Genomic DNA, 138,182 nt, shown 5'->3' on the forward strand with positions numbered 1-138,182 from the left:
TCTCCCAGAGTTCACTCAGACTCACGTCCATTGAGTCCATGATGCCATCCAGCCATCTCATCCTCGGTCGTCCCCTTCTCCTCCTGCCCCCAATCCCTCCCAGCATCAGAGTCTTTTCCAATGAGTCAACTCTTCCCATGAGGTGGCCAAAGTACTGGAGTGTCAGCTTTAGCATCATTCCTTCCAAAGAAATCCCAGGGTTGATCTCCTTCAGAAGGGACTGGTTGGATCTCCTTGCAGTCCAAGGGACTCTCAGGAGTCTTCTCCAACACCACAGTTCAAAAGCATCAATTCTTCGGCGCCCAGCCTTCTTCACAGTCCAACTCTCGCATCCATATATGACTACTGGAAAAACTATAGCCTTGACTAGACGGACCTTAGTCGGCAAAGTAATGTCTCTGCTTTTGAATATACTATCTAGGTTGGTCATAACTTTTCTTCCAAGGAGTAAGCGTTTTTTAATTTCATGGCTGCAGTCACCATCTGCAGTGGTTTTGGAGCCCCAGAAAATAAAGTCTGACACTGTTTCCACTGTTTCCCCATTTATTTCCCATGAAGTGATGGGACCTGATGCCATGATCTTCGTTTTCTGAATGTTGAGCTTTAAGCCAACTTTTTCACTCTCCTCTTTCACTTTCATCAAGAGGCTTTTTAGCTCCTCTTCACTTTCTGCCATAAGGGTGGTGTCATCTGCATATCTGAGGTTATTGATATTTCTCCCGGCAATCTTGAGTCCAGCTTGTGCTTCTTCCAGTCCAGCGTTTCTCATGATGTACTCTGCATAGAAGTTAAATAAGCAGGGTGACAACATACAGCCTTGACGTACTCCTTTTCCTATGTGGAACCAGTCTGTTGTTCCATGTCCAGTTCTAACTGTTGCTTCCTGATCTGCATACAGATTTCTCAAGAGGCAGGTTAGGTGGTCTGGTATTCCCATCTCTCTCAGAATTTTCCACAGTTTATTGTGATCCACACAGTCAATGGCTTTGGAATAGTCAATAAAGCAGAAATAGATGTTTTTCTGGAACTCTCTTCTTTTTTCCATGATTCAGTGGATGTTGGCAATTTGACCTCTGGTTCCTCTGCCTTTTCTAAAACCAACTTGAATATCAGGGAGTTCATATCGATAATTACCTTAAATGTAAATGGATTAAGTGCACCAACCAAAAGACATAGACTGGCTAGGCAGGTGGAAACATGTGCTTGTATGCACTGGTAAGTGGAAACATATCCCATCACTCTGCTTAACCCCCCAGATTGTATGCAATTATTTTTTAGCATTAGGTTAATCACATTCCCATTATGGCTTGCAACTATAATTTTATTTTTTGTCTGGCTACTGATTGTGAAAACTAATAAACATATTTTACTACTGTGATTATGCAACTTTTATTCACTTAATACCATTGTATCATGATTGGTCAACAGAAAAGTAATAGAACTCTGTATCACCAAAATGACGATTTAATAGAAAAACCTGTAATCACTTTTTAAAATCCAGATGCATATCAGAATTATCTTGAAATTTTCTGAAAAATACAAATGTCCAGGTGTTTGTTTTTTTTCTCCAGAGCTCCAGGTACGTTTCTAATGAGCAGCCATGTTTAAAAACAACTGGACTATATGATAATCTTTTACATTTATCTAGTTTGTTTCACTTTTTCTATTTCATATTCAGAGTTCCCATTTCATTTAATTTTATTTTCCAATTTCTCCATCTCTTCTTTTTTTTATGTTCTTTCTCAAAACTTTATCAAGTGTAGTAGAAAAGCTTTTGTGTGTGTATACATATAATATGTATAATATTTATATTTTAGAAAACTTACGAATTTTTGCCTAACTAAAAAGTGTATGACATTTTGATTCCACTTGTTTGACTTAGTATGAATAGAATGCTAGATTCCTCGTTAAAAAAAAAAATAGATATGCAACAAGCAACAAAGATTTACTGTATAGCAGAGGGAACTATAGTCAATATCTTATAATAACCAATAATGGAAAATAATTTCAAAAATAATATATGCATATATGTATAACTGAATTATCTTGCTGTGCACCTGAAACACTCTAAGTCAACTATTCTTCAATAAATCACGTATTTTAAGAAAAAAACTAATCTTTATTCCTACCATTAATATATCTTTCCCCTTCCTCAAGTGAGATTTAAAAAGAAATTTTTAAATAATTAAAGAAACTTCGTAAAGAGAATGTGATAATTATTCATATGGAAACACTCAAGTAAATGTTACTATTTCAAAAATTTTCCTTTCATAATACCATTTTCTGTAATTTTTGGCAGCTCACACTTTGTATTTCTCACTTAATGAGTAATAATCATACTCCAGAGCTATTTTCAACAAGAATACCTGACAAAACTCTGATCTACTAAGAACATAATTCACGCATTCATTCAACCAACGGTATCTGTTAAGCACCCACTAAAAGCTCAGTACCTGTGAAACACTGGGGATAATAAGGGGAGCTCCTTCTGGCATTTGAAGGCTAACAGGAAAAACGGCAACCCACTGGAGTACTCTTGCCTGGCAAATCCCATGGACGGAGGAGCCTGGTAGGCTGCAGTCCATGGGGTCACTAGGAGTCGAGCACGACTGAGTGACTTCACTTTCACTTTTCACTTGAGTGACTTCACTTTCACTTTTCACTTTTATTCATTGGGGAAGGAAATGGCAACCCACTCCAGTGTTCTTGCCTGGAGAATCCCAGGGATGGGGGAGCCTGGTGGGCTGCCGTCTCTGGGGTCGCACAGAGTCGGACACGACTGAAGCGACTTACCAGCAGCAGCAGCAGCAGCATGACCTAGGAATGTCAAGGACCTGGGAACCATTTCTTTGAAATGGAAACACAGAGAGAGCTAGCATCCCATCTCCCAGCTTGTAGGAAACTAGGAGCTTAACTTTGGTGGGTGGGCACCTTGATCCAAGTTGCAAAACCACCTCCTTTTATAAAAGCATGAGAGATTTGTTTTTCTTCTAGATAAAGTCAATTAGCTAACACAAATGGTCACCTCAATTACCTGGTTAACTTAGGACAAACTGTGTATGACAAATAGTGCCATCAAGTTCTCTTAATTGAGGACTATTATTATCTATCTGAAATCATGTATATAATGGGTTGTATCTGCTTAGCTACATAAAGAGGTCAGATTCTCTTCTGCTTCAGTCTTAGGGGTTTGCCTGGAATATTCATCATATTCTGGTTTAATGCCTATGACTTAGTTGAAGTGTTTTCTTTCCCTCCTACTTTTATGGAGAGGACTTCTTAGTTGGCAGAAGATTTTATTATTTCCCCTACATCATGAAAAGGTTAAATTATGAGAGGGCAGAAACTATACAGAGTGAAGTAAGCCAGAAAGAAAAACACCAATACAGTATACTAACGCATATATATGGAATTTAGAAAGATGGTAACGATAACCCTGTATGTGAGACTGCAAAAGAGACACAGATGTATAGAACAGTCTTTTGGACTCTGTGGAAGAGGGAGAGGGTGGGATGATTTGGGAGAATGGCATTGAAACATGTAAAATATCATATAAGAAATGAACCACCAGTCTAGGTTTGATGCAGGGTGCAGGATGCTTGGGGATGGTGCACTGGGATGACCTGGAGGGATGGTGTGGGGGAGGGGAGGAGGGAGGGGCGTTCGGGATTGGCAACATGTGTACACCCATGCCAGATTCATGCTGATATCTGGAAAGACCAATACAACATTGTAAAGTAAAAAAATAATAATAATTTAAAAAAAGATGAGATACACACTCATTTAGTCACATTAATAATAAAGATAATTACCAAGCTTTTTTCCCAAGACTTAGAATGGAAAAGTCAGGTTATTATGCTAGTGACTTACATACATTATCTCATTTGAACCTCACCAGAATCCCACTGAAGTGAGTCCTGAAATCACTCCTATATATTACACTGAAGAATCTAAGGTTCTTTGGAGAGTCATGAAGTAATTTCATATTAAATCATGTAGCTACTAAAAAACAATGATAAGATTTGAATCCAGACCATCTTACTCCAAAGGCCACTCCCACTACATTAAACACCAAGAAAGACCCCAAACTGCTCTGCTGAGAACATCAAAGCTGCATTGAAAACCCTGTCATTCCCTTCCTCCAGGGTCCATACGGCCCAGCTGTATCATTAAGCTGTTCCTAGGTTCCAATGAGATTCAATAAGCCTCTTTTTTTTTTTAATAGGCACAAAAGTATTTTATTTGCATACTTTCCCTCTTAAAAATTTTTTTTTTTAATTTTTACAATGTTGTGTTGGTTTCTGCCAAACAACCACACAAATCAGACATAATGATACATATATCCCCTCCTTCTTGAGTCTCCCTCTCCTCCCCCCATCCCACTCCTTTAGGTCATCACAGAGCACCAGATTGGGATTCCTGTGTTATAAGGCAACTTCTCTCCAGCTATCCATGTTACACATGATAGTATATACATAAGTTGATGCCACTTTCTCCATTTGTCCCACTCTCACCCACCCCCACTGTGTCCCCAAGTCCCATTCTCTACATCTGTGTCTCCATTCCTTCCCTGCAAATAGGTTCATCAGTACCATTTTTCAGATTCCATGTGTATGTATTAATATATATTTATCTTTCGCTTTCTCACTTTAACAAGCTCTAGGTTCATCCACCTCACTAGAACTGACTCAAATTTATTCTTTTTTATGGTTGAGTAATATTCCATTGCATATATGTACCACATCTTCTTTATATATTCCTTTGTTGATGGACATCTAGGTGACTTCCATGTCCTGCCTATTGTAAATCATGCTGCAGGAAACATTAGGACACATGTGTCTTTTAGAATTGTGGTTTTCTCACAGTGTATATCCAGTAGTGGGTCCATAAATCTGTTTACAAGAAATCTCTTTTGGTTAAGATAACTTAAATAGGCATCTTGTAAGTGAAGAAAGCTGAGTAGAACAGAAATGCAAACAGAAATGTGCAATGTATATATACAAGGTGGTCAGTACTTAGGGAAGCAGTTTGACATTCCCAAAAATAGATATACAAGAGCAGTTATGAGTCTGAATGTAACAGCAAAGTTTTAAGGTTATGAATCAGTCTTTACAACGAGTGTTAAAATGGAGAAATGAAATCTTAGATTCACTGGCTGCAGTAGAATGCCTTTGCCATCACAGACCATGCCCTGGTTGGGCTCAGTTCAACACTCTGCCTCCTACCAGGTTACAACAAGAGAATGCATGAGAGGATGCTGGAGAACTCTGTTGCAGCTGGAATGGGTCCTTTCCTCCCTACCAAGCTCCTCTGTTTTATTCTCACCCTGTCCACTTCTCCCCTTAAGTGTAGACGGGGAGCTCAGTAGCTTAGCGAAGGAAACTTGAGAATGAAAGAAGGGAAAAGTCAGAGTAAGATGCACCATGAAGGCTGATATCTATCAGGAGAATTTGCACCCTGGTCTCAATTCAGTGACGGAGAAGGCAATGGCAACCCACTCCAGTACTCTTGCCTGGAAAATCTCATGGATGGGGGAGCCTGGTAGGCTGCAGTCCATGGGGTCACGAAGAGTCGGACAAGACTGAGTGACTTCACTTTCACTTTTCACTTTCATGCATTGGAGAAGGAAATGGCAACCCACTCCAGTGTTCTTGCCTGGAGAATCCCAGGGACGGGGGAGCCTGGTAGGCTGCCGTCTATGGGGTCACACAGAGTCGGACAAGACTGAAGCGACTTAGCAGCAGCAGCTCAGTTCAGTGAAAGAGTTGCCTCAAGTAACAGTCTCCTTCCAAGGGGAGAGGAGACAAGAGAGATCACCTCTGCTGGCAGCTCACTAAGATTTTTATCCTGAGGAAAGCTAAGGGGTTGGTGACCTGATCTTAGGGCTGGAGGCCGAAGATGAAAATCTTATCTACATGTATAAAGACCTGAGCCCACAAAAGTTTCTGCAAAAGATCACCTGGGAGAGGGTAAACTGATAATCCATCATTAGAAAAATAAGTCGACTAGAAATTCAGAGTGGGAGGAAGAGGGACTGAGTGTGGTTATACCATTTCATATTTTAGCGTGCCCTATATTTAAATGTTTTAGAGGATATCTACATACCTTCTTTGATGTCATTTGGACTTACACATAAATCACACAGATTTGGTTTTTTTTCTCCATGCCTTAAGCTGGTAAAACCCCTAACTGTTTATTGTTGGGACAGTGTTTCCATCTGTCTCATGATCTGTGATTTTCTCAGCTGAATCCCGCAGTGGCTTTTTCCTCAGCCTTCTCATCAAAAACACCCACTCTTCCCCTTTGCCTCCAGCAAGACTGCAAACACAGAGCCTCCAGCTCTGAAGGGAGTTCACTGAACATAGACTCTGGATCTCATGGGTGCTGCCTTCTCCAACTTCAAGAAAAATGGAAGGATCCACACACCCAGTGAGAAGGATCCAGACTCCTAGCGAAATCCAAAGTCATGAAATATACCAGTTCAATTGTTTACAACAACTCTACCACCATCTCTCAGATGTATAATGTTGTGAGTGTTCTGTGCCTTTGTGCTTTTTCTACTTTGAGAACTCAACACTAAATACATACTTATAATAAATTAGAGAACTGAGAACTACTTCTAAGAAATAATAGTTCATGTAAACAAGATTATATACAAAAATGTCAACTGCTGAAGACGTTAAAAGACCTGAAACTATCTAAATGTCCAGCACCAGAGAACTGCTTAATAGTTCACTCATATTATGCAGTAATCTATAATTTGTGATATAGATGCATAGGTATTTATATTAAAAAGATGGTTTGAGTAACAAAAACAAGTCCTAAATTTAAAAAATATGTTGGTGGTCCAGTGGTTAAGACTTCACCTTCCAGTGCAGGGGGTATGCGTTCACTTCCTGGTCAGGGAGCTAAGATACCACATGGCTTGTGTTCAAAAAATTAAAACAATACAGAAGCAATACTGTAACCAATTCATTGAAAGACTTCAAAATTAGCCCACATCAGAAAAGAAATCTTAAAAAGAGTATGAGCAGGATGCACACACATAGAGGAAAAAAAATCTTGAAGAATATATATCAACGAGTTAAATAGATGACACAATTCAAAAATTTTTGATCTTCTATACACTTATTTTTCTATAATGAGCATGCATATGCATATTTAGTTAAATTTTGAAAGAGTTAAGAAAACTGTATAGAAAATAAAAACACAATGAATCCTTGTGAGAGACATCCATGAATGAAGTACATGAGTTTTAGTATAAATGCACAACCAGAAGTAATCTGTGACATAGGAATCGAAAAGAGAGAAAGCAGGCAGAGTTGGATCCTCTTTTTTTATTTTTTTTTTCAGTGTAGCCTTGGGAAAGCTTAATCAAACTACACTAGGCTCTCGGGAAGAGCTGAATTCAGGTGGGGTGGAGGTGGAGGGGAGCTAGAAATGTCTCTTGCAAAGCTATGCTGTTATTTGCAGCTCTGTGCACTGAGAAAGGAGCTGGCAGAATTATGCTTGCAGTGGTTCCAGCGACATGCCAAACTAAGGCTGGGAAGTGAAAGTCACCCAGTCGTGTCTGACTCTTTGTGACACCAAAATTCTCTAGGCCAGAATACTGGAGCAGGTAGCCTTTCCCTTCTTCAGGGGATCTTCCCAACCCAGGGATCGAAGCCAGGTCTTCTGCATTGCAGGCAGATCTTTACCAGCTGAGCCACAAGCAAAGGCTGGGAAAACAAGTCTTAATCTAAATCATCCCAGTTATTCTATCTCACAGGCCATGAACACCCCTGGAACCAAGAGTTAACATTTACCACTCTATTAACTGAGATCAGGTGGAAAGCTACGGCTTTAGTCTGCCAGAGGCATCAGTCATTTAGTGCATCCATGAGAGAAATAAAAATACCTCTGTTAATGATTTAATTTAACAGAGATCAAATTGCCAACATCTGCTATATCATCGAAAAAGCAAGAAAGTTCCAGAAAAACATCTATTTTTGCTTTATTGACTATGCCAAAGCCTTTGACTGTGTGGATCACAATAAACTGGAAAATTCTGAAAGAGATGGGAATACCAGACCACCTGACTTGCCTCCTAAGAAATCTGTGTGCAAATCAGGAGGCAACAGTTAGAACTGGACATGGAACAACAGACTCCAAAGAGGAAAAGGAGTACGTCAAGGCTGTATATTGTCACCTGTTTATTTAACTTATATGCAGAGTTTATCCCGAGAGATGCTGGGCTGGATGAAGCACAAGCTGGAATCAAGATTGCAGAAGAAATATCAATAACGTCAGATATGCAGATGACACCACCCTTATGGCAGAAAATGAAGAAGGACTTAAGAGCCTCTCGATGGAAGTGAAAGAGGAGAGTGAAAACGTTGGCTTAAAGCTCAACATTCAGAAAACGAAGATCTGGCATCCAGTCCCGTCACTTCATGGCAAATAGATGGAGAAACAGTGGAAACAGTGGCAGACTTTATTTTTTGGGCTCCAAAATCACTGCAGATGGTGCTTGCAGCCATGAAATTAAAAGACGCTTACTCCTTGGAAGGAAAGTTATAACCAACCTAGACAGCATATTGAAAAGCAGAGACATTACTTTGTCCAACAAAGGTCCGTCTAGTCAAGGCTATGGTTTTTCCAGTAGTCATGTAGGGATGTGAGAGTTGGACTATAAAGAAAGCTGAGCACTGAAGAATTGATGCTTTTGAACTGTGGTGTTGGAGAAGACTCTTGAGAGTCCCTTGGACAGCAAGGTGATCCAACCAGTCCATCCTAAAGAAAATCAGCCCTGAATGTTCATTGGAAGGACTGATGTTGAAGCTGAAACTCTAATACTTTGGCCACCTGATGCAAAGAGCTGACTCATTTGAAAAGACCCTGATGCTGGGAAAGATTGAAAGAGAGAGGAGAAGGGGATGACAGAGGATGAGATGGTTGGATGGCATCAGCGACAGAATGGACATGATTTAGAGTAAACTCTGGGAGTTGGTGATGGACAGGGAGGCCTGGCGTGCTGCAGCCCATGGGGTCTCAAAGAATCGGACACAACTGAGCAACTGAACTGAACTGAATGCTTTAACCTAGGAAAGTAAGCGGGACCTCACTAGATTTTCCTTCCAAACTGGAATTGTGCTTACACTGTGAAGATATCATTATTAGCAGCAGCAGCTCCTTGTAAAACATCTTCACTAGCATCTAGAAGTTGACTTACTATTGTCACAGCAACATTTTTCACCTGCCAGAAAGAAGACACTGATCGTCACAGAAGACACATTGCACACCACCATCATCACCGTAGTTATCATGAATTATGGTATCAAGTGGCACCATTGTTATGGTAATCTAGAGATGTTCTTCAAAACCAAATGCTTGGTTTTTAATCTACCTAAGAAAGCAGAGGGAATAAAAATAAGGCACAGTGAAAATATAAACTGAGTCAATTAGGAGGCTTAGGTCTCTGAATCTGACCTCATAGCAACCTCAACCCTCACCCCAAGAGCACAAAAGCAGGTGCTTGGATACAGAAGCAGAAACAAAATAAGAAGAGTACAGGACTGTTCAAAACCTTAAAGTCCATAATACTTAGTATAACATTTAGTTTTACTTAGTATAATTGTTAGACTTAATAACTATTAGACTTAGTAGAATTATTTCCAGTTTTCTTTCCATTAAACTCAGGAGTACATCAGAGAAGATGTCTCTGCATCTGATTACATTTTAAATGCCTTCTTCAGGGAAATACCCCTCTGTCTTTATGGGCTAATCCTTCTATAAGTTGTACATTTCGTGGTCATTGTTTTTATTTCAATTCCATCTTTATTAATTTGGGATTTGGATCCCACTTTCTTTCTAAAGGACCTAGGATAACAAAAAAACATTTTTTTTGAAATAAAATATTTAAAGGGAATAGAAGAAAATGAATGTTTTTAGGCCATGCTGATATCCAACTAGCAGACACTGGGTCCTTCCATATCGATGGTTTATAAACCCTGCTAGGCCAGTACCTAAGGGGTGCCAACTGGTAAATGCTGCCTGCAGTTCTCATTTTCAATATGCTATCTAGGTTGGTCATAACTTTCCTTCCAAGGAGTAAGCATCTTTTCATTTCATGGCTGCAATCACCATTGGCAGTGATTTTGGAGCCCCCAAAATTAAAGTCTGACACTGTTTCCCCTTCTATTTCCCATGAAGTGATGGGGCCGAATGCCATGATCTTCGTTTTCTGAGTGTTGAGTTTTAAGCCAACTTTTTCACTCTCCTCTTTCACTTTCATCGATGTTTTTTAGTTCCTCTTCACTTTCTGCCATAAGTGTGGTGTCATCTGCATATCTGAGGTTATTGATGTTTCTCCCGGCAATCTTGATTCCAGCTTGTGCTTCTTCCAGCCCCGCATTTCTCATGATGTACTCTGCATAGCAGTTAAATAAACAGGGTGACAATATACAGCGTTGACGTACTTTTTTTGCTATTTGGAACCAGTCTGTTGTTCCATATCCAGTTCTAACTGTTGCTTCCTGACCTGCATATAGGTTTCTCAAGAGGCAGGTCAGGTGGTCTCTTTCAAAATTTTCCACAGTTTATTGTGATCCACACAGTCAAAGGCTTTGGCATAGTCAATAAAGCAGAAATAGATGTTTTCTTAGTAAAGTGAAATAGACTTGTTCATTCCAGGGCTTTACAGAAGATTTAACTTGATAATCATCATTGTGACTGTTAGGGGAAGCACACTGACTGAAACCACCCACCTTGGCCAGGCACCATAGTAACCATGAGTTGTTTTATGACAGGAGGTCCTGGTAAGGAACACGGAACTAATAAGCCACCACCAATCAGAAGAGTTCAGGAAAGGTCAAAAGGAGACACCACATGTCCGACCACCTCCTGGAATCCTTCTCGCCGGCATCCATCTTGGCTGAACAAGGTGTGCACCACCAGGAAGGACTCTGAGTCAGAATGATTGGCTAAAGACAACCCAGAAACTAATCCCATCACCCTAAAACCTGAGACTGCGAGCCATATGACAGAGCTGTTCTCCTGGTTTCCCTTACCCTACTGCTCTCTTCCCAGGTGCCCTTTCCCAATAGAATCTCTTGCTTTGTCAGCGCATGTGTCTCCTCGGACAATTCTTTTCCAAGTGTTAGACAAGAGCCCAGTTTTGGGCCCTGGAAGGGGCCCCCTTTCCTGAAACATGACTATTCCCAAAGAGAATATTTGGACAGGGAGCCTTTTAATATCGATATTTCTTTGAGCATCTCCTAGAAATAGTGCTCTGCAAACTGATTTTGAGCCCTGCCCAAGTCCATACCTTGGAATTAGGAGTAGAGTGGAGATGTCTTTCTTTCCACCCCTCCCCTTTTCAAAATCCTTGTGAATTTACCTCAGGTAAAGCATTTCTGGATGTGTTAAAAATCTATCTGACCACTCTAGAAGCAGAAATAATGTTCTCAGGACTTAATTTACTGGCATTCAATGTTAAAATCTGGGCTTCATCAGAAATATTTTGAGGCTGCATTGAGATGTTTTGTTTAAAAAACAAAAAGGCCTAATAAAAATGTCTAAACACTTTGCAAGGAACTGCAAGTGAATAAGCCAGAACTGAGCTGATCCTCAACCTACTGAACATTGTATCCACTCCATTTTTCACTTGCATAATGGACACAGTTCATGCAGGCCAGTGGCTTTCTCAGCCCTTACTATTGATACTTGCCAGGATTAATTAACTATGCCAGACCATCTTAGCTAGTAGCGCTCCTCAAGGTATGATCCATGGGCCAATGTTGCTTCAATGATTGTTACAGGGTCCATAGGGAGACAAGAACTGAAAGTGGTCAAAAACGTATAACAATTCTACACTATTGAATCTGATAATTTTTAATGGATTTTTATTTTATATAGTTTTCATTTCATTTTCCTAGTAATTCATTTTGACAATATTTTACAAAATTATGGTCTGCAATGTGTTTTTTAAGCTGGCTTTCAGCACAGAGAGTCTGGGAAGCACGGACCTAGGTAACCCTCTGGATACCCATGAGCCTCAAGGCTCTGGGTTGTGAGACTAAAGCATGTTAATCCATATTGTCTTTAGTGGGACCATGTGTCAATGTGTATGTATGTCTGTGTGGCTTAGTTTTCACTAGATGGCAGCACCAATGCAAAATTAAAAACCAAGGTCACAGGCTATTCACTCCCATGAAAGAATCAGAAACAATGTCCAATCAGTAGGCAGAAACAAGGCTCTCATAAAATGGCCAGGTCTCCGTTATGTGTTAGGCACTTTACTAGACATTTTACTAGACATTTTATCACATTTAATATGCAAAAAACCATTATTAGTTGAGCACCCTCCTTCTTATTTAAAGGCTTGGAGAGGTTATAGAACTCACCCAAAGTTCATGTAGATTACAAATGACAGAAAGCAAGTGTTAGCTGTTCAGTCATGTCCAACTCTTTGCGACCCACTGGACTGTAGCCTGCCAGGCTCCTATGTCCATGGAATTTTCTAAGTAAGCATACTGGAGTGGGTTGCCATTTCCTTCTCCAGGGAATCTTCCTGATTCGGGGACTGAACCCAGGTCCCCCACATTGCAGGCAGATTCTTTACAAATGACAGAAGTGAGAGTCAAAAACTAATTTTTCAGACTTCAGAACATGAAGCCTTTTTCCCAATCTGTGTAGCTGATATAACCTATGTAGTTGGCAGCACATACTCCACCATCAACCCAACTCCTTCCTTTGCCCAGCTGAGATTAGGGAGCCAGGATGCTACAGTGTGGACTTTAAAATCAAGACCAGCTCCATCACTTTTTGACTGTGATTCACTGGGGAAAATATTAAACTCTCAAAGACACAGTTTCTTCATCTGTACAATGGGAACATCAATGCCTGTCTATTTAGCTATTTTTTAAATTAAAATAACACATGTAAAATGTTTAGCACAGTATTTAGCATGCCATAAGTGCTTAATAACTTGTAAGTGTGATTAGGTAGAATTATCTATGAGAATAAAAATCTAACTCACAGAGGTTATATAAGGCCTAAATGAGATAATACATCTAATAGGTCTGTTACCCAGAGAAACACATAAATTTCTTCTTCCTCCCCTTGCTTGACTGCAGGTATTAACAATTCCTTGTATTTACATTTGAGTATATCATTAGTCAAAATAATCTAATTGGCATGAAAGAACAGTCATGCCAAGAAAGTATATTTGCTACTTCACCTGCTCATGGATTATAGCCCTGAGACCAGCATCAGGTTCTGAACTTTCTTGTTTCAAAGGGATTTTTGGTCATAGTTTGTTTCTCTTTATTCTGATCCAGCAGACCATCAAAATACCTTCCTTTTGGTCTTAAATGTTAAGGATCTATTTTCAGTCAAAACTTTGATGGTCAAAAATATAAGGCCATTTAAAATATGCTACAGAATATCATTTGCTGACCTTTGTCAAACCAACATGTCCACCTGTCCCTTTTCACAAATGGATATCAACTTAAAAAAAAAAAAAAGAATGGTTTTAGTTGCTTGTCTTTGTTGTTTCTAATTTGAGAGTTTTAAAAGTGATGATTTGGCATCAAGTATCTAAAGAACAGAGAATATGCACCGTCTGAACCTTTTCCCATTGCCCTTCTCATGGAACATATAGCATATCTGCTTTTCCATGGTTTCCAGATTTTCATTACCATTTCCAATTGTCACATTTTATAATTCTGTCTCTCCATATTTATTAAGACTTCACAGCCAATGTCCCTAAATTGCCCACTTTAATAAAAAGCAGCAGCAGGGAGGGATAAATCATGATTATGGGATTAACAGGTAGATACACACTACCATGTATAAAATAAACAAGAGTTTACTGTATAGCACAAAGAACTAAATTCACTATCTGTAACAGAAAATCAAAAGAAGAATACACATGTATATATGAATTTAAATCACTGTGCTCTACACCTGAAACTAACACAATATTGTAAATCAACTACAATATTTCTTTAAAAAAGAAGAAATAAAGACAATTCTTGCAAAGATGGGAGCAATCATCTGTCCCAGTACACAAAACCCTTTGGCAATGTGATTTTACTGCTCCTCCCATCAAGTGAAGTCTGTTCCTCCATTTCTTGAATCCAGGTTGGCCTTATAACTTTCTTTGACCAACAAAATGTGGTAGAAATGACAGTGTGAGTTCAAAAACCTAGATCCTCAAGAAGACTTGGAGTTTAGGTCTTCGCCCTCCTGAAACGCTGTCCTGAGACCATCATATAAGGAAGCAAGTGTAATCTACTGGAGGGTAAAAGGCCATGTGGAGGAGACCTGAAGCCCTCTAGCCAACAGGCAGCACCAATGCCTCATGTGAGTAAGATCATTTTAAACCTTCCAACACAATCCAGCTGCCACAGTCAACCCACAGGACTATGAGGAGCTTATATCTTTACTGCTGTCAGCTAGTAAGTTTGGGGTAGTTTGATACACAGCAAGGGAAAAGTAAATCAGTCACTGCAAGAATATTTCAGGGAGATACCACTTGTCTTGATTTTTAAATCTGGAATTCAGAAGACCAGTTACCTATTTCCTTCCTTTGAAGTTTGCAAGGAAGGCTTGCCACCCAATAACTAAGGACAAAAGGGCTTTGAATTGGATATGAAGGAGAATACTGACCTGAGAGACCAGAAAAAATATGAAAAAATAATTCAGTATCTAGTGTCCTACTAGATACTGAATTATATGCTGATCTTTCTTTCTTTAATCAAATCTGGGTAAAACATGAAAGGCAAAGAGTTCTACAGTATTGCGGCATCTAGAGAATATGTTATTGGCTCACAATAAGTCACTGCGTTTATTTCCTAGGATTATACCTGAGTCTCTGCATCTCAGTGTCCTCCTCTGGCTAGTACTCAAGAGGCTGTAAATAGATAAAATCACCTCCAGCTGTCATTAGAAGGACAGCTGATCAGTAGGTGAACTCTCCTTAGGACCAGCTTTGGGTAACTGTTTGAGCAACAACTAGAAACACAGAAACTAGACACTGCTCCTACAACACTTAAAGTAGAAGGTTAAAGCCATTCTTACATGATTGTTCCATCTCTACGGCATTATGGAAAATTTAAACATTTATGTAGGATGTTATTTTTTAAGTGGTCATAGTTCAAATGCATCTTTTCCTCTATATTACCTACAAGTATGAACCCATCTACTCAAAATCATTGAAAAGAATTTTGGTCATTCACTATCAGTTCAGTTGCTCAGTTGTGCCCAACTCTTTGCAACACCATGGACTGCAGCACACCAGGCTTTCCTGTCCATCACCAACTCCTGGAGTGTACTCAAAATCATGTCCATCGAGTCAGTAATGCCATCCAACCATCTCAGCCTGTTGTCCCCTTCTCCTCCTGCCTTCAATCTTGCCCAGCATCAGGGTCTTTTCAAATGAGTCAGTTCTTCATATCAAGTGGCCAAAGTATTGGAGTTTCAGCTTCAGCATCAGTCCTTCCAATGAATATTCAGGACTGATCTCCTTTAGGATGCACTGATTGGATCTCCTTGCAGCCCAAGGAACTCTCAATTGAGAGTCTTCTCCAACACTACAGTTCAAAAGCATCAATTCTTCAGCACTCAGCTTTTTTTATATTCCAGCTCTCACATCCATACATGACCACTGGAAAAACCATAGCTTTGACTAGAGGGACATTTGTTGGCAAAGTAATGTCTCTGCTTTTTAATATCCTGCTAGGTTGGTCATAACTTCTCTTTCAAGGAGTAAGCATCTTTTAATTTCATGGCTGCAGTCAACATCTGCAGTGATTTTGGAGCCCCCAAAAATACAGTCTGCCACTGTTTCCCCATCTATTTCCCATGAAGTGATGGGACCAGATGCCATGATCTTAGTTTTCTGAATATTGAATTTTAAGCCAGCTTTTTCACTCTCCTCTTTCACTTTCATCAAGAGGCTCTTTAGTTCCTCTTCACTTTCTGCCATAAGGGTGGTGTCATCTGCATATCTGAGGTTATTGATATTTCTCCCAGCAATCTTGATTCCAGCTTGTGCTTCATCCAGTCCATCATTCACTACATAAAGCCAAAAAATTAGGAGTAATTGTTAATATGTTAGTACTACTACTAAGGTGAAGGTGAAGGTGAATTCGCTCAGTCGTATCCGACTCTTTGCGACCCCGTGGACTGTAGCCTACCAGGCTCCTCCGTCCATGGGATTCTCCAGGCAAGAATACTGGAGTGGGTTGCCATTTCCTTCTCCAGGGGATCTTCCCAACCCAGGGATTGAACCCAGGTCTCCCGCATTGGAGGCAGACGCTTTAACCTCTGAGCCACCAGGGAAGCCCTAATACTACTACTAATGTTACTACTAATAATACGAAAGGCAAATTTGCCAATAGTTGTAATCTATGTGCTTAAATAACTTTATGGGATCAATCTTAAGTTCAAGTATAGTATAGTATGAGTAAACATTTTCATAATAAGTATATTTTGTATACTATAGTATAAGTATAGTAAATATTTTCATAATAGTTACTCAGAGAAGAAAAATATATAGCCAAATGAAAGATGGTGATTCTCTGGTCTCAAAAATGTAATATATTTCAAGCAATTGTGATGTCCCTTGATGGATATACCACTGCAATCACTGTCTTTCAGTGATTTTGGAGTAAAACAACTATATTCCAATAAAAATTAAAGGGAAAAACAGAGTTGGATAATTGACATTACTAGTTTTATGACTTACTATACAGCCATGGCAATCAAAACATGATAACTTCATAAAGACAGTCAAACACACCACTGAAATAAAATAGACAGCTTAGAAATAGATACAACATATATAGTCAGTTTATTCTTCTAAAAGATTCCAGGGCAATTCAGTGGTAAATGGAAAATGGTTTCAACAAATAGTGCTAGACTAACTGGATAATATACCACACTCAAAACGCAATTTAAGATGGACCAGAGATCCAAAAGCAAAAGCTAAAACTACAAAGCTTCTCTAAGAGATACCCCACGTTCAAGGTAAGAGAAACCCAAATAAGATGGTAGGTGTTGCGAGAGGACATCAGAAGGCAGACACACTGAAACCATAATTACAGAAAACTAGTCAATCTAATCACACTAGGACCACAGCCTTGTCTAACTTAATGAAACCAAGCCATGCCCTGTGGGACCACCCAAGACGGGTGGGTCATGGTGGAGAGGTCTGACAGAATGTGGTCCACTGGAGAAGGGAATGGCAAACCACTTCAGTATTCTGGCCTTGAGAACCCCATGAACAGTATGAAAAGGCAAAATGATAGGATACTGAAAGAAGAACTCCCCAGGTCGGTAGGTGCCCAATATGCTACTGGAGATCAGTGGAGAAATAACTCCAGAAAGAATGAAGGGATGGAGCCAAAGCAAAACCAGTACCCAGGTGTGGATGTGACTGGTGATAGAAGCAAGGTCCGATGCTGTAAAGAGCAATATTGCATAGGAACCTGGAATGTCAGGTCCATGAATCGAGGCAAATTGGAAGTGGTCAAACAAGAGTTGGCAAGAGTGAATGTCAACATTCTAGGAATCAGCGAACTAAAATGGACTGGAATGGGTGAATTTAACTCAGATGACCATTATATCTACTACTGTGGGCAGGAATCCCTTAGAAGAAATGGAGTAGCCATCATGGTCAACAAAAGAGTCTGAAATGCAGTACTTGGATGCAATCTCAAAAATGACAGAATGATCTCTGTTCGTTTCCAAGGCAAGCCATTTAATATCACAGTAATCCAAGTCTATGCCCCAACCAGTAGCGCTGAAGAAGCTGAAGTTGAACGGTTCTATGAAGACCTACAAGACCTTTTAGAACTAACACCCATAAAAGATGTCCTTTTCATTATAGGGGACTGGAATGAAAAAGTAGGAAGTCAAGAAACACCTGGAGTAACAGGCAAATTTGGCCTTGAAATGCAGAATGAAGCAGGGCAAAGACTAATAGAGTTTTGCCAAGAGAACACACAGGTCATAGCAAACACCCCCTTCCAACAACACAAGAGGAGACTCTACACATGGACATCACCAGATGGTCAACACCGAAATCAGACTGATTATATTATCTGTAGCAAAAGATGGAGAAGCTCTATACAGTCAACAAAAACAAGACCAGGAGCTGACTGTGGCTCAGATCATGAGCTCCTTATTGCCAAATTCAGACTTAAATTGAAGAAAGTAGGGAAAACCACTAGACCATTCAGGTATGAAGTAGGGAAAACCACTAGACCATTCAGGTATGACCTAAATCAAATCCCTTATGATTACACAGTGGAAGTGAGAAATAGATTTAAGGGACTAGATCCAATAGATAGGGTGCCTGATGAACTATGGACGGAGGTTCGTGACATTGTACAGGAGACAGGGATCAAGACCATCCCCATGGAAAAGAAATGCAAAAAAGCAAAATGGCTGTCTGGGGAGGCCTTACAAATAGCTCTGAAAAGAAAAGAAGTGAAAAGCAAAGGAGAAAAGGAAAGATATACCCATTTGAATGCAGAGTTCCAAAGAATAGCAAGGAGAGATAAGAAAGCCTTGCCCAGTGATCAGTGCAAAGAATGAGGAAAAGAACAGAATGGGAAAGACTAGAGATCTCTTCAAGAAAATTCGAGATACCAAGGGAACATTTCATGCAAAGATGGACTCAATAAAGGACAGAAATGGTAGGGACCTAACAGAAGCAGAAGATATTAAGAAGAGGTGGCAAGAATACACAGAAGAACTATACAAAAAAGATCTTCACAACCAAGATAATCACAATGGTGTGATCACTCATCTAGAGCCAGCTATCCTGGAATGTGAAGTCAAGTGGGCCTTAGAAAGCATCACTATGAACAAAGCTAGTGGAGATGATGGAATTCCAGTTGAGCTCTTTCAAATCCTGAAAGATGATGCTGTGAAAGTGCTGCACTCAATATGCCAGCAAATGTGGAAAACTCAGCAGTGGCCACAGGACTGGAAAAGGTCAGTGTTCATTCCAATCCCAAAGAATGTTTAAACTACCACACAATTGCACTCATCTCACACCCTAGTTAAGTAATGCTCAAAATTCTCCAAGCCAGGCTTCAGCAATACATGAACCGTGAACTTCCAGATGTACAAGCTGGATTAAGAAAAGGCAGAGGAACAAGAGATCAAATTGCCAACATCTGCTGGATCGTGGAAAAAGCAAGAGAGTTCCAGAAAAACATCTATTTCTGCTTTATTGACTATGCCAAAGCCTTGGACCGTGTGGATCACAATAAACTGTGGAAAATTCTGAAAGAGATGGGAATACAAGACCATCTGACCTGCCTCTTGAGAAATCTGTATGCAGGTCAAGAAGCAACAGTAGAACCGGACATGGAACAACAGACTGGTTCCAAATAGGAAAAGGAGTACATCAAGGCTGTATGTTGTCAACCTGCTTATTTAACTTCTATGCAGAGTACATCATGAGAAACGCTGGGCTGGAAGAAGCACAAGCTGGACTCAAGATTGCCGGGAGAAATATCCATAACCTCAGATATGCAGATGACACCACCCTTATGGCAGAAAGTGAAGAGGAACTAAAAAGCCTCTTGATAAAAGTGAAAGTGGAGAGTGAAAAAGTTGGCTTAAAGCTCAACATTCAGAAAACGAAGATCATGGCATCAGGTCCCATCACTTCATGAGAAATAGATGGGGAAATCGTGGAAACAGTGTCAGACTTTATTTTTGGGGGGCTCCAAAATCACTGCAGATGGTGACTGCAGCCATAAAATTAAAAGATGCTTACTCCTTGGAAGGAAAGTTATCATTCACCTAGACAGCATATTGAAAAGCAGAGACATTACTTTGCCAACAAAGGTCCGTCTAGTCAAGGCTATCGTTTTTCCAGTGGTCATGTATGGATGTGATAGTTGGACTGTGAAGAAAGCTGAGCACCGAAGAATTGATGCTTTTGAACTGTGGTGTTGGAGAAGACTCTTGAGAGTCCCTTGGACTACAAGGAGATCCAACCAGTCCATTCTAATGGAGATCAGCCCTGGGGGTTCTTTGGAAGGACTGATGCTAAAGCTGAAACTCCAATACTTTGGCCACCTCATGCGAAGAGTTGACTCATTGGAAAAGATTCTGATGCTGGGAGGGATTGAGGGCAGGAGGAGAAGGGGACGACAAAGGATGAGATGGCTGGATGGCATCACTGACTCAATGGACGTGAGTTTGAGTGAACTCTGGGAGTTGGTAATGGACAGGGAGGCCTGGGATGCTGCGATTCATGCGGTCGCAAAGAGTCGGACACGACTGAGCGATGGAACTGAACTGAACTGAACTGAACTGAAGAATACAGGAGAATACCTTTGCAACTTTGGGACAAAGTTTTTTTTTTTTTAGAGGACACAAAAAGCACTACACATAAAAGAAAAAATATCGATCAACTCTACTTAATCAAAACTAAAAACTGCTCATCAGAAGACACCATTAAAGAAAATAAAAATGGAAACGACAGACTGGGAGAAATGTTTGCAGTACTTCTCTGACAAAGGAAATGTTTCTATAACTTTAAACTAGGATTGTAAAAAGTATACATTATTAATAAGAACACAAACAACCCACTTTTTTAAATGGGCAAAAGGCTTGAATATACACTTCCTAAAAGAAGATATACAGACGGGTACTATGCACACAAAAATGATCAGCATATTAGTCATCAGAGAAATGCAAGTTAAAACTACAATGAAATATCATCCTACATCTGACTAGAACAGCTAAAATTACAAAAGAGACAATGTCAAATGCTGTTAAGGAAGTGAAACAACTGGAACGTCAGCAAATTGCTGAGAATTTCAAATAAAGCAACCACTGTGTTCAGCTGTTTGGTACTGCCATAAAGTTAAAGACATGCCTACCAGAAATTCCACGTCTAGAGGTGTATGCAAAATAAATGGAAATATATGTCCACAAAGGGACTTGAATATTTCCAGTACCTGCAGTAAATGCAATCAATCATATGCCACTTTTAGGACTAAAGCACTCACTGCTCCAACCTTGGGGGATGTTGGCAACTAAGAAAATAGTTGAATCCTTTTCTAGAAATTGCCCTCAACTGAAGAGAGTCAGCCTATACAAGAGCCTCGTGATACATGCCATGACTAGTCAATGCCAGGGAATAAAGGCTCATCCTTCAGCCTCAATACCTCAAAGAATGCATTTTCCAAAGACAGCTGTACTACATATTCCATCTCACTCACTCTTCTTGTAGTGATGACACTTCTCCATTGAGAAGCCTGGCTACTCTGAAACCTCCATGCTGGAGATACAAAGTGGGGAACGACACAGAGACAGGGAAGCTGGAGAAGCTTCAGCTGTTTCAACTTTCTGAGTCTTCTCAACCCAGGCACCAGGGTTCCCAGGTGGCACAGCAGTAAAGAATCGGCCTGCCAGTGCAGGAGACACAAGAGACACAGGTTCCATCCCTGGGTCAGGAAAAGCCCCTGGAGAAGGAAACAGCAACCCATTCCAGTAGTCTTGCCTAGGAAATCCTATGGACAGAGGAGATTGGCAGGCTACAGTCCAGGGGGTCGCAAAGAGTCAGATACAACTGAGCACCTGCACAGAAAGCCCAGGCACCACACAGGGTGAAGGAGCATTTAGGGGACCCCGGCCCCAGTCACCTGAGGGCAACTTTATGACAGATCCTAATCCAGAACTACACAGGCAGGCTGCTTCCAAATGCTAAATTCTGACAGGTAATAAATGATTGTGGTTGTTTTAAGCCACTATGTTTCGGGGTGATTTCTTCTGCAGCAAGAAAACTGATACACAGAGGGCAACTCTGAAGGGTCAGTCCAGTTTCAGCTGTGTTCAATTTCTCCTTGCACCCAGTCCTGCCTGTCATTTCCCATGAGTACTGATCTCAACACCTGTTGAAATCTTTATGTAGAAAAATCAATTCAGAATTTGTTTTCCAGGGAACACAATCTTGGAATTTTGTGGGTTTTTTTTAAACTTTTAATTTTTTTTGGCCACACCACGTGACTTGTGAGATCTTAGTTGCCTGACAGAGGATCAACCTGTGCCTCCTGTGGTGCAAGCACAGAGTCTAACCACCAGATCACCAAGGAAGCCTCTTGGAAGTTTTATTCATGATAGCCAAAAGAAAAGGAAACCACCCAAACAATCCATCAACAGGAGACTGTAAAAACAAATTATGGTATATTCATATAATAGAATACTGATTGTTTAGTAATAAAATCAATACACTCAACATAGACATGTTAATGAAAGTATTCAGACACAGTAAATCTTGTATGGTTCTTTTCATGAAGTTCAAGGAAAACAAAACTAATCTTATGGTGATAAAATCAGAACAGTGTGGCCTAAAGGGTGGGTAGTAAGGATTGGGAGATTGAGTGGCAAGGAACACCTACAGCTACCATAAACAGTGAACACAGTCTAACTCCTGGCCTGACAAACATAAAACTTCACACTAAAGGCTTGCACCTCAATTCCGTTTACCTAATATATCATGTCTGATTTTCTAGTACACATTAAAGGGCATGCTGAAAGGCAAAAGACAGCCTGAAGGGACAAGTCAACCATTAGAACCAGATTTATAGATGACAGAGATTTTGGAATTATTAGATCAGGAATTTAAGATAATTATGATTAATATGCTAAGAGCATTAAGGAAAAAAATTGGAGAATTTTTAAAAACAAGGAGGTGATATAAGTAGAGAGATGTAAACTCTAAGCAAGAATCAAAAGAAATGCTAGATTTCCCTGGTGGGCCAGTGGTTAAGAATCCACTTGCCAATGCAGGGAACACAGGTTCAATCCCTAGTCCAGGAAGTTTCCACATTCCTCGCAGCAACTAAACCTGTGTGCCACAACTGGGCCCATGCGTTGCAACTGCTAAGCATATGTGTTGCAACTGCTAAGCCTGCTTGCCCTGAAGCTCTTCAAAAAAAAGAAGCTATCACAATGAGAAGATCACGCACCACAAATAGAGAGTAGCCCCCAGTCTCTGCAACTAGACAGAGCCCATGCACAACAACAAAAAGCCAGAACATCAAAAAAATTTTTTTAATTAATTAAACTAACAAATGAAGAATGTCTTTTCTGGGTTCATTAGTAGACTAGACAAGAACCAAGGAGCTTGAAGAATGTCAGTAGAAACTTCCCAAACTAAACAGCAATGAGAAAAAATAATGAAAAATATAATATCCAAGAAATGTGGGACAAAAGGTATAGTGTATACATAATGGGAATAACAGGAGAGGAAAAGGTAAAAGAAATATAAAAAAAATTTGAAGTTTTTATGTCTGAGAATATTCCAAAATAAATGACAGACACCAAATTACAGATCCAGAAATCTGTCAGAGAACACTAACCAGGATAAATATTAAATACAATACAAAACCCTGCACTTAGGCATTTCCTATTCAAACTGCAGAAAATCAAAGATGAAAAGATTATTTCTAAAGAAGTTAAAAGGGGAGAAAAATACCTCTAGAGCAACAAGTACAAGAATATACTGAAATTTTCTTCAGAAATCACATAAGTAAAAGAGAGTAGAGTGAAATATTTGGTGTTGAACGAAAACCAACAAAGAATTCTGTATCCAAGGAATTATCCTTTAAAAGTAAAGTAGAAATAAAGACATTTAAAAGTAAAGTAGAATTTAAGACAAAGAAAAATTGAGGGAGTCTGTCACCAGTAGACCTGCCTTGCAAGAAATATTAAAGGAGTTTATTCAGAAAGAAGGAAATGATAAAGGTCAGAAGCTTAGATCTACGTAAGAAGAACATTAGAGAAGGAATAAATGAAGGCAAAATAAAATTTTTCAGTTACTTTTATTTTTAATTGATCTAACTGATAACAGTTTGTTTAAAATAATAATAGTAATGATATGTGAGGTGATTAAAGCTCATGGACAAATGAAATGAATGACAAAAAATGTTATAAGGAACGAGGATGAGGAACTGGAAATACTCTACTATAAGGTACTTGGCATTACCCATGAGGCCATATATTGTTACCAGAAAGTGAATTTAGATTAATCATAAATGTATATTGCAAACTTTAGGGTGCTGCTAGGCATTCACCCAAATAAGTGAAAACTTGCCCCCAGACAAAAAGCTGCACCTGAATGTTTATAACAGCTGTATATACAATCACCAAAAACTGGAAGCAAACAAGATGACCTTCAATAGGTGAACAGATTTTTTAAAAGCCTGCAGTATATCCATACAATGGTATATTATTCAGCCATAAAAAGAAATGAGCTATGAAGCTGTAGCCCACAAAAGATAGGAAGGAATCTTATATATATTTAGCTAAGTGAAAGAAGTTAGTCTCAAAAGGTTACATACTGTATGATTCTAAATATGTTATTCTGGAAAAGGCAAAACTATAGAGACAGTAAAAAGATCAGTGGTTGGGGAAGGGAGAGAAGGATGAATAGGTGAAACAGTCAATTTTTAGCCAGTGAACTACTCTCTCAATGAGGCTATATTAGTGAATATGTCATTTTGTCAAAATCCATAGAACTGTACAACACAGAGTTAACCATTATATAAACTATGTATTTTAACTAATAATAATGTATCAATATTGGCTTGTCTGTTTTAACAAAAGCAACACACCAGTGTAAGCTATTAATGATAAGGGAAACTATAGAGGAGGAGGAGTGATGAGAGAGAGACAGTAAATGGGAATTCTCAGTACTTCCTGCTTAATTTTTCTGTAAACCTAAAACTGCTCTAAAAATAGTTTTTTCAAAACAAGGTATGGATCCTGATCTCAAAGAGCTTACAATCCAGCAAGAGAGATTTAATTGTAACTGTTGTGAGACAAACGTCTCTATGTGAACAAGAGATATGCAAATCTTTCTAAATTATGAAACTTCAAATACACAAAGTACAGAAAATAATAAAACATCACTAATTACCCACATTCAGGTTTAAAAGACAGTAACTTTCTCACATATTTTCTTTAGTTTTGGTTTTTTTTAATGAGCAATGAAACTTTACAGAAAGAGATGAAACCCCCTGAATTTCTATCTAAACCCCCTACCTAGAAATAACGCTATTCAGAATTATCTTCTCCATCACATTTTATACTATTGTTATATCTAAGTTAGTATGTAGCATGCATGTAGCTTTTGAAAAAAAAATTAACCAATAACTATTTTAATGGTAACTGTTCTATTTAAGTTTTTTCCCTTCCTTTTGGAGTAAATTTTGGTCACTTACATTATTTCAAGAAAATTGCCATTTGACCAAAGTTTTATATTAGCTAAGATTCTTCATGGTATTTACTTATGTGTTTCCTCATAAGTTACTGTTTTTTTTGAAATCACTGTCTTACTTTAATATATATTTTAATAGGTAATACATACAGAGTTGAAATATTAAAATAACACTGTTCCCATTCACAAATATACACAAGTAATCATTTCTATTCATTTTTCCAATTTTCTTTGCACAAGGATAAGAAAATATGAATCTACAGTCTTATTTTCTCCCATTTTCTGTAGCTTGAGCGAGTGAGTGAGTGAAGTCGCTCAGTCGGGTCTGATTCTCTGCAACCCAGTGGACTGTAGCCCACCAGGCTCCTCTCTCCATGGGATTCTCCAGGCATTTCTGTAGCTTGCTCTTTACAAATGTCAAAAATCTTTACACTGCAGTTCACAGAGAACTTCCACATCTTCCTTTACAGTCGCATTATATTCCATTATGTGACTGTACCCTAATTTACTTAACTAACCTCTTTTGAACAAAACTAGCCTTGTTTTCCGGAGAAGGCAATGGCACCCCACTCCAGTATTCTTGCTTGGAAAAATCCCATGGATGGAGGAGCCTGGTGGGCTGCAGTCCATGGGATCGCGAAGTCGGACACGACGGAGCGACTTCGCTTTCACTTTTCACTTTCATGCATTGGAGAAGGAAATGGCAACCCACTCCGGTGTTCTTGCCTGGAGAATCCCAGGGACAGGGGAGCCTGGTAGGCTGCCATCTCTGGGGTCGCACACAGTCAGACACAACTGAAGTGACTTAGCCTCAGCAGCACTGTTTTCAGTTGTTACTTCAAAGTTGCATTATGCACATTTTATTTTGCCACTGTACAAATTCATCTGTAGAAGAAATTTCCAGAAATGAAATTTCTGAGCCAAAGAGTACACATTGACATCTTGACAGTTTTTACCGTCTCGCTACAGGGGTGGTGCTAATTTGTATTTTCAGCAGCAACACAACCATATGCACGGTCTGGGACAAAATACGATGAAGACCTATGTACCATTTATATATAAGAAAAGTCTATTCTAATGCCAAAATAAACATCCCTTCACAAAGACCTAAAAATTCAGGTCTGGAACTTAGAAACCGTGGGTTCCTCGGAGCCCTACCTCAGAAGGCCAGCGACGGGCAGCTGCCCCTTCTCGCCCCATGTCCGTCCTGTCCCACTCAGGGGGCTTTGTGATCACACACGCAGACAGCCCAGGCCACACCCACAAGCTCTTCTCACACCACACTGCGGACAGCCTCCCCTCACAGTCAGCGAAGCACCGCCAGCATGGTTGACCCGAGAGAGGATGATGGGAAGGGGAGGCACAGTCTCGCGGGCTGGTCAGGGCTTCTAAGGACCCGGATGCAGAAGAGGCGCGCAGCCGCTAGAAGGGGTGATGCAGGTTCTGGGTGGGCGTATCTCCTTGACTTCCCAGAGAAGTGGGAATTTGCTTAAAGAGTTGTGACCCTTTTATTTTTGTATGAAAGCGAAAGAAAGTGAAAGTGTTAGTTGCTGAGTCGTGTCTGACTCTTTGTGACCCCATGGACTGTAACCCGCTGGGCTTCTCTGTCCATGGGGTTCTCCAGGCAAAATTACTGGAGTGGGTAGCCATTCCCTTCTCCAGGGAATCTTCCCCACCCAAGGGTGGAGCCAGAGTCGCCTGCACTGCAGACAGATTCTTTACCGTCTGAGACACCTTATTTTCGTATATATTGCTTAATTATGCTTGGGTTTTTGTTTTTGTTTTTGGTCCTAATAAGTCTCCCAGAAATATATCTATTTAAATTATTCTTTTTAAAAAATTAATCTTTTGGTTTTCTTGATCTCTCCTCTTGTTTGTTTGATTTCCATTAATTGGTCTTCCTTTTATTGGTCTTCCTCTTATTACTGCCAAACTTACTTAGAACTTACTCTTTTCGTTTTTACCTTCTAAAATTAGAAACCTTAATTTCACTCTGTCCCACTTTTTAATATATACCTAAAGTTATACATGTCAATCAGTTCAGTTCAGTCACTCAGTCGTGTCAGATACTTTGAGACCCCATGGACTACAGGCTTCAACAATACGTGAACCATGTACTTCCAGATGTTCAAGGTGGATTTAGAAAAGACAGAGGAACCAGAGATCAAGTTGTCAACATCCATTGGATCATTGAAAAAGCAAGAGAGTACCAGAAAAACATCTATTTCTGCTTTATTGGCTACGACAAAGCCTTTGACTGTGTGGATCACAGTCAAACAACTGTTGAAAATTCTTCAGGAGATGGGAATACCAGACCACCTGACCTGCCTCTTGAGAAATCTGTATGCAGGTCAAGAAGGAACAGTTAGAACTGCACATGGAACAACAGATGGGTTCCAAATCAGGAAAGGAGTAGGTCAACACTGTATATTGTCACCTTGCTTATTTAACTTATATGCAGAGTATATCATGAGAAACACTGGGCTGGATGAAGCACAAGCTGGAATCAAGGTTGCCAGGAGAAATATCAATAACCTCAGATGTGCAGATGACACCACCCTTATGGCAGAAAGTGAAGAGGAACTAAAAAGCCTCTTGATGAAAGTGAAAGAGGAGAGTCAAAAAGTTGGCTTAAACCTCCACATTCAGAAAACTAAGATCATGGCATCTGGTCCCATCACTTCATGGCAAATAGATGGGGAAACAATGGAGACAGTGAGAGACTTTATTTTCTTGGGCTCCAAAATCACTGCAGATGGTGACTGCAGCCATAAAATTAAAAGACACTTGCTGCTTGAAAGAAAAGCTATGACCCACCTAGACAGCATATTAAAAAGCAGAGACATTACTTTGCCAACAAAGTTCTGTCTAGTCAAAGCTACGGTTTTCCCAGTAGTCATCTATGGATGTGAGAGTTGGACTATAAAGAAAGCTGAGCACCGAAGAATTGATGCTTTTGAACTGTAGTGTTGGAAAAGACTAAGAGTCCCTTGGACTGCAAGGAGATCCAACCAGTCCATCCTAAAGGAAATCAGTCCTGAATATTCATTGGAAGGACTGATGCTGAAGCTGAAACTCCAATAATTTGGCCACCTGATGTGAAGAACTGACTCATTTGAAAAGACACTGATGCTGGGAAAAATTGAAGGCAGGAGGAGAAGGGGACAACAGAGGATGAGATGGTTGGATGGCATCACTGACTCAATGGACATGAATCTGAGTAAACTCCAGGAGTTGGTGATGGACAGGGAAGCCTCATGTGCTGTATAGTCCATGGGGTCTCAAAGAGTTGGACACAATTGAGCGACTAAACTGAACTGAACTGACACTGGTAGGATAAATTCAGCTTCTATAGCCTAGGGTTTCATTTACATGTGGTGACTTTTCTTTTCCTACTCATGTCACTGAACAGATGATACTGGTTTTCAGTGCTTCTCTGGAATAGTGAAAATAACTTTTCTAACCTTCTAATGGTCGAGGCCACTTTTTAAGGCTTTAGGATAATCCCTGTGGCTCAGGTCTAGCTTTCCCTATTGACACAGGATGGAAGACATGCTTTCAGTGCCCATGTGTACATTGAATGACCACCCCCAGCCTCTAAAGCTAATGCAGTGCCTCATCATTATGGTACTGATTTTTCTCTCTGTTTCTGCCACCTGGAATTTCCCTTCAAGAAAGAAAGTCTGCTATTTATTTCAATTATTTTTATTTTTTTATTTATAATTTCTATGTGTTACAAACATATACAAATACAAAGTAGGAGGGGTGCCTATCTGTGTCTTTTTTTTTTTGTAATTAATCAAGAGTCATTAAAGTCATTCCTTTCACTTAATGAGTATTTTGACTCGCTTTAGAGAAGGGCTATTTGGAGAAGGCAATGGCAACCTATTCCAGTACTCTTTCCTGGAAAATCCCATGGTCGGAGGAGCCTGGTAGGCTGCAGTCCATGGGGTCGGGAAGAGTCAGACACGACTGAGTGACTTGACTTTCACTTTTCATTTTCATGCACTAGAGAATAAAATGACAACCCACTCCAGTGTTCTTACCTTGAGAATCCCAGGGACGGGGGAGCCTGGTGGGCTGCTGTCTATGGGGTCGCACAGAGTCGGAGACAACTGAAGTGACTTAGCAGCAGCAGCAGCAGCAGAGAAGAGCTGTGGGTTATATCTTTAGTTGCTAGCACAATGCCAGATACATAGAAAGTACCCCAGAATTTTTGCTCACTGGCTTCTTTGCCATTTACCTTTTTGTTTAGGATATCAAACTGAGCTATCTACTCTTGGATCATAATCACATTTTAACTCCTTGTGCTCCCCAGTTCAAGACCCTATCCTCTGAAATACCTAAATTACCCACAAATATATAGCAAAAGTAGTATTCATATTTTTAAGCCTCTCTGTTTTATGTAAAGAAAATCAGATCCAGAAAGACTGAGTGATTTGTTTTTATCCTATAACTAGTATTTTAGAGTTATTGACTCATAAAAGTGGCATTAGCTCTTCACTGGCCCAATTTCCTCATCCTATGTAGTGAGTATATTCTCCATTAAGAATAATTCTTTCTAGTTCAATAATTGGTTGGTAGCTGAGTAGGGGCTATAATTCAGATCTCATTATTAGCAACCAAGACCTCCTGGTCCCTCCTCACAATGCCTGACTTTACCACAGGGATAACAAGAAAAGTGGACATCAGCTTTATTTCACTTGAGATTCCATACATTGAAACATACTTAATAGTACTATTTTTCTTTTATAACATCAGTGTGATAATAATAAATATTAATCATATTTAATACTTACAAAAGCCAGCACATGGAATAACCTAGATGTCCACTGACAGATGAATGGATAAATAAGTTGTGGTACATATATACAATGGAATATTATTCAGCCATAAAAAGGATTGAATTTGAGTCAGTTGTAATGAGGTGCATGAATGTAGAGCTTGTTAAAAAAGTAAATCAGAGAGAGAAAAACAAATATTATATATTAATATATGCTAGTAAAGTAATGCTCAAAATTCTCCAAGCCAGGCTTCAGCAATACGTGAACCATGAACTTCCTGATGTTCAAGCTGGTTTTAGAAAAGGCGGAAGAACCAGAGATCAAATTGCCAGCATCCACTGGATCATTGAAAAAGCAAGAGATTTGCAGAAAAAACATCTATTTCTGCTTTATTGACTATGCCAAAGCCTTTGACTATGTGGATCACAATAAACTATGGAAAATTCTGAAAGAGATGGGAATAACAGACAACCTGACTTGCCTCTTGAGAAATCTATATGCAGGTCAGGAAGCAACAGTTAGAACTGGACATGGACTGGTTCCAAATAGGAAAAGGAGTACGTCAAGGTGCATATTGTCACCCTGCTTATTTAACTTCTATGCAGAGTACATCATGAGAAACGCTGGGCTGGAAGAAGCACAAGGTGGAGTCAAGATTGCTGGGAGAAATATCAATAACCTCAGATATGCAGATGACATCACCCTTATGGCAGAAAGTGAAGAGGAGCAAAAAAGCCTCTTGATGAGAGTGAAAGAGGAGAGTGAAAAAGTTGGCTTAAAGCTTAACATTCAGAAAATGAAGATCACGACATCTGGTCCCATCACTTCATGGGAAATAGATGGTAAAACAGTGTCAGATTTTATTTTGGGGGGCTCCGAAATCACTGCAGATGGTGACTGCAGCCATAAAATTAAAAGATGCTTACTCTTTGGAAGGAAAGTTATGACCAGCCTAGACAGCATATTGAAAAGCAGACATTACTTTGCCATCAAAGGTCCATCTAGTCAAGGCTATGGTTTTTCCAGTGGTCATGTATGAATGTGAGAGTTGGACTGTGAAGAAAGCTGAGCACCGAAGAATTGATGCTTTTGAACTGTGGTGTTGGAGAAGACTCTTGAAAGTCCCTTGGATTGCAAGGAAATCCAACCAGTCCATTCTAAAGGAGATCAGCCCTGGGGGTTCTTTGGAAGGAATGATGCTAAAGCATCATGAAACTCCAGTACTTTGGCCACCTCATGTGAAGAGTTGACTCATTGGAAAAGACTCTGACGCTGGGAGGGATTGAGGGCAGGAGGAGAAGGGGATGACAGAGGATGAGATGGCTGGATGGCATCACCGACTCGATGGACGTGAGTTTGAGTGAACTCCAGGAGTTGGTGATGGACAGGGAGGCCTGGCATGCTGCGATTCATGGGGTCACAGAGTCAGACACGACTGAGCGACTGAACTGAACTGAACTGAATATATATATTGGGCTTCCCTGGTGGCTCAGATGGTAAAGAGCCCACCTGCAATGCAGGAGACCCAGGTTCAGTCATTGGGTTCAGATGATCCCCTGGAGATGGGAATGGCTATCCATTCCAGTTCTTGCCTGTAGAATTCCATGGACAGAGGAGCCTGGCAGGCTACAGTCCATGGGCCTCATAGAGTCAGACACACTGAGTGACTAACACTTTCACTTTCCTTGCATGGAACCTAGAAAAATAGTACTGATGGACCTGCTTACAGACAAGAAATGAAGGTGCAGACATAGAGGACACTGGTGGACACAGTGGAGAACGGAGAGGGTAAGACAAGAAAGTAGCATTGATATAGTTCACTTCAGTCGCTCAGTTGTGTCCGACTCTTTGAGACCCCATGGACTACAGCACGCCAGGCTTCCCTGTCCATCACCAACTCCCAGAGCTTGCTCAAACTCATGTCCATCAAATTGGTGATGCCATCCAACCATCTCATCCTCTGTTATCCCCTTCTCCTCGCATCTTCAATCTTTTCCAGCATCAGGGTCTTTTCAAGTGAGTCAGTTCTTCACATCAAGTGACCAAAATATTGGAGTTTCAGCTTCAGCATCAGTCCTTCTAATGACATTCAGGACTGATTTCCTTGAGAGCTGACTGGTTTGATCTCCTTGCAGTCCAAGGGACTCTCAAGAGTATTCTCCAACACCACAGATCAAAAGCATCAATTCTTTGGCACTCAGCTTTCTGTATAGTCCAACTCTCACATCCATACATGACCACTAGAAAAACCATAATTGTGACTAGATGGACATTTGCTGGCAAAGTAATGTCTCTTCTTTTTAATATGCTGTCTAGGCTGGTCACAGTTTTTCTTCCAAGGAACAAGTGTCTTTTAATTTCATGGCTGCAGTCACCATCTGCAGTAATTTTGGAGACCCCCAAAATAAAGTCTCTGACTGTTTTCACTGTTTCCCCATCTATCTGCCATGAAGTGATGGGACCAGATGCCATGATCTTCGTTTTTTGACTGTTGAGTTTTAAGTCAGTTTTTTCACTCTCCTCTTTCACTTTCATCAAGACACTCTTTAGTACTTCTTCACTTTATGCCATAAGGATGGTGTCATCTGCATACCCGAGGTTATTGATATTTCTCCAGGCAATCTTGTAGCATTGACACACTATACACTATCATATATTCATGAAGATATACTAGCAGGAAGCTAGTATAACACAGGGAGCCCAGTTTGGCACTCTGTGATGACCTAGAGGGGTGGAATGGAGGCTCAGAGGGAGGCTAAGGGGGGTATCTATCTATCTATCTGTCTATCTATCTATATGTATATATAGATATAATTTATATTTTTATTTTAGAGGGACAGAGAGGCCTTCCATGCTGCAGCCCATGGAGTCACAGAGTAGGACACAACTCAGCAACTAAACAACAACAAAATAAAATTATGACTGATTTGTATTGATACACTGCTGAGACAACCACAATATTGTAATGCAATTATCCTCCAATTTAAAAAATTCTTCTTGGGAATCTGAGAGATGTGATGAAAAACATTTTTCATTTTTCATCCCTTTTATGTTTTCATCTTATATTTTTATTATTTTTTCAAGTATTATAATAATAAATATATCTATTATCTCTTCAATAGTAAAGAGAATCATTTTCAATAAATAAACCTAAGAAAAAAAATACCAACAAAGGTGCTAGGCACTTTACATATTTTATTTCATTTATAAATATGTACAATAATCCCATGGAATAGATGCTTTTGCACATTGCATCAATGAAGAAATGAGACTTGGGCAGGTACTACTCTGAACAGGAGCTCTGTGGTTAAGGACGTCTGGGTGACACTAGGTTACACAAAGTTAACAGCTTTCTTCAATTCTAGGATTTCTCAGAGCCTTTCGTATGCTCACATACTTGTGAATTATCAGGTTCCCAGCATTATTTGGCCACAGAATCCTCTTCCTGAGAAGAACCTTTCAGAGGTAGCATTCTTAGGAGTTTGCTTTGGAAGCACCGCCCCACATGAACATCTGCAGAGTGGTCTTAGTCGAGCAGTGTGACTGTAGGCACTGGTCATGGGCAAGTCTTTCCCATGTAGCTAAGGGCATTCATCTCATGTAGAGTTCCAGGTATTTTGAAGGGGTTGACTGGTGACTGAAAACCAGCTTTGGCAGTGCTCAGACATTTTCTGTTCCACACATGATAGAAGTGCTGGAATCCTGGGAATCTTACATTAGCCATACCTTTTTAGTGTCTCCATCTTCATCTATAGGCCAGATATCCCCCAGGTGAAGGTGATGAAGTCGCTCAGTCGTGTCTGACTCTTTGCGCCCCCGTGGACTGTAACCTACTAGGCTTCTCCGTCCATGGGATTCTCCAGGCAAGAATACTGGAGTGGATTGCCATTCTCCAGGGGATCTTCCCGACTCAGGGATCAAACCCGGGTCTCCCGCATTGGAGGCAGATGCTTTAACCTCTGAGCCACCAGGGAAGCCCAGAGATATCCCCCTAGGCACTCTAGAAATTCAGGGAATGGAGGAAATCCCTAGCCACAGAAATTTAGATGTTGACATTTATATAAGAGCATGAATTTCTATTGGTTGTAGACCAATATGAACATATAAAGTCATTAATCTATGCACACATATACTAAGATGACAAGGAAGGAATGGAAAAGAACTACACAGGGGGTGGCTCACTCATTCGTTCATTGTATTCATGGAGACTTCACTCTAGGTGCTGGAGACAAAGCGGTCAACAAGAGAGGCAGGGTTCCTGCTCTCACGTAGCTGACACTCAGGGAGGCCTGGACTTGAACTGACTTTGTCTCAAGTTGATCTGTGACCAGGGACAAGCCACATAAACTTCTGAATCTCTGTTTCTTCACATTTTAAACAACCTATCTGATGCCTTTCCTTCATGAAAATTTCAGCCATAAAGTCATAGTTGAGGAAGAACAAGGTAGGTATTTGTGATGGGGGTATAGAGTAGCAGTAACCCAGAGCAGGTGTCAGAACTCAACAGGATAAGGAGGGGATTCACAATGGGGGAGGGCAAAGGATGGGGAAAGCCTGGCATGAGATGTTAACCCCTAAGCAGGGTGAATAAGCTACCCACACGATGGGGAGAGGAGCCTGGCATGAGGTATCAGAAGCAGGTGTGAAGAAGGTGTCCAGGTGATAGACAGTCCCATGTGGGGAATCAAAGTCAGAACAGAGGAGGACAGTGCTTCAGAGACCAAGACGGGTCAGAAAGACATCTTCAGGATGAGCTGATTGATGTGGGAATTCAGAGTCATGGTTAGTGAGAAGGGTATCCACATGGAATGGCAGCCTAGAATAGGGAGTCAGATCCCAAGCAAGAAGAAAAGGGTGTCCACACATGCGTGGAGGTGGGAAGTGAAGTTGCTCAGTCATTTCCGACTCATTGTGACCCCATGGACTGTAGTGTACACCGGGCTTCTCCGTCCATGGCATTTTCCAGGCAAGAGTACTGGAGTGGGTTACCATTTCCTTCTCCAGGAGATCTTCCTGACCCAGGGAATGAACCCAGGTCTCCCGCATTGCAGGAAGATGCTTTTACCCTCTGAACCACAAGGGAAGCTATTAGGTGGAGGTGGGGGTGACGATCAAAGTTTGGTTACACAGAGGATCATCAAACAGGTGAATGTTTAAGAATAATCAGAGCCAATTTCCTTACTCTAGGAGAAGAGAGTTACAACAATGCAAAGGAGGAAAACTTAATTCCATGAGAATTTCAAAACAAGTAATCAGCAACATGGAGAAAGAAACAAAGCTACATGCAGTAAGTTCTGAAGGAAGCAATATCCTCCAGGGAAAGTGGCAGTCAGACAAATGCATAAATGCAGCGATGAACTTCTCATCCAAAAGCTGAAAACTTGTGACTTGCTGTGATACAACAAAAACAAATATTTTGAAGACATATTATAACAAAGACAAATATTACTTTTTATTTCTAGTGCTTGAATGAAATAATTTCCATTGTGCCTTAATAAAAGTCATGTATGGATGTAAGAGTTAGACCATAAAAAGTCTGGGCGCCAAAGTACTGATGCTTTGCAACTATGGTGCTAGAGAAGACTCTTGGGAGTCCCTTGAACAGCAAGGAGATCAAACCAGTCAATACTATAGAAAATCAACCCTGAATATTCATTGGAAGGATTGATGCTAAAGCTGAAGTCCCAATACTTTTGCCTCCTGATGCAAAGAGTCAACTCGTTTTAAAAGACCCTGATGCTGGGAAAGATTGAAGGCATGAGAAGGGGGTGACAGAGGATGAGATGGTTGGATGGCACCATTGACTTAATGGACATGAGTTTGAGAAAACTCTGGGAGATAGTGAAGGACAGGGAAGCCTGGCGTGCTGCAGTCCATGGGGTCACAAAGAGTTGGATACAACTGAGCAACTGAACAACAAACTGTAGTGTTGAATTGGAATTGGATGTATACGTCAATATAAACTCATGGTTTTTCATATATTTTGATATACTTTTCATCATATATTTCAACATATATTTAATAAATTTATTTTATATATAAATAATATAGAAGTAAGCATAGATGCAAGTGTGTTAAATACAAAAATGTATATACTACACATTTGTGATATATATCACACAGATATTCTCTAGCTCCAGCCACTCATAGGGCCTGGAAGCAGTTATACCCCATTAGCAATAAGCACACCAATGCCCAGATTCTGACTTCTAAAAACAATTTTCCACTAAAAGGAATATGGCTCCTTTAGGAAATGGCTAATTCCAAGACTGGGGCAGGGAAAATCCAAGTTGAGCATAGAATATCTCAGACCAGAAAGCAAAAAAGTGTGCAAGGAATGATAGGCACATATTAAATAGACACAGACTCCAGCATGAAGTGACTCTCCATTACCAAATGGGAGACAATTTGAGCATCAAAATAAATGATGTTTACAACATATTATAATTCATTGAATAAAATAGGAAATCTACTGAATCTGAAGTAGGGCCCAGTAATCTGTGGGCCCAGTAATCCCCAACTCTATGCCCACAAATGTTTGGTAACCACTGTTCAAGGTGATTCTCCCAAAGGAAGTGATCCAATTTGTAGTAAACTAACAAATGGCAAGAGATTGAATGGCTTTTTTAATAATAGGACATTGCTTTGTTAATGCTTATGGGAAATCTCATGGCTTTAAAGATTGCTAGATATCAGATAAGTATGCTAAAATTCATAAGTAGACTCTATTTTTGTCATATGTAAAACTACCATTCTGTTTTATCTTATTCATTTATTCAACTAGATTTTTAATGGGTTATGCCCAGAAGTGTCACGCAGTTCTTAAATCCCTTTAATCTTCCTACCATCTGGACTGTGACCCCAACAAAGAGCTAAGTACATATAAACCTGCTTACCTTACCTCCCACAGCATTGATGAGGAAGGCCAGTCTCAACTTCCCCCATCTGTTATAACTTAGAGATGAGTCCTGGGTATTCAATGGAAGGACTGATGTTGAAGCTGAAACTCCAATACTTTGGCCACCTGATGTGAAGAGTTGACTCCTTTGAAAAGACCCTGGTGCTGGGAAAGATTGAAAGCAGGAGAAGAAGGAGACGACAGAGTATGAGATGGTTGGATGGCATCACTGACTCAATGGACATGAGTTTGGGTAAACTCCAGGAGTTGGTGATGGATAGGGAGGCCTGGCATGCTGTGGTTCATGGGGTCGCAAAGAGTCGGACACGACTGAGCGACTGAACTGAACTGAACTGAGCCTCTGAGTTTCTCTTTTGGAAAATATCCCAAAAGATTGGCATTATCTACCCCTTAATTAGTGAAAAGCCTGAACTATTGCCTACAGAGAAGCCTTGAACTCACTTGTTTATATTTCTATTCAACCCTACCATCCTCTGTTTCTACCTAGTCAATGGAGGACAGGAAGAAAGATATGGGAAAAAACCTTTTCTGGGCCAAGAGGAAGTTACCAAGTCACTCACCTTGCTTTCTTTGTGCTTTTCCACTTTCCCATGCTCTGTGTGTCTTTATACATCAGGTACCTCCTACACTCCCCACAGCAAGGTGTTCCGGATAGTATTTCAAGGGTTGATTTCTTCATAGATGGAAATACCTTGCTTAATACTAGTAGTAGCTTGTTGCCTAAGAAACTCAAACGTATGTGAAAGGTGCTGCACTCTGATTAATGTGTGTTCAGTCATTTCTGACTCTTTGTGACCCCGTGGACTGTAGCCTATCAGGCTCCTCTGTCCATGGGGTTCTCCAGGCAAGAATACTGGAGTGCGTAGCCATTCCTTCTCCAGGGGATCTTCCTATCCCAGGGATCCAACTTGTGTCTCCAGCATCTCCAGCATTGCAGGTGGACTCCTTACCACTGAACCACTGGGGAAGCCTTGGTTAATGTAACCCTGAGCTGACCTCTTCATGCCCCAGAGGATGAAAGAAAAGGCACCCTCAATTTTTTTTTAGTTTTAAGTTTACTTCTGCATCTTGCTCCAGAGAATCTCAATTTCTCTCTCCATGTATTCCAACATGTTCCTATTAAATTTCTTTCCTGCTTTCTCCTCTTTTATTTCTTCTCTTTTTCATCCCTCATTTCAGCTGATGGGCACAGATATGTGGTCAAGACTGAAAGCAGAGAGAAATGGTCCACTATGGGTTAGGTTAAGAAACTATAGCGTGGGATAATAGTGTGGGGATAGTTTTATTCTTTTCCTTCTAGAAACCCAGCTCCAGGTGAAAGACGAATCCAGAATTTATAGCAAATAGACATGAGCTTTAGCCAAGAAACATTAGTCCCATGTAAATGCTAGTCCTCCTGAAAATATTAATATGAAGTCTTAAGTTTAGCTGATCTAAGTTGATATTTTCAATGTCTTGTGTCAAAAAGCACTGATTTATACCTTAACAAGATAATATTCTAGATCCTAAGTCTCTCCATTAGTATAATTATTTTACAGAAATTATTGGCCTAAATATCAATTATCTATTGCTATATAACTGGCCACTCCAAAGTTTAGTGATTTAAAACACAACCATCATTTATTTGCTCATAATCAAGTAATTTGGGCAGAACTCAGCAGCAGTGGCTTTGCTCCATTTATGATCATATAGCCAAATCATCTGGAAGTTTCACAGGAGCTTCAAGGATCCAAGATGATCTTTCTCACATGTCTGGGATCTCAGCTGAGATGACCAGAAAGGCCGACTGCCCAGGCCTCTCTCTATCTCGTGGTCTGTTCTGCTCCAGGGCCTCCTCCTTGAAGATTTCCCAACAAAACAGGCTTGTTTCCTTCACATTCAGGCTGGGTTTCAAGACAGCAACAGGGTAAGCTGTAAAACCTCCTAAAGCGTAAGACCATAACTTGCCACATATGCTCTTACCACATTTCATTGGTGAAACAAAATTGTAAGGCCTGTCCAGATTCAGTGTTGAGGGAACCACAAAACACATGGAATCAAGTAAGCAGAATCCCTAATGGCTATGAAGTTTCATTTTATGTGTCAACTAAGCTAGGCCCTGGTTCCTTCTTATTGGTCACACTTTATTCCAGATGTTTCTGTGGAGGTGATTTTTAGAGGAGATTAATGGTTTCATCTGTAGACTTTGAGTAAAGTGGATTACCTTCATCCAAGCAGTTGAAGACCTTAATATTAATAGAAAAACACTGACTTCTACCTAACAGGGAATTCTGCAGCAGGCTGCCTTTGAACTCAAATTGCAGCATCAACTCTTTCTAGCCTGCCTTCTTAAAAGCTTAGGAGGGCACTCTGCAGATTTTGCACTTGACAACCTCCACAATGAGTCAGTTATTTAAAATACATAAGTTGTGTGTGTGTGTATATATATATATATATGCATATATATATATGGGATAAACTAGGAGTTTGTGATTAAAATATATACAATATTATATATAAAATAGATAACCAATAAGGACCTTCTAAATAGCACAGGGAACTACTTTCAATATCATGATATATGTACTGAATCACTTTGCTGTATACCTGAAACTAACAAAACATTATAAATCAACTAAATTTCAAACTAAACAAAAATTTAATTAAATATATCATATATATGTATGTGCCAAATCATTTCAGTCATGTCTGACTCTTTGTGACCTCATGGACTGTAGCCCACAGGATCCCCTGTCCATGGGATTCTCCAGGCAAGAACACTGGAAGGAGTGGGCTACTGTGCCATTCTCCAAGGGATCTTTCTGACACAGGGATCAAACCTGAGTCTCCTGAGGCTCTTGCAGGCTGAGTCACAGGGAAAACTTATATATATGTGTGTGTATGTATCTTACAGGTTATGTGTCTGGAAAACCTTGGCTAATACAAGAGCATCTTGTGATGAACACCATGCATTTTTCAGAAAAGGACTGTAATTCCCAGAAAGCTTAATATTAGTGTATGATACTCAAGGAGTTTGTGATCTAGTTAGAGAACAGGCATATAAAAAATTAGAGAATACCAAAGATAATAATGCAGAAGTTACTTGCTTATAAATGATTTACTCTCCAAGTGTAAACTCTACCTACCTGAGAAATGTTGAACAAAAAAAACAGTTAAGGAAACTTGCCAACCTGAGTAAGGCCATAAAAAAAGCATAAATGTATAACCAAGCCACTTGTCAGCAGTTTTTCCAATAAGGACAACATATTTTATGGCTGTTAACAAAACATAGGAGAGATCATATTTTCATGTCTGGAATTGCCATATAACCTTCAGTATGCCACTTCCCAGCTCAAATGCATATCTTATTTTGAAGTCGAAAACATTAAATTTAAAACTGATGTTAGAGTAGTGAATGTATTCGTTTTCTTTGGCTGCTATAACAAAGTAACACAAATAGAGTGGCTTAACAGAAATTCATTGTCTCACAGTTCAGGTAGCTTAGAAGTCCAAGATCAAATTATTGGTGGGGTCATGCTCCTTCCCTCTAAAGGTGCTGGGAAATAATCTGTTCCAACTCTCTCTCCTTGTTTCTGGTGGTTTGCTGGCATCATTGGCACCCCGGTCTGTTCCTTTCTGTCCACATGATATTCTCCCTATGTGTATCTTCATCCAAATTCCCTTTTATGTGGGCATCAGTCTATTGGGATTGGGGGTCACCCTACTCCAGTATAACCTCATCTTAACTAAGCTAATTGCATCTACAACAACTATTTCCAAATAAGTTCACAGTCTGAGGTGTTGGAGGTTAGGACTTCAATATATGAACTTGAGGAGATAAAACTCAACCCATCACAATGTGTTAGGGTACTGATAAATTAAAATCTAAGATATTTTTATTTTTTTATTTTTCTTTTTTTAAAGAAAAAAATGGGAGAATATTGCTGAAAGAACACAGGAGCCAAACTAAAGGAGTTCCTAATGGCCAAAGCTGCAATAGTTTGAGCAAAAGAAGTAATGTTATCATTGAATTAATAAAGTATATATCCATGAACCCTACTGATATAAATTTTATTTTATATTTTTTACTTTATTTTACTTTACAATACTGTATTGGTTTTGCCATACATCAATATGAATCCACCACGGGTGTACACGTGTTCCCAATCCTGAACCCCTCTCCCACCTCCCTCCCCATACCATCTCTCTGGGTCATCCCAGTGCACCAGCTCCAAGCATCCTGTATCCTGCATTGAACCTAGACTAGCGATTCATTTCTTTTATGATATTATACATGTTTATAGGATATTCTTAAATAACCCAAACTCTTCTCCTAACAATGCTTGTGGTTTGACATGTTACTTTGATAAGTGAAGCCCTCTTTTCAGGTGTGAAACATGATATTTTGGCTTATGAGTTGTGTTTCCATGCTTTAACCCTTAAGGGTAGCATCATTGCTATTTTTTTTCTGCTGCTAAGTACTCACCATTCATCCATAATGGGGACACATCAGATATGAAGTAACTGTAGATACATTTTTCCAAGGAGTGAGGGGTAGGGAAAGTATCAGCTGGGAAGAATAGAGTGTCCTGGTCATCCCTGTATTGGTGATTCCTCTCCTGGATTTTTGCGATGGACTGAATGTTTGTGTACCTTCAAAATTCATGTGTTGAAACTCTAATCCCAGTGTGATGGTATTTGGCCCTGAGGCTGTTGGGAGAAAGTTAGGTCATCAGGGTGGCACCCTTGTGATGGGATTAACGCCCTTATAAGAGAGAGACTTGAGAGAGAAGACCTGTTTCTCCCACCAGAAAGTGGGCCTTTACCAGATACCAGATATGCTGACACCATGATCTTGGACTTCCCAGACTCCAGAATCATCAGAAACAAACACTTGTTGTTTAAGTTACCCAGTTTATGGTCTTCTATTACAGCAGCCCAAACTAACATAATTCTGACCAGAATCAAATCACCAGACATATTAGAACAGAAGCCAAAGTCTCTTCCCCTGAATGGACATTTGTGTGGAAAGCAGGGCTGGGTGACAATGGGTCTTATGAGTGGAGCAGGTCCCTTGAAGAAGGAACTGAGCCATTCACTGTGCAGTCATGAAGCCTCTTCAGTGGACAGAGCCCTGTCTCCCGGGGTCAGGAGCTTTAAATCCCGTCATGGGCTTGGCCACTAATTGACAGCACAATCTTAGACAAATCACTAAATCTGGCCTCAGAATCTTCACCCATAGACAACCTCTGGGGCCCTGTTTTCTTTAAAGTATATTTTCCTTTGATTCTTCTCTCTCGTTCCTACTCCTCTAGCTCACCTTTCAATGCTGCAGGTTGAGAAGGATTCCTTAGGTGCTACAGCAGAGATGAAAAAAGTGTGACTGCCTTTAGGGAATTACAATTTAGCAACAAGATAGCATTTCATTGCAGAGGTAATTAGGGGATTGAACAGCCTATGATCCTGTGCTGCTCTGGGCTCCATATTGTAGGAATTTATAAACAGCAAAGGGTGATAGGAAGCAGCAGAAAAGAAGAGCTTTGAACTGGGCCTTAAAGAATCTCCTGAAGTTAAGCTGCAAAGAGGAGGAGGGGAAAAAAGGGCAATTGGTATAATACAGACACAGAAATACACATGTTTTAAAAGAAACAAATTTTAAGAAACAGGGAACAAGTCACATTTCTGGAACAGGGGTTGTGTTGGACAATATGAGAGTATAACTACATATTGAAGTACATTCAAAGTAATTTTATTTTATTCGGGTGTAATGTTAGTCAATTTAGAATTGATCTGAGAGGCCAAGGGAACCGAAGTCAGTTTTTGAGCACAAGAGAGAATTGTTTCAACTTAAATTGTTTAGCCCTTTGATTACTTGGTTGAGTTTTTTCTGTGTTTCATCACTTTAATTTTGGCTTCAGACACAAATTATAAGTGGGACTTATATTGGGCTCCTCCACATGGCTTGTTGCTAAAAATATTTAATTCTCCCTTTTGGACATTTGAAAACAGGCAGAAGAGCTCAGGTTCATAAGAGGAAACAGACAGGAGGCACTTTTTTGCCTCCATTTTAACTTTTGCATTAGTCATATCAATTCCTCCCACAATTCATGCAAGCACTAAACAGAGAGGTATTGTCCTGGCTTTTTTTTTTTTTTAATTTTTATTTTTACTTTATTTTACTTTACAATACTGTATTGGTTTTGCCATACATTGACATGAATCCACCACGGGTGTACATGCGTTCCCAAACATGAGCCCCCCCTCCACCTCCCTCCCCATAACATCTCTCTGGGTCATCCCCATGCACCAGCCCCAAGCATGCTGTATCCTGCATTGGACATTGACTGGCGATTCGTTTCTTACGTGATAGTATACAGGTTTCAATGCCATTCTCCCAAATCATCCCACCCTCTCCCTCTCCCACAGAGTCCAAAAGTCCGCTATACACATCTGTGTCTCTTTTGCTGTCTTGCATACAGGGTCATCATTACCATCTTTCTAAATTCCATATATATGTGTTAGTATACTGTATTGGTGTTTTTCTTTCTGGCTTACTTCACTCTGTATAATCGACTCCAGTTTCATCCATCTCATTAGAACTGACTCAAATGTATTCTTTTTAATGGCTGAGTAATACTCCATTGTGTATATGTACCACAGCTTTCTTATCCATTCATCTGCTGATGGACATCTAGGTTGTTTCCATGTCCTGGCTATTATAAACAGTGCTGTGATGAACATTGGGGTACATGTGTCTCTTTCAATTCTGGTTTCCTCAGTGTGTATGCCCAGCACTGGGATTGCTGGGTCATAAGGCAGTTCTATTTGCAATTTTTTAAGGAATCTCCACACTGTTCTCCATAGTGGCTGTACTAGTTTGTATTCCCACCAACAGTGTAGGAGGGTTCCCTTTTCTCCACACCCTCTCCAGCATTTATTGCTTGCAGACTTTTGGATCGCAGACATTCTGACTGGTGTGAAGTGGTACCTCATTGTGGTTTTGATTTGCATTTCTCTGATAATGAGTGATGTTGAGCATCTTTTCATGTGTTTGTTAGCCATCCGTATGTCTTCTTGGAGAAATGTCTATTTAGTTCTTTGGCCCATTTTTTGATTGGGTCATTTATTTTTCTGGAATTGAGCTGCAGGAGTCGCTTGTATATTTTTGAGATTAGTTGTTTGTCAGTTGCTTCACTTGCTATTATTTTCTCCCATTCTGAAGGCTGTCTTTTCACCTTGCTTATATTTTCCTTTGTTGTGCAGAAGCTTTTAATTTTAATTGTACCCCATTTGTTTATTTTTGCTTTTATTTCCAGAATTCTGGGTTCTGAGTGTTTTGCCTATGTTCTCCTCTAGGAGTTTTATAGTTTCTGGTCTTACATTTAGATCTTTAATCCATTTTGAGTTTATTTTTGTGTGTGGTGTTAGAAAGTGACCTAGTTTCATTCTTTTACAAGTGGTTGACCAGATTTCCCAGCACCACTTGTTAAAGAGATTGTCTTTACTCTATTGTATATTCTTGCCTCCTTTGTCAAAGATAAGGTGTCCATATGTTTGTGGATTTATCTCTGGGCTTTCTATTTTGTTCCATTGATCTATATTTCTGTCTTTGTGCCAGTACCATACTGTCTTGATGACTGTGGCTTTGTAGTAGAGCCTGAAGTCAGGCAAATTGATTCCTCCAGTTCCATTCTTCTTTCTCAAGATTGCTTTGGCTATTCAAGGTTTTTTTGTATTTCCATACAAATCTTGAAATTATTTGTTCTAGTTCTGTGAAAGATACCGCTGTTAGCTTGATAGGGATTGCATTGAATTTGTAAATTGCTTTGGGTAGTATACTCATTTTCACTATATTGATTCTTCCAATCCATGAACATGGTATATTTCTCCATCTATTAGTGTCCTCTTTGATTTCTTTCATCAGTGTTTAATATTTTTATATATATAGGTCTTTAGTTTCTTTAGGTAGATATATTCCTAAGTATTTTATTCTTTTCGTTGCAATGGTGAATAGAATTGTTTCCTTAATTTCTTTTTCTACTTTCTCATTATTAGTGTATAGGAATGCAAGGGATTTCTGTGTGTTGATTTTATAACCTGCAACTTTACTATAATCATTGATTAGCTCTAGTAATTTTCTGGTGGAGTCTTTAGGGTTTTCTATGTAGAGGATCATGTCATCTGCAAATAGTGAGAGTTTTACTTCTTCTTTTCCAGTTTGGATTCCTTTTATTTATTTTTCTGCTCCAATTGTTGTGGCCAAAACTTCCAGAACTATGTTGAATAGTAGCAGTGAAAGTGGGCACCCTTGTCCTGGCTTTAAAAGATTAAAGGCTAAGAAATACTGACCTCCAGACTCAGAGCTGCTGAATCATTGTTAAAAGAGAGTGACCTAGAATTCATTAGAATATCATCTTAATATCTGCAGAAAGTGAATAGTCTCATCATATAGGAAATGGTCAGAGGGGTGAGGGGGAGTGGAGGATTCTATCAAGTTCAGAAATTTCTACTTAGAAGGAAACACAATTAATATCTTAAGAGCTAAAGAATAATGAAATCCCACCAAGTGACATGGCAGCCTGGGCAGGGGTTGCAGATTTTCATGAGTAGGCAGAAAAGACAGATAATTTTAAGTATGACTCCAGCAGGGGAAGCCTCCTTCCATATGCTGTGCAAGACTGGGAGACAGCCTATGTGGAGGGTTTGATGTAGTGACTGTAAATAACAGGATTTATTCCTAACTGTCATTCATTCATAAAGTGCTTTTAGGGTCACTGTCAAGAATCCTGTCCTATTCAGTATCTGGGCCCAAAATCTCAACAAGCAGACTAGATGTTCCCTGGCATTGTCTGTTGTAAACAAATCATCTCCTTACCAGTAAGTTTATTTTAACATGGGAAGACTCCAGCTAAGTACAGAAACATTTAAGAGCATCAGAATCAACAAATGTTGATATTTGTGCCTTCTAAAGAATTGTACATGTATAGCATTTTAAGTATTTATATCCTACAAATAATTTTATCTATGCAGATTAGTCTTGTAAGTTTAGTTTATAAGTGTGCAATTGACCAACAAATTTATGCTTGTGAGTTTCAGCTGCAATCTCACTGTTTATACAGTATTGGAATATTTAAGAAAGTTTAAATAATACCACATTTAAAAGTTTAATAAATTAAACTTTTAATAACAAGAGCTTGAGAAGATCTGTTGATTAATTGAAGTACTCAAGAATCTGAAAAAATATTTAATTCATAAACCCAGTGAGGAAATCTAAAGGGCAATCTTATCATCTAAGTTTAAAATTGTGCCCCAAACACTAAAGTTTCCTTAAAATTGAATGCTTAAATTTGCCAGACTTAAAAATAGAATAATACTATTCATATATTGAACTTAAATGTATAAGAATGGCTTATATTTTTCATTTGTACTTGTATGAATCAGAAATCCAAACACTGTATTCTCTGCACAGCTCTTGAAGCACCTCTCCAAGCTTAAAGCAAACATCTCCTTTTATTGCTATTTATTTAGGGAAAATTGTTATCTATTATTTTATGCATGTCCTCTATTTTTTCAATCTTCTCCATCTGGAATTCAGATTAGATAGAATATAGAATTTCTGGATCTATTCTCCATGTATACAAATGTTTCTTTCATGCTTTGTAATCTATTAATTCCTTGCATTTGGGATACCTTGTCATTTCTCAGCTTTTATTTTCACTGCTCCTGTAGTCCTCAGTGACTCGTGCATCACCTTCCTAATCCACATCCAAGATAAAATCACTACAACCTTGAGTAGTGAGCCCTGTAGTGACATGATGAGGACACTATGATGGTCATAACCTGATCTCCCACTTTAACAGTGAACTGGCAGTTGGTGCCATGCGAGGCTGCAGTTTCCTAAGCAACGGTGGTAAGAGATCACAGAATTTACTGAGGAGGTATTGGAGACCACAGAAAGAGCTGAGGAGGTATTACCATGTCCATAGCCATGTGGATATTGTACTGAATTATTTAAAGAATCTCTTTCCCTTGGTTATGGCACATCAAGCATGGGTGAACTCTGAAGAGGCTTGATAAAAGCTCAGGACTTGAGACTGGTTTTTGGAAGAGTTGAGATAAAATACAAACAAAAGTAAGGGAGGATGCTCTTCCTTTACTCCTTCCTTGGTGAAGGTTCCATAAAATTATATTAATTATATTTAGTTTATTGCTCATTTCATGGACTAGAGGCAGATAACCCCAAACTATGGACTTAGACCTGAACAGGAAGTTTCTCCTCTGAGGACTCACTGGATTGCATCTCACTTGTGTTCCCTCTGTGCAGAAACTGCAGGAATAGACATTTCTGCTATCTTGTAAAGACTGCTAGTATATTTACACTTACAGTTTTCAAAACTCCAGTCTCAATCTCATTCATGCTAATTATCATAGAGTTCCTACTCAGGCCTAGGTACCAGCAATGCCATTTTGACATAACTGCAGTTGACAGCTAACTTGTTTGAAATACAAATTGCCAAAAATCATAGAAACTTGCCCTAAGATATAGGATACATATAGGGCAGAATGCCACGATCACCTGGGGCCCACAGCATGTGGGCATTTCATATGCCAGTAGTAAGGTCTACTGCAGTGTTCAAGATAAACCTTTAGGCACCTTCATCAGCTCTTTTCAACCATTACATAAAAAAAGAAATGTGTCCAGTTCTTTGGCCTAAAGAATCCACTCACATCCCTCTTCACTATCATGTGAAAATACCAGACTGGGGCAGCTTTCTGGATTAGTCAGTGCTTCTGGAACACCAGGGAGCTTCTGGTTTAAATTGCGCACATGTCACCTCCAGCTACCCACTTTTTTTTCTGGTTATTGCTTAATCACTAAATTGTGTCCAATTCTTTTGCGACCCCAGGGACTACAGCCCCCCAAGCTCCTCTACTTGCTAGACTGCCTCTTTTCCTTCATATTCAGGTCAACCATCCATGGACTCATGCAGTGCTCCTTATCTTTTCTGTCACAGCAGAGACTGGCCTTTCTGTCTAATCTGTACTAAATTAGCTTCAATTTTGTCTCAGAGATTCTAGATTCATAAAATGTGACAGCCAGAAATTGACCCTTTCAATTGAATTCCCTACCTTTAGAGAGAAGACATGGTAACTGCTTAAACCCTAGAGGCTAGTGGTGGTAAAGCCAGAATGAGAAAGAATTTCAGACTCTCCTTTGGGAGTTACTTAGTCCACAAGTGAAAAAGGGCTCTGACTGTTTACCCATGTGTTCCATAAAAAGCTTCTGTTTTAAGCCCTCAGTTATTTTAGCAGAGGGGATGGCATGGTGGCCATCCTAAGCCATGTGACTTTTTCCTCTATAGATAATATGCAAACTCTCCTTTCCTAGATTTTCATGGCTTTTTTGCTATGTGCCCTTCTGTAACCATGGATCATCCCTTTTATCTTCTTTGAGAGAGTGCACCACAGGATGACTTCCAGCTTGCTCTTCCCAGGAGAGAACGCAGGTGCTACAGAAAGAGATATCTCACGAAAAGGAATTTCAGTGTCACACAGGTTCTGTCTTCATGATATAAAGGTGGGGTGCAGCTGAATAACAAAAATATCTGTGGTGTTTGAACCAAGGTCCATGAATTTATTTATTTCCCACTATAGCAAGATGGTAAACAAGTGAAATCCCATCTATGAGTTACAAGTGATAGTAAGCCCAGGAACCTTGAGCATATATATCTATAAGGCAAACAAAACAAATATTTTTCAGAATGTGAGCATCATGCTTTAACTAACCTAGGGAGAGCCACCTCAAGCCCCCAATATCATGACACCAAGAATCATTCTCAATCAGTTGTTCTCCAAACAAAAGATAAACAGGCAAAACTGTAACTAAATAGAAAAAGAAAAACTTCATCTAGAAAGACTGGATGCCATCAAAGTCACATCTCTTCTTCTGAATCTTGTTCTCGTTCAGCATTTTTCAGCAGTTCAACTTCTGAAGGGCAGAACCTCGTAAATCGAGATTTAACCAACCTGAGGAGAATGAAAGTCATCTTACAGTATTCCATTTAAAATTAAAACCACACACTATCTGTATCTATAGTACAACAAACTCCAATTTATCTGTGCAAATGGAAGAGGCACCCCTCAAAAGAAAATCACTTTTATTTGGCTTTGGATTTACCTGCAAACATTTTGTGGATTAAAGCAGTCTATAAGCAAACAGACACAATAAACCTCTACTATGTAACATGATTGTTTGCATCATATTCAAAATTCATAACTTTAATCATTTCTAAGACAAACAAAAGAATCTCTGGACTGTAGTAGGCCCTGAAGAAACTGAGCTCAGCTGAGTATTACAAAAAGGAGCCCTGTCCTGAGAAGGAAGCCCATGAAGCCATCTCCTTCCCCAGGTTGAGCCCCATGTCAAGTCTGGGCTGCACTGCAGCCCTTACTGTGTCTTCAGAGAGCTGCTTCTATGCTGGCCCCAGGCTGTTCTGTTACATGTGATGGTCCCTGATGCACTAAAAAGCTGAAAGAAGTAACCTCTATTCTTGTAACTGTTTTCATAGACTAAGAGACTCTGTAGATGCTGGGGAAATTTCAGCATTGGAAGATGCCAAGTTTTTTGGTAGCAGAAACTCAGCAGGCTCTCAACTTTTCTGATGTAATCAGAACTACGTAAAGCTTTTCCTGTGCAGGATTATTTGTGAAGAAATGGTGCTGTGCTGCTGTTGCTGCTGCTGCTGCTGCTGCTGCCAAGTCGCTTCAGTCGTGTCCAACTCTGCGCGACCCCATAGACGGCAGCCCACTAGGCTCCCCCGTCCCTGGGATTCTCCAGGCAAGAATACTGGGGTGGGTTGCCATTTCCTTCTCCAATGCATGAAAGTGAAAAGTGAAAGTGAAGTTGCTCAGTAGTACCAAATTCTTAGCGACCCCATGGATTGTTAACTTCCAGAGGTACATAAGGATATGCAAACAAACTGATAAACCAAATCCGAAATCATTATTGTTTTATGAAAAACATCACCAGCCTATCTGTAACTTTACACTTGTTTTCTTTTTCTCCCAAAGAAGGTCTGGCCCACCCCTCTCAATACACCAGGGTTTTACTTGTGCTCTGGATCTCACTAGAACATGAACTTCCTAAGAGCAGAAGCTTCATGTTATTTACTGCTCTAACTCTTGTCAGAGTCTAGAATAATCATAATAATTGTTCTATGGTTCATAGAATAATTGTTTACTGGTTCATAATAGTGGTTCACTATGTATGTGATGATTCAGTGGACTGTGGAGCAATCCTACAGGAGTTCATATCACTCATCTACCCAGAGGTAATTCTTCAGTCACTTCCAACTCAACATTAATTTCTCCAACACACAACAATTGAATGGTTATCAGTAACATCTACTGACTCATCAGAAGCCAAGAAAAGCTATTCAAAATTGTTCGCCTTGATAATTAGTTGACCATTGACCTGGTTCCCAACGTTCTCAACTCTTCAAGGCATAGTTTTCATGAAAAGCTAATAGTTTTAATTAAGGTTAAAACTGGGACAGTGTATCATTTCATTTTTTAAACCCACACGGTTATCTCCACATTGCACAACCTGAGTAGGTGCTAAATGAAAGGGATTAATTAGTTAGTATATTCATTAGATTCATTCTTGATGACTCTTCAGAAGTGAAACAAAGAACTAGCTATTTATTGTAGTAAGTTGCCTACATGTGAAACTTCAATTTGCACACTTTCAAATATGTAAATGTGCATGCCAGCCCTTATATGCCAGCTGTTGTACTATAGTACTGTACTTTTCAAGGTACTGTATTGTGAGGTTAAAAATACTTCTTTATTTTTGTGTTTGTTTTTTATGTACATATTACTTGCAGTGTGGAAAACCTGGGTTTGATCCCTGGGTCGGGAAGATCCCCTGGAGAAGGAAATGGCAATCCACTCCAGTACTCTTGCCTGGAGAATCTCATGGACGGAGGAGCTTGGTGGGCTATAGTCCACGGGTCACAAAGAGTCGGACACGACTGAGCGACTTCACTTTCACTATTACTTGTGGGAAAAGTATTATAAACCTATTACAGTATAGTATGATATACAGATATATATATACAATTGTGTTAGTTGGGTTCCTAGGCTAACTGTTGCACTTACAAACAAATTGATCTTATGAACATGCTCTCAGAATGGAACTCATTTGTCTGTAGCAAATTTGCTGTAGAAATTGTTTACACAGTTAACAGTGTTAACATAGTGACTATTCCTGTTACAGATTCCTCCTCTCTGAGTTATATCTGCTGTTGTTAGACACCATCAAGCTGAGGCATATTCAGGCTCTGTCCACACCCTGAAGCCCTTGGTATTGACACACACAGAAATGGCTACTGGGGAGAGATTGAGGGATGGAATAATAAAGAGGAAGTACAAATAATTGCTAGCTCCTGGAATGGTGCAAGTTCAGGAAACTAAGTTCAAGGTGTGTCTGGGCTTTTGCTCCCACATGTTCTCTTCTGCTCTTAATATAGAGCAGAGCTGAGACTCTGGGTATACTTCCAGAGTTGAAGTGGAAATCAAACTTCCAAAAGGCAAACTACCATCTACCATGAATTTGGTCATTTCTATTTTATTCTTCAAAATGGCTCACAAGAATCATTTGCTTGAAAAACCAACCTGAAAATGGGTAATATTTCTCTGTCCATCGAGAGGGGCTTTTGAAATACTTCTCTATCACAGTGATGTTTATGTAAGTTTATATGGGAAATACAGTAAACCACACAATAAGATTTCCCAACAGATCGGTCTTTCCTATGAGCTCTCATGAGAATAACAGGCATGGGACTAGATGAGGCAATCTTTAAATCATTATTCAGGAAAGCTGGAAAGCACAGCTTCATTTTTCAGAGATTTGGGGGGCAGCAGTTCCATAACCCAGTTTTGTTTCCATGGTGATCTTTGTGCTTTGTCAAATAAATTCAGATAGAATGTCCTTTAAACCTATCACCTGTGACTGAGTTACAATCCACTTCACAGTCAAACCCAGATGTACAGATTTTCAAAGCTCTTCATGACTACAGGATTGAATTGAATTATCGTACATATAACCTCACTAAAAGTCAACATTCAATCTTTGTGATATTGTTTAATCTACTGCTTAATATTATATTAAAATATATCAGAATACAAGCCCTTGGCCTTATATTTCATAAGCAGTATGAGAGTAAAACTTAAAAGCATATAAAACATGATTCCCAAACAACTGAATCCTGTTTGAGTAGTTCTGAAGCAGAGCTGTTAAAATAGAAAATAAGTGTTTATTGAGAGTATGCCAAGATCAGTGAGAGATATGAAAAAGATCTTTTCCTCCAGGTAGCACAATCTAGTTAGCAGATAAGCCTAACATGAGCCAATAGTAAATATCACAAGATAGATCAAAACTGTTAAAATGTGTGATCAAGACTAAAGTACTGTAAATTCATGCAAGGAGATAAGCAAAGACTAGAACAATCACTTAAGTTTTCATAGAAGAGATGAGCATTTGATTGGATATGCCAGGTAGAGACAACATGTTGTCAAGAAGTCCAGGGTGCCAGGGAAGGAGAGTCAGTTGCAAAAGTAAACATGGAGTTTCTGGTTTCTAGAAAACTATACTGGAGAAGGCAATGGCAACCTACCCCAGTATTCTTGCCTAAAGAATTCCATGGACAGAGGAGCCTGGTGGGCTACAGTCCATGGGGTCACAAAGAGTTGGATACGACTTTGCTTGTGTGTACTGAAATGTAACTTCCTCCAATTTTAAAGGAAAACTGGAGAAGGAAATGGCAACCCACTCCAGTGTTCTTGCCTGGGAATCCCAGGGACGGGGGAGCCTGGTGGGCTGCCGTCTCTGGGGTCGCACAGAGTCGGACACAACTGAAGTGACTTAGTAGTAGTAGTAGTAGAAAACTATACGTGGATAAGAGGCTCATTAGGGGTCTGAAGGTTTTTAAAACAGAAAGAAACAATAGTCTTCTTTTGGCTCTAGAACTGACATGGAATAGAGAGGCTTCTTGAATGCCAGCTTTATTCTTGGAGGCTGCCCAAACCCTAAGGAGATGAGGCCCAGAAGTAAGCCTAAAATAACAGAGGAAGAAGTCAAGTTTCACTCAGTGGCAGAGTGAACCTTAACCACCAGTGCATACACATGCTTTGGGGGAAATGAATAGGACTAATAGAAATCATTCAATAAGAAGGTAGAATTTCAAGCGGGCATAGCACTTAGACCTCTAGAAGGAGGTAACTACAAATCAAAGCCTACGAGAGACATCTGGGAGCTAGACAAGGAAAAGGCTTTTTCACCCAGAGACACAGCACCAAAGCTCTTTAGCAGTAAAGCCCAAAGAAGCACAGAGCAGTAGAGGTAGCTGCGGAAACATCTAGAGAGAGGACTAGAAAGCTAGTTTGGGCATAGGCTGAGACCCCATTGGGCCTCGAATCAACTACTGAATTTAGGGATCAAGAGAACATGCTAGACATGTACTATCCAAAATGATGGTCACTATGTATATATGAAAGCTAAAATTAATTAAAATTAATGTAGCACTGGGTTGGGAAGATCCTCTGGAGAAGGAAATGTCAAACCACTCCAGTATTCTTGCCTGGAAAGTCCCATGGACAGAGGAGTCCTGCAAGCTACAGGACATGGGGTCTCAAAAGAGTCAGATATGACTTGGCAACTAAATAGCAACAACAATAACAAGGCACATGTCAAGTACACAATTATCACACATGGATCATGGCTACATGATGGAGACTGCAGATATAGAACACTTCAATCAATGCTAAAGTCTGAAGGACTAGAGCCTGCATGATTAATAGTTGGAATCAGCCAAGCCAACTGTGGTTTGGCATTACCTACCATGCTAATGGAAATAAGGAACCTTGCTCATTCCATTCTATTCCTAATCATCCTTCAAGCTGCAGCTTAATTCTCAATTGTGAGGAGGCCTCCTGTGTGTTCCAATAGTGCTTTATTCTTACACTATTTCCATTTATCATACTATATTTAAACTCTCTCTCTCTCCCCATAGGGTCTATCCCTTATACAATTTTTGATACAGAAGAAGAAGGAGAACAAGAACAAGAAGAATAATAAAAAGAACAAGAGTGGGTGGGGGAGCTGGTTCAAGATAGCAGCCTAGGAAGGTCCTGAATTCACCTCCTCCCATGGACACAGCAAATCTACAGCTACATAAGGAACAATTCCCTATGGAAATAGAAAAGGGCCTGAAAACTAGCCAAACAGCTCCTCTACAATAAAGGACAAAAGGTCCACAGTGAGAGGGGTAAAAGAGGCAGAGACAAGGTCCCACCAAAAACCCCACCTCCAGGGTGGAGACCCACAGTCTATGAGATCTCACAGATACAGAGCTTCTTCCTGAGGAGCAAGAATTTGTGCCCTATATCAGGCACCTGAGCCCTTGGGACTTGCATTGATGAGATGAGCCCCTAAAACATCTGGCTTTGAAGACCAACAGGGCTGATGTCCAGAAGAACCAAAGGGCTGTAAGGAATGGAGATTCCACTCTTAATGGGCTTGCATGCAGACTCACCCACCTGGCCATACAGCACGAAAACCACAGTTTGAAGAGTCCAGACCATATGTGAATGGGATTCATTTGCTAATCTTAAAGCATCTGCCAGCAAGGAAGAAATCTGTTAGGATTCTCTCCCAGGAATGGAAGCACTGGCAGGTAAAATTTTTGCTTTCTTCCCTCTCTACTTGCTAGTGCCAGTATTTTTGTACTCTCATTCTAACTTGCTAGCACCAGTGTTATATCAGAGGAGAAATTAAAAACCACCTGGAGACAAGTGGAAAATGGAAATACAACATACCAAAATCTATGCAATGCAACAAAAGCAGTTGTAAGATGGAAGTTTATAGCAATAGTCCTACCTCAAGAAATAAGAAAAATTTCAAATAAACAACCTCACTTTTACACCAAAGGCAGCTAGAAAAAGAAGAGCAAAAAAACCCCAAAATTACCATAAGGAAGTAAATAGTAAAGATCAAAGTAGAAATAAATGAAATAGAAAGTGAAAAGACAATAGAAGAGATCAGTGAAACAAACAGCTGGTTATTTGAAAAAATTTAAACAAAATTGACAAACCTTTAGCGAGACTCACTAAGGAAAAAAGAAAATGAAAATGAAATGTTAGTCATTTAGTCATGTCTGATTCTTTGTGAGCCCATGGACTGTAGCCTGCCAGGCTGCTGTGATCATGGGATTCTCCAGACAAAAATAGTGAAGTGGGGTGCCATTTCCTTCTCCAGGGGATTTTCCCGACCCAGGGATCAAACCCAGGTCTCCCACATTGCAGGCAGATTCTTTACCATCTGAGCCACCAGGGATGGAATAAAAGAGAGAAGGCTCAAATAAAATTAGAAATAAAAAAGGAGAAACCAACATTACCCTCACACTAAAATCAGACAAAGATATCACATACAAAAAAGAAAATTACAGGCCAATATCACTGATAAAAATAGGTGCAAAACTTTCAACAATATAAGTAAACTGAATTAAAGCTATATTAAAAGGATCAAATACCCTGATCAAGTGGGATTTATTCTAGGGATGTAAGAATAGTTCAACATCCACAAATTAATCAATGTAATATATCACACTAACAAAAAGAAGGATTAAAATCATATGATTATCTCAATAGATGTATAAAAACATTTGACAAAATTCAACATCATTTATGATAAAAACTTTCAACAAATGGATATAAAAAGATGTATCCTAACATAATAAAGACCATATACAACATCCTCACAGGTAACACCATACTCAGTGATGAAGTCATGAAATTTTATTCCTTAAAATCAGGACCAAGACAATAAGGTTCACTCTCACTACTTTTAGTCAAAATAAAGTTTAAGTTCTAGCCATAGCATTTAGGCAAGAAAAAAAGGCATCCAAATTGTAAAGGAAGAGGTAAAACTGTTACTATTTGCAGATGACATGATACTCAATATAGAAAATCCTAAAGACTCCACCAAAAAAACTGTTAGAATTAATAAATAAATTTAGTAAAGCTGCATGGTACAAAATCAATATGCAAACATGTTACATTTTATACAGTAACAAGGAACTATTAGAAAGAGATATTAAGAAAACAATCCCATTTACAATGGCATCAAAAAGAATAAAATACCTATGAACAAATTTAACCAAGGAAATGAAAGACCTATATGCTAAAAACAATAAAACATTGATAAAAATAATTGAAGAAGACACAAATAAATGGAATGATATTCCATGCTTATGGACTAGAAAAATTAATATCATTAAAATGTCTACATTACCCAAATTGATCTACAGATTCAATACAATCTCTATCAAATTATGAATGGCATTTTTCACAGAAATAGAACAAACAATCCCAAAGCTTGTATGGAATCACAAAAGATCCTGAATAGCCAAAAAGAAGTTGTTGTTCTTCTTAAAAAAGAACAAAGCTGGGGGGGGAATCATACTTTCTAATTTCAGACTATACAACAAAGCTATAAAATCAAAACAGTATGATATTGGCATAAAAACAAACCCATAGATCAATGACAAAAATAAAGAACTAAACTCATAAATAAATGGTCAATTAATTTATGATAAAGGAGGCAAGAATATAAAATGAGAAAAGGCCAGTCTTTTTGTTGTGCTGGGAAAATTGTACAGCCATGTGCAAAATAATAAAAGTGGGACACTATCTTATACCATACATAAAAACTAACTCAAAGTGGATTAAAGTCTTGAATGTAGGACTAAAACCATAAAAATCCTAGAGGAAAATATAAGTGCTAAGTTCCTTGGTATTGCTCTTGTTGATATTTTCTGAATCTGACTCCAAAGGAATAGGCAACAAAAGAAAAACCAAACAAATGGAACTACATCAAATAGAAAGCTTCTGCACAACGAAGGAAACCATCAACAAAATAAAAAGGAAATACTGAATGGAAGAAGATATTCCTAAATGATATCTGATAAAGGTTATATCCAAAATACATAAAGAAAGCAAACAACCCAATAACAACAACAACGAAAATTCAATTTAAAAATAGAGAATCTGAATAGACATTTTTCCAAAGAAGACCTACAGACAACTAAAAGGCACACCTGTAGAACAGCTGTTATCAAAAGGACATGATATAACAAGTATTGGCCAGAATATAGAGAAAAGAGAACGCTGATGTACTATTTGGTAGAAATGTAAATTGGTATAGCCACTACAGAAAATAGCATAAAGTGTCCTCAAAAAATTAAAAACAGAAGTACCATACAATCCAGCAAATCTACTTCTGGGTATTTATCTGAAGAAAATGAAAACACTAATTCAAAAAGGCACCTCTAGGTTCATTATGCTGTATTTATAATATAATAACCAAAATATTTGGGTTTCCCCAGTGGCTCAGGGGTAAAGAATCTGCCTGCAGGGCAGAAGATGTAGGAGAGGTGAGTTTGATCCCTAGGTCAGGAACATCCCCTGAAGAAGGAAATGGCAACCCATTCCAGTATTTTTACCTGGAGAATCCCATGGACAGAGAAGCCAGTGGGTTATAGTCCACAGGGTCGCACAGAGTCAGACTCAACTGAACACACACACGCAAACCAGGATATGGAAACAAATGCCTATCAATTGATGAATGGATAAAGGAGATGTTTTATATATGTGTCTATACATACAAGATAAGTATTTTATACTTATATGTATATAATAGAATATTACTCAACCATAAAAAAGAATGAAATGGACCTTGAGGTATTAGGCTAAACACAATAAGACAGATAGAGAAAGACAAATACCAAATGATTTTACTTATCTGTGAGATCTAAAACACAAAGGAACAAACAAAACAAGGAACAGATTCATGGTTGCCAGAGTTGGGGGAGGTAGGCAAAAATGGGTGCAGGGGATCAAAAGGTACAAAATTCCAGTTATAAAATAAGTAAGTCTTATAGTTTGGGGAATACAGGTCTTTGGTCTCCTTAGGTAGGTTTATTCCAAGATATTTTATTCTTGTAGTGGGGTTGTTATTCTTGTTATTACCAAGTTGTTATTCTTGGTAAATGGGGTTATTTATTGAATTTTCTTTCTGATCTTTTATTGTTAGTATATAGACGGTGGCTCAGAGGTTAAAGCATCTGCCTGCAATGCAGGAGACCTGGGTTCGATCCCTGGGTCGGGATCCCCTGGAGAAGGAAATAGCAACCCACTCCAGTATTCTTGCCTGGAGAATCCCATGGGTGGAAGACCCTGGTGGGCTACAGTCCATGGCGTCGCAAAGAGTCGGACACAACTGACCAAGCGACTTAACTATAGGTAAGAACAGACTTCTATGTATTAATTCTGTAACCTGCAAATTTACCAAATTCATAATGAGCTCTAGTAGTTTTCTTTTGGTGTTTTTAGGATTTTCTAAAACATTTTCTACATGTATAGTATCATGTCATTTGCAAACAGTGACATAAATTTAACTTCTTTCTCATTTGAATTTCATGTATTTCTTTATCTTCTCTGATTGCTGTAGCTAGGACTTCCAAAACAGTATGGAGATTCCTTAAGAAGCTAAAAATAGAGTTACCATATGATCCTGCAATCCCACTCCTGGGCATACAACCAGAGAAAAACATGATCCAAAAGGATACATGCACCCCAATGTTCACTGAAGCATTCTTGACAGTAGACAAGATATGGAAGCAACCTAAATGTCCATCAGTAGAAAATGGATAAAGAATGTGTAGTACGTATTTATACAAAGGAATATTACTCAGCCATTAAAAAGAATACTGCTATTTGCAGCAACATGGGTAGACCCAGAGATTGTCATATTTAGTAAAGTAAGTCAGACAGAGAAAGAAATATCATATCTTATTTATGAAACAGAAATAGACTCACAGACTTAGAGAAGGAACTTATAGTTACAGGGGAGAATAGTGGGGGGAGGGATATTTAGAGTTTGGAATTGATTTGTACACACTGCTGCCTCTAAAATGGATAACCAAAGAGGACTGACTGTATAGCATAGAGAACTCTGCTAAATATTCTATAATAAACTAAGTGGGAAAAGAATTTGAGTTATATGTATAACTGAATCACTATTCTGTACACTTTAATTAGCACAACCCTGTTAATCAACTGTACTACAATATAAAATTAGATACATGTAAATGTATAACTGAATCACTATTCTGTATACTTTAATTAGCACCACACTGTTAATCAACTGTACTATAATATAAAATTAAAAATTGTAAAAAACAGAATAAAATAAGTCATGGGGATTTTGTATATAACACAGTGACTATAGTCAAAAATATTGTATTGCAGATGTGAAAGTTGGTTAAAAAAGTAAGTCTTGAAAGTTCTCATCACAAGAAAAAAATTTTGTAACATTAATATGGTGACAGATGGTGTAACTATTAATAGACTGATTGTGGTGGTCATTTTGCAATGTATACAAAAGTTGAATCATTATGCTGTACAAAATGAAACTAGTATAATGTTGTATGTCAATTGTGGTGGTCGTTGTTTAGTCTCTAGGTTGTGTCTGACTCTTTGCAACCCCTTAGGCTATAGCCTGCCAGGCTCCTCTGTCATGGGACTTCCCAAGCAAGAATACTGGAGTGGGTTGCCATTTCCTTCTCCAGGGGATATTCCCAACCCAGGAACCGAACCCCCATCTCTTGCATTAGCAGGCTAATTCTTTACCACTGAACCACCAGGGAAGCCCATGTCAATTGTACTTCAATTGAAAAAGAAATCTATCATAGGAACCAAAGCAGGGAAAAAAAGAGCAAGGGTAAGAAGAATTTCTGTTGAACTCTTATTATATTAAGGGCAGTTTAATGATATGATCTCATTTAGGTACCATCATTATCCCCATTTTGCAGACAACAAAACTGATATTTAATGTAGTTAAATAATTTACCCAAAGTCTTTTAGCTGACAAGAAGCAGAGCTGGAAACATGGGTTCTTAGCAATCTGTTACATTGCTCCTCACCCATCATGAAACACTGTATCAAAGTCCTTGTAAAAACATGTAGCATTCAACTTAATCTTACTGTTACAAATATTATAGCAAATATCAAATTAATCAGATATTCAAAGTTAATGAGAGGCATACATGTTGGTCAAAAATGCCACCACATTTGGGAAGTGTCATAACTGATGTACACATGAGCAAATGGAGGGGGCTCACTACAGGTATGTTGATGACCATTTGGGAAAGAAAACAGAATATGCAAAGACGTGAAGGCACAGAAGAACATATTGAAGGGTGATGCATAGGTTCAGAGTACAGCAGAGACACTCTAGCTATTCCAATCTTAAACCAGCATTTATTATTTTAATTGGAAATGTTTGTGTTTGTAGATAATTTTCTGCTATATTACCCTGTTTGTGGAATGCTAAGGAATAAAATTGGAGAAGGAAATGGCAGCCCACTCCAGTGTTCTTGCCTGGAGAATCCCAGGGATGGGGGAGCCTGGTGGGCTGCCATCTATGGGGTGGCGAAGAGTCGGACACAACTAAAGCTACTTAGCAGCAGCAGCAGCAGCAAGGAATAAAATACCTCTTTGAACTTAAAGTTCAGACTGTTGAGTCTTGATGATGGTATACAAAAAAAAAACAAAAACAAAAAAACAGAATTTCTATGAACAAAAATCACTAACTTACCAGGTGACAAAGGCATAAATTGCTCCAGTGATGATAATGGCTGTTGCATAATGCCAGCAAAAGCACATAGTGAGAAACATAATGTTGTTATGATCCACTAAATCCCAAGGAGGGCCTCCGTTGAGGGGATAAAGGACAAACCCAATCTGTAATTTAAAAGAAAGAGTGAACATTAAAGCATTACCAGCCATATTGCCAAAGATGGTGCAGTTCAAAATGGTTTCTTTCAAGATTAATGGTGACAGATAACTCCCATTATCTGAGATGCTACAGATAAGAAACTATCTGTTTTACTAAGATAGACAATATCTACTAAATCATATTTTTGCAAAAATGTTTAGGATATTTACAGATCAATTTTCAAAATATGACTACTTTGGCCACCTCATGCAAAGAGTTGACTCATTGGAAAAGACTTTGATGCTGGGAGGGATTGGGAGCAGGAAAAGAAGGGGACGACAGAGGATGAGATGGCTGGATGGCATCACTGACTTGATGGCCGTGAGTCTGAGTGAACTCCGGGAGTTGATGATGGACAGGGAGGCCTGGCATGCTGCGATTCATGGGGTCACAAAGAGTCGGACACGACTGAGCGACTGAACTGAACTGAACTGAGTCATCTCTGTAGATTGGTAGACTTTCAGAGAATTTGGTAGGATTCTAAGTTGCTCAGTTTCACTCTGTTATTTCAAAATCAGAGTTTTTTTTTAAGTTTTTGAAATAAACAAAGCCCACTGGTAACATTATATTTATACTTAAAGTTTGTCTCCTAAGATCAGGAGCAAGACAGAGTGTTTGATTTTACCATTTCTGTTCAACACTGTACTAGAAGGTCTAGCCAGAGCAACTAGTCAATAAAAATAGATAAAGGGCATCCACACTGCAAAGGAAGAAGTAGAACTATCTATATTCACAAATAAAATGACCTTATGTATAGAAAATTCTAAAGAATCCACAAAAAGCCTATTAGAGCTAATAAATGAATTTAGCAAACTTGCAGGATACAAAATCAACACTCAAAACATGTAATGGACAATTCAAAAAAATAAATTAGGGAAACAACTCCACTTATACAAGCACTGAAAAGAATAAAATATTTAGGAATAAATTTAATCAAGGAGGCTCAAGTCGTGTACCTTGCAAACTACAAAACATTGTCAAAAGAGATCAAAGATCTAAATAAATGAGAGTATAACGCATGTTCATGAACTGGAGCATTTAATATTGTTACGATGGCAATAGCACCCAAAGCACTCCACAGATTCACAATGATCCCTATCAAAATCCCAATGGTCTTTTTTTTGCAGAAATGGAAATCTGATTATAAAATGTATGTGGTATTGCAAGGGACCCTGAATAGCCCAAACAGCCTTGAAAAAGTAAAGCAAAGTTGTAAGTCTTACACTTAGTGATTTCAAAACTTATGACAAAAACTACAATAATCAAAATATTGTGGTACTAACATAATGGTAGACATACAGATCAATGAAATAGAATTGTGAGTCCAGAAATAAGACCATAAACCTGTAATAAATTGGTTTTTGACAAGAGTGCCAACGCCATTCAATGGGGAAGTTTAAGTCTCTTCAACAACTGGTGCTGGGACAAATGAATATATACATGCAAAAAATATATATATTATTTACCCTTATTTTATACCATATATAAAAAATTAACTCAAAATGAATCAAAAGCCTAAATATGAGAACTAAAATCATAACTTCTAGAAGAAAACATAAGGAAAAATTTCATGTCCTGGGTTTTAGTGATGATTTCTTATACATGACACCAAGACACATTAAAATTAAGAATTTTTGTACATCAAAGGACAGTATCAAGAAAATAAAAAGAAAATCCTATGCATAGGAGAAAATCCTTGCAAATCATGTATCTAATAAGGAATTGATATCTAGACTATATAAAGAAATCCTAAATCTCAACAAAAAGCCAAAAAAATATTTAATGGGCAAAGGGCGAGAAGACTCATTTCCCAAGAGGCATACAAATGGTTGATAAGCTCAAAAAAATTATGAATATCATCAAGTTATTAGAGAAATACAAACCAAAACCACTATGAGATACCACTTCACTATGAGATATTAGTATCCCCTAGGATGGTAGTAATAATAAGTAACAAGTATAGGTAAGGCTATGGCAAAAGTGGAATCCTTATGCATTGCTGGTGAGAATGTAGAATGGTTTAGCCATGTGGAAAACACTTTGACAGTTTCTCAAAAAGTTAAATGTAGAATTATCACATGACCTGGCAATTTTATTCTAGGTACTATATATGCCCCACATAATTGAAAAGAGGTATTCAAATAAAAAATTCCTACACAAAATTACATGACAGCATTTACACAAGGGCCAAAAGCTGAAAAAAATCCAAATGTCCATCAATTGATGATGAATAAGCAAAATGTGGTTATTCCATATAACAATATTATTCAACCATAAGAAATAATGACATATTAATACATAATACAATGTGAATTAATATAATGAAAACATTATGTTAGAGAAAGAAGCTAGACACAAAAGGTAACTGCTTTAACTTTTTATTTATCTATTTATTTTTGGTTTTGCTGGGTCTTCGTTGCTGTGCACGGGCTTTCTCTAGTTGCAGCAAGCAGCTGCTACTCTTTGTTTTGGTGCGTGGGCTTCTTCTCATTGCTGTGGTCTCTCCAGTTGGGGAGCATAGGCTCTAGGTTGCACAGGCTTCAGTAATTGTGGAGCACAGGCTTAGCTTCTCTGTGTCATGTGGAATGTTCCCGGACCAGAAATCGAACCAGTGGTCCCTGCACTGGTAGGCGAATTCTTATCCACTGCGTCACCAGAGAAGTCCAAAAGAAAACATATTGTATGGGGCAGGGTGAAGGACAGTGACTTGGATACAAGGGTCTGTGTGAGTCATCTCAGCAGTTTGATACAGTTTGAACAATCAGTACTAAGACAGTAGTTGGTCCCATGAAGACATGGTACTATTTCTCCCTTAGAACACAGATTATAGACTAGCAGATGCTGAGCCACATCTATATCACAGGCATGCTTTGCCTGCCCTGCACATTTTTAAAATAGTTTGAATTAGTTTACTACACTTCTAAAATTAGGGAACTTTGCACAAAAGTACATCTCAGCTTATTTCTAAAAATAGAAATATCTGGCCACACCAGACCTGTGTTCCAAAGCACAGGTTCTCCATCGATTCATCATTCAGGTTGGTAGCTGCCTGACCAAGTGGAGCAGTCCAGAGGCCTTCATTTTTACACTGGTGCTATGTACTTTATTTATTAATCGATGTCACATTCATAAATTTTTCTAAAATATCAGAGCTGAAATAAGCTAGATAGTCTATAATAACTCCTTCCTGCCCTTCTCTACATCCCAGGGGCCAGACTCCTTTTCTTGTCTCTATTTTACAGATAAGAAAACTAAGTAAGGCACAAGCCTGCCCCTTTGTCTCCAAACAGACAAAAAGGCCAGCTCCTGAGTCACCAGGCAAGTCCAAAATATGGAAGTGGATAGCCTACCCCTTCTCCAGGGAATCTTCCTGACCTAGGAATTGAACCAGGGTCTCCTGCATTGCTGGTGGATTCTTTACAAGCTGAGCTACCAGGGAAGCCTATATATTGCTTCAGTTCATTTCAGTTGCTCAGTACTGTCAGATCCTCTGTGACCCCATGGACTGTAGCACTCCAGGCTTCCTTATACATCACCAACTCTTACAGCCCACTCAGACTCATGTCCATTGTGTTGGTGAGGCCATTCAACCATCTCATCCTCTGTCGTCCCCTTTTCCTCTCGCCTTCAATCTTTCCCAGCATCAGGTTTTTTCCAGTAAGTTGGTTCTTCGCATCAGGAGGCCAAAGTATTTGACTTTCAGCTTCAGCATTAGTCTTTCCAATAAATTTTCAGGACTTACTTCCTTTAGGATTGACTGGTTGGATCTCCTTGCAGTCCAAGGGACTCTCAAGAGTCTTCTCCAACACCACAGTTCAAAAGCATCAATTCTTCGGCACTCAACTTTCTTTATACTCCAACTCTCACATCCATACATGACTATTGGAAAAACCACAGCTTTGACTAGATGGACTTTTGTTGGTAAAGTAATGTCTCTGCTTTTTAATAGCTGTTAGTCATAGCCTTACTTCCACAGAGCAAGCATTTTAATTTCATATTGGCAGTCACCATCTGCAGTGATTTTAGAGCCCCCCAAAATAGTCTCTCACTGTTTCCAGTGTTTCCCCATCTATTTGCCATGAAGTGATGGGACCAGACGCCATGATCTTCGTTTTCTGAATGTTGAGCTTTAAGCCAGCTTTTTCACTCTCCCCTTTCACTTTCATCAAGAGGCTCTTTAGTTCTTCTTTGCTTTCTGCCATAAGGGTAATGTTATCTGCATATCTGAGGTTATTGATATTTCTCCCGGCAATCTTGATTCAAGCTTGTACTTCCTCCAGCCCAGCATTTCACATGATGTATTCTGCATATAAGTTAAATAAGTAGGATGATAACATACAGCCTTGACGTACGCCTTTCTCTATTTGGAACCAGTCTGTTGTTCTATGTCCAGTTCTAGCTGTTGCTTCTTGACCTGCATACACATTTCTCAGGAGGCAGGTAAGGTGGTCTGGTATCCCCCTCTCTTTAAAAATTTTCCACAGTTTGTTGTGGTCCACACAACAAACACAGTCAAATGCTTTGGCACAGTCAAGAAAGCAGAAGTAGATGTTCTTCTGGAACTCTCTTGCTTTTTTGATGATCCAGTTGATGTTGGCAACTTGATCTCGGGTTCTTCTGCCTTTTCTAAATTCAGCTTGAACATCTAGAAGTTCACACAGTTCATGTACTATTGAAGCCTGGCACGGAGAATTTTGAACATTACTTTGCTAGTGTGTGAGATGCATGCAACTGTGTGGTAGTTTGAGCATTCTTTGGCATGGCCTTTCTTTGGGATTGGAATGAAAACTGACCTTTTCCAGTCCTGTGGCCACTGCTGAGTTTTCCAGATTTGCTGGCATACTGAGTGCAGCACTTTCACAGCATCATCTTTTAGGATCTGAAATAGCTCAACTAGAATTCCAGCACCTCCACTAGCTTTGTTTGTAGTGATGCTTCCTAAGGCCCACTTGACTTCCCATTCCAAGATGTTTGACTCTAGGTGAGTGATCACACCACCATGGTTATCTGGGTCATGAAGATCTTTTTTGTACAGTTCTTCTGTGTATTCTTGCCACCTCTTCTTAATATCTTCTGCTTTTGTTAGGTCCATATCATTTCTGTCTTTTATTGAGCCATCTTTGCATGAAATGTTCCCTTGGTATCTCTAATTTTCTTGAAGAGATCTCTAGTCTTTCCCATTCTATTGTTTTCCTCTAATTCTTTACACTGATCACTGAGGAAGGCTTTCTTAAGTCTCCTTGCTATTCTTTGGAACTCTGCATTCAAATGGGTATATCTTTCCTTTTCTCCTTTGCCTTTAGCCTCTCTTCTTTTCTCAGCTATTTCTAAGGCCTCCTCAGACAACCATTTTGCCTTTTTGCCTTTCTTCTTGGGGATGGTTTTGATCCCTGTCTCCTGTACAAAGTCACAAGCCTCCATCCATAGTTCTTCAGGCATTCTGTCTATCAGATCTAATCTTTTGAAGCTATTTCTCACTTCCACTATAATCATAAGGGATTTAATTTTGGTACCTGAATGGTCTAGTGGTTTTCCCTACTTTCTTCAATTTAAGTCTGAATTTGGCAGTAAGGAGTTCGTGATCTAAGCCACAGTCAGCTCCCGTCTTGTTTTTGCTGACTGTATAGAGCTTCTCCATTTGGCTGCAAAGAATAAATCAATCTGATTTTGATATTGACCATCTGGTGATGTCCATGGGTAGAGCCCTCTCTTGTGTTGTTGGAAGAGGGTGTTTGCTATGATCAGTGCATTCTCTTGGCAAAACTCTGTTAGCATTTGCCCTGCTTCATTTTGTACTCCAAGGCCAAATTTTCCTGTTACTCCAGGCAGCTCTTAACTTCCTACTTTTGCATTGCAGTCCCCCATAATGAAGAGGACATCATGTATGGAGAAGTAGTGGGAGAAAACCATTGTGAAAAGCAAATAACAATGTAATTTTATTAGCTTGAGATAGACTTTGGGGAATAAACATTCAAAGCAACCAAACATGGAAGCGTAATAAATTCACCTAAGTCCCTGAAACATTTTTGTTTTAGAAGAATCCAGCACAGAGGGGACGAGGGACATGTACCATGGCTAAAGCTTCCTATCCTGCTAGTATGTTTGCTTGTATTGGTATCAAATATTCATTTTTCTCCAAGTCTCAAATGTCATTTAGTCTGACCACCCAGTAAAGAAAAATACTAGTCTGGAAATAATGATGGGTAGAAAGTTTTAAAAATAATCTCAGATTTATACCCTCAAAATTTAACCTCATATATCTTCCTTAGAAAAGCTCTTGGGGAAATATGAAAACATTATTACTCCGCCAAAAGGGACAACATTAAGCCAACCTATGCTCAGTTGCAAAAGTTCACAGCTTCCTCCCTCAGATATTTAATTAATTAATCATTAATTTTTAATGGAACACTGATTAGTTTCATCAGTTCTGCTGTTAATTGTATTATTACTTTATTCAACTATCTTTGGTTTCCTCCTTTTATCTTACTTTCTTTATTTGAATATTTAGCTCTTTAAGAAATTGGATTGCATAAACTTGTGGATAATTGTCAGCCCAAAAGATGGAATATACTCTCTTCTCAAATATATAGATTATACTACCACTGACATTGGGCTACATCCCAAAGAAGTCTTGACACATTTCAAAGGGAACACATACAAAGCAATTGAAAACAAATAATAAAATAAAAAGAGTATTTTTGGAAATTGAAAAGAATGTTTCTAAATAACTCATAAATTAAAGAGGAAAGCACATAGAAAATGCAACATTCAAAATTGCCCAAGGTGAAAGCTACCACATACAAAATTTCATAGGAGGTAGTTATACTAATGTTTAGGAGGAATTCTACAGTCTTAGGAATATTTATATAAAAATAAGAAAAATTAAATATAAGTGAATATTCAACTCAAAAAACTAGAAAGAGAAGAGAAGAATATAGCCTCATGACATTACAGAAAACTGAAAATTAGGAGAAACTGACAAATCCATAAATATAACATAAAATTTTAACATACCTCTATCAGAAAGTGAATGATCAACTGGATGGAAAGCAATTAGAAATAGAGAATATTTAGAAACATTTAATTAAAAAGAGTCGAAGAGCTTGACTTTACCCCTACATCCAGAGAAATCTTTAATTTCCTTTTAGTTCCCCTGAATCCAAATAACCAACCATCATGCCTACCCCAGACTTGGAGTCCGCAGAGCGGCAGCCCAGCTCTGCTCAGTCTATGAATGTCTATTCTATTCTATTTCTATTCTATTCACTGGTGGCTTGCCCTATTTTTGTTTGTGGTGTTTAACTTGCAACTATGTATTTTTAAACTCTCTTACTTTCATTTACTTTTCTATTCTTTTAATTTACTTTTTATTTTATAGGTATTTTTGATAGTTTATGTGTCATTGTTACATATTTGAAGCAGAGGCAATACACTGAAGCATAAACTCACTGTGTCATCTTGACCTGAAATTATCACTGTTAAATTTTTTTAATTTAATTTTAATTTTGAATTGGCAATACCAGAACATAGTAAAATATTCCAATCAAGAGATATAGAATGCATAATCACATCTTACATGCCATTCTATTTAGCTTCCCAACTGATGATAAATAATCTCACAATACAACATCTATATACCAACTGGTTAAATTCACTGATTATCAAATTATACCATGATAAGATATTTGTTATTTTTTCCAAATCATTTTACCTTCAAAAACCCCCTGAATCTCGGCCACTATTTACAAGCCTGTGCTCCAACAACCTTTCTACTCCCCCACATCTTTCTACTCCCCACAAGCTTAAATATCACATCTTTCCTAGCCCCCATTTGACCATGATGTTTCTCTGAGTCTACCAGGGCTTTCTTATCAATTTTCACTGAAATGCAAATCCCTGGAAGAACCTCATCATCCCAAACCCCTGCACTTATGTGACTAAAAATCTCCTCTAAGAAATCTTCTGTGATTAAACCACATTCACCTTTCATTCCAGACTTTCCTTATATCCATGAATGTATGTTCGGACAGAGGATGAGATGGTTGGATGGCATCACCAACTCAATGGATATGAATTTGAGTAAACTCCAGGAGTTGATGATGGACAGGGAGGCCTGGTGTGCTGCAGTCCATGGGGTCACAAAGAGTCGGACATGACTGACCGAACTGAACTGATAAAGTATATGTTCACTGATTGGAATACATGTTTTCAACAACACTCCAAGGTTAGGGAGTCAACAGTAAAAGTGCCTGGGATTTGGAGTCAGACAGACCCACATTAGATCCTAGTTCCACTACTGTGTGATCCTGAGCAAGTAACTTGCTCTCTCTGAGTCTCTTTATCAGTCAGTTAGGGATGATAATATCTAACTTCCAAGTTGTGTGAAGACAAAATGAAAATGAAACAATGTGTATGTAAAAGTCATGTCCAGGGGCCGGCACATACTTATTCCTCAAGACATAATAATTCCCTCCCTTTCCTGCCTTCCTTATGTTTCTCGAGCTTATTACCCATTAGGCTTTAAGTGGCTTGAGCATCAGGAACTGCTTCCAGCTAAGCACCAGCTCAGAGTTCCTACAAAATGGATATTCAGGTGTGTGATGAAGGTGTACACCTCCCACCTCCTTCGTCACTATTCTCACTAGGGCTGCTGGGCCCCTCAAAGTCCTGCATTCTCACTACCAGCAGCATATCAGAAGGAAGTCTTTGGGTTCCAGGGTACAACACCCATAATCAAAGAGAGAAGGCCATCAGTGCCGACACCAGGCACATTCACTGGAGGCCCCAACTCACCTGCCAGAACCAGCTTCCCTGAAGCAGGAAAAGGCTTGTCCGCAGAAGTTCCACAGTTATATTGGCCTGTATGAAGAGCTCTGTGAAGGCAACCAGGCCTGTCAAACAGACGACCAAGAACAGAAGCTTGTGCACAAAGATGTCCAGCACTTCCCGGCCGTGAGTGTGATTGTAGAAGACAAAAGCTGTCAGAGGCAGAAAAAATGGTTTGTCTTTCTCAATGACACTACTGTTCCTCCCCCATCTCCACACAGCTTTACATAAAGCACACACATTTGTCCAAAATATGAGGTGCCCACTGCTTCCCATAATAATGGAAATCTCTAGCATTTTTGGAGTCATCACTATAACTGTTTACGATGTAATCTTTGAAATCTCCTTTTCCCTTCCCCAGTCTTTATTCTCTTCTCCAATACATGATGACATTTTCAACTAACTAAATTTCAAAGCATATTTTATGCAAAAGGATAAATAATAAGCATGATGAAGGCAGGGGACCAGGAGTTAGGGCAAATGGACAGATGAATGAAATAAAGTCTTTCCTTAAGCAATTTCATCTACTGGAGGCAGCAAATATAAACACCAATCAAAAGAGTGGACTTCGATGGGTAGGGTAAGTTTCTCTGGAAGCTCCCAAGAAGTAGTAACTAACTATATTTTTAATCCTATGGACAGAATAGTGGCTTCAACTTCATCCTTTTCATTTGGATGTGGAGGAAAAGATGTTCATTCAGAATATGGTAACATCCGGAGAATAGCTTCGGTGTGAATGGATACATGCAGATATGTATGGTTGAGTCCCTTTGCTGTCCACCTGAAACTATCACAGCATTGTTAATTGACTATACTCCATATAAAATAAAAAGTTTAAAATAACATGATAACATCTGAGATAATGAGACTCATGCTGTTGGTGACTGTTGCCCAACTTTTATCTATCCCTTGTTCTCAAAGAGCATTTGGCAAACGTGCTTATCTTTAGACATAGGAAGCAAGGTGGACATTAGAAAGGACTGCTCTTGATAATTGGGGGCTTTTTAGTTCTATGACCAATCTACCCTTACATATAAAATGTTGCTGTTCAGTCACTAAGTCGTGTCCAACTCCTCTGTGACCCCATGGACTGTAGCCCACCAGGCTCCTCTTCCATGGGATTCTCCAGGCAACAGTACTGGAGTGGGTTGCCATTTCCTTCTCCATACGTATAAAATAAATGAAAACAAAGCATTAAATACTTGTCATCAGTGTTTTCTTATGCAGTAACAGGGAGGCCAACTGAACAAAAAGTGTTAGGACCTCAATTTTATGTGACTGGATTTTTCGGACTCTGTTTTATCATGTAATGGTGGAGTTTCATTATATCAATATTAAAAAGACTACTTCATAGGTATGAGAACTACTCTGCTTTGAGTGATCTCTTCATTGGAGGATATTTATGCTTTACTAACTCCAGAGAAGGAAATAGCAACCCACTCCAGTATTCTTGCCTGGGAAATCTCACAGACAGAGAAGCCTGATGGATTTCAGTCCGTGGGATCACAAAGAATTGGACACAACTGAGTGTCTGGGAAGGCCTTGCAAATAGCTATGAAAAGAAGAGAAGTGAAAAGCAAAGGAGAAAAGGAAAGATATAAGCATCTGAATGCAGAGTTCCAAAGAATAGCAAGAAGAGATAACAAAGCTTTCTTCAGCAATCAATGCAAAGAAATAGAGGAAAAGAACAGAATGGGAAAGACTAGAGATCTCTTCAAGAAAATTAGAGATACCAAGGGAACATTTCATGCAAAGATGGGCTCGATAAAGGAGAGAAATGGTATGGACCTAACAGAAGCAGAAGATATTAAGAAGAGGTGGCAAGGATACACAGAAGAACTGTACAAAAAAGATCTTCATGACCCAGATAATCACGATGGTGTGATCACTCATCTAGAGCTAGACATCCTGGAATGTGAAGTCAAGTGGGCCTTAGAAAGCATCACTACGAACAAAGCTAGTGGAGGTGATGGAATTCCAGTTGAGCTCTTTCAAATCCTGAAAGATGATGCTGTGAAAGTGCTACACTCAATATGCCAGCAAATCTGGAAAACTCAGCAGTGGCCACGGACTGGAAAAGATCAGTTTTCATTCCAATTCCAAAGAAAGGCAATGCAAAAGAATGCTCAAACTACCGCACAATTGCACTCATCTCACATGCTAGTAAAGTAATGCTCAAAATTCTCCAAGCCAGGCTTCAGCAATACGTGAATTGTGAACTTCCTGATGTTCAAGCTGGTTTTAGAAAAGGCAGAGGAACCAGAGATCAAATTGCCAACATCCACTGGATTATGGAAAAAGCAAGAGAGTTCCAGAAAAACACCTATTTCTGTTTTATTGACTATGCCAAAGCCTTTGACTGTGTGGATCACAAAGAACTGAGGAAAATTCTGAGAGAGATGGGAATCCGAGACCACCTGCCCTGCCTCTTGAGAAATCTGTATGCAGGTCAGGAAGCAACAGTTAGAACTGGACATGGAACAACAGACTGGTTCCAAATAGGAAAAGGAGTACGTCAAGGCTGCATATTGTCACCCTGCTTATTTAACTTATATGCAGAGTACATCTTGAGAAATGCTGGACTGGAAGAAACACAAGCTGGAATCAAGGTTGCCGGGAGAACTATCATTAACCTCAGATGTGCAGATGACAGCACCATTATGGCAGAAAGTGAAGAGGAGCTAAAAAGCCTCTTGATGAAAGTGAATCTGAAGAGTGAAAAAGTTGGCTTAAAGCTCAACATTCAGAAAACGAATATCATGGCATCCAGTCCCATCACTTCATGGGAAATAGATGGGGAAACAGTGGAAACAATGTCAGACTTTATTTTTTGGGCTCCAAAATCACTGCAGATGGTGACTACAGCCATGAAATTAAAAGATGCTTACTCCTTGGAAGAAAAGTTATGACCAACCTAGATAGCATATTCAAAAGCAGAGACATTACTCTGCTGACTAAGGTCCGTCTAGTCAAGGCTATGGTTTTTCCTGTGGTCATGAATGGATGTGAGAGTTGGACTGTGAAGAAGGCTGAGTGCCGAAGAATTGATGCTTTTGAACTGTGGTGTTGGAGAAGACTCTTGAGAGTTCCTTGGACTGCAGGGAGATCCAACCAGTCCATTCTGAAGGAGATCAACCCTGGGATTTCTTTGGAAGGAATGATGCTAAAGCTGAAGCTCCAGTACTTTGGCCACCTCATGTGAAGAGCTGACTCACTGGAAAAGACTCTGATGCTGGGAGGGACTGGGGGCAGGAGGAGAAGGGGACGACAGAGGATGAGATGGCTGGATGGCATCACTGACTCGATGGATGTGAGTCTGAGTGAACTCTGGGAGATGGTAATGGACAGGAAGGCCTGACGTGCTGCGATTCATGGGGTCGCAAAGAGTCGGACGCGCCTGAACGACTGAACTGAACTGAACTGAGTGTCTAAACAGCAACAACAATGCTTCACTACTCTGAGCTCAGTTTGTTGTGTTAAAAATGGAAATAATGATCATCTCCAGAATAAACCTGAGATAAACAAGCATGGCAGGTGGTTCTTTAAGGTAGATGTGAAATTTGAATACAATACCTGAATGATTGTGCTTGTCCAGTTTTACTAACTAAGTTAGTAGGGAAGGGAAATCTTTGGCATCCTGTCTAGGACACCTCAATAGCTTACCATGACCCAGACAGCTGGCCTACAGGTCAAGGCTGTACCAGGACACCAAAGGAAAGGTGCCCTTTATTGTTGTAAAGGGCTAGACAAATATCCAATAATAATGAAAGATAAATGAAAACACTCATACTTACCCTCCACAAATAAGGCATTTAATAGCATTAACTTGCTAAAGGAGGCAGGAAGTGACCTGATGGTGGAACATAAGATGTTTGTCACACCCAGCAGCCCAAAGAAGAGGTACATGGTAAAATGATGCCAGTCTAGAAGTCTAACCCACTGATCCTTTTTGTAGTCATATAAGATCAAGTGCGGTCCTCCAGGAACAAACTGTCCTGCAAGGATGCCTGCAGAGGGATAAATCACACTTTAAGCCATCTTTCCACAACTTTACTGAAAACTGAAGTGCAGAAGGATCAGCCTACAGCTTAGCCCAATATATTGTCTTTTTATGGTACTGATTCTTCTTTCTGGGCCATTACCTCACAGCTGAGCACTGATTCTTTAGACTGGTTTAGAGCTTAAAAGACTGGTTCGGATAATCTCTTTTAATCAAAGACAGCCAATTTTGTCAAACAGCTATGTCAGATCTTCAGAGCTAAAGGTCTTCGTTCCACTGAGTTCCCTGATCAGTTCCACTGACGGACTAAGTTCCTTTTTTAATCTAACGACTAGATAAATCCTGAGTAATTTTGGATTTAGATTTGTGAGATTAATCCTATAGCATCTGATTACTTCCTTCTTACACAGTACATCTTGGGGTTGGGAGTTGTGCTTGGTTCAGGATTAAAATGCTAGAGTTCAGCTTCTCCCCAATTAAGGATAACCAGGTACAACTGAGCAACTGAAGTGAACTGTTAGAAAACCATGCTTGAACTGAACTGGTACATGATCAAGCAATAAAAAACAGAAATACAATTAGAATATGTATTCAGATGTATTTGAATAAAAAATTTATTTTAGTAATCTCTTGTTTTGATATTCAGTCTTCTCTTTGCATGTGAAAATACACCAAGAAAGCAAACAGAACACAGAAAAGGGTCACTCACCGATTAAAGCCACTCCAACTAGCACAATTCCCTCCAACATTTCTGTTCGATAGAATAATGCTTTGGAATCAAAGTAGGAAGTCGGCTTCTGCTTTTTGAAGGCATATTTCAGAACGCACTTTGTAGTCCACCAAATCCCAAATGTAATTAAGATGAATCCAGGGAAAGCATGGCCTTTGAAATCCCCCATGACTACCAAAATAAGAACATAGAGAAGATGAAGGCATTTCATTTCTAGAACTTGGCCTAAGTGTCACTTTTTCTGTAAAGTATATTATCTCTGATAATGGTAGATATGCCACTGAGTCAGAGGATCCAGTATTACTGACGACAGTAGTAGACCCATTACAATATCAACAATACCAACAAGTAGAAAAATGCACATTTGTTGAACACTTACCTTTTTCTAGACACTATGTCAAGTGGTTTACATGTGATCTCTAACTTAATTTTCACAACATACCCATAAATCAAGGGTTAAATCACATTTTCAATTGAGATACGAGTATAGGAAGTGAAATGACTTACCCAAACCTCACAACTATTGGGAAAAAAAACATCATTGTTTTTAACAGAGAACTGAAAAGGTCTCTGAAAAATGATAGTGTGTACTCAACCAACACATTTTAAATATATTTGAAAGAAAGTAACAGGAAAGTTTTATCTTTATGTTTAAAACTTGAAGTGATATAAAACTGCCTACAAGAATTTTTAAATAGGCAATTTCAAAGTATCAAACATCAAGAGTGTGGAAAAGATCATTAGGACTTATTCAAATATCTGTGCACTCTTCCACACTTTTCCCAGCCACATCGCCATTTGATCAGAATCATATTTCCAGTTCTGAGCAGTGGACTGTGGCATTTGTCACGTCCAGGTTGAGTCAGTTAAGAACCTACATGATTCCTTTAACTCGCTTTTCCCCTGCCTTGGCAACCTGTGCATAGCATATCTACAAGATAGAAGACAATCAAACAGCCTGCATCAGATTTCTGCAAGAAACAGCCCTTTATTGGGTTAAGTCATTTAAATGTTGAGGTTCAATAGCTTAATCAAGCAGATCCAAAGGGATACCAAGCTAAAACAAACTGCAAATTCTGTTCATTCCATTGCTACATGATTGAGCAATAAAAATCAGACATATTCTCCTTTTTGGTCAGCACTACACAAAATCATTGCACTCATCTCACACCCTAGGAAAGTAATGCTCAAAATTCTCCAAGCTAGCCTTCAACAGAACAAGAAACAAGAACTTCCAGATGTTCAAGCTGGGCTTAGAAAAGGCAGAGGAACTACAGATCAAATTGTCAACATTCGTTGGATCAGAGAACAAGTAAGAGAATACCAGAAAAACATCTATTTCTGCTTCATTGACTATGCTAAAGCCTTTGACTGTGTGGATCACAACAACCTATGGAAAATTCTTCAAGAGATGGGAATACCAGACCACCTGACCTGCCTGCTGAGAAATCTGTATGCAGGATAAGAAGCAACAGTTAGAACTGGACATGGAACAACAGACTGGTTCCATATCGGGAAAGGAGTAGGTCAAGGCTGTATATTGTCACCCTGCTTATTTAACTTATTTTCTAAGTATATCATGCAAAATGCTGGGCTGGATGAAGCATAAGCTGGAATCAAGATTCAGTTCAGTTCAGTCACTCAGTCATATCCAACTCTCTGTGAGCCCATGGACTGCAGTACGCCAGACTTCCCTATCCATCACAAATTTCTGGGGCTTACTCAAATTCATGTCCATTGAGTTGGTGATGTCATCCAACCATCTCATCCTCTGTCATCCCACCATCTCATCTTCTGTCATCCCCTTCTTCTCCCACCTTCACTCTTTCCCAGAATGAGGGTCTTTTCAAATGAGTCAGTTCTTTGCATACTTTCTGCCAAAGTATTGGAGTTTCAGTATCAGTCCTTCCAATGAATAATCAGGACTAATTTCCTTTAGGATTGACTACTTGGATCTCCTTGCAGTCCAAGAGACTCTCAAGAGTCTTCTCCAATACCACAGTTCAAAAGCATCAATTCTTCGGTGCTCAGCTTTCTTTATAGTCCATTTCTCACATCCATACATGACTACTGGAAAAACTAAAGCTATGACTAGATGGACCTTTGTTGGCAAAGTAATGTTTCTGCTTTTTAATATGCTGTCTAGGTTAGTCATAACTTTCCTTCCAAGGAGCAAGCGTCTTTTAATTACATGGCTGCAGTCACCATCTGCAGTGATTTTGGAGCTTCCAAAATCTACTTACCATGAAGTGATGGGACCAGATGCCATGATCTGTTTTCTGAACATTGCTTTAAGCCAACTTTTCACTCTCCTTTTTCACTTTCATCAAGAGGCTCTTTAGTTCTTCCTCACTTTCTGCCATAAGGGTGGTGTCATCTGCATATCTGAGGTTACTGGTGTTTCTCTCGGCAAACTTGATTCCAGCTTGTGCTTCATCCAGCCTGGCATTTCTCATGATGTACTCTGCATGTAAGTTAAGTAAGCCGGGTGACAATATACAGCCTTGACGTACTCCTTTCCCAATTTGGAACCAGTCTGTTGTTCCATGTCCAGTTCTAACTGTTGCTTCCTGACCTGCATACACATTTCTCAGGAGGCAGGTCACGTGGTCTGGTATCCCCAACTCTTTCAGAATTTTCCACAATTCTTTGTGAACCACAGAGTCAAAGGCTTTGGCGTAGTCAATTAGGCAGAAATAGACATTTTTCTGGAACTCTCTTGCTTTTTTGATGATCCAACGGATGTTGGCAACTTGATCTCTGGTTCTTCTGCCTTTTCTAAATCCAGCTTGAACATCTGGAAGTTCACGGTTCACATACTGTTGAAGCCTGGCACAGAGAATTTTGAGCATTACTTTGCTAGCGTGTGAGATGAGCGCAACTGTGTGGTAGTTTGAACATTCTTTCACATTGCCTTTCTTTGGGATTGGAATGAAAACTGACCTTTTCCAGTCCTGTGGCCACTGCTGACTTTTCCAAATTTCACGGCATATTGGGTGCAGCACTTTCATAGCATCACCTTTTAGGATCTGAAATAGCTCAACTGGAATTCCATCACCTCCACTAGCTTTGTTCATAGTGATGCATTCTAAGGTCCACTTGACCTTGCATTCCAGGATGTCTGGCTCTAGGTGAATGATCACGCCATCGTGCTTATCTGGGTCATAAAGATCTTTTGTGTATAGTTCTTCTGTGTATTATTGCCACCTCTTCTTAATATCTTCTGCTTCTGTTAGGTCCATACCATTTCTATCCTTTACTGAGCTCATCTTTGCATGAAATGTTCCCTTGTTATCTCCAATGTTCTTAACGAGATCTCTAGTCTTTCCCATTCTATTGTTTTCCTCTAATTCTTTACACTGATCACTGAGGAAGGCTTTCTTATCTCTCCTTGCTATTCTTTGGAACTCTGCATTCAAATGGGTATATCTTTCCTTTTCTCCTTTGCCTTTAGCTTCTCTTCTTTTCTCAGCTATTTCTAAGGCCTCCTCAGACAACCATTTTGCCTTTTTGCATTTCTTTTTCTTGGGCATGGTCTAGATCACTGCCTCCTGTACAATGTCATGAGCCTCTGTCCATAATTCTTCAGGCACTCTGTCTATCAGATCTAATCTTTTGAGTCTATTTCTCACTTCCACTGTATAAGCATAAGGGATTTTAATTTGGTCATACCTGAATGGTCTAGTGGTTTTCCCTACTTTCTTCAATTTAAGTCTGAATTTGGCAATAAGGAGTTCATGATCTGAGCCATAGTCAGTCAGCTCCTTCTCTTGTTTTTGCTGACTGTATATAGCTCCTCTATCTTCAGCCACAAAGAATATAATCAGTCTGAATTCAGTATTGACCATCTGATGATGTCCATGTGTAGAGTCTTCTCTTGTGTTGTTGGAAGAGGGTGTTTGCTATGATCAATGCATTCTCTTGGCAAAACTCTATTAACCTTTGACCTGCTTCATTCTGTACTCCAAGACCAAATTTGCCTGTTACTCCAGGTATTTCTTGACTTCCTACTTTTTTCCAGTCCCCTGTAATGAAAAGGACACCTTTTTTGGGTGTTAGTTCTAGAAGGTCTTGTAGGTCTACATAGAATCATTCAACTTCTTCAGCATTACTGGTTGGGGCATAGACATGGATTACTATGATATTGAATGGTTTGCCTTGAAAATGAACAGAGATCATTCTGTCTTTTTTGAGATCACACCCAGGTACTGCATTTCAGACTCTTTTGTTGACCATGATGGCTAATCCATTTCTTATAAGGGATTCTTGCTCACAGTAGTAGATATAATGGTCATCTGAGTTAAATTCACCCATTTTGGTTCATTTTGGTTTGCTGACTCCTAAAATGTCGACATTCACTCTTGCCATCTCCTGTTTGACCACTTCCAGTTTGCCTTGATTCATGGAACTAACATGCCAGGTTCCTATGCAATATTGCTCTTCACAGCATCAGACTTTACTTCCATCACCAGTCACATCCACAACTGGGTATCGTTTTTGCTTTGGCTCCATCTCTTCATACTTTCTGGAGTCATTTCTCCACTGATCTCCAGCAGCATATTTGGCACCTACCGACCTGGGGAGTTCATCTTTCAATGTCCTATCTTTTTGTCTTTTCATTCTGTTCATGCCGGGAGAAATAGTAATAACCTCACATATGCTGATGATACCATTCTTATGGCAGAAAGTGAAAAAGAACCAAAGAGCCTCTTGATGAAAGTAAAAGAGGAGAGTGAAAAAGTTTGCCTAAAACTCAAGATTCAAAAAGTGAGATCATGGCATTCAGTCCCATCATTTCATAGCAAATAGATGGAGAAACAATGGAAACAGTGAAGAACTTTATTTTCTTGGACTCCAAAATCACTGTGGACAATGACTGCAGCCATGAAATTAAAAGATGCTTGCTCCTTGGAGAAAAGCTATGAAAAACACAGAGAGCATATTAAAATGCAGAGACATTACTTTGCTGACAAAGGTCCATCTAGTCAAAGCTATGGTTTTTCCAGTATTCATGTCTGGATGTGAGAGTTGGACCATAAAGAAAGGTGAGCACCAAAGAATTGATGCTTTTGAACTGTGTTGTTGGAGAAGACTCTTGAGAGTCCCTTGGACTGCAAGAAGATCCAACCAGTCCATCCTAAAGGAAATCAGTCCTGAATATTCATTGGAAGGACTGATGCTGAAGCTCAAAAACTTTGGCCACCTGATGCAAAGAACTGACTCATTGGGAAAGACCCTGATTCTGGGAAAGACTGAAGGCAGGAGGAGAAGGGAATGACAGAGGATGAGATTGCTGGATGGCTTCACTTACTCAATGGACATGAGTTTGAGCAAGCTCCAGGAGCTGGTGAAGGACAGGGAAGCCTGGCGTGTTTCAGTCCATGGAGTGGCAAAGCGTCCGACATGATGAAGGCCTGAACTGAATTGATAGAAAACCAGGCTTGAACTGTATTGCTACATGATCAAGCAATAAGAAACAGAAATATCTTCCTTTTTGGGTCAGCGCTATAGAAAATCAGTCTTCCCTAGTGGCTCAGACAGTAAAGAGTCTGCCTACAAATTGGGATACCTGGGTTTGATCCCTGAGTGGGGAAGATCCCCTGGAGAAGGCAATGGCAATCTACTCCAGTATTCTTGCCTGGAAAATCCCATGGATGGAGGAGCTTGGTGGGCCCCAGTCCATGGAGTGGCAAAGAATCAGACACAACTGAGTGACTAACACACTCATAGAAAATCAGTCTTTAGTTATATGAGTTTTGAATTACATGAGCAGCCTTTTGTTCAAAGGTATTGTATCATCTACAGAATAACAAAGAGAGTGTTCAGAATCACCCCTGTGGATCCTACAGTGGGCCAGTGCAGGAGAACTCATGAAAGGCGATTTCAGGATTCCCTTCAGCTCAGCAGGGGTGGGTGATGGACCTCTCAGTTCAGGGAAAATTCCTTTGAGTTACTTCCACATCCCTCTGACAGAACTGTGAAGTATCAAAGATGAATTATGAAGCTGACTCAAACACTAAAAGGCTCTTAAATCCCAGCTGAGATGCCAGATAGACATTTTAGCAACCCCAGAATCACCCATACCATCCTAGAGACTCTGCCTCAGTGTATCACAAAGTGCCAAATGCAGCTTCTTATCCAGACTGACTCTAATGAGGGGTGTGACCTGGATGAGGTCCCTTAAGCTCTCTGAGCCTTGGTCCTTAATTAAAAAAGAAGGAGGTGGCTACCTGACACCTGGAGTTCCTTCCTGCCCTAACAGATTCACTGATTCATTATCCTAACCACCATCTTTAGCACAGTGTTACTGAGTCCTCTTGTAAGTCATGGCTTAGACAGTCACATGAGATTGAAATATACTTCTATGTGGGATTGAGAAGCACACCTAGACTCTAGATATTTTTAACTTTTCTGAAAAAGAATCTGATATATTCTAAAGGAAGCTTAAATTTTACATTCTTTGGTACAGGGAATCCACTTCCAGGAATTTATCCTAAACATCTAACCAGAAATCAGGAACCAAATTAGAAGCACTATACATGTCTGAAATTAAGAAAGAGGGGATATATTTACTTTTAAAAAAAGGTTGTTTTTAAAACTGAGGAGAGGGGACTTTAGATTCAGATTGACTAGAGATGAATCCTAACTTTACTGTTTAACAGTTCCATGACTTTGGCAAAGTTATTTAACCTCTCAGGGTTTTAGCTCCCCCTTCTATAAAATAAAACAAAGTTTCAACCTTATAAAATTAAAATGAGTTGTTCCAAAGCAAATAACCCACAGTATTTTTAGACGAGCTCCAGCTATACTCAACATCACAAACTATGAAAGCAAAGCCAAATGAGAAATTCTACTTGTATAACAATTGCAGAAAAGCAAGAAGCACCTATACAATTCACTTAGCACTCATTCATGTACTGCCTGTAACATTGATCCTGCTGTTGACTTAGAGTTACTAGCGACTGCAATTAGAGAATAAGCTCCTTGAAAGTAGAACCATAAATCTACTCTTTCATCCCCTGCAGGACCTGTACAGTGCACTATATACTGTGAAGTTGTAAGTTAAGAGTAAAGAAGTCCTTCTTGTAACACAGGATCACATATTTACTCAACACCACCATTAAACTTGGGGGCTTCCCTTGTAGCTCAGTCAGTAAAGGATCTGCCTGCAGTGCAGGAGACCTCGGTTCAATTCCTGGGTTGGGAAGATCCCCTGGAGAAGGAAATCGCAACCCACTGCAGCATCCTTGCCTGGAAAATCTCATGGACAGAGGAGCCTGGTGGGCTGCAGTCCATGGGGTCGCAAAGAGTCAGACACGACTGAGTGACTAACACTAACTAACACCATTCAACTAATCATCTTATTTACCACCCAATACCAGAAAATAATTTTCCTCCAGTAACCACCATTCACCTGCTTGCTCAAATCCAAAATATGCAGGTCATCCTAGAGTCAAGTATGTCCCTAAAAACTAGTTGATTATCGAGATTTCTGCCTCTGCTTCTCTATGTGAACCCTTTCCTGCCCCAAACTAGGCTGACTTCCCTTAGCCTCTTAAATTTTTCTGCTTGGTGAATCTGCCCTGATGGCCCAGACAGGATATGCTAATACCTTCTCAAAGTACTGAGTTCTTACTTTACTGAATTCTTTCTGTAATTAGTCACTAGAAGTTGGCCTTCTCCATTAGTCTCTATATTTGTTACTATGTTGTGAGTGCCTGTGAGGCAGGCAATTGAGGCCTCTCAGAGGTCAAATGCCTAAACCATCCTTATTTATTTTTTTAGGCTTCTGGTATATGGGAAAAAGGGGAAGAAAATTCCAAAACAGGTTACCAAAACTGGCTGCTTTTAAATGTTTAGGTTTCCCTAGTAAATACTTTGATCCACACATTAAATTTATTGCCTATCTTGGTAATAACATGAAAATTTCTGAATTGTGCAGCTCTAGGCCAAATCCACCTCTATGACCGGCTAACAGATTACCACACCTCCAAAGGCTGAACACACCAATGTATCTTAGAACAGCCCCTGGGATGTGATAGGGTGGCAATGAGGAATAGTGAGTTGAAAGATTTTGAGATGATCAGAATGGGGTGAGAAATGACTTCTTTTCCTATGTGAATTTTAGGTCTTCTGTATCTTTAGCTGTTTAATCTGAAACACTCTGATGGTTCCAATCTTTCTTTGTTTAAAAAACCCAAACAAAATGAAGTCAAAGCAGGGTTGCTATATTTGCCTGGCTAAGGGACCCAGCAGACCCAGTTTCTCCTAGCAACAAAAATGGCACTCATTTGATTTCACTTCCATTGCGGAGAGAGAAAACTCAGAACCTCAAACATCACTCCAGTCAACTTCTAGAACACGACCACCTGTTTATCAGTCTATTGTTTCCTGCTTTACTATTGCCTGCAGGTGCAACTGCTGGTAAGAACCTAGGAATCCAAGTTTAATTAGATCTCAATCCAAAAAGCAGATATGTTGCCCTTGGAAGGAGACATGGGGCCCTCCTCCACAAAGCAGAGCATACCTGCCAGGCAGCCAGCAGAAACCCCAGGGAAATCACCAGGCCAGAAAACCAGAAGGTCCTTCCTCAGCATCCTCCCTGCTTGATTGCACCACTTGCAATCTCGTGCAGAAGAGGTTCAGGCAGCCCTAAAGTGGTGGGCTTCAAGATTCAATCACCAGCTTCCAGCTGCCAGCCATCCTAAAAATTTATACCCTTCCCCATCCAGAAAAAAAAACTCCCTCCTAATGACACCAAATATCACCCCCTGAGCTAAGACAAGAAACAAACCTGCAGCCCACATTGGCTGCTTTTTTCTGAACACCCCCTGACATACACAAATACTCACCACTCAAAAGAGAAATGTTTTTAAACTCTCTCACTTAAGGATAATGGGCAAATTTCAAGGTTTAAATCAGGTGTTAGGTATTCATTCCCATTAACCAAAGCCACTTAAACCAATGGCCAGGCCAGTGTACAGAAAGAGAGAACTCAAAATAGCCTAGAGATAGATATTCTACAATTTACTTGTTGGATTTTCAACCTCAATATAAAATGAATACTATGGAAAAAAACTTAAACTAAAAATTCAGCTTGAACCATCACCAAAATGAAGTATTCTTAAATCTTAGTGATTCATATTTCAAGACATTTACATATTCAAATACACTAAAACAATTTGAACTATTTCCTGAGCTCCCTTTACCACTTAATTCTCAAAGCAACGTATATACAAGTATCAGTCAGTTCAGTCGCTCAGTCGTGTACGACTCTTTGCGACCCCATGAATCACAGCACGCCAGCCTCCCTGTCCATCACCATCTCCCAGAGTTCACTCAGACTCACGTCCATCGAGTCCGTGATGCCATCCAGCCATCTCATCCTCGGTCGTCCCCTTTTCCTCCTGCCCCCAATCCCTCCCAGCATCAAAGTCTTTTCCAATGAGTCAACTCTTCGCATGAGTGGCCAAATTACTGTACTCTGTGTATAAGTTAAATAAGCAGAGTGACAATATACAGCCTTGACGCACTCCTTTTCCTATTTGGAACCAGTCTGTTGTTCCATGTCCAGTTCTAACTGTTGCTTCCTGACCTGCATACAGATTTCTCAAGAGGCAGGGCAGGTGGTCTGGGATTCCCATCTCTATCAGAATTTTCCATAGTTTATTGTGATCCACACAGTCAAAGGCTTTGGCATAGTCAATAAAGCAGAAATAGATGTTTTTCTGGAACTCTGTTGCTTTTTCCATGATCCAGCGGATGTTGGCAATTTGATCTCTGGTTCCTCTGCCTTTTCTAAAACCAGCTTGAACATCAGGGAGTTCATGGTTCATGTATTGCTAAAGCCTGGCTTGGAGAATTTTGAGCATTACTTTACTAGCATGTGAGATGAGTGCAATTGTGCGGTAGTTTGAGCATTCTTTGGCATTGCCTTTCTTTGGGATTGGAATGAAAACTGATGTGGGTCTATTTATGGGCTCTCTATTCTGTCTCACTCATCTATGTGTCTTTTCTTTCACCAATACTATACTATCTTGATAACTATAGCTTTAAACTAATACCTGAACTTGGATAGTGTCAGTCCTCTGATTTTGTTCTTCATGATTGTGTTGGTTATCCTGGGTCTTTTGCCTTTCCATATAATAACTTAGAATAAGATTGTCAGTATTCACCAAAAAATTTCTGGGATTTTAACTGGGATTGCATTGAACCTATAGATCAATGACAACACTGAATCTAATAATGACAACACTGATTCTTCTAATCTATAAACATGGAGTATCTCTCCATTTATGTGGCTCTTTGGTTTTGTTCATTAGAGATTTGTAGTTTTCTTCATAAAAACCTTATACATATTTTGTTAAACTTACATTTCATCTCTTTTCCCTCTTCTTTTGGTGCTAAGGTAAATAGTGTTATGCTTTTAATTTCAAACTCCAATTATTCATTGCTGATATACAGGACAGCAGTTGACTTCCATATATTAATTTTATAACTTCAACTATAAACACTTTTTAGGTCCAAGAGTTTTTGGTTGTTGTTGATTCTTTGGGATTTCCTAAATAGACAGTCATTATCATCTACTAAGAAAGATAGTTTTATTTCTTCCTTCTCATCTTGTGTATTTTATATTTTTTTTCTTATATTATTGCAGTAGCTAGAATTTCCAGTATGATGTTGAACACTAGTGGTGAAAGGGGACAATTTGCCTCGTTCCCAGTCTTAGGGAAAAAGCATCCAGTCCTTCACCATTAAGTAAGTTAACTGTGGGTTTTTCTGTAGATATTCTGTTTCAAATTGAGGAAGTTTCTCCCTTTATTCTTAGGTTGCCACTTTTCAGATTTAAAAGAAAACAACTTTTCTAAAAAATTTTTTAAGATGATTTGGGAGAATGGCATTGAAACATGTATAATATCATGTAAGAATCAAATTGCCAGTCTATGTCCAATGCAGGATACGGCACGCTTGGGGCTGGTACACGGGGATGACCCCAAAGAGATGTTGTGGGGAGGGGGGTGGGAGGGGGGTTCATGTTTGGGAACGCATGTACACCCGTGGTGGATTCATGTCAATGTATGGCAAAACCAATACAGAATTGTAAAGTAAAAAAAAAAAAACTAATATAGTCTTTAGAACCAGAAAATAGAGAACTTTAAATGCTAGGTTAAGAACTTTATTCCATGGACAATAAGATGCAACAGAATGCTTTGAGCAAAAAAAAAAAAGCAACCGAGATATGCATCAGACCCCTTAAACTCTTCCACAATACAAGAATATAATTTCTATCTAAAAATGTCCAGCAAACTCCTCCAACTACTTCAATACGTCATTCTGCTGACATTCAAATCTCACTCTCCATTAGCCCTGCCTCATAGCCAACTTGAGTCCCTTGGAGGTCCCAGGGAAGATGTAGAATATTCATCTGTCTTGATAAACTGCTTCCACACAAACCTGACTTGCAAACTCAGTATTCTACTACCCACTCCCTGCCCAGAAGAGAAAGTTAGGTCACTCTGGTTCAGAGCAAAGGCACAGGCACCCCACGGCCCAGACTCACTAACCAATGTGCAGTCAAAATGCAGTGACCACATCTGAATCAACAGTGTTGAACTGTCATTTGTACCATATATTCTAAAGAAGGAGTTGTTGTCAAGAGCTCTATCCACAATGGTATCTGGATGCCTGTCTACAGAGAATACCCTGTAGCCTAGTTCTATCCTCTGGGGACATGAGATCAAACTAGAATCCTCATTTTAGCCAGATCCCCATGTGACTCATATGCACATTAAAAACTAAAAATACTTGTCTGGTCTAGGGCAGAATTTCCCTACAGTGGCACTATTGACATTTCATGAACAATTATTTGTTTATTGTGTAAGGTTCTCCTGTGCTTTCCAGAATGTTCAGCAACATCCCTGGCCTCTACCTACTAGATTCTGACAGCACTTTACTCCCAACTGTGACAAAGATATCTACAGATATTGATAAATGTCCCCTGAGGGGCTAAATCATAGTCCCTTCCCAATAAGAAGTCTGGTTTAGAAGATCCTTGGTCCAAACTCTTAACATAAAAAATTTTTTTTTTCTTTTCACTTGAGAAAAAGAGAAATGTAACAAGTTTAGCTGGTAACTACTGTATAAGTCCAAACAATATGATGTACACCTTTTCAGGAAGATAAAATACATGTTACTGCAACTACTAGAACAAAGCATCATTTGAAAAAAATGACTTGCAAAATTCCCATGACAAAAATTTTTGAAGTTTAAGTTTGATATTACTACTGAAGACAAAGGAGGACTTAGCATTAAATATTCCATACCCGAAATGAGGTCCAAGGACTTATCCTCTCATGTCATCACTGCAAACTTTTACCCTAGATATCTTCATATAAAAGTCTATCTAGAACATTTCATTTTGAAAAAGATGATCTATGAGGCATCATAACCTGCCAGTTTATAGTGTTATAGTGTTTGTCACTCAGTTGTATCTAACTGTTTGTGACCCCATGGACTGTAGCCCACCAGACTCCTCTGTCCATGGAATTCTCTAGGCAACAATACTGAAGTGGGTAGCCATTACCTTCTCTAGGGGATCTTCCCAACCCAGGGATCAAACCCAGGTCGCTCTCATTGCAGGAAGATTTTTTACCATCTGAGCCATCAAGAAAGCCTTTCCAGCCTCAAATAGTGGACGTGGTGACAAGGTAGGGGAAGTCATGTTCAAATTCAGCTTATGAAAAAACATATAAGCAGAAGCTGAAACCAGTGTGGTGATATCTGAACACTGTACAAATTTTGTCGGCATAGAGAAGGGAAAGGTTGCAGAATAATTCTTTGGTCTCTTAGTCTCTTGGAGTTAGGAAATTTAGGTCTCATATTTATTCTAATTAATTTTTTCATAGATCCCCATCTAGGAAATAATGGCTCCTAATTTGGGTGAGTGTCTATGGCAAATAAAGAAAGAAACAAAACAATTTCAGCTATTGATAAACTAGCTCAGGGCATCATGGGGGAGGTTGGGGACACTGGTTCTGCTTGGAAGTGCTAAGCTGGGCTGAGCTGAGTCGAAAGATCGAGACCAAGGCAGGGGAAACATCTATGCAATGGATGAAGCCATCAGCCCAGTGCCCAGTACTACCCTCAAATACGTATGGTCATATTGATTCCATCACCCAGAAGAGACAGCTAAACTTAGAGACATTTACCACTTGTCTGAATGTTCGTAGTCAGTAAGAGGTGAAAGTGAAATTGAAGTCGCTCAGTCCTGTCCGACTCTTTGCGACCCGTGGACTGTAGCCCACCAAGCTCCTCCAGTAGAGGGCAGAAAAAGAAGCCAAATCTCCCGAGTACTAGCGGACAGTGTTCTTTCTATTAATACAACACCAAATACCCCATTTTAGTTTCCTGTTGCTGCTCTAACAAATCACCATAAGTTACAACAAAAGATTCAATATCTTACAGCTCTGGAGCTCAGAAGTCGGAAATGAGCCGCACTCAAATCTCAGTCTCTCTCTCTCTGACGCTGCTCCGGTTCTTCTGTTGCTATGTGTCCTTTTCGACTCTGATGATCCTGCCTCCCTCTTATAAGGATCCTTATGTTTACATTGGGCTGACCAGAATAATCCAGAGTATAATCTCCTTATCCCAGATCCTTAGCTTAATCAAACCTTCAAAATCCCTTTTACCATGTAAAGGAAAGCAGAACACGTCACCCCAAAGTATGCCTCTTTGACATAAAAGTTATTTTGAGATGAAGGCTATTAAGAATGCAAGGAAAGCTCTCTCTCCCTCCCCTTTCTTACCTAAAGGCAGAACACACATTCTCCTTCCACTGGAGACAGCCTTACCAGCCCAGAGATAACCCAAAGGGATCTGTAAACAAACATTAGCCACTAGTTCCCTGCCACATATTTTTCTTCCCAGTTTGCTGCCCTCAGAAGCCTAAACTTCCTTTCTTTCTCCTGTCATTTCTCTCCAGTTATTGTTCTTTGTTGAAGATGATCTAGAAATTGTAGTTATAATCCACTGCTTTGAATTACTTTTAACTGAGATTTCTCGCACATGCTATGCACTGCGTGAGTTAATAAACTGTTTTCCTCTTGCTTGTTGATCTTTCTGTTATGGAGTCCAGGCTGAAAATCTAAGATGAGTAAAAAAGTTTTGTCTACCCTACATCTTGACACTCCATATGGAACCAGTTGAAATGTTCCACTCTCTATGAAACCTGCAGACTGGATCCTGGGACAAAAAGCCAGCAAAAGATAAGAATTCTTACCCAAGTCAGCTCTTTCAGTCTCTCTGTAGTTCCTGGGCAAGAAAAAAAGGTAAAAATTTCCCTTATCCCTTCCTCTCCAAGTGTTTCTCCAAAGAAATATTTGTAAAAACTAGTTTTTCAAATTGTGACTCTGTGGATTTGGTGGCACTAGTAGTAAAGAACCCATCTGCCAATGCAGGACACATAAGAGACTCGGGTTCGATCCCTAGTCTCTCGGGAAGATTCCCCTGGAGGAGGGCATGGCAACCCACTCCAGTATTCTGGCCTGGAGAATTCCATGGACAGAGGAGCCTGGTGGGCTACAGTTCATAGTGTCACAAAGAGTTGGATACAACTGAAGTGACTGAGCACGCACACATGCACTCTGTAGCCAGACCTCCTCACCTCTAGATCTTTCCATGTTTTGGGGCCCCATCACACTCACACACACACACACACACACACACACACACACACAAAGTCATGGACTATCCTATACTTAAAAAATTTCTTAAATAGCAGTAGCTTTACATTTCTCATAAGTAAATGTGCCCCTGAATTTCTTTAAAATCTTTCTGGTGACCTGGTTTCTGGTGATGTAAATTTTACCACACCTCCAAAATATAAACATCAGAGGAGTTAATTAAAACAACTGCCTACAACCACCTGAGATTGGAGGGGAAAAAAAAGAGACTTTAAAAAAAAAGCTATGAAAATGCCCTTGTTCAAAATCTAGTCCACAGTCTCTGTGAGATTAGCTATGAAGAGCAAATTTTAAAATCTTGAAAGTTTTCTCTACAAATATTTGTAAAAACTTTTAGCCATCTAAGCAAATAACCTTAACTTGTTCCAACTGCCAGAAATGCAATTTGAATTCAACATTCCTTCATAAGCTAGTGAGTTTTATATTCCATAACTGTTTTTAGCCATAAATGGCTAAAATTTTTAAATGAAGCTGCAGAAGGGCATGGCAACCCACTCCAGTATTCTTGCCTGGAGAATTCCATGGATAGGGGAGTGTGGCGGGCTATAGCCCATAGGACTGCAAAGAGTCAGACAAGACTGAAGTGACTTAGCACACACATAAGATCTTTGTTTGCACTCTGTCTGTTTATTTACGTACGTCTAGGCATGTGTTACGTGTATGTGATATTTTTGTACCTTTGGATGGTATTGCCAAAAATAACTTGTGAAAGAGCTTAATAATCATGTGTATGAATTAAATGTTCCTAAAAATCTCAGAAATATAGAATCTAACCTAAATGTCTTTCAAGTTCACATTTACTGGCATAATCTTCAGTAAATAAAAGCTAGTTTAAGTTCTTCAAATTAGTAAAACTGGCATGTCTCCAGAGCTTTCAACATTAAATTTAATGCATATGCATGATTTTTTTCTTCCCTGGATTTAATAGTCAAGTATATGTTATCTCTATTAGATATTTAAGATTATAAACATAAATTAAAACTAAGAAAAACATACAATAAAAAAATTACTTAGTGTATGTTAAGCACAACAGCAAAAAAAAAAAAAAAAGGAAAGAAAGAGAAGCATGTGTTTAACTTTTTAGGTACTTTGCCTCTATGATGTTTGATGTTTGCCTAATATATAGTCATGTATGGATGTGAGAGTTGGACTGTGAAGAAAGCTGAGTGCCGAAGAATTGATGCTTTTGAACTGTGGTGTTGGAGAAGACTCTTGAGAGTCCCTTGGACTGCAAGGAGATCCAACCAGTCCATTCTGAAGATCAGCCCTGGGTGTTCTTTGGAAGGAATTATGCTAAAGCTAAAACTCCAGTACTTTGGCCACCTCATGCAAAGAGTTGACTCATTGGAAAAAAATGATTCTCAGTTGGGTCCAACTCTTTGCGACCCCATGAATTGCAGCACACCAGGCCTCCCTGTCCATCACCAACTCCTGGAGTTCACTCAGACTCATGTCCATCAAGTCGGTGATGCCATCCAGCCATCTCATCCTCTGTCATCCCCTTCTCCTCCTGCCCCCAATCCCTCCCAGCAACAGAGTCTTTTCCAATGAGTCAACTCTTTGCATGAGGTGGCCAAAGTACTGGAGTTTCAGCTTCAACATCATTCCTTTCAAAGAAATCCAAGGGCTGATCTCCTTCAGAATGGACTGGTTGGATCTCCTTGCAGTCCAAGGGACTCTCAAGAGTCTTCTCCAACACCACAGTTCAAAAGCATCAATTCTTCAGTGCTCAGCTTTCTTCACAGTCCAACTCTCACATCCATACATGACTACTGGAAAAACCATAGCCTTGACTAGACGGACCTTTGTTGGCAAAGTAATGTCTCTGCTTTTCAATATGCTATCTAGGTTGGTCATAACTTTTCTTCCAAGGAGTGTATTTTAATTTCATGGCTGCAGTCAACATCTACAGTGATTTTGGAGCCCCAGAAAAAGTCTGACACTGTTTCCACTGTTTCCCCATCTATTTCCCATAGAGTGATGGGACCAGATGCCATGATCTTCGTTTTCTGAATATTGAGCTTGAAGCCAACTTTTTCACTCTCCTCTTTCACTTTCATCAAGAGGCTTTTTAGTTCCTCTTCACTTTCTGTCATAAGGGTGGTGTCATCTGCATATCTGAGGTTATTGATATTTCTCCCGGCAATCTTGATTCCAGCTTGTGCTTCTTCCAGCCCAGCGTTTCTCATGATGTACTCTGCATAGAAGTTAAATAAGCAGGGTGACAATATACAGACTTGACAAACTCCTTTTCCTACTTGGAACCAGTCTGTTGTTCCATGTCCAGTTCTAACTGTTGCTTCGTGACCTGCATACAAATTTCTCAGGAGGCAGGTCAGGTGATGTTACAATTGTTGGCAAGAAATTAATTTAAGATGATGGCTACTTTTGTCTAACATTATGAAATTGTCATGAGTAATCTAAACATAATTGTTTAGAACAAGCAAGTTAAATAAAAATATGTGGGGAAAAAAGCTTATAAATTAACTTTTCAACAATGATTATGTTTTACTTAAAAATAGTTTCCTAAAATCTTTTTGGTAAAATAAAGCCTTAAAGCTATCCTGTATTAAGTGATGCGTAGTCATTGAATATCTAGATCATTTCCAGATAAGATAAAATACTCTAACAATATTTCTAAACATAAGTTTATTTACTTTTGACTTCTTATGACAGAGAGACAAAAGATATTTAGGTCTATTAATAATATGTTTTTCTTGCCATGTTAAAAATTTGTTGTATGAATAAAAGGCATATGCATCTAGAAATAATTTGCCAATCTACTATAAAATGTTGATACGTAACAGTTCAAAGTTGTGCTTCTTAGTTTTCACTGAAAATTAGGGTTACTAGAGATTAAATTTTTAAATAATATATGTAATTAAAACTTTAAAATAATACAAAAGCTCTGTATGCAAAGTATATAAGGAAAGCAAGATGTATTTTTGGTAAGAAAAGGTATGAGGTATGAAGATGCTTTTTTGTTCACGGAAATGGGGAGTAATTTTGTCCTGGTTTAGAGGTTATCTAAAGGCTGTTTAAGAATAATAAAGGAGAGAAAGAGAGGAAAAAATAAAGGAGAACAACTGAAAATATTTAGAAAGTTGGAAATAGAAAATATTGTGTAGTCAAGTTGGTTTAAATTGAATGAATTTATCAGAATTTTCTTTTTAATAAGCTTTAATATAAAAATGTGGATATATATATAAAACTAAAATTTAATTGTGTTTCTCTGTTCAAAGAACAAAGTCTTTTTGAGGTTTTTCTCTTTACCTTCCAAGAAATCAGCTTAGAAAAAATGTCCATAAAACCAAGACTTTATGATATCAAAACATTTCTTATGCTTCCTGTTATCTTTACCAGGTGTTCAATTACTTAAGAAAAACTGAGTCAGTATTAAGAGAGTTAAGATTTTTATTATAACATAGGTAATTATCTGTATTTGCCTTTGAAACCTTTTTATTGTCACCTTGGTTAAATGGATAAATATTAATTCACTGTGACCTGTGGTCCTATTAATGTTTCAAACTTTTTGATATGTTTTTTTACAAACTTCCCAAAACCAAATTCTAAGTGAAATCTTTTATATTTGGAACTAACTGTGGGATTTTCCCAGAGAGTCCCTGGAAAACTTCAAAGAATTTGTTCTCTCAAAAGAAAAGTGTTAAATTAATTAGGCTTATTTGATATGTCTAATTACATGAGAATAAGAAATGATGCTAAACCCTCTTTAGGTTATATTTGTATGGCTGCATGTTACTATTTTAAGTGTTACCAAGTCCAAGCTCACTCTACTCACCACACGATAGGCCAACAAATCCAAGAAATGAGTTGTTGAGGCAAAGAATATGACTTTATTCAGAGAGCTGGCTGACAGAGAAGATGGCAGACTGAAGTCTCAAAGTCATCATCTTGTTGGGGGCCTTAATGTCAGGTTCTTTTATGGATCAGAGATGGAGAGAGGCAAGGAAACAAAGTAAAAAGGCCATTTGATTCTTGCAGATTTCTCTGAGAACGACACGCCTGACAGGGTCAGATTGTCTCCCTGTGAGCTAAATAAAAGCACCTTAAGGGTTGGGCTTCCCTGGTGGCTCAGAGGTTAAAGCGTCTGCCTGCAATGCAGGAGACCTGGGTTTGATCCCTGGGTTGGGAAGATCCCCTGGAGAAGGAAATGGCAACCCACTCCACTATTCTTGCCTGGAGAATCCCATGGATGGAGGGGCCTGGTGGGCTACAGTCCACGGGGTCGCAAAGAGCTGGACACGACTGAGCGACTTCACTTTCACTTAAGGGTCAGGCAGAGGGGGCAGGATTCTCTGAGGCAGGCCATTATGTATGATTTTAATAACAAAAATGGCAAAAATAAGGTTAAAGTCATAGCATGAAGTCAAAATTAACCCTTCCCAGTTACAATTCCCCACTGTCAATGGCCGTCTCACAATCTTGTGGGGAAAGGGGGTGACAACTGTTCTGCTTGTCAGATGGATCTTTCTGGGAGTGTCTGTCTTCAGTGCCAAGGTTTCAAATGTCATGATTTGTCTTCTTTTTGTTCTTTTTTGAAAAGTGTCCACTTTACACTTGTAGACTTAGAAATATTGAACTTCAAACCCAAGAGGCAGCAACTCAAGAAATTTAGCGCTTCTCTATGTATGGGAAGATGCAAGAGTCAGGGCTCATTCAAATAATTTCTGTGATATGTACCTCATCTGTCTGGGGACCATACTCCTATATTCTCAGAGTTTCCTCAGGGTTCACCATAGGAAGTGACTGCAGTCTAATTCGCCTTCCTCGGGGCTCACTGGCTTATGTTGAAGGGCTGCAATCACTGATTCCATTTCTTAGGTCTTTCTTCTTAGTCATGGATTTGACCGATATTTGGGAAACATTTCCTGATTAACCTTTGTCTCATGGTGCTGAGAGGCTCATCCCAGATCAGGCCAAAATGCTTGATACATCACACCAGTTGGTAAAGTTTGGAACAGGCCCCATCAATAATTAAAATTCTCTGGTTTCTGTCTAACTGTTAATATAATCCAGGAGACATTTTTCCCTTATTGTTTCTTCTCATACCCAGAATCATATTATTACAATCATTTCCTCAAAATATTTAGCCACAGAAGTTTCAGTGGAGGCCTGATTTGCACATTACTGCAAGAGATAACAATCTTATAAATGGGACAGAAGGTAAGTAGTGCAGCCAGTAACATTGACAACAACATAGTGCAGCAGTGAGACACAAAGCACAATTTGAAGGCAAAGAACAAATTTAAACAATGATTAAATTTATGATCCAATTGCAATAGTTGAGAGACCAAAGGAGGCATAACTGATTTAATGAGCTGTTCACAGTTTCAGTGTACTGGCCATATGCACTTAGACATTCATAGCTTAATCTTTGAGACAAGTATATGTTACTGGTAGGATCAACAAAGTAGAGAGAAAAAGATACATATTTCAATTTTGCTCACAAAAGATATAACTTACCAAGTTATTATAAGCCATAATTTAAGGAGAAGATTTTCCTCACACTTGGAAAACACAGATTTAAATCAGTAATCTTTTTAGATAAAAACCATAAAAATTACAACCATATTCACCAGTTTACTCAGTCCTGTGTAACTAATCCTTTTTGTTAACAGTTTTATGAAGTCATCAGCTTTCTCATTAGAATTCTTTAATTTATTACTCAGTTCATCATTGTGGTCTGAAAGTCAGAAATTTGTATTTATCCAAAAGTCCTTTTTATAAATCTTGAAGAGGAGACATTTTTGCAGAGGTATTAGAGTGAAACCATAACTGTCTGCAAATAACTTTAAAAAGGTACAGTTTAAATCTGAAAGTGAAAGTGAAAGTGAAGTCACTCAGTGTCCAACTCTTTGTGACCCCATGGACTGTAGCCTACCAGGCAATTGACAGAGCCATCCGTTTACTACTGTGACATTCAACACTTTCAGAAAATAACTAGAATTATGACTGACAATATTCTACCAGGATATATCAGATTATTAGGAACGCCATATAATCTCTAGAATATCTGCATCATTTATCATATAATGTAAAATTTATTAGGTGGCACTAGTGATAAGAACTCACCTGCCAGTGCAGGAGACATTAGAGCTGCAGGTTTGATCCCTGGGTTAGGAAGGTCCCCTGCAGAAGGGCATGCCAACCCACTCCAGTATTCTTGCCTGGAGAATCCCATGGACAGAGGACCCTGGCAGGCAATAGTCCATGGGGTCCCAAAGAGTTGGACACGACTGAAGCAACCTAGCACAAAAATTTATAATTCATTTGACATCTCCCTTACAGTTAGGGCTTCCCTGGTAGCTCAGCTGGTAAAAAAAAAATCTGCCTGCAATGCGGGAGACCCCCGTTCAATTCCTTGAAGATCCCCTGAAGAAGGAATAAGCTACCCACTCCAGTATTCTTGGGCTTCCAAGGTGGCTCAGATGGTAAAGAATCCTCCTGCAATATGAGAGACCTGGATTCAATCCCTGGGTTGGGAAGACCCCCTGGAGGAGGTAGGTCATGGCAACCCACTCCAGTATCCTTAGCTGGAGATCCCCATGGACAGAGGAGCCTGGTGGGCTACAATCTATGGGTTCCCAAAGAGTCAGACACAACTGAATGACTGAAGCACAGCATAGCACAGCCCTTACAGATAAATATACTGAGTGAACCTAATTAATATCTCCTTTTGGTGTGCCGCAGGGGCCCTTTGAAGCACACCAAAGTTAGCTTGAGGTCAAAGAAACTATATTATAATTTGATTTGGGAAGTTTTGTCAAAGGAACACCAAAAAACTTTTAAAAATACAATAGGACCATGAAAGTGAAAGTGAAAGGGTTAGTCACAGAATCGTGTTGGACTCTTTGTCATTCCATGGACTGCAGACTGCCAGGCTCCTCTGTCCATGGAATTCCGTCCACTGGAGTAGATAGCCATGCCCTTCTTCAGGGGATCTTCCCTATCTAAGAATCGAACCTGGGTCTCCCATATTGCAGACAGATTCTTTACCATCTGAGCCACAAGGGAAGGCCATAGGTCACTGTGAAACTTAGCCAAAGTGACAATAAAAGATTTCAAAGGCAAATACAGATTACTACAGAACTAAATTAACTTAAAATCTGTTATCAAAGGCAGTTTAGCATCTTCAGAAAACATGTCTGTTTTAACAGGGAGCAAAGCCAAATTTATGTTTTGCCTCAGTTTACTTTAAAGTTTCATTTACTGAATTAAACTTGTTTTAATTTGGCCACCTCATGCGAAGAGTTGACTCATTGGAAAAGACTCTGATGCTGGGAGGGATTGGGGGCATGAGGAGAAGGGGACGACAGAGGATGAGATGGCTGGATGGCATCATCGACTCGATGGACGTGAGTCTGAGTCAACTCCGGGAGTCGGTGATGGACAGGGAGGCCTAGCGTGGGGCTGCAAAGAGTCGGACATGACTGAGAGACTGAACTGAACTGAACTGAACTGAAACTTAGTCAATCCTGACTGATCATGTACAAAACCCTTTGGGGTTCCATTTTCCATAAACCTTTCATCCCTTCAATTATTTTAGCACAATTTTAACTTTTAAATTGTAGAATATCTGGAGAGATCCTAAAACATGTATTTCTAAAGGTCTACTCAAAAACTCTTTTCTCATTTGCACTTTCTTTCCTCAAAAATTTCTACACATTAAGTTACTTTCCTTGCTGACAAATTTGCAACAGATACAATAAATCTTATTTAGCTGATACTAAACCTGATGCTGGGAAAGTGTAAAGGCAGGAGGAGAAGGGGATGACAGAGAATGAGACGGTTGGATGGCATCACTGACTCCACGGACATGAGTTTGAGCAAACTCAGGGAAGCCGGGTGTGCTGCAGTCCATGGGGTCGCAAAGAGTCAGACAGGACTGAGCAAGTGGACAACAAAACCTAGGCACAATGAAAGCATTATATTGAATATTTTATTTAATGTTGATATAGACATGCTTGTTAGATCAACTAACTTAAATTTTAATGTGCATGCATGCTAAGTTGTTTTAGTCATGTCTGACTCTGTATGACCCCATGGACTGTAGCCTGCCAGGATCCTCTGTCCATGGGATTCTCTAGGCAAGAATACTAGAGTGGGCTGCCATTTCCTCCTCCAGGGGATCTTCCCAACCCAGGGATTGAACCCACGTCTCTTATATCTCCTGCATTGGCAGGCGGGTTATCACTAGCACCACCTGGGAAGCCTAGTACTTCCCATTCATGTGAACCTGAAATTTACTTTGCTTAATTTTTCTTGTATTTAGAATTGTTGGGTTTGTAAGTGCTAACTTTTGTTTAAGCCAATTAAATAGAGCTCTTTTACAGATCAACCACGGCAATGTTATACAAAGACAAAGACATGTACAGACACACAAACAGTAAGATCTCAGTTCTTATTTCAAGACTTTAATCCTGAGTTAGGTACAGCAGTGTAAAACCTATAAGTTTACAAAAGGGGTTGGATTAAAATTGGATTTTTCACAGATGGAACAAATCAAGCTCACTCAACTAGACTGCTAAATATTTGCAGAAAAAAAAGCACTTAGGATTTCTATTTGTCTTCAGTTCAGTCACTCAGTGGTGTCTGACTCTTTGCAACCCATAGACTGCAGCATGCCAGGCTTCCCTATCCATCACCAACTCCCAGAGCTTGCTCAAACTCATGTCCTTTGAGTCATTGATGCCATCCAACCATCTCATCCTCTGTCATCCCCTTCTCCTTCTGCCCTCAGTCTTTCCCAGCGTCAGGGTCTTTTCCAATGAGTCATTTCTGTGCATCAGGTGGCCAAAGTATTGGAGCTTCAGCATCAGTGGCCACCTCAATGAAACCAAAGGACTGACACACCCATCCACCCCTCTTGTAAAGCTTCACCCCCTCCTACTATAGCCTAGGGGAGAAGGCCTTCTGCTAAGAAACAAGCCTTACAGGAAGTACTTTTCATACTTTTCATTTTACCTTGAGCAGTTAGTACCAGAGGTCTGTGTGTTACCAAACCACACTAACAGGAAATCACACACACACACCCAAAAAACAAATAGCATAAAGATGCCCGGAAACCCAAAAACCAAATGGCAAGAATGCCCCAAATGTGACTCCAAGTCCCACTAAGCCTTGGACATTTCTCTAAAATGTTGTAGTTTTACTTCACTGGGAGAGCTCCCAAACTAGAGCTGAAGCTCCCACTGCCAAAGTTACCTGGGGCTCCTGTAGGGAAAATTATAATTGGATGTCTCAAGTCCAAGGGAGACCCCAGGCCTGTTCATTATCAGTGTTCCTCTCCTTGGCAAAGCACTGCTAACTATGAGATTGTATACTTGTGAGTCACTCAGGGGCCTTCTGATCTTAACATATCTAATATGCTCCCCAAAGAGCTATCCTATGGGATAGATGAAATATTTCCCATTTTTATAAGTTTGGTAACACGAAAACACAAAAGACATAGGCAAATCTCAACAAAAATGGCACAAACAGATTGCATCAATGCACAGATGAACCAGCTCCCAACTCAGGTAAATAAATTTACCCTACAAAGAAAAAAAAAAAAAAAGAACTAATTCCAACCAGGTAACTCACCACACGATACTAGCTCCCCAGTGAACCAGTTCCCACTCAGGTAGAATCCAACAAAATCTCCCCACCTCCAACAGGGTGCCCAAACAAATTGGCTTATCCTGTAAAGGAAAAGCCCAGACTAAGGGGGAAATATGTTTTTGATGTGCACACTGGAGCAACTTAGCCTACAAAATTGGGTTCATCAACTTGCAACACAAAAGGATGCACAAAACCACAAATAAACGAACCTGCTGAACTGGCTATCAAAGTGGGTTCGGGTTATCCTATGAACAAGGGGCTTCCCTGGTAACTCAGTGGTAAAGAATCCACTTGCAATGCAGGACACATAAGAGAAGTGGATTCCATCCCTGGGTTAGGAAGATCCCCTGGAGGAGGGAATGGCAACCCACCCAGTATTCTTGCCTGGAGAATCTCCATGGACAGAGGTGCCTGGTGGGTTACAGTCCACGAGGTCGCTACGAGTCGGACATGATTGAGCACATACGCATAGAAACCTACCAATGAAATTGACTTGTAGTTTTGTCAGTTCCTTATACCAACTGCCAAGCACTGTGCAGCCAGTGCCGTTTCAGGGTATCTTGAAGGAAGGATCCTCAGGACAAATAGTCCTGGGAGATGCTTAGGGTCTTACAACGGTACTCCCTGACCAGGGCCAGCTAGCCACAAGCAGCAGGACTCCTGGCTGGCTAAGCCAAATTTCTTATCAAGTCCAAGCTCGCTCTACTGACCACATGCTAGGTCAATGAATCTGAGAAATGAGGTGTTGAAGTAGGAATACAACTTTAGTTGGAGAGCCCACTTATCTCTTTCTTATCCACTTATTAATAATTTAAAGCAAATTAAATTATATTGGTAAATTATATCTTTGTAAACAGAATTTTCTCTCTACCTGATTCCTCAAGAATTTAGAAACTCTTACTGAGTGTTCCTATTTTCACTATCAGAAAATAAAACTATTTGCATATAATTATGCAATATAGTTATTTGCATAGACTGAGGGAGAATCTGTTTTCCTTATTACAGGACACAGTGGGCAATACTGGTTATATTACCAGGACTTTAACTGGAATGTTATATTTGAGAATGATGTAAATAGACTAAGACATGACCAGACCATTTTTTAAAAAACTAAGATTTACTTTGGCATTGCCTTTCTTTGGAATTGGAATGAAAACTGACCTTTTCCAGTCCTGTGGCCACTGATGAGTTTTCCAAACTTGCTGGCAGATTGAGTGCAGCACTTTCACAGCATCATCTTTCAGGATTTGAAAGAGCTCAACTGGAATTCCATCCCCTCCACTAGCTTTGTTCGTAGTGATGTTTTCTAAGGCCCACTTGACTTCACATTCCAAGATGTCTGGCTCTAGATTAGTGATCACATCATCATGATTATCTGGGTCATGAAGGTCTTTTTTCTACAGTTCTTCCATGTATTCTTGCCACCTCTTCTTAATATCTTCTGCTTCTGTTAGGTCCAGACCATTTCTGTCCTTTATGAAGCCGATCTTTGCATGAAATGTTCCCTTGGTATCTCTAATTTTCTTGAAGAGATCTCTAGTCTTTCCTATTCTGTTGTTTTCCTCTATTTCTTTGCATTGATCGCTGAAGAAGGCTTTCTTATCTCTTCTTGCTATTCTTTGGAACCCTGCATTCAGATGCTTATATCTTTCCTTTTTTCCTTTGCTTTTCACCTCTCTTCTTTTCACAGCTATTTGTAAGGCTTCCCCAGACAGCCATTTTGCTTTTTTGCATTTCTTTTCCATGGGGATGGTCTTGATCCCTGTCTCCTGTACAATGTCATGAACCTCATTCCATAGTTCATCAGGCACTCTATCCATCAGATCTAGACCCTTAAATCTATTTCTCACTTCCACTGTATAATCATAAGGGATTTGATTTAGGTCATACCTGAATGGTCTAGTGGTTTTCCCTACTTTCTTCAATTTAAATCTGAATTTGGCAATAAGGAGTTCATGATCTGAGCCACAGTCAGCTCCCAGTCTTGTTTTTTTTTTTTTTTTTGACTGTATAGAGCTTCTCCATCTTTGGCTGCAAAGAATATAATCAATCTGATTTCAGTGTTGACCATCTGGTGATGTCCATGTGTAGAGTTTTCTCTTGTGTTGTTGGAAGAGAATGTTTGCTATGAACAGTGCATTTTCTTGGCAAAACTCTATTAGTCTTAGCCCTGCTTCATTCTGCATTCCAAGGCCAAATTTTCCTGTTACTCCAGGTGTTTCTTGACTTCCTACTTTTGCATTCCAGTCCCCTATAATTGGAGAAGGAAATGGCAATACATTCCAGTACTATTGCCTGGAAAATCCCATGGACAGAGGAGCCTGGTAGGCTACAGTCCATGGGGTCGCAAAGAGTCAGACACGACTGAGCGACTTCACTTCACTTCACTTCACTTCCCCGATAATGAAAAGGACATCTTTTTTGGGTGTTAGTTCTAAAAGATCTTGTAGGTATTCATAAAACCGTTCAACTTCAGTTTCTTCAGCGTTACTGGTTGGGGCATAGACTTGGATAACTGTGATATTGAATAGTTTGCCTTGGAGACGAACAGAGATCATTCTGTCGTTTTTGAGATTGTATCCAAGTACTGCATTTCGGACTCTTTTTTGTTGACCATGATAGCTACTCCATTTCTTCTGAGGGATTCCTGCCCATAGTAGTACCACACAATTGCACTCATCTCACATGCTAGTAAAGTAATGCTCAAAATTCTCCAAGCCAGGCTTCAGCAATACGTGAACCATGAACTCCCTGATGTTCAAGCTGGTTTTAGAAAAGGCAGAGGAACCAGAGATCAAATTGCCAACATCAGCTGGATCATGAAAAAAGCAAGAGAGTTCCAGAAAAACATCTATTTCTGCTTTATTGACTATGCCAAAGCCTTTGACTGTGTGGATCACAATAAACTGTGGAAAATTCTGAGAGAGATGGGAATACCAGACCACCTGCCCTGCCTCTTGAGAAATCTGTAAGCAGGTAAGAAAGCAACAGTTAGAACTGGACATGGAACAACAGACTGGTTCCAAATAGGAAAAGGAGTACATCAAGGCTGCATATTGTCACCCTGCTTATTTAACTTCTATGCAGAGTACATCATGAGAAACGCTGGACTGGAAGAAATACAAGCTGGAATCAAGATTGCCAGGAGAAATATTAATAACCTCAGATATGCAGATGACACCACCCTTATGGCAGAAAGTGAAGAGGAACTAAAAAGCCTCTTGATGAAAGTGAAAGAGGAGAGTGAAAAAGTTGGCTTAAAGCTCAACATTTAGAAAATGAAGATCATGGCATTTGGTCCCATCACTTCATGGGAAATAGATGGGGAAACAGTAGAAACAGTGTCAGACTTTATTTTTGGGGGGCTCCAAAATCACTGCAGATAGTGACTGAAGCCATGAAATTAAAAGACGCTTACTCCTTGGAAGAAAAGTTATGACCAACCTAGATAGCATATTCAAAAGCAGAGACATTCCTTTGCCAATGAAGGTCCGTCTAGTCAAGGCTATGGTTTTTCCTGTGGTCATGTATGGATGTGAGAGTTGGACTGTGAAGAAGGCTGAGCACCAAAGAATTGACGCTTTTGAACTGTGGTGTTGGAGAAGACTCTTGAGAGTCCCTTGGACTGCAAGGAGATCCAACCAGTCCATTCTGAAGGAGATCAACCCTGGGATTTCTTTGGAAGGAATGATGCTAAAGCTGAAGCTCCAGTACTTTGGCCACCTCATGTGAAGAGTTGACTCATTGGGAAAGACTCTAATGCTGGGAGGGATTGGGGGCAGGAGGTGAAGGGGATGACCGAGGACGAGATGGCTGGATGGCATCACTGACTCGATGGACGTGAGTCTGAGTGAACTCCGGGAGATGGTGATGGACAGGGAGGCCTGGCGTGCTGCAATTCGTGGGGTCACAAAGAGTCAGACACGACTGAGCGACTGAACTGAATTGAAGATTGACTTTAGGGAGCCTTTAAAGCCTCCTTTCAAAAAACTATCTGGTATCTTGTTTATAGGGTTCCCAGCCTAACCAATGAGAATAGGTAGTCATTTCCTAGTAGACCCAACAACTTATGACATCTTACATCTCAAGAAGAGAGGAATTCACCTAAATCTACAGACACTGCAAGTGAGTCCTTGACTTGGCTTCCAGAATAATCTTATATTCTTTATCAAAAATTCTAGCAAAACAGACTTAAAAGAGCTTACATGATCAGTGTCTATTCTTGCTTCATTTATGTTAATAATCAGAGCAAGTTTAATGAAATTAGACTTATTTAGCAAAGCAATTTGTCTTATTATTACTCTCTTTGGTAAAAATGGGGGTGATTGTAGAGATTAAAAAAAAATGATGGTTCAATGGAAAACTGTGACACACCTTTATGGATATTAGATCCTAGTCCTGTTCACTATCACTGAGGTTTTGTTATTTACCTGTGAATCAAAGTGGATCCCAAATTCCTTTAATTCCTTTAGTTCTTTAATTCCTTTAGATTCTGACAATATCTGATCACAGCAGAGCTACCATTTCCAAGCTAACATTTCCAGTTTTTCTCCCACCCTTCTGACTTGTAATCACTAAGAAATAAAGAGAAGAGCGAAAAAGTTGGTTTAAAGCTCAACATTCAGAAAACGAAGATCATGGCATCTGGTCCCATCACTTCATGGCAAATAGATGGGGAAACAGTGGAAACAGTGTCAGACTTTATTTTTTGGGGCTCCAAAATTGCTGCAGATGGTGATTGCAGCCATGAAATTAAAAGACGCTTACTCCTTGGAAGAAAAGTTATGACCAACCTAGATAGTATATTCAAAAGCAGAGACATTACTTTGCTGACTAAAGTCCGTCTAGTCAAGGCTATGGTTTTTCCTGTGGTCATGTATGGATGTGAGAGTTGGACTGTGAAGAAGGCTGAACACCAAAGAATTGATGCTTTTGAACTGTGGTGTTGGAGAAGACTCTTGAGAGTCCCTTGGACTGCAAGGAGATCCAACCAGTCCATTCTGAAGGAGATCAACCCTGGGATTTCTTTGGAAGGAATGATGCTAAAGCTGAAACTCCAATACTTTGGCCACCTCATGCGAAGAGTTGACTCATTGGAAAAGACTCTGATGCTGCGAGGGATTGGGGGCAGGAGGAGAAGGGGACGACCGAGGATGAGATGGCTGGATGGCATCACGGACTCGATGGACGTGAGTCTGAGTGAACTCCGGGAGACGGTGATGAACAGGGAGGCCTGGCGTGCTGTAATTCATGGGGTTACAAAGAGTCAGACACGACTGAGCGACTGAACTGAACTTTCCCAAAATGACTGAAACTGGACAACCTGATATAAACAGAAATATCACCCACAACAGCCCATGTATGAACACCCTTCATGCCTGTTGTTGTGTAAGTCACTCAGAAGGTTCACTGGAACACACCTGATGGCAGCCTCAGAGACATTCAAACTGCAAAACATACTTTGAGCTAAACATCTTGAAATCTGGTCAGTTGGCTGTCATCCGGATTCAAAAACCAGTTTTATAGTCTACTCCAACCATTAAACTTCATTTTCCTTTTGTTTCTATAGAAATGCCTCTTACTAAATCCCTGATTGCTCAGATCATATAGTGGAAACCCACGCAAACATCACCTCCTGAAATGAGACACAACTGTTGAACCAAAATGACCTATTACCAAAGTAACAGACCGACTCAATCAAACAGAAAACAATGTTCTTAAATTCACCCTATTCTGCTTGTTCCTGTCTAAATTTTCTCTCCCTGTGCTGATCTCTTATCTCACAACTTCTAACCCAATTCAGCTTTTAATATGTTCAGTTGAGTTCAGTCACTCAGTTGTATCTGACTCTTTGCGACTCCATGACTACAGCATACCAGGTTTCCCTGTCCACACCAACTCCAGGAGCTGCTCAAGTGAAAGGAAGTGAAAAGTGAAGTCGCTCAGTCATGTCCAGACTCGTTTGACCCCATGGACTGTAGCCTACCAGGCTCTTCCATCCGTGGGATTTTCCAGGCAAGAATACTGGAGTGGGATGCTATTTCCTTCTCCAGGAGATCTTCCCGACCCAGGGTCTGAACCCGGTCTCCCGCATTGTAGTCAGACGCTTTACCATCTGAGCCACAAACTCGTGTCCATTGAGTTGGTGATGCCATCCAATTCATCTCATCCTCTGTTGTCCCCTTCTCCTCCTGCCTTCAATCTTTCCCAACATCAGGATTTTTTCCATTGAGTCAGTTCTGCGCATCAGGTGGCCAAAGTATTGGAGTTTTGACTTCAGCATCAGTCCTTCCAATGAATATTCAGCACTTATTTCCTTTAGGATTGACTGGTTTGATCTTCTTGCCGTCCAGGGGACTCTCAAGGGTCTTCTCCAATACCACACTTCAAAAGCATCAATTCTTCAGCGCTCAGCCTTCTTTATGGTCTAACTCTCATATCCATACATGACTACTGGAAAAATCATAGCTTTGACTAGATGGACCTTTGTTGGCAAAGTAATGTCTCTGCTTTTTAATAACCTATCTAGGTTGGTCATGTGACACTTTCTAAAAACATGTGACACTTTCTAGAAATAAAGCTACAAATTGAGAACTAAAAGAAACTATAATACACCATCCCAAAGTATGCCTATTTGACATAAAAATATTTTTGAGCTGAAGGATGGCTCGGTGGGTAAAGTGTCTGCCTACAATGTGGGAGACCCGGGTTCGATCCCGGGGTCGGGAAGATCCCCTGGAGAAGGAAATGGCAACCCACTCCAGTACTCTTGCCTGGAAAATCCCATGGACTGAGAAGCCTGGTAGCCTACAGTCCATGGGGTCGCAAAGAGTCGGACACGACTGAGCAACTTTCCCTTTCCCTTCCCTTGAAGGAAATTAAGAAGCAGCAAATGGAGGAAAAGATTTTTCTTTTCCCTCCTTTCTGCCTAGAGGCAGGATATACATTCTTTCACTAGAAACAGATTCTTATCAGCGCAGAGGTGGCAAGTGGAATCTGCAAACAAATCTTAGCCAAACTTAAACAAATCTTAGTTCCCTCCCATATGTTTATATTTCCACAGTTCACCGCCCTTGAAAACCAAAATTGTTTTCTTTTGTCTTATCATTTCTCTACAAATTTATTGTTTTTCGTTGAAGATGCTCTATAAGTCAGAATTCTAAGCTGCCACTTTGAGTTATTTTTCATTGAGGTTTCTCCTGCGTGATGAGTGCTGCACGTGTTTAAACAAAAACAACAAAGACTGTTAGTTTTTCCTCCTGTTAATCTTTTTGTTAAAAATACCAGTTGAAAATCTAAAATGCATAGAGATCCAGTGTTGCTGTCCCAATATATGTTGTTGTTGTTATTGTTCAGTCGCTCAGTCGTGTCTGACTCTTTGCGACCCCATGGACTGCGGCACACCAGGCTCCCCTATCCATCACCAACTCCCAGAGCTCGCTCAAACTCATGTCGAATGAGTCAGTGATGCCATCCAACCATCTCATCCTCTTTCGTCCCCAATACATGTAAGGCAACACATTCTAATTTCCAGAGATTAGAACTTGCCCTTCTTTGACGCTGGCGGGAGGGGTACGTTATTCAGATTGCCATATCCCATTAGGAATGCCAGTCAGAGGGAGGGCCTCTGACCATCATAAAAGTAAAAACTAAAAATCACCAGCAGATGGTGGGGAGAGAAGAGAACAGAAATAGAAATGTTACAACAGAAATGCAAACTGGGTTTTTCTGCTAAGTGAAAGTGAAAGTGTTAGTTGCTCAGTCTAGTCTGACTCTTTGCAACCCCATGGAGTGGAGCCCATCAGGCTCCTCTGTCCATGGAATTCTCTGTCCATGGAATTCTCTCAAGCAAGAATACTGGCATGGGTTGCCATTTCCTTCTCCAGGGGATCTTCCTGACCCAGGGATTGACCTCAGGCCTCCTGTGCTAACAAGCAAGGAAAACAAAGGAATGAGTACAGAAATCCCCAGAACAGGCCTGTAGGAATTAAGCAATCCTAATTTTACTTTGACTGTTTCTAATCTTTGGTGCACATAACTAGACTTGTCCTTCACAAAGTTAATTTCTTAATCACTCTCTGACCCTAGGCATGCTGCACTTGCATCTTCCCCCACACACCCTTGTAACACTCCCTTGCAGCATTCTTCAGAAAGAAAGTCTCAGGCCAATAACCTCAGGGATGACCAAACCCAGTGTTATGGCTGTGTTAGAACTTTGCAGAAGAAAGAAGAGTGTAAAACCATCACTGCCCTGATCCTTATCATATACCACTGATGAAAACATCAAACTATAACACCTCTCCCTATTTCCCAGGGAGAGGGGCACAGTTGAGGTGCTAGCCTGATGCAGTCCCTCCTTGCCTGGCAAAGGAATAAAGCTACCCTTTCTTTCTCCTCCATAACTGTCTCTGTACTTCTGTTTGTCATCGGCGCACAGAGAGCCAGATTTTGGCAGCAGAAGGAGTCTCTTTAGACTCTCAGATTCCATCATTGAAGAAAATTCAAGGGCTTAGTATTGTCTACTTCTCAATCCTGGCTGCACCAGAGAATCCCCTGAAGAGCTCATAAAAAATAACTAATTCCTGGACCTCAATTGCTAGAGATTCAGCTTCAATTATATCAAAATCTGCCTTTGTATATAAAAATAAGTCTGCTTTTGTGTGTATATATACATATATAAACTAAGATCACGGCATCCAGTCCCATCACTTTTATGGCAAATAGATGAGGAAAAGATGGAAGCAGTGACAGAGTTCCTCTTCCTGGGCTCTAAAATCTCTGCAGATGGTGACTGCAGCCATAAAATTAGAAGCCAATTGCTTCTTGGAAGGAAAGCTATGACAAACCTAGACACTGTATTAAAAAGCAAAGACATCATTTTGCAGACAAAGGTCTGTATAGTTAGTCAAAGCTATGGTTTTTCCATAGGCTTGTATGTATGCATCCAGCCTCACATGTATGTATGTGAGAGCTGGAACATAAAGAAGGCAGAGCACCAGGGAATTGATACTTTTGAACTGTGGTGTTGGGTAAGACTCTCGAGAGTCCCAAGGACAGCAAGGAGATTAAACCAGTCAATCTTAACCAAAATGAACCCTGAATATTCATTGGAAGGACTGATGATGAAGCTGAAGCTCCAATACTTTGGCCATCTGATGTGAAGAGCTGACTTGTTGGAAAAGACCCTGGTGCTGGGAAAGATTGCGGGCAGGATGAGAAGGGAGCGGCAGAGGATGCGATGGTTGGATGGCATCACTATTTCGAAGGATGTGAACTTGGGCAAACTCTGGAAGATACTGAGGGACAGGGAAGCCTGGTGTGCTGCAGTCCATAGGGTTGCAAATAGTCAGACACAACTTGGCAACTGAACAACAAAGTGTATATACATCTCCTGGCTTCTCTTTGAAGCAGTTTCTCAGAGCTCCTGTGAGGCTATTTTCCAGACTAGACAATAGCCTCAGTAAGTGAAAGTGAGTGAAGTCACTCAGTCGTGTCCGACTCTGCGACCCCATGCACTGTAGCCTACCAGGCTCCTCCCTCCATGGGATTCTCCAGGCAAGAGTACTGGAGTGGGTGCCATTTCCTTCTCCAGGGAATCTTACTGACCCAGGGATTGAACCTGGGTCTCCTGCATTCCAGACGTTTTAACCTCTGAGCCACCAGGGAAGCCCTCAGTAAGACCCTGAATAAAGCTCAAACTCACAACTCGCATGCTGTACATTTTTGTTTAAGTGGACAGTTTGTTAGCTCTCCAGATGATACTTGTTAACCAGAGGTTAAACTGCTAAGCCCTCTTCTTATTCCTGGTATCTGAGTTTCATTAGCCTCACCAATTTCAACAGTAAATGCAGGAAGGGAGGGGAAAGAGTGGCTCACCATGAAAAACCGGTTCCTATTATGTGCCAACACCTAATACATTCTGCATGCACCAATTAAGTTAACCTCTTGATTATCATTTCCATTTTTAAAGATAAGATAATGATCAGTTCAGTCGCTCAGTCGTGTCCGACTCTTTGCAACCCCATGAATTGCAGCACGCTAGGCTTCCCTGTCAATCACCAACTCCCAGAGTTCACTCAAACTCACATCCATTGAGTCGGTGATGCCATCCAACCATCTCATTCTCTGTCGTCCCCTTCTCCTCCTGCCCCCAATCCCTCCCAGCATCAAAGTCTTTTCCAATGAGTCAACTCTTTGCATGAGGAGGCCAAAGATTTGGAGTTTCAGCTTCAGCATCAGTCCTTCCAAGGAAACCCAGGACTGATCTCCTTTAGGATGGACTGGTTAATCTCCTTGCAGTCCAAGGGACTAGAGTCTTCTCCAACACCACAGTTCAAAAGCATCAATTCTTCAGTGCTGAGCTTTCTTCACAGTCCAACTCTTACATCCATACATGACCAGTGGAAAAACCATAGCTTTGACTAGATGGACTTTTGTTGGCAAAGTAATGTCTTTGCTTTTGCATATACTATCTAGGTTGGTCATAACTTTCCTTCCAAGGAGTAAGTGTCTTTTAATTTCATGGCTGCAGTCACCATCTGCAGTGGTTTTGGAGCCCAAAAAAATAAAGTCTGACACTGTTTCCACTGTTTCCCCATCTATTTCCCATGAAGTGGTGGGACCGAATGCCATGATCTTCGTTTTCTGAATGTTGAGCTTTAAGCCAACTTTTTCACTCTCCTCTCACTTTCATCAAGAGGCCTTTTTGTTCCTCTTCACTTTCTATCATAAGGGTGGTGTCATCTGCATATCTGAGGTGATCCATATTTCTCCCGGCAATCTTGAGTGCAGCTTGTGCTTCTTCCAGCCCAGCATTTCTCATGATGTACTCTGCATAGAAGTTAAATAAGCAGGGTGACAATATGCAGCCTTGACGTACTCCTTTTCCTATTTGGAACCAGTCTGTTGTTCCATGTCCAGTTCTAACTGTTGCTTCCTGACCTGCATACAGATTTCTCAAGAGGCAGGGCAGGTCGTCTGGTATTCCCATCTCTCTCAGAATTTTCCACAGTTCTTTGTGATCCACACAGTCAAAGGCTTTGGCATAGTCAATAAAGCAGAAACAGAGGTTTTTCTGGAACTTTCTTGCTTTTTCCATGATCCAGCAGACGTTGGCAATTTGATCTCTGGTTCCTCTGCCTTTTCTAAAATCAGCTTGAACATCAGGGAGTTCACGGTTCACGTATTGCTGAAGCCTGGCTTGGAGAATTTTGAGCATTACTTTACTAGCATGTCAGATGAGTGAAATTGTGCGGTAGTTTGAGCATTCTTTGGCATTGCCTTTCTTTGGGATTGGAATGAAAACTGACCTTTTCCAAGTCCTGTGGCCTCTGCTCAGTTTTCCAAATTTGCTGGCATACTGAGTGCAGCACTTTCACAGCATCATCTTTCAGGATTTGAAATAGCTCAATGGGAATTCCATCCCCTCCACTAGCTTTGTTGATAGTGATGCTTTCTAAGGCCCACTTGACTTCACATTCCAAGATGTCTGGCTCTAGGTGAGTGATCACACCATCATGTTTATCTGGGTCATGAATATCTTTTTTATACAATTCTTCTGTGTATTCTTGCCACCTCTTCTTAATATCTTCTGCTTCTGTTAAGTCCATACCATTTCTGTCCTTTGTCAAGCCCATCTTTGCATGAAATGTTCCCTTGGTATCTCTAATTTTCTTGAAGAGATCTCTAGTCTTTCCCATTCTATTTTTTTCCTCTATTTCTTTGCATTGATCACTGAGGAAGGCTTTCTTATCTCTTCTTTCTATTCTTTGGAACCCTGCATTCAGATGCTTATATCTTTCCTTTTCTCCTTTGCTTTTCACCTCTCTTCTTTTCACAGCTATTTGTAAGGCTTCCCCAGACAGCCATTTTGCTTTTTTTGCATTTCTTTTTCTTGGGGATGGTCTTGATCCCTGTCTCCTGTACAATGTCAGGAACCTCTGTCCATAGTTCATCAAGCACTCTGTCTATCATATCTAGTCCCTTAAATCTATTTCTCACTTCCACTGTATAATCATAAGGGATTTGATTTAGGTCATACCTGAATGGTCTAGTGGTTTTCCCTACTTTCTTCAATTTAAATCTGAATTTGGCAATAAGGAGTTCATGATCTGAGCCACAGTCAGCTCCGAGTCTTGTTTTTGCTGACTGTATAGAGCTTCTCCATCTTTGGCTGCAAGGAATATAATCAATCTGATTTTGGTGTTGACCATCTGGTGATGTCCATGTGTAGAATCTTCTCTTGTGTTGTAGAAAGAAGGTGTTTGCTATGACCAGTGAGTTCTCTTGGCAAATCTCTATTAGCCTTTGCCCTGCTTCATTCCATACTCCAAGGCCAAATTTGCCTGTTACTCCAGGTGTTTCTTGACTTCCTACTTTTGCATTCTAGTCCCCTATAATGAAAAGGAGAGTGCTAGGCTGTGAAGGCGCATGAGCGGCCGAGAGGAGCTACCCCACGCCCAAGGTCAGGGGCGGCAGCTGAGAGGAGCTACCCCATGGCCAAGGAGCGGCAGCTGTGTGAGCGCAGGAGGGCCGAGAGGAGCTACTCCACATTCAAGGTCAGGAGCAGCGGCCCTGAGGAGATACTCCTCATCCAAGGTAAGGAGCAGCAGCTGTGCTTTGCTGGAGCAGACGTGAAGAGATACCCCACGTCCAATGTAAGAAAAACCCAAGTAAGATGGTAGGTGTTGCAAGAGGGCATCAGAGGGCAGACACACTGAAACCATAATCACAGAAAACTAGCCAATATGATCACACGGACCACAGCCTTGTCTAACTCAATGAAACTAAGCCATGCCATGCGGGGCCACCCAAGACAGGTGGGGGTCATGGTGGAGAGGTCTGACAGAATGTGGTCCACTGGAGAAGGGAATGGCAAACCACTTCAGGATTCTGGCCTTGAGAACCCCATGAACAGTATGAAAAGGCAAAATGATAGGATACTGAAAGAGGAACTCCCCACTCCATGCTACTGGAGATCAGTGGAGAAATAACTCCAGAAAGAAAGAAGGGATGAAGCCAAAACAAAAACAATACCCAGGTGTGGATGTGATTGGTGATAGAAGCAAGGTCCAATGCTGTAAAGAGCAATATTGCATAGGAACCTGGAATGTTAGGCCTATGAATCAAAGCAAATTGGAAGTGGTCAAACAGGAGATGGCAAGAGTGAATGTTGACATTCTAAGAATCAGCAAACTAAAATGGACTGGAATGGGTGAATTTAACTCAGTTCAATTCAGTTCAGTACAGTCACTCAGTCATGTCCAACTCTTTGCGACCCCATGAATTGCAGCACACCAGGCCTCCCTGTCCATCACCATCTCCCAGAGTTCACTCAAACTCATGTCCATCGAGTCGATGATGCCATCCAGCCATCTCATCCTCTGTTGTCCCCTTTTCCTCCTGCCCCCAATCCCTCCCAGCATCAGAGTCTTTTCCAATGAGTCAGCTCTTTGGGGGAGGTGGCCAAAGTATTGGAGTTTCAGCTTCAACATCAGTCCTTCCAATGAACACTCAGGACTGATCTCCTTTAGGATGGACTGGTTGGATCTCCTTGAAGTCCAAGGGACTCTCAAGAGTCTTCTCCAACACCACAGTTCAAAAGCATCTATTCTTTGGCACTCAGCTTTCTTCACAGTCCAACCTCGCATCCATACATGACCACTGGAAAAACTATAGCCTTGATTAGACGGACCTTAGTCGGCAAAGTAATGTCTCTGCTTTTGAATATGCTATCTAGGTTGGTCATAACTTTCCTTCCAAGGAGTAAGCGCCTTTTAATTTCATGGCTGCAGTCACCCTCTGACCATTGTATCTACTACTGTGGGCAGGAATCCCTTAGAAGAAATGGAGTCACCATCATGGTCAACAAAAGAGTCTGAAATGCAGTACTTGGATGCAATCTCAAAAACAATAGAATGATCTCTGCTCATTTCCAAGGCAAACTATTCAATATCACGGTAATCCAAGCCTATGCCCCAACCAGTAATGCTGAGTAAGCTGAAGTTGAACGATTCTATGAAGACCTACAAGACTTTTTAGAACTAACACCCAAAAGAGATGTCCAAAAAAGATATTGAAAAAGAGATGCACTTCATAAAGATTACAACACCTATCACAATAATGTGACAGAACCAAGATTCAATTCCAAAGCCTATGTCCAAAGGGGACAAAGAGAAAAATAATATTTTTTGAGCATCCACCTATCTAGGAACTCTATAGAATCCTCTCAATTCCATGAGGTAATATTTTCCTCCTAGGTCAGTAACTTGAAAGGCTAGCTAGCTTGTCTAGGCCACACTACTTTATACGTTTTCTCCTCCGGGTGAGAAAGCCCGGCTCCTATAAGATGTTACCTTGAACCTCACAGACACTCTCATTTCAAAAATATAGTCTGACCATTGCAGGTTCACATGGGAGTGTCCCCTTCACCCTTCAAACTTATTTTAGAGGGATTCTTATCCCACTGCTGCTGTCCATTAACAGTCTGCTATGCTCAAATGAAGAATTGATGCTTTTGAACTGTAGTGTTGGAGAAGACTCTTGAGAGTCCCTTGGACTGCAAGGAGATCCAACCAGTCTGTTCTGAAGGAGATCAGCCCTGGTTGTTCTTTGGAAGGAATGATGCTAAAGCTGAAACTCCAGTGCTTTGGCCACCTCATGTGAAGATTTGACTTATTGGAAAAAAGACTCTGATGCTGGGAGGGATTGGGGGCAGGAGGAGAAGGGGACGACAGAGGACGAGATGGCTGGATAGCATCACTGACTCGATGGACGTGAGTTTGAGTGAACTCCGGGAGATGGTGATGGACAGGGAGGCCTGGCGTACTGTGATTCATGGGGTCGCAAAGAGTCGGACACGACTGAGTGACTGAACTGAACTGAACTGACTGATACTCAAAATAGTGGCACTTTGAAGAGTTGACTCATTGGAAAAGACTCTGATGCTGGGAGGGATTGGGAGCAGGAGGAGAAGGGGACGACAGAGGATGAGATGGCTGGATGGCATCACTGACTTGATGGACATGAATCTGAGTGAACTCCAGGAGTTGGTGATGGACAGGGAGGCCTGGCATGCTGCGATTCATGGGGTCGCAAAGAGTCAGACACGACTGAGCGACTGTACTGAACTGAAAGTTCCCTAAATATTCCAAACTCTCTAACATGCTTCCTTAGCTCTCTACAGTCTTACTGCTGCTTGGAACCCTTCCTTCCCTCAGCCAATGACATACATCCTGCATGACTCAGTTCAAGAAAAAAGGAGGAAGAAAGAGATAGAAAAACTCCATTCAACAGTCATTTCATCTCAATCAAGCAATCTCCCTGATCCACCGTGCAGGTGTGAGGAGCCCTATTCTGTGTCCCCAAGGCACTCTCACAGAAATTTCCTGAATGCCATCATTACACATCTAGGGTCTCTCTCACTGCACTGCGAGCTTCTAAAAAGCAAGAACTATGTCTCTGTCTTTACATTCTCATTGCCCACCATTTACTGAACGAGTTGTTAAACAGGTAAACAATTGATTGGTTGGGTCGGTGAGTATGCTTATAGCTCTGTCTGAGTATAAGAAGCAATACCCAATACCACATAGTCTTAAGAGTTAAAAGAGAACTAGAGTGCTCTTGCAACATCGGCATCCCAACAGACCACGTGTCAGGGTATTTGTCATAGGGACAGGAGCAGACAGTCTCCACAGGGCATCTGGTGATGCCCTCAACCATTTCATAAGAAGCAATGTTCTAAGCCACCAGTCCTCAACCTTTTTGGCGCCAGGAACCAGTTTCACAGGAAATTTTTCCATGGGCGGGAGTGGGATGGTTTCAGGATGACTTAAGCATGTTACATTCATTATGCTCCTATGAGAATCTGATGCTGCCTCTGATGTGACAAGAGGTGGAATTCAGGCGGTAATGCAAGTGATGGGGAGTAGCTGTAAATACATCACTCCTGGGCCACCACTCACCTCCTGCTCTACAGCCCAGTTCCTAACAGGGCACAGACTGGTACTGCACCATGGCCCAGGGGTTGGGGACCCCTGCTCTAAGCTGTGCAGAAGATGTAGCAAATCTGGGACTAGCCCCATGTTAGCTCCCAGGGGGCAGGAATGTGTGGAAATGGTGAAATACCTAATAAAGTAGTGAGTAGGAAGAAGCCTGCTAAGCATCACAATGTGGCCGTAGAGGCAAGGAGCCCAGGCTCGCTGACTGGGAAGGGACAGGGGACAGGAAGTGTTGGCATCCTTCTACGTCTAGAATAGCAGATGGTAGCAAACTGTACTGAGAAAGGGGCAGGACCACCAGAACTTAGTTCTCCCTAACTCACAACACTTGGGTAAGTATGTTGAGAGATGTTTCTGGATACCTTAAAAGATGTTTATAGATGTTGACTGCACTGAGATAGTGGTCTACACTAGGTCTTGGACCTGAACCTCTAACCTTTCGTGCAGCACACTGGTGTGCCCCTGATGGGTACAGCTGTGGCAGAAGAAAATACAAATGCATTCAGGCCCAAAAGCAGTCAGCTGAGTGTAAGGGGATCCAAAGCCTATGAAGCCAGACCTCCCCTGGCCTGTTCTCTAAGAGTGAGTCCTCTCATCTGCATGGTGTCATGTTCTATGTATACTGTGACAGAAATAAATGATGAGAATCGTCGGGTTAGACTATATGAGACAGATGAGCAGCACCAGGGGTTGGGGATGTCAAAAAAAAAGGATTTCACTTTGTAACTAGGACAAGAATTGTGAACTCTCAATTGTACAGACCAAGGTCATCCTATTTGTGTGAGTGTTTCTGTGAGTTCAGATGGAAGATGGGACACTAGAATGTTGTACCATTAAAAAGAACTAAACAATAGTAATCCACAAGAGTAAGTCCCATGTTCTCAGCAAAGGTTCTCAGCAGGAGTTATTTACTCCTGAAAAGCAAATAAATGAATGTGAGTGACATGTCATCCCCCAAATAGCCCATATTTCCTCATCCCAAAAAGAAGATCAGGGACCAGAGCAGCCTACAACCACTGCCTGGCACCCACTCTCTTGCCTCTACTGCAGAATGGCCCAGGGAGAAATTAGTTCTTAGGAACTGCAAATTCTCATGGAATTTCTCATGAAAAGCATCATTATAGCATCATGGACCAGGTGGCAAGTGAGGGGGAAGAGGGCATGATTGTCAAGGAGCTGATGGCTCAGTGGTAAAGAATCCGCCTGCCAGTGTAGGAGACGCGGGAAGCATGGGTTCAGTCTCTGGGCTGGGACAATCCCCTGGAGGAAGGCCTGGCAACCCACTTCAGTATTCTTGCCTGGAAAATCCCATGGACAGAGGAGCCTGGTGGTCTACAAAGTCCATGGGGTAGCAAAGAGTCAGACACAACTGAGCCGCTGAGCATACACCCGTGGGCCATTATCCCCATGGTAATTTACTCACCAAGCACTATTTGGCTTTTCTTTTTTTTTTTTTAACTCTGTTTATGGGTTCTCAGTTCCCGGACCAGGGATGAACCCAAGCACAGCAGTGAAAGCACAGAGTCCTAACCACTAGGCAACCAGGAACTCCCTGCCTTGGTCTTCTTAAGGGCAGATCTGAACTCAGGATTGGACACTGCTGGGCAAGGATCCAACCGGAGAACCAGAGTGCTCCCTGAGAGAGGACTACAGGTGTTAGGCTTCTATTGAAATCCTGTTCAACCAGAAACAATAAATAATTGACAACAAACACATCCCCCCACATTACTAAGCTGATTAGATATACTCTTCATAGTCATGCTAAATGGCTTAGAGATATCCTGGAGCCTGGGTGCAGGCACCAAATGTGGCAAGGAGGCTCTGGTCACTCCCCACAGGTGTCAGAGCAGTCCCACCTGTCTGAGTGGTTCTGGCTACAATTGCTCTGCTGTGACCTGAGCAGGCAGGAGAAGGCCAGACCCAGCTGGTACAGAGTAATAAGAGTCAATAGCCCCGGGGTCTGTGTGTACGTGCTGAAGTGAGCGTGGCACTATAACAGCCCTAGCCAAGAAGCAGCTAGCTCAGAATAAATAAATAAATAAACAAGTGTGTCATCTAAAAAAGCAGCTGACAACTGAGATCCAAATACACCCTGCCAAGGTGGGGCTGACACCAAATAGAGGAAGCTAAAGCTAATTAACACACACGCATCCAGCCTCAGCCAGAGGAGCCGATGTCCCCTGTACCACATCTGTCAAATACTGCCAGTTGGATTTAAACTCTTCTACATCCCACCTTAAAAGACCTCCAGGACTTCCCTAGTGCTCCAGGGGTTAAGAACCTGCCAGCAAATGCTGGAGACACACCTGGTCCAAGAGAATTCCATGTCCCATGGAATATATGTGCGTCACAATTCCTGAGCCTGCACTCTAGAGCCCAGGAGCCACATCTACTGACGCCCACGCACCCTGCTTCCCATGCTGAGCCACAAGATAAGCCCCAGCACTGAGAAGACCACACGTCGCAATGAGAGAGTGGCTCCCACTTGCGGCAACTAGAGAAAGCCCGCACACCGCCATGAAGACCCAGTGCAGCAAGAAATTAATAAATGAATGAATGAATAAGCAAATAAAGCAAAAATACCATGTGATATAGCAATTCCACTTCTGAGTATTTACACAAGAGAAACAAAAATCGCTATCTCAAAAAGACATATGTACCCCCATGTTCCCTGCAGTATTATTTATTGTAGCAAAGACATGGAAACAATATAAGTGTCAATTGATATGTGTCAACTGACAAATAAATGGATAAAGATGTGATACACACATCTCACACACACACACATACATACAATGGAATATTATTCAACCATAAAAAGGAAGGAAATCCTGCCATTTGTGATAACATGGATGGACCTTGAGGGCATTATGCTAAGTCAGACATATACACAAATACTACTCCATGAGAATATATGTGACCTTAATTATACATGGAATCTAAAAAACCATAAACTCATAGATACAGAGAACAGTCTGGTGATTGCCACAGGCTAGTGGGAGAGGAGGGGTAAAATGAATAAAGGTGGTCAAAAGTTATAGCTATCCAGTCATAAGATAAATAAAACCTAGGAATGTAATATTCTGCATGGTGACTGTAGTTAATAATACCATAGTGTGAATTTGAAAATTGCTTAGAGAATGGGGTTAAAAGTTCTCATCTCGCACACAAAAAATATGTACCTGTATGTGATAATGGATGTTATCCAAGTTTTTTGTGGTAATCATTTCTCAGTAGATATGGGATGGACAAAAATGTTCACTTAGAACAGCTTATGAAAAAACCCAAACAAACTTTTTGGTCAACCCAATACATATATCAAATTATTATCTTATACACCTAAAACTAACACAATGTAATCTGTCGATTTTATCTCGATAAAAAAGAAAGGAAAACAAAACAAACAGCCAATTTAAAAGTAAGCAAACAGGCTTCCCTGGTAGCTCGTTGGTAAAGAATCCACGGAAGACACCAATTGTCTCTGCCAATGCAGAGACACAGGTTTGATCCCTGGTCTAGAATATTGTAAAGTAATTAGCCTCCAATTAAAATAAATAAATTTATATTTTAAAAAAAAGAGAAAGATTCCACTTGCTGCAGAACTGTGCCTGTCCCCCACCCCTGCAACCTTGGGATCAGGCAGGTAGTCACATTTCTACCTCCGGATGTGAAGGGAAGAAACAATAAGCTCTGTACCCCAACAGAGGCTCCCTGTTTGGAGGAGCATCCCATCCTGCTGGCTTGGCAACCCATTCCAAAAGAATTGAAGGTTGCTTACAACTATTAATGGAATTGGCAAAATAAGATAAAGATGCATCAGAAAAATGGGAAGGTGAAGGGCTTGGTTCCTCTGGATTGGGAGTGAGGAAGGCTGGTAGCAATTTAATGGTCACTAACTTCACCTCTCCCTGCTTCAACCTGTCCCTTCTTTACTGGACCTTCCTGATTCTAGCTCTCTTGTCCAGGTCACTGAAATCCCAACTTGCTGCGTCCAACAGCCAAATCTGTCCTCATCTTACTTGAGCCACTAGCAGAAATTCACAGAGTGGATCAGGGCCTTCTGCTGGAAAATATTTTGCCCCTGTTTTTCCTCCTCTCTGGTTCCTCCTTTTCTGTTTTCTTTTATCTCACAGGTCCTTAAAATTAGCAAGTCCTCTGGCTCAGTTTTTAGAACTCTTTTCTACCTGCCCTCAGTAGTAGGGTATCTCATTCTGCTTTACAGCTTTAAATACTACATCACGTGTCCACCACTCCTAGATTTCTATCTTGAGCCCAGCCTTCACTTCTTAACTCTCAACTCCCAAATCCAGCTTCCCACTCAGTATCTCCACTCAGGTGTCCGACTTACACCTCAAATCCCAAACCATCCAAAACAGATCTCCTAACATCCGGGACGAGATCTGCTCCAGTTTTTCCCACTCAGTGACAACTTCATCTTTCTGGTTACTCGCCCTCTCCCTAAAACATAGAGTCATCCTTAACTCCTCTCTTTCTCTCCCTACACACATCTAACCCAGTAGAAAATCCTGTTGGCTCTATCTCCAGAATATTCCTTGAGGCTGTCTACTCTTCACCCCTTCCCTGTAACCACTTTTATACAGGTCTGTGTTATTACAACGGTCGAAGTAGACTCTGCTTCCACCTCTGCATTTCACGTTGTTCTCAACATAGGAGCCAGTGTTACTCTATTGAAGTGCCAGTTGTGCTCAAGTTTTCACAAGAATCTCCGTAGCCCCGAGTGATTTAGCCCCTGTCACTCCTCCAGACTTCTCTCATCCTCTCCTCCACCAGCCACACCGGCTTCCCTGTTTCTCCTTGCACAACAGGCTTGCCTCCACCTTCCAGCCTTTGCACTTGCCACTTCTCCTGCTTGAAATGTTCTTCCCCTTTTCTCCTTTTAGCCTTTGCTCAAAAACTTTCTCAGGGAGGCCTTCCCTGATCACCCTGTTGAAAAACTGCAGAGTGCCTCAAACCCCAACCCCTTTTCTTGCTTTACTTTCCCCATAATAATTCTGCATCTAACACACTACAGACTTCGCTGATTTATTTCGTTGATTGCATCATGCCTCACTAGAATAAATGCTTCAGGAATGCAGGATTTTTTTTTTCCTGTTTTCTTTATTGCTTAATCTCTGGCTCTTAGAGCTGTGCTTGGCATACACTGATTCAGTACACAAATGTTGGATTGATAAATGGATGAATGGATAGATGAAAGAGTGGACGGCTGGATGGATAAATACATGGATGGATGGATGGCTGAATGGATGGATGGATGGATAATGGATGAATGGAAAGAGTGGATAGCAGAACCTATGCTTTAGTTGCCACATCCTGAAAGATCTCAGAAGGAAAAAATGCTCCACATCAAGTGAAGTAGAATTCAGCATTTGAGACACATTTCTGCCCACATTTACTCTGCCTATCTAACTACAATGCTAGGTTCTAACATGTAAGGAAATGTCCATAGAATCATTAAATTAGGCTAGTCTTAGCTTTGTCTTAATCTGCCACAACCTACAATTAGTCGGCTGTGGAAACACCATTAAGGGAGTTGAGAATGGCAGGGCATGACTCCAGTGCTAGGGAAGCAGAGCTAGAGAACGAGTTGATAAACTAGAGGTAACCATTGCTGAGTCTCTACCAGGAGACAGCTGCTGCACTAGGCTCTTTGCGGGCATTATTTCATTCAATCCATACCACTCTGCAAGTTCAGAGAGATTAAGTTATTTGCACAATGTCACACATACACAGAAGAGTCAAGCTAGGTCAGTGTGAATGAAAAGTTCTTGCTCTTTCACATTAAAGACTACTCTAGAAATGGTGAACTACTTTTGACCATTTCAAACCAGTTCTCCATCTAATCATTCATCATCCATGGTCTGAGTAACACCTTAGATTTGAGGCAGAAGAGTTAAGGAATAAGAAGTAAAAACAAAGCCTTTATGTCTTAGATAATGCTGAAAATTTGCCAACAGAATAAAAAAAAAATCAGTAGACTGTAACCTGACAACTTTCAGTCAGTTTTATACACATATACACATCCAGGTGCACACCAAACCCAATGAGTAGGAAAACACAGTATTAAAATATACCACACTCTTACCTTTGCCCGCATTCCCCATAGTTCATGAGTACGGAGACGTGCTTCTTGGTAGCTGACAATCCTGGCAGATGCTGTGTTAATGCTCGAGAAAGACAAGCATCTTTCACCAGCATCAGCCTTGGAACAGCTCCAGAGAAATCCTTTTCTTCCTCCTACTCACACATTTCTCCCTGGGCATGGCACACATTGCCAGTGGCCTCCGCCTCCACCCAACCTACAGAAACCTGGCCCATAACACCCTGTAATTAATGTCATCAGACAAGCAAGACTGAGTGTCACTCCACTATGTAGGCTCTCTGCTTAGCAGAAGACACTGTCCTTTGCAATCAGGGAGGCACCCCCCAGCCACTGTCAGCAGGTGTTTCTCCAGGTCCTGAGAAGGACTTACAGCCTTTATGCCCACTCTCACCAAGTCTGCCTCCTGACTAACCATTTCTATGAAACTGCTCAGTCATCCAGCTTAGGTAGCCAATGTGTAAGCATAGGAATAGTGAAGGCTTCCACAGGGATAAGGCCTACTACCCATGACTCTGCTTCTCTCTCCTGGGCCAGTCCACCAAGCCAACCCACCCACACCTATTCCTACCCAAGGGGAACAGAGAAAAGCTACAGGGTGCACCCCTTACCTGTGCACAGCCTATGAAGATTAAGAAAACTCAGGAAAGAATATTCACAATCACTGGGGCTGGTTTCAGTATTTGGACCCACCAGCCAATAAGAATATTTCTTACTTCTTGCTTAAAAAATAAGATATACTGAACTGTGTGTAAAATGCACCCGTGAAATTGAGGTTGTGCTAGATAAAGACCATAACACAAAGTAAACCAAGTAGATGTAGAAAATTCATCTTTTCAAATGATGTTGCCAAGACCTAAATCATTCTATTAACTAGAGTTTCTGAATCAGTATGGAGATGGTTCTAAAAGGGGAAAAGAGACCTCTGAAAACTTCCTCTTAAAGGAGGTTAAATATGCTATCAATTAAGATCAAGGGGAGGAAAAGGGGGAAGTAATGACAGATTTTTCTCTTCTTGGGCTTCAAAATCACTGTGGATGATGACTGCAGCCATGAAATTAGAAGATGTTTGCTCCTTGGAAGAAAAGCTATGACAAACATAGACAGCATATTAAAAGCAAAGACATTACTTTGCTGATAAAGGTCTGTATAGTCAAATCTATGGTATTTCCAGTAGTCATGTACAGATGTGAGAGTTGGACCATAAAGAAGGCTGAGGGCTAAAGAATTAATGCTTTTGAATTGTGGTCCTGGAGAAGACTCTTGAGAATCCCTTGGACAGCAAGGAGATCAAACCAGTTAATTATAAAGGAGACAAACCCTGAATTCTCATTGAAAGGACTGCTGCTGAAGCTGAAGCTCCAATACTTTACCCACCTGATACAAAAAGCCAACTCACTGGAAAAGATTCCAATGCTGGGAAAGATTGAGGACAAGAGGAGAAGAGAGCAGCAGAGGATGAGATGATTGGATGGCATCACCAACTCAATGGACATGAACTTGGGCAAACTACAGGAAATAGTGAGGGACAGGGAGGCCTGGCATGCTATAGTCCACGGGGTCACAAAGAGTCAAACATGACTTAGTGACTGAACAACAGCAACAGACGTCAAGGAATGGGTAGCAGTTTCATTAGGCGCTTATCTGGATATATAAACTTGGAGGAAGATGACAATAGAGGTTCTTGATTTTTTTTTTTCTCACTCTTGTTACCTCACTCTTGAGTGACCTTGGATGCATAGAAGCAGAACCAGCTTCAAGATTTGTATGGCCAAGAACAAAATGAAAATGTGGGTCCCTTATTTATAAATTGTTGGGATGTTGACAACAGTAACAGTAGAGCATGAAAATAAGACTGAGGCTCTCCCATCTAAAACTGGACACTGTACAACCATACAAGCTGCACAAACATGAAGCTGGCCCTGAAGATAAATAATTTCCCTTCTGTTTTTAGAGCAACCTGCATGGAAACTACAGTGTAAATAAATGCTCTTGGGCAACACCAATCCTGGGTAGAGTGCCTGAAAGCTCAGTGTCCCTATGAAGCATCACTCCATGCTGGTATCACTTGGAGAGAAGAGTAATTCCTGCCATCTGACAGAATCCTGAACTGGACTTCCACAAACATGGCTGTTCCACTAGAGATACAAAAGTTTTCTGCCCCTGAGACTAAATAGACATTTCTCCAAAGAAGACATACAGATGGCCAATAGGCACAGGAAAGCATGCTCAACATCATTATTAGAGAAATACCAATCAAAAACACAGTGAAGTACCACCTCATACTGATCAGAATGTCCATTATTAAAAAGTCTAGAAATAACAAAAGCTGGAGAGGATGTGGAGAAAAGGGAACTCTCCTATATTGTTGATGGGAATTTAAGTTGGTGCAGCCACTATGGAGAATGGTATGGCAGTTTTCTGAAAAATTAAAACAGAATTACCACATGATCCTGCAATCCCAGTCCTGGGCAATATACAGAGATAACTATGATTTGAAAAGATATATGCCTCCCATTGTTCCCAGCAGCACTATTTACAATAGCTCAGACATGGAAACAACCTAAATGTCCCTCAACGAATGAATGGATAAAGAAGATATGGTCTATATACACAATGGAATACTACTCGGCCATAAAAAATAAAATAATGCCATTTGCAGCAACGTGGGTGGACCTAGAGATTATCATACTAAATGAAATAAATCAGAAAGAGAGAGACATGTACCATATGATATTACTTATATGTATAATCCAAAATGAGATACAAATGAACTTATTTACAAAACAGAAACAGTCTCAGAGAAATAAAAAACAAACTTAGCTACCAAAGGAAAAGGGAAGGGAGGGTTAAATTAGGAATCTGGGATTAGCAAATACAAAGTACTATATATAAAACAGATAAACAGCAAGATCCTACTGTAGAGTTGTGTGTGTGTGTACATATATATATAACTGAATCATTTTGCTGTACACCACAGATTAACACAACATTGTAAATCAACTACACTTCAAATATAAAAGAAAAAAGCTTTCTTCATTGCCAATATCAACAACCTCAGATACCACAGATGATACCACTCTAAAGACAGAAAGTGAAGAAGAACTAAAGAGCCTCTTGATGAGGGTGAAAGAGGAGAGTGAAAAAACTGGCTTACAATTCAACATTGAAAAAACTAAGAGCATGGCATCCAGTCCCATTACCTCATGGCAAATAGAAGGGGAAAAGTGGAAGCAGGGGCAGATTTTATTTTCCTGGGCTCCAAAATCATTGTGGATGGTAACCAGAGCCATGAAATTAAAAAATACTTGTTCTTTGGAAGGAAAGCTTTGACAAACCTAGACAGTGTATTAAAAAGAAAAAAAGATGAAACTTCATTTTGCCGACAAAGATTTATATAGCCAAAGCTATGGTTTTTCCAGTAGTCAGGTATGTATGTGACAGCTGGACCATTAAAGAAGGCTGAGCACCAAAGAATTGATATTTTCAAATTGTGGTGCTGAAGAAGACTCTTGAGAGTCTCTTGGACTGCAAGGAGATCAAACCAGTCAATCCTAAAGGAAATGAACCCTGAATATTCATTGGAAGAACTGATGCTGAAGCTGAAACTCCAATACTTTGCCCACCTGATGTGAAGAGCTGACTCATTGGAAAAGACCCTGATGCTGGGAAAGATTGAAGGCAAGATGAGAAGGTGCCAACAGAGGATGACGTTTTTAGGTGGCATCACTGACTCAATGAACTTGACTTTGAGGAAACTCAGGGGGATCATGAAGGACAGGGAAGCCTGGCATGCTGTAGTTCATGGAGTTGCAAAGAGTCAGACACAACTTACCAACTGCAGAAATAAAATTCCTGTTGTACTTAGGTTTACTAGAGGTCAAATAAGACCTTATTCTATCTGTTACAAATTTGTCAACAAAAAAAGTAACAAACTTTAAGAAAACTAAGATTTGTGCTTTCAATAAAGGGAAGTATGAAGTATAAATAAAAGTACTGAAATGAGCACAAAATTCTTTCCTCAAGATCTACTTTTCACAAAAATTTCTGTAGCATTCACTTAATTTATTCTAGCACAATTTTAACTTTTTAAGTTGTAGAATATCTAGAGAGCTCCTAAAATACATAATTATATCTAAACATTCACCCAAAACTCTTAATTCATTTTCACTTTTTTCCTCAAAAATTTCTTCACATAAAGTTACTTTCCTTGCTGACAAATTTGCAACGGATGTAAAATCTTATTTCAGTTCAGTTCAGTTCAGTTCAGTCGCTCAGTCGTGTCCGACTCTTTGCGACACCATGAATTGCAACATGCCAGGCCTCCCTGTCCATCACCAACTCACGGAGTTCACCCAAACTCATGTCCATCGAGTCGGTGATGCCATCCAGCCATCTCATCCTATGTCGTCCCCTTCTCCTGCCCTCAATCCCTCCCAGCCTCAGGGTCTTTTCCAATGAGTCAACTCTTTGCATGAGGTGGCCAAAGTATTGGAGTTTCAGCTTCAGCATCAGTCCTTCCAATGAACACCCAAGACTGGTCTTCTTTAGGATGGACTGGTTGGATCTCCTTGCAGTCCAAGAGACTCTCAAGAGTCTTCTCCAACACCACAGTTCAAAAGCATCAATTCTTCAGCACTCAGCCTTCTTCACAGTCCAACTCACATCCATACATGACCACAGGAAAAACCATAGCCTTGACTAGATGGACCTTAGTCGGCAAAGTAATGTCTCTGCTTTTGAATATGCTATCTAGGTTGGTCATAACTTTCCTTGCAAGGAGTAAGTGTCTTTTAATTTCATGGCTGCAGTCACCATCTGCAGTGATTTTGGAGCCCAGAAAAATAAAGTCTGACACTGTTTCCACTGTTTCCCCATCTTAGGTTATATTAAATGTAATGAAAGCATTTTGCTTAATATTATATTTAATGTTGATGACTCAAGACATGTCAGTTCAGTTGCTCACTCAGTCTGACTCTTTGCAGCCCCATGGACAGCAGCACACCAGGCTTTCCTGTCCTTCACCATCTCCCGGAGCTTGAAACTCATGTCCATTAAGTAGTGATGCCATCCAATCATCTCATCCTCTAACGTCCCCTTCTCCTCCTGCCTTCAATCTTTCCCAGCATCAGGGTCTTTTTCAGTGAGTCAATTCCTCACATCAGGTGGCCACAGTACTGGAGCTTCAGCTTCAGCATCAGCCCTTTCAAGGAATATTCAGGATTGATTTCCTTTAGGATTGACTGGTTTGATCTCCTTGCAGTCCAAGGGACTCTCAAGAGTCTTCTCCAGCACCAAAATTTGAAAGCATCAATTCTTCGGTGCTCAGCTTTCTTTATGGTCCAACTCTCACATCTGTACATGACTACTGGAAAAACCATAGCTTACCAGATACTAATTTAATATTGACAATTTCACAGTTCACATGAACCTGAAATTCAATTAACTTAATTTCGTTTGAACTTAGAATTGTTTGGTTTGTAAGCATTAACTTTTATTTAAGCCAATAATAATTGCCAGTTGCTTGGAAACCTCTGGAGAAATCTGGAGAATCCCATGGACAGAAACCTGAGCTAAAAAAAAAAAACAAAAAACAAAAAAAAACTGGCTTAAGGAGCTTCATTTGTGGTCTTTGCTTCGGCTCCTGGAAAATCCCATGGACAGAGGAGCCTGGTAGGCTGCAGTCCATGGGGTCGCTGAGGGTCGGACACGACTGAGCGACTTCACTTTCACTTTTCACTTTCATGCATTGGAAAAGGAAATGGCAACCCACTCCAGTGTTCTTGCCTGGAGAATCCCAGGGATGGTGGAGCCTGGTGGGCTGCTGTCTGTGGGGTCACACAGAGTCGGACATGACTGAAGTGACTTAGCAGCAGCAGCAATGGGTCTTACAGATGCTAATAATAACATTAGAATAATTAAAAGTTAACAGAAAAAGTTTGTAAGAAAAGTCTAGATATTATTTCCAACAAGGAAAATTTTTAACGGAATTTTCTCAATGAATAAAGAAATCTTTGGATAATTACTTAAAATGGGAAAATTAAAATGGACATTTATGTGATTAAAACAAGGAAATCAGTCCTGAACATTCATCAGAAGGATTGATGCTAAAGCTGAAACTCCAATACTTTGGCCACCTGATGCGAAGAGCTCACTCATTGGAAAAGACCCTGATGCTGGGAAAGATTGAGGGCAGGAGGAAAAGGGGATAACAGAGGATGGTTGGATGGCATCACTGACTCAATGGACATGGGTTTGAGTGGACTCTGGGAATTGGTGATGGATAGGGAGGCCTGGCGTGCTATGGTTCATGGGGTCGCAAAGAGTCGGACACGACTGAGTGAGTGAACTGAACTGAACTGATACTACTATACTACATAAGGTTAAATGGGCCAAAAGGGACCCCCCCCCCGTTCTGTGCTGTGCTTAGTTGTTCAGTCATGTCCAATTCTTTGCGACCCCATGGACTGTAGCCCACCAGGCTCCTCCATCTGTGGGGATTCTCCAGGCAAGAATACTGAAGTGGGTTGCTATGCCCTTTTCCAGGGAATCTTCCCAAACCAGGTATCGAACCCAGGTCTCACATTGCAGGTGGATTCTTTACCATTTAAGCCACTAGGGAAGCCCTAAGAAAGTGGAGGAGGATGCAATCTAAATTAGGAGAGTTTATTCTCAAAAATAGTATGGCAAAAGCCAAGTTTTCAAAAACGCAAATGAGCAAAACACACAACAGATAAAACATTTACATCTCAAAGATATAGAGAAACGTAAGTTTCTACCTAGAACTCCTTTGTTTGAAGTCTGAAAAGATATTTTTACTAAGCTAGCTCATAACCTTAATGTAACTTAACTACATAGCAATGAAAGAGCTCCTCAATTTTTAGGTAGAGATTTCCTTTAATTTCCAATTAAGTGAATACTTACAGGTTTTGTATATATATTAAGCCAGCCTGGGTGTTGGCAATCTGTTGTTCCTTTTTCTTTTATTCTGAAACCTTTATTTCCCATTTTGAAGTCAATGTTTCAAGATAAAATTGCAAGTGACAATCATGTGATGGGCCAGTGTGTGCTGCTTCGGAGCTTAGCTTCTCTGGTTTTGCTCCAGAGTTGTTTTAGCCCCCTCCTACATGTCTCGGGTCTCCCAGTGAAATATAAGACTTCCCCAGGTACTCAGATCATGGAATGGCCAAATATTGTGCATGTCCTTGGTTGAGCACTTTGTTAATTACATGAGTGGGTTTCCCTTTAGGGACAGCCTCACAGCGTGAGGTCTTGCCTCTACTTTAAATTTCCTTAAAGTTTCTCAGTTGCCTGAGGAAACTGTTGCTGGAGAGGAGGGTAGAGTCCCTTCTTCAGAGCTCAAAACCACTCATAAGATTTCTGTTTTATTTTGACAAACTCTACTAAGGCAACCAATTCAAGGAAACACCACAGGCCAGTTTCCTTCCTAATAACTTGGTCCCACCTTGGTCTGTGTTTAACTAAGTAAAGTCTTCCCAGTCTCTAAATTGAGGATAACAACTACTCAGTATCCAAACTGAGGCTTCCCAGTGCCTTGCACACTGAGGATCACCTACTCAAGCAAAATCTTCCCATTGCCTTTTTATACTGAGGATATCCACTCAGTACCTAAACTGAGCAAAATCTTCCTAGTCCTACAACTGAGGATAACCCACTCAGTGCCTAAAGTGAACAATCCAGGTACCTCTTCTTAAAACCAAGTTTCAAGGATAACCTCTTTTCCCACCAAATAAATCTTAGGATCATCAACCAAAATGGGAGACCCGAGAACCAGGAGAGGTTCTTTCAAATCCATCTGGACTCCCTGAGCAGGCAGATGGCACAAAGGGCCTCTGCTGGTACCAAGCCTCCAGATTTTCAGACAGCTCAGGTGGAGGGGAGAAACCTACTCTGGTCCCCTCGTGGTCACCATAACTGTCGACTTGAAAAACAGTCACAACCTAAAAGTTGAGAGTTACTTTATTTGGTGGGAATTTTTAGGACTTCAAGCCCGGGAGACAGCATCTCAAGTGACCCTGAAAGAACTGTTCTGAGGAGGCAGGGGGAGGGGTCCGGCTATATAAAAGCTTGCAACAAAGGGCAGGTAAAAGTATTTTTGTGAATTAGAGAAAATCAGATATCTCAAGTTAAGGAATTTAGCACTTTTCTGTATATGAGAAGATGCAAGAGTCTGGGCTCATTGAAATCATTCCTTTCAAATGCCTCTCAGCTATCTAAGGCCAGTATCCTGTGTTTTTTCACATTCGGAGTCCCTCAGGGCCCTCCACAGGGAATGGCTGCAGCCTGGTGGCTGCTGATCACAGGGACTCTTCTCCTTCCTGAGTATCCTGGAGGGCTGGAATCGCTGATGGCTGAGACATCTTTGTTTATTGACATGGCAGGAAACATTCCAATTCTCAATAGAGATGACCACAAAACTAAACTAAATTAAATCAAAATGTTAGCAAAGAAATGAGGCCTATGCATTTTGTGGCAGCAAGCAGTACTTTTCTCTCCCTGATGAAGAGGAGGCTCGTGAGAACAGCAAAAAGAGACAGGGTAGAGATCACAGCGGGGAAAAAGAGGACATCTAGCACATATCCAAAACTTACTCAGCTTGGTCTTTCTCAACACTATTTGTCCCACTTTGCCAGTTTTATATCAGACAGCAGCTAGGTTTTTTGTTGTTTGGATCCCAAGAAAGTTAAACTGTGTGTTGGATAGGATCTGGCCCCATCTTGCATTAGAGGGGAAAAGTTTTAAACTTGGATTTCTCATTGCTTCTCTGGGAGAATGCAAGTAATAAGTTACAGTACACGTGCTTCTCTCTTGTGGAGCCCAGGCTCCAGGATGCATGGGTTCAGTAGTTGTGGTGCATAGGCTTTGCTGACCCTCAGCATGTGGAATCTTCCCAGATCAGGGATCAAACCCGTGTCTGCTGCTTTGTCAGATGGATTCTTAACCACTGGACCACCAGGGAATTCCTGCACTCTCATATTCTTAAAGTTTATCATTGCTTTTAGGGAGCCCAGCACCAAGGCAGTATCTCCTACCATCAACCCCAGCCTACGGTGGAGGGCCACCACTTCTCAAAGACCCACCCCCTTACTAGTGCATTTCTTATTATCTTAATGAATAGAGTATCCTCTGGCTCCTCTTGGATAACATGATAATGGAAGTGTTCTCTGGTCTTATTTTATAAATCCACTTTAATATTCTCAAGTTTTGGAGCCCTCTAGTGCCTTCTGCAGTGCTCTGCCAAGGCAGTTCTATTTTGTTATCTTTATCATGCCCAGGCTTCAAAGAGCCATGCCAGTGGCTTCTAAGACAGGCTCCAGGTATCCTTGTCAGGTCATTAAATTCTGAGTCACATAAGTTCCCATGTCAATAAACTTGCCCTATCTGACACCCATGTACTCCAAAGCTCACACATATTCTCCTGGTTCCTGTCGGTTAATATTACCTGGGTCCTCCAATTCTGGGGAGAGGCAAGGTATTTCATCTTGGTGACAGATGTGTACTTCTCTTCTAGGCTGTTGGTGTACAGCCAGTGAGGTACAGTGGTGCAAATACTGAGAAGGCTGAACATCATTCTGTGAAGCAGCCACCTCGGGGAGTCTTTCATGGTTTCAGGCAGAGAGAGGCGATTTTACTCTAGCAAAGAAAAGGCAACTGCTTCTGCCAACCTTAAGGGTTTAGGGAAAGAAATCGGGGAGGTCCAAATTCTGGGACCTATCCACTCAAATACCTCCACTGCAGGTCTGAGTCGACTTCTTGGTCAAGACTCTGACTTCAGCATAAAAGTCACATCAAGGCTACTTTGCACTCTGCAGTTTTCAGTCAAATTTTGGGTTTGATTTTTATCACCATCTTCTGATCCTTGCAAGTGATAGAGGTCTCTATAAACACTGCTGTTGAGGCCCTCCAGTTTTCATAGCTTGGACTGAATTTCTAGTTTTCTGAACTGAGCCTGTCATTCTCTTCAAGGTTTCTGAGGCAATTAACACATGCCATCTCTTCTCCTAATACTGTTCAAGTGCTGGCCCTATTGCATATTCCGTTTCCTCTTCCACTTATACCTCATCCTGTTGCATGAAAGAGGAGACTCTAAGTATTGTGACGTGAGCGCGTGGCCAGAGATCCTGTCCCTTTTCCACAGCAATGGAATCCTTGCTGACATCTCACTAGTAAGTGATCTGATTCTAGAGTTTCATCCCAACTACTGGCTTTTCACTCATGTTTCCAGGAACATGTCTTACTTTATGTCCTTCTCCACATAGTCAAAGGATGCAGTATAGTTAATGAAACAGAAGTAGATGTTTTTCTGGAACCCCCTTGCTTTCTTCATGATCCAATAAATGTTGGCAATTTGATCTTTGATTTCTCTGCCTTTTCTAAACACAGCTTGTACATCTGAAAGTTCTTATTTCACATACTGCCGAAGCCTAGCTTGAAGGATTTTGAGCACTACTCTGGTAGCATGTGAAATGAGCACAATTGTATGGTAGTTGGAACATCCTTTGGCATTGCCTTTCTTTGGGATTGGAATGAAAACTGACCTTTTCCAGACCTCTGGCCACTGCTGAGTTTTCCAAATTTGTTGACAGATTGAGTGCAGAACTTTAAGAGCATCATCTTTTAGGATTTGAAATAACTCAGCTGGAATGTTGTCACTTCCACTAGATTTGTTTGAAGTAATGCTTCCTTAGGCCCACTCAACTTCATGCTCCAAGATGTCTGGTTCTAGGTGAGTGACCACACCATCATGGTTATACAGATCATTATGGCCTTTTTTCCATATCTATAGTTCTGTGTATTCTTGCCTCCTCTTCCTAATCTCTTCTGCTTCTGCTGGGTCCTTAGTGCTTCTGTCCTTCATCATGCACATCCTTGCATGAACTATTCCCTTAATAGCTCCAATTTTCTTGAAGAAATCTCTAGTCTTTCCCATTCTATTGTTTTCCTCTATTGTTCTGCATTATTCATTTAAGGCCTTCTTATTGCTCCTTGCTGTTCTCTGGAAGTGTGCATTTAGTTGGGTATATTTCTCTTTCTCCCTTGCCTTTTACTTCTCTTCTCTCCTCAGCTGTTTGTAAGGCCTCCTCCGACAACCGTTTTGTGTTCTTGCATTTCCTTTTCTTTGGGATGGTTCTGGTCACTGCTTCCTGTACAATGTTATGAACCTGCATCTATAGTTCTTCTGCCACTCCATCTACCAGATCTAACCCCCTGAATCTATTCATCACCTTCACTGTATAATCATAAGGGATTTGATTTAGTCACATCTGAATGGCCTAGTGGATTTCCCTACTTTCTTCAATTTAAGTCTGAATTTTGCAATACGAGGAGTTCATGATCTGAGCCACAGTCAGCTCCAGGTCTTGCTTTTTGCTGACTGTATAGTGCCTCTCCATCTTTGACTGAAAAGAACATAATCAATCTGATTTCAGTATTGACTGACTGGTGCTGTCCACATGTAGAGTTGTCTCTTGTGTTGTTGGAAGAGTGTGTTTGTTATGATCAATGTGTTCTCTTGGCAAAACTCTGTTAACCTTTGCCCTGCATCATTCTGTACTCCAAGGCCAAACTTGCCTGTTATTCTAGCTATTTTTTGACTTCCTACTTTGCATTCCAATCCCCTATGATGAAAAGGACATCTTTTTTGGTGTTAGTTCTAGAAGGTATTGTAGGTCTTCATAAAATTGATCAACTTTAGTTTCTTCAGCATTAGTGGTTGGGGCATAGACTTGGATTACTGTGATGCTGAATGGTTTGCCTTGAAAATGAACTGAGATCACTCTGTCATTTTTTGAGGTTGCACCCAAGTACTGCATTTTGGACTCTTGTTGACTATGAGAGCTACTCCATTTCTTGTAGGGGATTCTTGTCCACAATAGTAGATATAATGGTCATCTGAATTAAATTTGCCCATTCCCATCCATTTTATTTCACTGAGTCCTAAGACATTGATGTTCACTCTTGCCATCTCCTGCTTGAGCACATCCAATTTACCTTCATTCATGACCTGACATTCCAGGTTCCTATACAATATTATTCTTTACAGTATCAGACTTTGCTTTCACTACCAGACACATCCACAACTGCACACCATTTCCACTTTGGCCCAGCCGCGTTATTCTTTCTGGAGCTATTAGTAATTGCCCTCCACTTTTCCCCAGTAGCATACTGGACACTTTCTGACCTGGCTGGCTCATCTTCCAGTGTCACATCTTTTTGCCTCTTCACACTGTTCATGGCATTCTCACAGCAAGAATACTGGAGTGGTTTGCCATTCCCTCCTCCAGTGGACCACATTTTGTCAGAATTCTTCACTATTATCTGTCTGTATTGGGTGGCCCTGCCTGGCATGGCTCATAGCCTCACTGAGTTACAGAAGCCCCTTCCCCACAAAAAGGCTGTGATCCATGAAAGGATCCAATACATATGTGCATATGCAATGGAATATTACTCAGCCATAAAATTAAATACTGCTATTTGTAGCAATGTGGATGGATTCAGAGAATATTATGTTTAATAAAATGTCAGAGAAATATAAATATTATGTGATATCACTTATATGTGGAACTAAAAATAATACAACTAAATAAATATACAAAAATTAGGGGTATAGGATTAACAGATACAAACTATTATACATCAAACGGGCTTCCCAGGTGGTGCTAGTGGTAAAGAACCTGCCTGCCAGTGCAGGAGACGTAAGAGGCCCAGATTCATTTCCTGAGTCAGTAAGATTCCCCCAAAGAAGGGCACAACAACCCACTCCAATATTCTTGCCTGGAGAATCCCATGGACAGAAAAGCCTGGTGGGCTACAGTCCTTGGGGTCACAAAGAGTCAGACATGACTGAAGTGACTCAGCACTCATGCATACAACAAATAGAAAAGCAACAAGGATTTACGGTATAGCACCAGGAACTATATTCAATATCTTATGATAGGGAAAAGAATCTGAATAAAATACTTGTCACTATGCTGTATACCTGAAACACAATACCATGTATCAACTACACATAAAAGAAAAGAAGCTAGATTTTTTTTTTTTTTTTTAATGTAAGGGAAGAAGGCGGGAAGAAGAAAGGGAGGGAGGGCCAGAGGCATGGAGGGAACCTGGGAGGCACCTGGCAGACCCATTGCAGAGGGAGTTGTTGCCTCAAGTAGGAATTTGGGTGAGACAGTCTTGAGTCAGATGACCCTTCCCTGGCCCAACTATACAGCATAAAGTTTGACTTACATATATTGTGAAATGATAACCACAATAAGTTTAGTTAACATGCATCCCCTCATATAGATACATAAAAAGAAATGGGGAAAAAAGGCAAAAAAATTTCTCTTTGTGGTGAGAGCTGTTAGGATTGACTCTTAATAGCTATCATATATAACACACTGTCTTTATAAAAAGCCATTTGTTTATAAGATCATAATGAATAATCTTTACACACACAATTGCTAGTTACAGGTGACAGACTTATTAATATTTCAGAGATAAGAGAGTCCTGGGAAAGTACGTCACTGGCTCCTTACATTACTATTATCCCTTATGAATGGCTAACAAGCGCCCACTGCAGATGGAAAATCTAAACAAAGAGACATAGTAATCATTACGAAGATTTAATTTGTTTGCATTTATTTCTCCATCAAAACACCTGAAGGTGATTTATACAATAGCAATGAAATCATCTATAGCAATTGCAATGAAATCACTCTTGAGAGTCCCGTGGAGAACCAGGAGATCAAACTGGTCAATCCTAAAGGAAATCAACCCTCAATATTCATTGGAAGGACTGATGTTGAAGCTGAAGCTCCAATACTTTGGCCACTTGATGCGAAGAACTGACTTATTAGAAAAGATCCTGATGCTGGGAAAGATTGAGGGCAGGAGGAGAAGGGGATGACAGAGGATGAGATGGTTGGATGGCATCACCAACTCAATGGACATGAGTTTGAGTGAACTCCAGGAGATGGTGATGGACAGAGAAGCCTGGTATGTGGCAGTCCATAGGGTCACAAAGAGTCAGATATGACTGAGCAACTGAAGAGAGCTGAACTGGATGAAATCATCTGCTGTGAAGAAAGATGTATGGGACACAGAACACTGAGGAGGTATGAGAAGAAAGGAAAGGAGGCAAGAAGAGTTTGAAATAATATCTTTGTCATCAAAGTTTGAAAACCAGCTCCATGGAGGTGTTTGATGCCATGCTGGAAAGTTTTAATTCTGTGAGTAATGAGCTTGCTAAGGGCTTCAAGCTAGAGAGTGACACAATCGTGTTTTTTTTTTTTTTAATTAATTATCTCTGAGCAAGAAGAGATAAGAAAGGCTTCTTCAGCGATCAATGCAAAGAAATAGAGGAAAATAATAGAATGAGAAAGACTAGAGATCTCTTCAAGAAAATTAGAGATACCAAGGGAACATGTCATCCAAAGATGGGCTCGATAAAGGACAGAAATGGTATGGACCTAACAGAAGCAGATGAGATTAAGAAGAGGTGGCAAGAATACACAGAAGAACTGTACAAAAAAGATCTTCACGACCCGGATAATCACGATGGTGTGATCACTCATCTAGAGCCAGACATCCTGGAATGTGAAGTCAAGTGGGCCTTAGAAAGCATCACTATGAACAAAGCTAGTGGAGGGGATGGAATTCCCATTGAGCTATTTCAAATCCTGAAAGATGATGCTGTGAAAGTGCTGCACTCAAAATGCCAGCAAATTTGGAAAACTAAGCAGAGGCCACAGGACTGGAAAAGGTCAGTTTTCATTCCAATCCCAAAGAAAGGCGATGCCAAAGAATGTCAAACTACCACACAATTGCACTCATCTCACATGCTAGTAAAGTAATGCTCAAAATTCTCCAAGCCAGGCTTCAGCAATACGTGAACCGAGAACTTCCTGATGTTCAAGCTGGTTTTAGAAAAGGCAGAGGAACCAGAGATCAAATTGCTAACATCTGCTGGATCATGGAAAAAGCAAGAGAGTTCCAGAAAAACCTCTGTTTCTGCTTTATTGACTACGCCAAAGCCTTTGACTGTGTGGATCACAATAAACTGTGGAAAATTCTGAGAGAGATGAGAATACCAGAACACCTGACCTGCCTCTTGAGAAACCTATATGCAGGTCAGGAAGCAAGTTAGAACTGGACTTGGAACAACAGACTGGTTCCAAATAGGAAAAGGAGTGCGTCAAAGCTGTATATTGTCACCCTGCTTATTTAACTTATATACAGAATACACCATGAGAAACACTGGACTGGAAGAAACACAAGCTGGAATCAAGATTGCTGGGAGAAATATCGATCACCTCAGATATGCAGATGACACCACCCTTATGGCAGAAAGTGAAGAGGAACTAAAAAGCCTCTTGATGAAAGTGAGAGGAGAGTGAAAAAGTTGGCTTAAAGCTCAACATTCAGAAAACGAAGATCATGGCATTCGGTCCCACCACTTCATGGGAAATAGATGGGGAAACAGTGGAAACAGTGTCAGACTTTATTTTGGGGGGCTCGAAAATCACTGCAGATGGTGACTGCAACCATGAAATTAAAAGACACTTACTCCTTGGAAGGAAAGTTATGACCAACCTAGATAGCATATTCAAAAGCAGAGATATTACTTTGCCGACTAAGGTCCGTCTAGTCAAGGCTATGGTTTTTCCAGTAGTCATGTATGGATGTGAGAGTTGGACTGTGAAGAAAGCTGAGCACTGAAGAATTGATGCTTTTGAACTGTGGTGTTGGAGAAGACTCTTGAGAGTCCCTTGGACTGCAAGGAGATCCAACCAGTCCATTCTAAAGATCAGCCCTGGGATTTCTTTGGAGGGAATGATGTTAAAGCTGAAACTTCAGTACTTTGGCCACCTCATGCGAAGAGTTGACTTATTGGAAAAAAGACTCTGATGCTTTGGGGGGATTGGGGGCACGAGAAGGGGACGACCGAGGATGAGATGGCTGGATGGCATCACTGACTCGATGGGGGTGAGTCTGAGTGAACTCCGGGAGATGGTGATGGACAGGGAGGCCTGGCGTGCTGTGATTCATGGGGTCGCAAATGAATCGGACACGACTGAGCGACTGAACTGAACTGAACTGAGGAAGTGATGTGTAGACTTTCATTTACTGTTTATCTTCCCCACTGCAATGAGAGCTCCTGAAAGAGGATTTTATCTGCTTTGCTCGCTGTTGTATACCTAACACAGAGCAGGAAGTAAAACAACAACAACAACTTTTCATTGAATGAAAAAGCAAATCCTGGCAATTAGTAAAAAGGGAGAGACTTAGAGATCATGAGCCAAGGCGAGGTGCGGCTATGCTCTGTGGTGTAAATCACTCAAGAGTTGCTGGGCACACAGGTATGCACAAGCTGAGCAGAAGAGGCTGGCTAAAATCAAGGAGCTTCACAGTTCACTATTGATTTTTGTTTGTTTGTTTTTATAATCTAGATAAAATTGACCTATAACATAATACTCATTTCAGGTGCACAATGATTCTATATCTGTATATATTGCAAAATGATCACTACAATGTCTAATTAATATCCACTACCACACACAGTTACACATTTTTTTCTTATGATGACAGTTTTTAAGATCCACTCTCTTAGCAACTTTCATTTATACAGTATAGAATTGCTAGCTGTAGTCACCATGCTATACATTACATCCCCAGGTCTTATTGTATACCTGGAAGTTTGTACCTTTTGACTCTCTTCACCCATTTCACCCACTGCCTACTCACACTACTCCCCACCTCAGGCAACCACCAATCCGTTTTCTGTTTGTTTTTGGCTTTGGGGGAAGGGGTTGAGGTACAATTGACATGTAAGATTATATTGGTTTTAGGTGTATAACATAATGATTTGTATTTTTATTTATTGTGAAAAGATCACTATGATGTCATTAACATCCGTCACCACACACTTACAAAATTTGTTTTTCTTGTGGTAAGAACTTTAAGATCTACTCTTTAAGCAACTTTCAAATATGTTTTACAACATTGCTAACTATAGACACCATGCTGTACATTACACCCCGTGACTAATTTGTTTATAGCTGGAACTTTGTACCTTTTGACTATCTTCACCCATTTTGTACACCTGGCCTGCCCCCATTCTCCCCACACCCCCCCATCCCAGTTTGTTTTTTAAGATTCCATATGTAAGTGAAATCATACAGTATTTGTCATTCTCTATTTGACTTATTTCACTTAGCTTAATGTTCTCAAAGTCCATCCAAGTTGTCGTGAATGGCAAGATTTCATATATATATATATGTGGTATATATATATGGTATATATGTGGTATATATGTATATATATATGGT

General features: G+C 40.3%; 1 protein-coding gene across 2 annotated transcripts; it reads right to left on the reverse strand.

Annotated features, from left to right (window-relative positions):
- Positions 1 to 48,528: 48,528 nt before the first annotated feature.
- On the reverse strand, positions 48,529 to 120,988 carry LOC120852590 (transmembrane protein 45A-like). 2 transcript variants are annotated; one of them, XM_040225924.1, is made up of 6 exons: positions 120,835 to 120,988; positions 74,351 to 74,542; positions 73,436 to 73,648; positions 69,609 to 69,793; positions 60,636 to 60,781; positions 48,529 to 48,946 (listed from the first exon to the last, which is right to left on the reverse strand). In XM_040225924.1, exons 1-6 carry the CDS (start codon positions 120,851 to 120,853, stop codon positions 48,853 to 48,855), a joined length of 849 nt encoding a protein of 282 aa, XP_040081858.1. In that variant the 5' UTR covers positions 120,854 to 120,988; the 3' UTR covers positions 48,529 to 48,852. The 2 variants fall into 2 exon arrangements, with proteins under 2 accessions (XP_040081858.1, XP_040081864.1); XM_040225930.1 differs by lacking the exon at positions 120,835 to 120,988 and adding an exon at positions 76,189 to 76,213.
- Positions 120,989 to 138,182: the final 17,194 nt, after the last annotated feature.

Source organism: Oryx dammah, unplaced genomic scaffold (genome assembly GCF_014754425.2).
Source record: "Oryx dammah isolate SB20612 unplaced genomic scaffold, SCBI_Odam_1.1 HiC_scaffold_2, whole genome shotgun sequence".
NCBI classification, from domain to species: Eukaryota; Metazoa; Chordata; class Mammalia; order Artiodactyla; family Bovidae; genus Oryx; species Oryx dammah.

Bases quoted from the DNA above. Each gene is read 5' to 3' on its own strand.
- LOC120852590 (XM_040225924.1), bottom strand. The intron at 73,649-74,350 runs GTGAGTGACCCT...ATCCCTCTGCAG, and splicing joins AGTTGGAGTGGCTTTAATCG to GCATCCTTGCAGGACAGTTT. The intron at 60,782-69,608 runs GTGAGTTGGGGC...TTTAAATTACAG, and splicing joins AGGGAAGCTGGTTCTGGCAG to ATTGGGTTTGTCCTTTATCC.